At 44.7% G+C, this 144,179-nt stretch overlaps 3 protein-coding genes and 3 long non-coding RNA genes across 16 annotated transcripts in view; 3 read left to right on the forward strand and 3 right to left on the reverse strand.

The window, feature by feature from the left end:
• Window positions 1-34,714: 34,714 nt before the first annotated feature.
• On the reverse strand, window positions 34,715-98,142 carry eya1 (EYA transcriptional coactivator and phosphatase 1). Of its 10 annotated transcripts, none has more exons than XM_035619522.2 (19): window positions 97,830-98,142; window positions 92,567-92,741; window positions 67,066-67,193; window positions 66,300-66,365; window positions 64,843-64,920; window positions 62,660-62,726; window positions 62,149-62,291; window positions 61,155-61,292; window positions 56,902-56,984; window positions 55,821-56,007; window positions 55,189-55,331; window positions 54,377-54,460; window positions 51,032-51,121; window positions 41,536-41,594; window positions 41,278-41,438; window positions 40,937-41,051; window positions 40,487-40,608; window positions 39,521-39,621; window positions 34,715-37,042 (listed from the first exon to the last, which is right to left on the reverse strand). In XM_035619522.2, exons 2-19 carry the CDS (start codon window positions 92,584-92,586, stop codon window positions 36,962-36,964), a joined length of 1,866 nt encoding a protein of 621 aa, XP_035475415.1. In that variant the 5' UTR covers window positions 92,587-92,741; window positions 97,830-98,142; the 3' UTR covers window positions 34,715-36,961. The 10 variants fall into 10 exon arrangements, with proteins under 10 accessions (XP_035475415.1, XP_035475414.1, XP_047185865.1 ...); XM_035619521.2 differs by having other exon boundaries at window positions 62,149-62,294; window positions 97,830-98,138; XM_047329909.1 differs by having other exon boundaries at window positions 61,155-61,277; window positions 62,149-62,294; window positions 97,830-98,135.
• A 682-nt stretch (window positions 98,143-98,824) lies between these two features.
• Window positions 98,825-108,739, forward strand: LOC118291326. The gene is made up of 4 exons (XR_004786614.2): window positions 98,825-99,430; window positions 99,548-99,660; window positions 107,262-107,457; window positions 107,830-108,739. It is a non-coding gene; the product is annotated as an uncharacterized LOC118291326 (long non-coding RNA).
• Window positions 108,740-123,206: 14,467 nt separating this feature from the next.
• LOC118291353 (musculin) lies at window positions 123,207-124,956 on the reverse strand. Its single transcript, XM_035619587.2, has 2 exons — window positions 124,004-124,956; window positions 123,207-123,830 (listed from the first exon to the last, which is right to left on the reverse strand). Exons 1-2 carry the CDS (start codon window positions 124,427-124,429, stop codon window positions 123,747-123,749), a joined length of 510 nt encoding a protein of 169 aa, XP_035475480.1. The 5' UTR covers window positions 124,430-124,956; the 3' UTR covers window positions 123,207-123,746.
• Window positions 124,957-127,254: 2,298 nt separating this feature from the next.
• trpa1b (transient receptor potential cation channel, subfamily A, member 1b) overlaps window positions 127,255-144,179 on the reverse strand; it is a 19,832-nt gene continuing 2,907 nt past the window's right edge. For both annotated transcript variants that reach the window (XM_047329963.1, XM_035619584.2), the window contains exons 4-29: window positions 144,076-144,179; window positions 143,618-143,793; window positions 142,606-142,713; window positions 142,294-142,402; window positions 141,614-141,759; window positions 140,879-141,015; window positions 139,695-139,743; window positions 136,365-136,464; window positions 136,156-136,256; window positions 135,499-135,674; window positions 134,071-134,235; window positions 133,843-133,957; window positions 133,418-133,584; window positions 132,768-132,858; window positions 132,587-132,646; window positions 132,377-132,469; window positions 131,097-131,167; window positions 130,808-130,964; window positions 130,639-130,728; window positions 130,085-130,254; window positions 129,865-129,994; window positions 129,173-129,355; window positions 128,937-129,005; window positions 128,612-128,713; window positions 128,385-128,503; window positions 127,255-127,995 (exon numbers count right to left, since the gene is read on the reverse strand). The exon at window positions 144,076-144,179 is cut by the window's right edge and continues 59 nt beyond it. In XM_047329963.1, the coding sequence (XP_047185919.1) occupies window positions 127,782-127,995; window positions 128,385-128,503; window positions 128,612-128,713; window positions 128,937-129,005; window positions 129,173-129,355; window positions 129,865-129,994; window positions 130,085-130,254; window positions 130,639-130,728; window positions 130,808-130,964; window positions 131,097-131,167; window positions 132,377-132,469; window positions 132,587-132,646; window positions 132,768-132,858; window positions 133,418-133,584; window positions 133,843-133,957; window positions 134,071-134,235; window positions 135,499-135,674; window positions 136,156-136,256; window positions 136,365-136,464; window positions 139,695-139,743; window positions 140,879-141,015; window positions 141,614-141,759; window positions 142,294-142,402; window positions 142,606-142,713; window positions 143,618-143,793; window positions 144,076-144,179 (3,202 nt within the window). In that variant the 3' untranslated portion in view covers window positions 127,255-127,781. The remainder of the gene's footprint in view (window positions 127,996-128,384; window positions 128,504-128,611; window positions 128,714-128,936; window positions 129,006-129,172; window positions 129,356-129,864; window positions 129,995-130,084; window positions 130,255-130,638; window positions 130,729-130,807; window positions 130,965-131,096; window positions 131,168-132,376; window positions 132,470-132,586; window positions 132,647-132,767; window positions 132,859-133,417; window positions 133,585-133,842; window positions 133,958-134,070; window positions 134,236-135,498; window positions 135,675-136,155; window positions 136,257-136,364; window positions 136,465-139,694; window positions 139,744-140,878; window positions 141,016-141,613; window positions 141,760-142,293; window positions 142,403-142,605; window positions 142,714-143,617; window positions 143,794-144,075) is intronic.
• On the forward strand, window positions 128,493-133,289 carry LOC118291356. Its single transcript, XR_004786632.2, has 3 exons — window positions 128,493-128,594; window positions 131,913-132,048; window positions 132,760-133,289. It is a non-coding gene; the product is annotated as an uncharacterized LOC118291356 (long non-coding RNA).
• LOC118291355 overlaps window positions 137,306-144,179 on the forward strand; it is a 29,060-nt gene continuing 22,186 nt past the window's right edge. Inside the window, exon 1 of the long non-coding RNA XR_004786631.1 lies at window positions 137,306-137,560. This is a non-coding gene — a long non-coding RNA (uncharacterized LOC118291355). The remainder of the gene's footprint in view (window positions 137,561-144,179) is intronic.

Consider the following 144,179-nt stretch of genomic DNA (forward strand, 5'->3'; position numbering starts at 1 on the left):
GTAGTTGTTCTTTGTATGAGTTTCTGTCGCAATGGTTAGGATTACATTTTGGACCACTGACTGTGTGTTCTTGTTGGTGAAATCTTTTATCTTCTTAGCAAACAACAATGTCCAAAAAATAGCACAGAATTAATTACTCTACCTGGGAAAAGGTCAAGTATACACGAGTATGATAACGTCTTCTGTTGTTCTTTATAAAAGGAATGTATGCTTTTATTCACCATGGTGTTATCAAATCGAACACGACATATAGCCAATACATTACTGATGGTGCAGATGACTCATTTATGATCAGTTATTCACATAAAACTGCCCCATTTTAGCAGCTGTTACTTTCTGATGATTAACGCCATCAGCTCATCCTCATTTCGTCTTGTTTACGTGATCAGATCTGAGTTGTACCAAGAAGGTGAACATTTGTGAGAAATTTCTCTCAACTGGTTTTTAATTTCTAAATTTCCTTCTAGAAGGAATGTGATTTTTAACAATTCTTCACAGACGTTTCGTGTCGCCCTCTCTCTCTCTTTTTCATTGTTCCTTCCACTAGCAACCAGCCAGACACCCCTCCCTCTCGCCTAGCCCAATAACCCTCTCCATCCCTTTACAGTACACTGGCCTTTCCTCTCCTTGTCGCCCCCTCCACAGCCCGCATGACTGGCCCCTCCCATGTCCCAAAGCCCATTATAGCCCCTCAGTCTCTTCCCCCCCGCCCCATCCCCAGGCCCGTAGTCTCCGCTCCTGCCCCCTCCTGTCACATACCCCTGCCCCTGCCTTGTCACACCCCTGCACTGATGGATGGTTGGGGTCAGTGGTTCAGCTGTGGAGTTCAAGCCTGCGGGCTCCACGGAGCCCCCCCCCCCCACACACACACACACCCCACTTCCACCTTTTACTACTCCTGCTCTCCCCTCCCTCTCGGATGAAAACAATGTCAGAAACCCAAAGCTGGGCGCTCAGCTGAGAAAACTCATAACTCTCCCCTCAGCGCCCACCTTCCCCAACACCCACCGTTAAAACTTTCATTCCTCACCGGGCACTCAAACAGACCCGGCTTACTGGGGCCACATAAATCAACAGGGGGGTCAGGCTTGGCCTAGAGTCAGGCCTCGCCTCATGTTGAATGGGCTGAGGCAGGTCACTCACTGTCACTGCACGGTGACTTATCTCTTTGTAATGACGCCCTTTGGCTGTCTCTGAATGTGTGTGTGTGTGTGTGTGTGTGTGAATGTGTGAAAGTGTGTCAATGTATATGTGAATGCGTTTCAGTTTTTTATTGACTTCTCAACTTTAATTTGGCCACCGAGTCAAATCAACACAACTGTTTTAAGCCACTTTTGGCCGAGAGCTGCATTAGCTCACCATGCTGTCCGCGGTGATGTTTACCGTCTGATTGCTCGGTCTCACATGTGGAGCTCAGGCCCTGTAGCGGCTGATCGACCCTGTCCTAACGACTCCATAACAGGGGTATCTGGAGAGTCTCAGGACCCAGACCTGAATCCATACTGACACGCACTCTGCTCCTATGCTAATCACAATCTTTAGGAGCATTGAACCGACAAGGGGGTCGGGACAGGGCCAGACAGAGTTGGGTGGGAGGCCCGGCGAATTCCAGTAGTTTTTGAAACGTGGCAATTATCAGTATTAGCCTGCACTCCCGACCCAAACCGCCAAAGTGAGCGGAAATGGCAGCAATCAGGCCCGATTTCCCTCGGAGATGCTGGATGGGCTGGAGACACATCCCAGAGACACGGGCCCTCGATCTGGGAGGGACAACAGCACCAGGGCCCTGCGAGCCCCTGACAGATGGGGAGCTGAGCGGGGCAAGTCCCGGGGCTGACAGCAATGTTGCCAAAAATTGCCCCTCGGATTGACTAACAATTAAGATATCAAAAGAGATCACGGCAGCTCACTGACAGCTGCTTCAATTGTTTGCACCTGCTCCCCTGGTGCTCCGCACATGTCTGGCACGGATTAGGGCCGACTCATGCCGGCCACATTTCACCTTTCCACAAGCCATTTACTCCAGATTCATCCTCCTGACTCGCAAGCTTGTTGCGCACGCCCCCGTGGCTGCTCTCCCATTAGGGGGAGGGTGGGGAAGGAGGGAGGGTAGACAGGGTAATGGCACCATTATCACTCGCATTGTCATTAGCAGCATTGTTATGCTACACAAGATAGAACCTGATGTACAATGTGTGTTGGCCCATCATTTTTCTGTCTGTTATTTACACATACCGTTTCTTCCATTGCACGCTTTGGGACGATCTTGATAAGCTTGTGAAAACCAAACTGTAGCCCTGTTGTGATAAAGGAAGTCTTTGTGCGGCGCACTCCATCCCCTCTGTTCAGGATGGACGGACGAACAGATGAGATGGGTAGATGGAAACTGGCAAATCCATGTACTGTAGAATCTGTCCAGCTCACCAGACCTGTTCTTCTTGTCCCTCGCAGGTGAACAGAGTTCGAATGCACACACACATGCAGCACATGTTCTGGGTACAGCAATCTCGGCCGCTGCTGTGATTGGTCGAGGAGAGATGTGTGTTTTGCTGTCTCTCACCTTGGTGAGGATCCCCCTGCCCTTTTGTCCCCGGTGTGTTTGCAGAGAGCAGCTGAAGGTTGAACGGCGAGGAGCACCCATGGCAGGAGCATTGCTGTCAGGAGAGCACACACTCTCACACACATACTGGACATGGATGCATGTACACAGCTTGTAGGTGTGGATAATCACACACGCAGTACAAACATGGCAACTCCGGCCTATTATCTTTCCCTAAGCAATAGGCGCCATTAAAAGTGCATAATCACACCAGTATCCTCCTATCTGTGTGCTGTCATTGTCCAGTCCCATTAGGCATGGTTGCTTTTTTTCTTTCTTTCTTTCTTACCTGCCAGAAAGCTTATTTTTTATGTGGCTGCACGTGTGTGTGGGCCACTGTGTGTCAACAGTATTGCTTATGGAGCTGAAGACAAACCAATTACCAAAGTATGTCCCAAAGAAAGAAAGAAAGAAAAAAAACAGGAAGGAGGGAATTAAAGGTGGAAGCTGGTATACTCCGACCATTACCATCCTTATACAACAGCACACACACACACACACACACACACCACTCCTCCCTCTGTCTGGCAGGGGGGAGACGAGGCCAGTTGTACCCAGTGCCAACCCCTCTGGAGCCAGGCCAGTCCCGCTGGACCCTCTGGATCGTATTCTGGTCTGGGCCGTTGTGGCTGGTTGGTCCCACTGTGTAACTGGAGCTCGGTCTCTGACACAGTACAGGTATGTCCCCTGTGGCCCAGATTACCAGGGGACTGTGTAAACAGCCCTGCTAATCTGAGGAAGTATCCTGTTGGCATATTCCTGAAGCCTGCCCCAGCGTCAGGTTTGGTATTTCATTTGGAAAAGCCACTGAGAGCACCACAGGGCTGACGGTCGAGGAAGGATTCAATATATACATGTTCATTTTTGAAGTGTCATAAATGTTACACGAGAAAAAAAACTTTGCTGGACAAATGTGTCAGTGTCATTTGCAAAAAACTAAAACAAATCTAATTTTCATTCCACTTTTCTAGCCATCCGTCTCATTGCATAAAGTACGAATGTATTTTTCAAAAATTGAATTTGTCGCTGGTGAGGCTATAGATTATACAGGGGAGAAAAAATTACTTTCCGTCCAAACTGAAATGTTCATACCGGATAAGAAGTTTGGGCCAAGTTTATACGTTTTCTGATCTGTTGTCTGTGGCCTTGAAATACAGACAACCCTTCAAATGACCTTCACAAAATCTCCGTGGTCACCTGTGTTACCTCTCTGTCATGGAGAATTCAGGCCCCTGCATCTTTAAGTCACTTTAATCTGCTAACAGCCTGGGATGCGGCGACTCTGTCATTTCTTTGGCCCTCTTTCCATTGTCCTTTATGTCATCTCCAGGCAGACACTGTTTAGATATTAATGGCTGCATGATGAGAGAGCCTCCTTACAAGGCTGCCCTTGCTGGATAATTGATCGTGCAGTGAATGACATGATGTGGTTCAGGTTTAGGTCTAGCTGCTTCACCAAGGAGACGTGATCAACTTTTTTCTTCTTCTTTGCAGCACACCTTGTCTTTGAGGTGACCACTTTATGGTGTCGGGTGGATAACGGCGATGCCCATAAAACAATATTGTGATCTTTACAAGGTTTGATAAAAAATTGAAGGGGAAATCTCATTCACACCCAATGTACAAAGCAGAGGAGAGGAAAACAGTCTAGCCAAAAACGGGGGGGGGGGGGGCAAGGGGGGGGGGGGGGGGGGGGGGGGGGGGGGGGGGGGGGGCGGAAGAAAGAAAACAGAAGTCACTGGAAAATCCGGAGAGACATAAATCACACATTTCAATAATAACTCTTGCTGTGTAATACAAACATGTTTAAGGAATCTCAGTGTGGTTTCTTTGATGACTTTTCTATTGCAGTAACTAATCCCAGGGCCAAATGAGAGAAGTAATGAGCATTCTTTTCTGACATGAGTGTGTTTATAAGAGCGCAACTCTAGCATGTAAAGAGAGAGGCATGGAAGCACTTCTCTTCCTTGGAATAAAGTAATTAAGGATCTCTTTCCCCTTTTTTTCTTTTCCTCCCGCTCACCAGCCAGTGAGCGTAGCCTTTCTGTATGTCAGTCGATCATCGCCGCAACTTGACATCCTGACCCGGACGTTTAATTTATTGATCTTCATTTTATTCGGATGTGAGGACCCTTTGCTCTTTTAAATTAATCCAGGTTAATTTGGCCAGGCCCCCCTATCCCACCCAGCATGAATGGGCCCTCTGTTGGGCAGAGCTGGCCCTGGCCACCCAGTTTTATGGGAATCTGCAATGAATTAGAAAATCTGTCAATGCGAGAGGAGCCGCACCGCGCGGATATGCCGTGTCACTCCACCTGTAAAAGAACTGCTCTTTGTCCATTATCTCCCAGGCTTACCTGAGGAGAGTTAACCTTGAGGTCAATAACATCTCCATGGTGTTTCATGACTGGCTGGGCCTGGGCCGGGGGTCTGAGGAGAGCCATTGTTAACATGGGGGCTGCAGACCCACACTTCCTCCCTCTTTGGCTCGCCCGTCAAATACCTCTGGGAAACAGATCTGTAAAGAGCAGCGACGGGAGCCGTAAAGATGTGATCACTTTCACAGGAGAGAGCAGCCACTGTACTGGTGTGTCTTCATTGTGGTTAATACATAAATGGGTCATTTCTTTAAATGAAGTCACAGCATCGGGGTACACTCTCCCAGGATGCACTTCATTGGCATCCTGTAGAACTTTTACCTGGCAACCATTTGAATTCAGCCTCATAATTACACATAATGTACATCGGTACACTAATACTCCATCCACGAACTATACGCCCTACCCCTGGAACCAAGGATGTGGAACTCTTGGCTGAACGCTCTCTTCCTCTTATTTCCCCCCTTTAATATGATTCATGCTCGTCTGCAGCGTGGTCTTTGTAGTTAAGCACGCTGGTATTCAAATCTAAGCATCCCAGATTGGACTATAATTTGCTTGTGCATATCTATTGCCCCCGCCGTAATCATCCATATGGTCGAAATAATTGTAAGATTGTTGGAAAGTTTTGCAGCTTAATTTCTCTCAATCCCATCCCTGTTGTAAGTAATAGGAAAGATATTTTTTGTTTACAGTTGCCAGAAATAGATTTAACATGATCGAGAAACAAATTGTCTAGTGTATTAATTAAAAACATATATTGTATATATATATTTAAGGCCTATATTGGCATTAAAACAATCAGAGATTGTGGTCTTTTTTGAATGATTTCAATTCATTGAATCTGTAGTGACCTTAAACAAACTAATGCATAATCTGTTGAGGATACCTGTTTTGAAACGCTCCTCTGTGTAGATGGAGACATTTGAATAGGATTTGACGTGCATGTAAATGGTGGGCTGGGAGAAGTTTACACTGGGAGCAGGCCGGCAGGTGCAGAGCACAGGAGTGTCCAGGTGTCCTGCTACCGACAATGACACAGAACCTCTGTGTTGCTTGTTGTTTTTCTTCGTCGGGACAGAAACCAGAGGAATATATTAGATATATACTCCAATTGAGAATTAACTTGGTTAAACAAAGTCTCGTTTCATCTCGGGTGTTGCGGTGAGAACTTTTTACTCTCTGTCAGAGCACACGAGGAGCAAAGGATTTGCCTAATTTGAGTGGATATTTTTCAAGTCAGTCAAGCATTCGTCAACAGAGCGAGACAGACAGCCCTGCGCCACGCGGGCTGACAGCAAATGAAACAGCGCCGGGCTGATTACCGCTCGCTGTCCAACGTGGATTTATTTTACCAAAACAAAAGCAGAGACAACTGTCTTTTATTGAAGTTCTCATGGGAAACATGCCCCCCCCCCCATGCTAAACACAACCATACGTGCCACAGCTCCGAGGTATGTTAATCAAGTATTGATCCGTCTTGCAGAACAGAGTGCCCCCCCCCCCCCCCCCCCCCCCCCCCCCCCCCCCCCTTGCCTTTCTGCTCCTTCTCCTGGAAAACTATGTTGTCATGGCATTCACTGGCAGCCCCAAGGGGGTGGTGTGGAGGCAAGGGAACATGCTGGGCCAAGCACATCACCTGTTCCTCAAGCCAAAATAGGACACAACTTGAGATTCAATTTTAGCAGCCAGTGGGACCGACCGACAGCAGCGACAGGGCTGTAATGACGGGCGATGAGTGACGATCACAGGCCCTCACTCACAATCAGCAGTCCCCAGTGGCCTCATTTCACTATACCTGCCACTTACTGTAGCCTGCCATCAATCGTGGCCACTATTAATAACCATGGATACTGGGCTTCTGCTCAAGCCTTATTTGAAATTATTCACAGAGCAGGCGAGACTACGTTGCTATTTGTTCAGAGGAGGCAGTTTCTCTTTCATACCACCTGACACTTTGAGGTTATAAAGAAGTTTGACGTGTCTAAATCAGACCATGTCTAACCAGCAACAATGGCAATTAGACCATGCTGAGACGACAGGACCAGTTAAATCGAGAAAAACCCTTTGAGAAAGTGAAAAAAAAGCCCATGTAGCCAATAAGATCTGTGTCTGAGTAACATATTCAAAAGATTAAAAGGCAAAAGCTCAAACTGGGCAGTAATCAAAATCCCAAATCTTCCTCAAAGGAAGATTAAGTCATGGGCTATCCGTGATTGTCAGAGAGACAGATCCTTTTCGTTGATTTCAGCAGCTGCATCTTGCTTTTTTTCCCCTGCATTCAATTTGCGTCTCGTCTGGCTGCCATATTAAAATACAATAACCCACAAAACAAATATTTGTTTTTGTTTTCTCCCTGGAAGTACAGGGCTTTGAAATCCAAACCGGCCGCCTTGTAGCTCAAACTGGTGCTGTGAAATCTAAAGTGACAAAGCATTTTTCTCTCTCCCTCCGAGCTCTCGGCCAGACTTTTTTAACCTGCTAAGAACTGCAGATGTTTCACTTTTTCATCATTTGGAAAATGTATACCTGCCTTTCTTCTGCTTTTGTATATTTAATCCTTTGTGAAGGCTTGTGGTTATTTGTGGTTGCAATTAGGCTGTTTCCATTAAGGAATATTACTGCTAAATGGATCCATTACTCCAGACCTTACTTCGTCATAGGAAAATGCCTGACCACCTCAGTGATTGGACGGAGGCCCAGCCTGGATCTCAAAACAGAAAAGGCACACACCTGAGAGAGACAGGGGCAAAACTAGAGTTCCATATCATAATCTGAATCCATTTTCTGCCGCTTAGCCAGGTCCAGTTTGAGGTGACTACAGCGTAACTAAAGCAGCTATGATTGTCCTTATTCCTAGTGATATCTTTCAACCCTTCCTGGGGACCCTGAGACATTAATGAGCCAGTTGAGATTTCCTGTCCCCCCAGGGCAATGTGCCACTGGGTTGTCTTTAAGCCGGATGTGCCTATGATATATTTGCAGGGAGGCATTTGAAGGCTTGAACCACATCAACAGTTGTCCTCACATTGCAAAGGAGCAACATCTAAGCTGCTCCCAGGTATCAGAGTTGAGATCGTCCGGTTTGGTGGCCTGGGACAGCATCTCTGATTTTTAAAGGTTTATGTGTTCTTGCTCCATCTGGTCATAAAGTCTAGCAAACATTTGAATGTTTTGCAGCAGTGTGAAGCCTTTGGCGATGAGGGTCAACCCATCCAAGACTGAACAAGTCCAAACAGACTGGGCAGATTGGTGTGGAGTCCAGTACTGCAGTCATTGAATCTGACTGTTGTAATGACTGAAGCTCTCAAACAACATCTCTTTACCTCCCAACCGCCATGAGATCTTCTGATACAATAAAATGATGCTACTTTCTAAAACTAACAAAAAACTTTTAGATGGGCATGCTTCTTGCTGCTTTGTGCAGACTTGGTCGAAAGATAGTTTGGCCACTTTTGGCCACAGAATAATGTATAGGCTACTGGGGAGATGAACAGGAATAATTCAGTTGTCTCAACCATGGATCATTTTAAGAAACAGCCATACAAAAAACACACCCATCATCTGGTGAAAGAGGGCAACATTTAGCTTGCACAATAAGTGGGGCCTTATATAAGACACACATTGTCTGCTAAAGGTCTGTGTTGAAAACTTTGACTCCTTTTTCCTCTCTGTCAGAATCACGCCAACATTGACGGAGCCCTACAGCCCACAGCGATTGTTGTCACTGATACGGCTGTGCCGTCCCCTAAATGGGTGACACTGACACTAGGATGTCACCTGGACTTTGTTTCTTAGCGTGCCTCCGCCTCCCCACCCTCGCCCCTCGGGGTGATTCCCAGCCTCTGCTCCTCTCACTCCTCCCTGCTGCATTGAGAGACGAAACAATGCCCCCCGAAGCCTCGGGAATATTTTTACACCTCCTAGCTTTGTTGTCCTCGTTCTTCTTGTGAAATGCACAAAATGACAGGGCCGATCAATTGCATACAAATATTTTGGGAACTTTGGAAGAAGTAAGTGTGGTCCAAAGGGCTGTTCCACAAAAGACTTAAGGCCTTTTTGTTGTTGTGTGCCATTATGGTGGCAGCCCATAGCGTGACAGCACTTTGACAACAGCTCCTTTCAGATTTATTGCTGAGTGACGTATTGCTGCTAATCATAAACAGATTGAGATCCTCCATGTTGCATGAAGCATTGAGTGCTGCAGTTGGCATATATACGTATAAAAAACACTGCTATTATTTTGTCAGTGTTTGATTCAGTTGATGGGAAGTAACCTCCTCAAAAATGAAGTATTATTGTCCATTTTAACCGGAATGACCTTGTTTTTACAACTATGGTAAGAGCGGGTTCCGAAGGTCTTTTACACTACGTTGAAGTTTCTATCAGTTTCTTGAAAAAACATACAACTGTGTCACAGTAAACCAAGAATCATCTAGCTGATGGACTATGTTAGACTTTTGACCGCAATAAAGTACTTCCCTTAAATTCTATAGTGGATATAATTGATGCCACAGAAAAACACGCAAATCCATTTATTGGTTGTGTGTCTGTGGATAAATTTGGTGTTTGTTCTCTCTTACATTCTGCCCTGCCAGTGAAGCGTGCCCGCTGATCTTTTCCTTCATTGTTATTAAGTGCCTCGTATCCTTTGCCTAGTCTTAACCGTGATGACAATGCTTTCCAAATCCCAATCATTTAGAATTCTGTAAACAGACCACCGCTTTCATGTGAGCACAAACTACACAGTGAATACCCTCTAATAGCGCATATCAATTGCTATTAGGAACAGGGGGAATAAGAGGGGAAAAAAACAAAAAAAAAGGGGGGGGGGGGGGGGGGGGGGGGGGTCCGATTATCCCTGAGTCTCTAACAGGCCAAATAAATAGTAACATGTGAGTGATTTGGCCCAGATGGACACCCGAGTCCAGAGGAGTTAGAGTTGTCCAAAAACCATCAGAGTTTAGGAGAGACGTCAGGGTACCTGCCTTACCTAAGCATCCCTTCATCATTAAGGGCTTAGTGTCCCAAATGGGTTTTACAGTAACTGCTCTGGACACATGTCGGCACGGAGGCTAGGAGTTGCTTAAGGCTGTGAGGTCCAATGAAAACCACTTGTGGAGTCAGCGATGCACTTCTGAATGGAGGGAACCTTTGAATGGGGGACAGCGATCACAGATTATTGCATTATTACCACTTGAAAAAGTGTGCATAGACATATTTTCTCATTTAACCTACCCCAAGGAGCATCCAGCTGGCTTTTACTTGTGCAGGTTTTGAGATAAACAACTTTGAGATTTCTGCTGCCACCCTGATACAGTGGGAGCAAAGGGCATTGCTTTTGTCACTATGCTAATATGCTAACAATGAGAATGCTGGCATACTGATATTGAGCAGGTATGTGTGTTATCATGCTTTTTAGCAATAACCTCAAACTACAGCACAGGCTGATTGGGACAAGTTGACCGTCATTCATTTTGCAGACATTTGATTCTAATTGATGGTCAAACCCACAACCTCATGGTGGCGCTATAGAAAAAACAGTAGAGGATCACTAAAATGTACAGGATTTTTTGCTCCATGTTATCAGGATGCCGTTCCTGGAAAGAGTCTTTCTTGTCTGCCAGATGTGTTCCTGGAAAAAGGAAATTTTTCCAAACAGAATTCTTTTTCCATTTCTGTAAACACCACAAGTGAAATTCCACTCACCACCACTGCGTTTGTGTTAAAAACAAAACTTGCATTGGTGGATCGTTCAAAACCTGTGCACAAATAAACCTAATTATACATATGGCCGCACAAAACAATGGCAAATAAAAAATGTTTGAGCAGGTGAACCTCTTTAAATATACGGGGATAATGCCATATCGTCTGTTTTACATCTTTTTGTTAGAAATATACAAAACCCAATCAGCATGAGTACACAGTTTACCCCTACTGGTAAGTGAGAAAACATTATTAAAATTTGACTGATGTTCAGAATAGACGGGGCGACGTGTGTCTCTTCTGTCAGCCTGATTTGTGTGTGTAAATAAGCCTGAGTCAGGACGACACAGGCCTCTGGCTCAGGCATCGGCAATGGAAATGAGCCACAGTGTGTCAACAGTCTCGGGGCGGTTCAGATCAACTTGCTCACCCTGCTCCATTTAGCATGTGCCGCGCCGCGCTGACAACGTTGACCGCCCGACTTCATAGCTCCTGTTGTAACTCAGCTTCTCTCTCGCAGACGTATGACTTTATTTTTGTGTATCTGTAGCTTATTTTGCCTGCTGGGAACATGGGAGAGACTGTGAAAAGCATGCAGTCTCCTGCTGACGATTCTTTAGCACAGAGAGAATGTGGCGAGTACGTACGAGGCGCCAGCCCGCTGTCACGTTGTCACGGTGAGTGCAATGACACCAATGACACACAGTGGGTCCGGAGAAACGGTGTCCTGCTTCCTAGTCATGGGCCTGTATGTCTAAATGCAGTGGCGCATGGAGCTGGTTGCGGCGGCGCTGACCCCGAGCCGCCTGGTCAGACGTGTTTGTGCGAGATGGAGCCTGTCTTTTATCAGTCCCCATTAGAGGGGACGGGGCCTGGTGTGAGTGTGTGTGTGCACGTCTCCGTGTGTGTGCCTTGCCAAAGCAGCCACATTAATCTCCATGAGTGAGCGCCAGCAGGTGTTAACCTATGTCGCTCCCAATCGCCATGGCAACAGAGTCATGGCACCTGGAGGTGTGAGGGTGTGTCGTGGTTTGATCAACTCCGCCCGCACAATAATTGCTCTCCCACTCGCTCTTTAAATACAGTAATATTAACATGTATATGAAGATCCAATTAACCGAGCGTGTGATTATGTATGAAAACCTGTATGTAATTGTTGATGAAAGGAATTTCACTTTTCATATGTTTATTTCTTGCCAAGAGTTACTTGAGAATATCGATGCCACTCATGTCTGTATAGTATAAAATGAAAGCACAGCCGGCATCCCATTAGCTTAGCTTAGCATAAAGACTGGAAACAAAGGGAACCAACTAGACTATCTAAAGATAACTCAATCTTACCACAAGCACATCTCAGTCACCAGTTAAAGCAGTATGTTTCCTGAAATCTGTAATTACTCCTTTTTGACATTTAATGATGATATTTTCGTCAGGGCCATATATTGATTGCTTACAAAGTAATGAAGTAAACCAGCTTTCTGAACAAAACAGGCCTTTCCTGAAATAATAAGCAACTAAATGCAATCACGTTCTGCGAGGGCCGCATCAGTTCATCCCTAGTAGGCCTTTAAGCACATGATGAGACTATCTTTTGGGATCTACTTTAAAATATCTTCTTTACAGTGTAATCATTTCAGCTGAGGTCAAGCACTGATGGTTTTTCGCGAGAGCCCTCTTAATGCACCCCTAAGTCCTCCGGCTCTTTGGCTACGTTCGTCTGGCAGACGAGAGTAAGCAATGGCTTGGGGAGGAAATGCTTTGGGAGACTTCTGGCTGGAATGCAGCACGGTTCACTCCCAGAAGGCCGTGCTGCAGAGGCCCCGGTGTGGCTGCCACACGCTGTGATTGCCAGGGGTCACCGCCCGCGCCCGCGCCCGGACCCCTCAGCTCCAGACACGTCAGAATATTTCCCAGCTCGCTGAGCAGCCCCCGCACGTCGCTCCTCCATCCGTCATCCTCGGGGGACTGTAGAAAGTCTAAGGATGTGTGCAGGACAGAGGCCAAGTGTCAGATAGGCACATTCAGATCAGAGATGGAAAAGAAAAATTGGGAAAGCGATAGAGTGTGACACGGAGAACAGTGATCTCGCAGAGAGCCGTGTTTTGCCGCAGTGTTGTTCACCTTCTGAAGAAGGTGAGGGTGAAGCCAGAGGCGGCTAGCTAATGCTGGGTGGCAGCTCTCTGAGGCCGGGCCCCCTGGGCTTTCTGCTGGCTGGCCCAGCTGTCATCTTTCTAATGATTTCTTTATTTTGCAGGAAGAGCTGGTCGCCAGGGGAAACGTGCCACTTCCGGCAAGGGGAAACCCGACGCTGGGCCAGGCCGACGCTGGGACCCCGCAACGTCTGCAGCCACATCACAGGGGACCAACACACCCTTTCATCCGACTTGTGTTTCTTTGCTTTCTTTCTCCCTGTATCCACACAGTCATCAGTATCACCCTTTCTTGTAGTGCTCCCACTTCGTCCTCGGGGGGTTTAACTTTACTTCGCATTAGTAATAGTTTTCTTTTGACTCCAAATGATTATTTAGCGTGCCACATTGTAACACATAACAGTGTCACTGATACTTTGATAACATCTAATTACTCTCTGCAAATAATCATACCTTTTTTTTTTTCCATGAAGGGGTGCAGTGTGGGTAGCATACAATAGATTAACAGTCTTCTTCATAAATTTAGACATATATATTTCTTTTAAAATGTTGCACAGACATGTATATATTCAGTTAAACCGAGACCCGGCTGTCGTGACTTCACGACAGATAAGCATTTCTGTCGCAATCGGCCACATTAAAATGTCTTCGACCACGTTTGAACCTTGCGATTGATTTTGAAATGTATCTGAAATCAATTAGTGAGTTTGGCTCCGGCCAGTTTGATCGAGGTCAGCGGGGTTACAGGCCCGCAATGACTGATCACACCCCGGTGAAGTGAATTCTCTCCGAAGGGCTCGTACAGATCCCCAGAGCCCTGGCTTTTCCTTTTTTTTCCCCCCAGCCCTCTGTCAGAAACCTTGAGAGGGCCTTGAAGAAAAGAACCCCCCCCCACCCCCAGCCCTCCACCCACCCCCTCTCCTCCCCATTGCTGAGTCGAGCATAATCAGGCCCAGCCTCCCAATCATGAAACCCAAGTTGAGCGCAACTTACAGCCGCCCCCCCCTGTTTCTCTCCGGGCCCCCGCGCTGCTGATTGTTCCAGAAACAACAGATGGAAATTGTGAGTGTAAACATGTAAATATTGCAGGAGTCATGGCTGAGAGCAGCGCGGAGCAGAGGTCCCCGCCACCATCACAGGGAAGCGATTACAGCATGAAACGGAGCAAAGCCTTCAGAAAACAACCACTTTGTGTCAGAAGTGATAGCTGTCAGGATCCGGCGCACAGAAGCATAAACACGCACACGTAGCCACATAAACACGTGCAGTCTGACCGAACAGACAAAAAAGACAGACAGAAATGTGCGCATAGGAATAATTCAGACCGAGTCACTTGTTTTGTCAATATAATCTGAGGAACCGGGGCTATGTAGATGACGAAAGGAAAACCATGTACGTCAATCAAGCAGAATTTTAAATCATAATCATTAAATCATGATTTTATGTTTGAAATACGGCATAACAGCTCCATCAAACGAAAAACAAAAGGCAAAAGGGAACACAAAGCAAATGTCTCTGTGTATCTGTGTATGTGTGTGTGTGTGTGTGTGTTCTGTAAGTAAAAAATGCTCTCATTTTGCGAGATCTTAATTGTGGTGGTGCAATCTGTATAGGGGCACCTGAGAGTCAAAGCGCAGAAATGTAAACATTTTCGGAGACTGATTGGTATCCAGACCACAGGACCGTTACCTGTCAAGCCTGAGCAGCACTTACAAACTTGATGAGATGCCTGTGCGTGCGTGTGTGTGTCTGTGTGTAAATTTGCGTGTACGTACATGATTATGTATGATTGAAGCCGAGGCCTGTTCGAGACACCAAAAAGAAAAGCTCTGGTTAAAATCAGAGGGTCCACCGCGCTCCGCACTGACAACGCCATCATATGATCTAAATCCTGCTTCATTTGATTTGTGACAGCACAGGAGTTGGGGGGGGGGGGGGGGAATCAGCCTTGATGAACCAGACAAAATGTTGTTTTTCAGATTATACGAAGGTCACAATGTGGCTGCTGTCATGGGAACCTGAAATGGCAAACCTATTGTGATTGAACAACAAGAGAAAGACAAAACTTTAACATGTACGTTGAGTAATCACTGCTTTGTCTTCATGTCTAATTTTTAAAAACGGATTATTCAATATATATATATGCATTGCGAATCCCCTCAAACCCCTGGAATGAGGCACTCAATAGATAATCAATAACATTTGTTACGAGTATTTTAAATTTACTATACTATACTATTTTCTTTATAATATAACTGAAGACATAGCTATGGCCTCGGATCGGAATGTTTTAGACATATTTTGACATTTTATAGACTGGAAAATGACAAAGTGAAAACTTCTGGATTCATGACTATCACCACTGACTTAATTAAAAGAATCTCAAGCTTTTTTCCTTTTTCATGTCACAGATATGTCTCTGTGTCGGTTGTACTGTATAGTTTGCATTACAGAGAGTACTAAAAATCATTTGAAATCATTTGAACTGTTATTGGAATTCAATTGATGTTTTTATTACAACTCAACTGCAGATTAGCAATCTTGAAGTCGTACTCCGTGAACTCATCAAACCAGTTCCCTTGTGCGCTGGAGAGGTTACATTGTTCTGCTGTGACTATCCTACACGGTGCTGGCTGCATGGTAGTGCTGTGCATTGTGTTCATGTGTCCGTGAGCTCCGCCATTAAGGCCCAGTGATTGACAACACGGGCCCAGCCGGGGGGGGGCTCAACACTGAGGGGAGGCTGCCATTGATATCCGTTGTGTAATTTTCTATCGGCAGGTGGGTGACGACTGTGATTAAATCTGGGCTTTAGCCCTGCCATCAGCATTATTGTGTCGGGATTCCCCGAGTCCCCGCTCTCCGGATCCTCTGTCACATTCTGTCATGCCGGCTTCAGGCCCTGCCAGCTGGCCCCGTGGCACAGCATAGCACGGGCCATGTTAGCCCCACAAGGGCCCCTGCCTATGTGATAATCTCACACACACACACACACACACACACACACACACACACACACACACACACACACACACACACACACACACACACACACACACACACACACACACACACACACACACACACACACACACACACACACACACACACACACACACCCTGTCGTGCCTTCTCTTCCTCTCCTCCTCCTTTCCCACCACCCACCATTTAAAGCCTCACGCATTGTTTTATTTATTTTAGTCTTCTGTCGTTCTCTCGAGCACCGCATCTGTCCATCACGCTTTGCAGATCGGCTGGGCACCGGAGGGGGGGGGGGGGTCACACCAGGTTTATGATGTATTTTGTTGTGTGCGAGCTACGTGGGTGTCAGCGATTACTGCTGAACGTCTGGAACGTGTAGGTCTGGTCTTTGCGGGCACAGGCTGGGACAGCAGCTAAAGGTCAGGCGTGGTAAAACAGAGACGCTTCCTCTTGATGTCTGACTGGCGTGTTTGTTTAAGAGCGAGGAGGCGAGGAGAGCCGCGGCCGCTCTCTCACTGGCTTCGGCTGAGGCCTCTTTGCCTCACACACATAATTGGGGAGGCTTCAGCAAGAGTTTGAATCATCTCTGGGCCGTCAACATCAAAATTACCCCATTGGCCCTCCAAACACTGACAAATTATTCTGAGGTAATCTGACCCTCTCCTCTGAAAGGGCAACCACGGTTGATTCAGTGATTTTAAAATACTTACATTGACATGAGATAATAATCTGCAAAACTGTGTAGAAAATTAGCTGGAATCCTTTAAATGGTTAAGATCTATTATATGGTAGCATGAGTTTTATTTAAAATTTTAACTTTATCATCCAAAGACAGCAAGAGATTTAAAAAAAAAAAAATAAGCACAAAAAAACATCAACAAAAGGTGAGCAAAAAAAAGCAAGGTAGAACGAACACCTTTTGTTAATACATTTCAGTAACTTGAAAGTCTTTGGCAAAGATATGTATAAGTACATACTGCCATTCCACAATAAAGTATGGATTTTCATATTTTCCCAGAATAACCACACGATTGAGGGTGGCCTGAGTGTTTACACGATTTTATTAGCTGCATTAAGTGCATCAATTTGAAAACAAATATAACTTATATGACTGAAATTTGCTTGCATTCATTTTTTCTTTGGATGAGAGCTTCATGCCCTAACAGCGTGGATGTATCTGACCAGACAACAAACGTAAGTGTATAGTGTCACGACTTGGCTCTTAAGGCCGTGACAAAACAACCAACATCTCCAATAACTAGTCTACAGGGTGTGTCTGTCAGTAGAATCAGTAGTGTAAGGATGTGCATGTGAGTGAAAGTGTGTGTGCAAGCGTTGCGAGTGCATCAAAGGGAAAAACAACCAAAAAGCAACTGAAAACCAAAGACCAAAATCAGCAGCTGTCCGCTGGGAAGGCGAGAGAGAGACTGCACAAAGGAGCTCTGCCTCACCCACCTGACACCTGAAATGCAGCCACAGGGTACCTACTATTCCTATCTACTATTCCTATCTACTATTCCCATCTACTATTCCTATCTACTATTCCTATCTACTATTCCTATCTACTATTCCCATCTACTATTCCTATCTACTATTCCCATCTACTATTCCATGACCTGAGTGGAAAACGTCATGAGGTCAAGGAAAGGGGTAAAGGAGGACTCATAGGACTTAGGAAAAGCCGACAGCGCTGCTCAGAGAAACCGACTCCACTTTCACTACACTACGTCATCACGCGACGGCGGATGTCGTTGACGTGCGTCTGTCTTGGTGAAACAACACATTTCCGAAGACGGACTACAAAAAAAGTGGGAGTAAGAATGTTTTACCACCGTGTGACATCAGGTGTAAATGACTCCTATGCAACGGTAACTTACATGATGACGTGCGTCTCTTCTGGGTCATATTCATACTCTTCTACGTCCTCTTCTTGTGATTGAATCTTTAACGTCCATGCGTGTCACGTCACGTTAAATATCGCTGCCTGTATCTACGTAATTTTTTTATCAAGTATTAAATAATTCAATCAATAAGATTTTATTTGTAGCTATAGCCCATATTCACAAATCACAATTTGCCTCATAGGGCTCAACAATTAATCATATAAACATTTGTTTATCCCATCTTTTGAAAATAAAAGATATATATATATATACAGCGTGTGATAAACACCAGTCTGAATGTACAATCCGTGCATGTGTGTCTCATCTCTCAGAGCGACATTAGAACATTGTTTTTTTCTCCAACCAGGCTCGGCTTTCCTCCATTTTGTCCGGTGACCGCAGGAGTTTACCGATTCAAAATTAGCCCCGTGACACGTCAGGTGCAGCGCCGTATATCATCGGAGCGGCGACCTCTGCAATAGCACACCTCACGCTGTGAATGTGTCAATATTATGAAGTGCTGTCATCCGATCTAATGGGGTCCCATGTCGGTGGACAAGCTGGGACCCATGCCTGCACACACACACACACACACACACACACACACACACACACACACACACACACACACACACACACACACACACACACACACACACACACACACACACACACACACACACACACACACACACACACACACACTGAGGGACAGCGTCTGTGTCACCCTGCCTCATTCCTCGCCTTTGTTTCAACAAAGTGGTTTACCGATATGTGCAATTTGTTCAGCGTTGTATTTGTGACCGAGGATATATCTGATTACGTGTTTTTTTCCTGCCGTAAGAACACGGCCGTCTTCGACACTCCAGATTTGTTGACGGGAGTGTTTTCATTTGCAGATTCCGTGACAGCGTTCCTATTCCGTCAACTCAAAATTAAGGCCAGACAGTGAAAGGTATACTACAGTCTCTCCTACGCCCTGTCTTCTGAGCAACATGTGATAAAATGGGGGGGGGGGGGGGGGTCTTGGAACACACCATTCGAGATGAAGTTGGGAACACTGGTCTAAAAATGAAAAAGTGTGTGTGTATTTCTTTGTGGACAAGGCCTGTAAAAAAAAAAGCAACAAATGCCAAAACACACAGGAGACGTTGGACGTGTGCTCAAAGGGAGCCGGTCTGTCTAATTTCGACGTCGCCAGCGTTCACAAAGACGTGGAAAAATAGATGTTAAAAATCATTATTAGTGCTTGTTTTTACATCATGTGCCGCAGTGCAGTATTCGCCATTGATGTCGCCGCCTTTAAACCTACTTAATTGTTTACCTTTGGTATCTATATCTATTTACCTTGGGTGTGGGCGAGTCCTCTGGGTGCTTGAAATGATTCAGCCCATGACCTCATCCAGTATAGGCACTCGTCAAACGAGGTACGCGTGGAATCGGTTCAAACGGCACATTTTTGGGAGAGCGTTCTTCTTTCTTTTTTTTTAAGTTGATGTAAATGATATATTTCCTCTCACAGTCGAGTAGCCTGGGAGTGGGGCTGTCAAAGAGGTTGCCATCGCACTGTGTGCTCATCACAGACGGCAGCACTGTCGAGCGCAGGGGTGTCTCGGTGCCGCGTGAGCATACCAGAGCTGTGACACGCACTTCACTTACCGTTGACACCGAAGCCAAACACATCAGACAATCAGGTTCATGATTAGTGTAATGCATGAAATAATTGTGTGTGATTCTCCCGAGCACACGCACACACACACACACACACACACACACACACACACACACACACACACACACACACACACACACACACACACACACACACACACACACACACACACACACACACACACACACACACACACACACACACACACACACACACACACACACACACACACACAGACTCCCACACTGGCTGTGTCTGGGACTCGGTGAATCCTGACGGCGAAAGCCACATTAAAGGTGAGTGTTGTTATTCTGCCTTTCAGTCCTGCTAGACTCATCAGTTATCCTCTATGGCCTCCAGGATGTCTGCCATCCCCTCCCCTCCCTCCCTCCTGTTTGTTTTAAGAAAAATCCCACTCTTCGAAGTGGGAGTATAGAGTGGGTGCGTCTGACACAAAAGTAAAAACACATCTTTCATGTCTAAATAAATCTGACAAAAAAATGCTTTATGAACTGCCACCTGAAGGTAGCCCTAAAAGCCGCAGTGAGCAAAGTGGCCATAACGCCTAATCCAATTGGCTTCCTCGCTCCAAAACCATCTTAGCAGATGGTCGGCGGTAATATGAAAGTTATTCACCCACTCACTACGGCAGCGCGTCTGTTATATCACCATGTCCTGTTATTCTTTATGGCTTCCATAGGCACTAAAGAGGAGAGAAGTTATTTTCTTTTCATTACTTCTCTCTCTTGGGGCACTGGAAGACTTGGTCCAGTTCTTCCCCTTCGGTCTAGAAATTCTTTTCAATTAAAGGCCTATCCTACCAGATGGTAGAGACATCAGGCCGTGCTCTGTTGATGTGCTGCCCTTGAAAACGATGGACAGCCATTTCATTTACCAGGCTGTAAATCTTAAGGCACCTAATGCCCCCGCGGCACAGCGCCCGACAACGCACACCAGCCCCGCCAAAGTGTCGCGCTGAACTTTAACCTTGCAATCCTCCGCTCCCCCAGTCACACACGTATTGTCTTTTGCCACGGATCAATTAAAAGGATGAGGTCTAAAAAAAGGGGCCATTTGTAAAATGGACGTCCTCTAAGAACTGAAACAGCAGCAGAGGAGCATTGGAAGCGTGAATAATTTATCCCGAAACCCTATCACAGTGTTTGTATCAGTTTCCATCATAAAGCTTGGAGAGCGAGAGGGGCTGGAGGAGGGATACATCAGCCTGTGTGACAGGCTCTGCGGGGAGGGTACAGTAGAGGGTCTTCTGGGCAACCACATACACATAAATCCACTTGCCGTCACGGGAGGAAGAGACGGAGAGGAAGCGGCGCGGTGAGGAGGGTGGCACCAGGACCGCGGCAAACCGCACACTTTCAAGAAGAATCTCGCTTTTAGGGGAAATACCTTCTCTCTTTTTAATTGTGATTTTTGACGCCATAAAGGCCTCTGGTGAACGTCGTAAACAAAAGCATGAAAATCATAAATTTTGACATGCATGTTTTTTTACGTGTCAGACACAATTTATTGCGCGTGGTTCTATGGAGGCATGTGAAACCACATGAATCGCCAGGTGATGCGCGTGGTTCCAGCTTTTCCTTTTGTTTTAGGGAATAGGATTTTTTTTGGAGGGGGGGGGGCTTAAAGCTTAATATCTAGTGCAGCTACTGCAAAAATATACATGGTAAAATGAGAAGCCTCTGGAATGACAATTCATTCCTTCCTGTCTTAATTTAGACTTTAGTTCAACAATGTATGGTATGTTATGTGTGTCAAGACAGTTCACTGACACCACATACTTCAACCCGGTTTCGGGAAAAACCGAGTTGTGAGACAAATGAGTGAGACGTAGGGGCATCTCTCATTGCTCTCTCTGCGTTTTCCCTTTGAGTTTTCACCGACATGACGAGAGGATCACTTTGCATTCTGGAGCGGAAGCGATGTCTGATTCCAAAGCACATATAACAGACACTGATTGCTTATCAAAGGATATTGCACGTTAAATTTAGCGCGTGCTCCAACTGTATCGCCTTAGCTCGCTTGAAATATGAGCGTGTGAGGGGAAGCAGAGTTGCTCCCGGAGAGACGAGGTAGGGGAATTGTTATCTGTTCACACAAACGCCGTTACTTCCCAAATGACAAGGGCGGAGTGGAAAGAGAAGTTATCCATCCAGAGACGAATAGATCTAGATGTTTCCTTCGCCTGTACACCTGATTTTATGGTAATATGCGTGAGGGTCCGTTATTGTGTAAATACTGTCTCCGCTGTTTCCTGAACATAAATGTAAATTTGACATTTGAGACCTGACAAATACAGGCAGCCTCCCTTATTTGTCGACTTATGGAACTTTATGCTGTGTCCGCGTTGGAGTGGCTTGAAATTTAAGTTTAAAAAAAATGTAAGTGTATGATATGTTTAGTCTGGGGAGGACAGAATTCTAACGTGTGTTTTGATGGGAGGACATCTTAGCCCATTTGCTGCCCATTTCCTGTCACGTTCCAAAGGGCCTGTAAAAACAGAGCCCCCCGCCCGGCGAGCGAGTCGAAAGCGAGCCACAGTCTGAGCTCGGCTCGGCTCGGCCGGCCAGCAGTCACAGCCCGTAACTCCCCTACTGCTCTGAGTATGTCGGGGGGGGGGGGGGACCGAGAGAGAAGAGGAGCTGGGGACGGAGCGGCTGCGAGTGCCAGCGGGCTCACCGCGACCCGCATCTGAAGCCCCCGCCAAACCTGGCCCCCGTCCCGTGCCATTTTCTGCAGGAGAGAGTGAGAGCCTGGTTTCAGCTTGTTAGGCCGCTCTCCCTCTGTCTGCCCACTCCTCGTTCAAAGGGAGCAGTGGGATATTGGAGGAAATCCCACAGAGCAGAAAAAGAGACCCAGACAAAATAAAGGCTCCTGTCAGGGCTGGAGCCCACAGCCCCCTTCTCACACACTGTTCTACCTGGTGAAGGTGTTAGCAGCCACTGTACTCATTGCGCGGGTGGAGAGGGAACTAAGTTTAGTCTGATGTTCTGTATTTTCCCCCGACAGGAAATCACATTACATTTTGGGCCTAATTTCACTTTCTCGTCATCGTGTGTACGCTCAGCATGAAACCACAGCCACAAGAACGAGTAGAGTTTAGAGTCAATTGGACGCAGGGAGAAAACAGCGCGCGGCTACCAACACCCAGGATTTTATATTCTATATCTCATTTGTTTGATCTGTACACGAACCGAAATGTTGTGGATTTCCGGGGAACTGTATATTTATATGTAATACTGCTCGTCCATCTCTCGTCCCAATCTGTCCCGCGTGTAACATGTGATCGTTACATGCAGGTCTGCCTTTTTGTTTTTGTTTTTCCTCTTTCCCGTTTGAGGGTGAGTGTCATTTTACCCTGCGTCCATAAATAGAACGAGCGCAGCGCTATCCCCCACGGAGGTGAGTGCCTCTCGTGTCAGCACGACTGAGGAGGTGCTAACCTGCTGCTGGCAACCTCCGCCGCCAAACAATACTCGTGACGGAGAAAAAACACCGAAACCGGATCGCTGTTGTGTGTGAATGTCATGTGGCGTAAAAGACAGGAAAAGTGTAACACCATCGCGCGCTTATTGTTGTCAAGTGCCGGCTCCCTCGACAGAATTACATTACACGAGTAATTGGGTAACAACGAGGATGTCTTCGGGTCGTAAAGCGAGCTGTGCCCGATTCAAAATAGGTAAAAGTCGCAGCCGAATAATGTTCAAAATCTAATTCACGACGTTTTCCCAATCCAAATGATAGAAGAAGAAGAAAGAAAATCAACCGAGCCAAGAATCTTTTTTTGCGGGGTGTTTTCATTTTTCAGCAGCTTTGGAGGCTTTACCAAAGACAGAGAGCGAAGATTGATTTCAGTCAGGGAGCGAAAATAAGCAAATTCAACACAACGTTCACATTAGGCCTGCTCGCCTGCTGTTGTGCAGGGAAATGCTGTCGTTGGACGAGGTTTCACCCAGCAGTGACCGTGACCTCGAAGCCAGACGACATGACTTTAGCTGAATAACAAAACAATAAGGGAGCGCTCGTAAAAGTTATCTGACATGCTGCTAAACCATTTTGAAAAAAACAGTAGCACAGCATTTTGCGGAGCATACAGCTAAAAAAAAAACTTTATTCAACATTGAGTCCATGTACTGGTAGCTGTGCCCTAGAAGCTAAAACTCTCATTGTACCGAATGGGGCAATAATGTCTTTTATTACTTAGAAATCCACATTTTAATTATAAGAGGAAGGATGTGTTATCTGTCCAAACTTGGAATCTCACTTGAAGGATAGACAGTGGTTTTTTTTGTTTGTATTTTAAACAAAGGGTTAATATCTTTCAGATCCTAACTTTTTTTTTTTTTTTTAACCTAAGCGATGCCAAAAATCTGTAACAAATGATCTGATGCCGTCTGGCCTTTACAGGCCTTCATCATCCCAGACCCCTTAAGTACAGGTTGGGCCTTGTGGTGAGCTGCGTAACAATGAGTAACAAAAAAAAAAAGACATGCATTAAGGCCGGTGTCAATTACAGAAACCTCAACATCACGATTAACATAGAGCAGACACGCCAACCATTTTCAGCTTTTGACACTGTACACGCTGTGATATTCACCTGCGCTTCGCGTCGGAAAAGTCTGTCCAAAAAATATCCCGGGGCATCGAACGAGCCGCCTGAGAAACCACGAACAGCGCTGCTTCCTTCCGAACCCCCCACCCCCACCCCCCCGCAAGGTATAAGTCTACGAGTTGTTCCAGCGAACATTAAGACACGATAACTAATATAGTGTTGGCTCTGCCTCGGTTTGCCCTGCAGTCATGGGCCTATTGTTGCCACGCTCCTTTGAAGCCTCGAAGAAATATCAAAGTGTCGGAGGCTGACAGAGCTTTGAACAATTAGACTCTGGCTCTGTGACAGAAAAAAACAGAGAGACAGAGATGGAGGAGCGAAAAAGAAGAAAATGAAAAAGGCTGACAGATAGTGAGAGAAAGAACTGAATGGGTGCAGTGATTTTGGCTTTCCAAATTTCTGAGTGATGGGGCGGGGGCGGGGGGGGGGGGGGGGGGGGGGGGGGGGGGCACACAATATGGATGCTCACCTACACATTGCTTGTTTCAGTCCTGGAAAACTCTGTCACAAGGTGGAACTGTGCATCGGAGAGAAGAGGAGAGAAGGCCGGCCTTGACCTCCGACCATCCCATTTCCAATGGGAACGAGCCTGTCAGAGTGTTATCCTCTATCTGACAGACGGAGTGGGTCGGGGGGGGGAGGCAGAGAACGCAAGCGTCTGGTCGAGCTGCAGCCTGCGCTGCTCCCTTGTTCCCAGCCAGTGCAGGAAATTAAGAAATAGGATAACATCAAAATATGTGAGCCCTATCATCCCGAGCACACCTTTTCCAAAGGCCACAGACAAGCCGACATAGGATTTAAGCAGATTAACCTTTTGCCAGATGAAACAATTCTATAGGGTTTATTAAGAAATGTGTTTTAGCAATGAGCAAAATTATTTTACTTTACAGTAAAATAAACTAAATGCCTGGAGCGGTCAGTGTGGGAGACTCGCCGAGCGATACTGAACTTCCCCCCAAAAAAGAGATCATGAGGTGATAGTTAAACAATCGTAGCAAAGATGATTGAATAAATGACTTTTTGTGCATCACTATAGTGCTGACAAGGTGAAGAGAGAACACACACACACACAGCTTCTCAGGAAAAAAAGGGAAAGGAAAAAGAAAAGACAACAAATCTGTGACTCCTTTGTACAGATTTGTTGAGAGAAGAGTAAGAGAGAGATGTTACTTCTTGAGCAAAGAAACTCTGAGTAGAGGAAGCTCGCATGCGATGGTTTGGAGCAGGTAAAGGGGTCGTTTCCCTCCCACTGGGCGCTGATGACTGTTGGCCTCGGTCCACCCGGCCTGCAGCTATAGCAAAACATTATCTACGGCTCAGTAAATCTCCCCCCCCCCCCCTTTTTTTATTTGATTCGATCATTTTCGCAGGGCGGGCGAGAGACACTCTGTGGTGCCGTGACAGAAGCCCATAACGCATTGCACACTTTGAAGCTTCAAAGTTTGAAACGTGCCTTCATAAATCCCCGGCAATCGTTTACAAGCCGTGGGTACTGTTGTACATGATGTTATGGCGGGGGGAAAGTACATTGGTGAAGTGTAAACACACGTGTGTCACGGTGTAGATCATCTGCGCTACAATCAGGGGAGCAGAACACCACCAGGCCCCTGATTCTCTCTCTCACACACACACACACACACTATTTATGATTAACATGTTTTTTTCCTCGCTGTAACATAACCATTAATGTGTGTCCTGAAACTCTTTGAATTGTTCTCTTAAAAATTAGCTTTTTATTACAGGCCTTTTGTAAACTGTGTATGTTTATGGGATACACACGGAAAAAAAGGGTAAAGAGGAAAAAACTGGCACATGGGTATCAGCTGGGCTTCATTCCTCTCTCTCTCTTTTTTTCCTCCTCCTTTCCGCTGCTCTCTTCATTGAGACATGGGGAGCTCATAAAGAGGCCGAGAGAGAGAGACAGGATCTGGGTGATGTAATTTGCTCTTAGCGTCAGCGAGGAGCGGCCCGGTGATTTAGCAGGAGTGTGCAGAAGACATGACAGAGACTAATTGCTTTCATTAATCACGTTTCGCAGGGCCCAGCGCGAGGGGTAAACTAATTGAAATCCTCTTACCTGTCAGGACGCCAACCATTGTGCGCCCCGGCAGAGAGGAGGGGGGCGGCCGGGGTGGGGGTGAGCAAAGGTGCATGGAGAGAGAGAGAGAGAGAGAGAGAGAGAGTGCAGGGAGGAGGAACGGGCAGGAAATGAAGCTCTAACTACAAATAAACCATGTCTTTGTCTAGACAAATCTCTTTTCAGGCCGTAATGCTCTCTGAAATGTGTTAATGTCATGTAAAGTCTTTCAGGGGGGGGGGGGGGGGGGGGGGGGGCTGTGAGGCCTCAGGAGAAGACGAGCGCAAATGTGGCCCGGGGAAGAAAAGGCTTCTTTTTTTCCAGCATAAAATATCAAATCGAATTATTCCCCCGGCCCAGCTGCCGGTGGCGTCGGAGAGAGAGAGAGAGAGAGAGAGAGAGAGAGAGAGAGAGAGAGAGAGAGAGAGAGAGAGAGAGAGAGGCTTTAGGCCTTAATACCTTTGTGTGTGTGTGTGTGTGTGTGTGTGTGTGTGTGTGTGTGTGTGTGTGTGTGTGTGTGTGTGTGTGTGTGACAGGGGCCATTACTGAGGCCCCTTCATGGTGGAGCACGGCGGAGGCACCAGGGCAGCCCGGCCTGTGCAGACATATGGAGGGAGAGACGGACGGACAGCAGAGAGGTAGAGGAGAGTGGATCAGACGAATCAACCAATTTACCTGGCTACTCAAGACTGGAGTGGTGCGACGGAAGACAACGAGGAATTTGTATTATGAGCTACTGTAGATCAACTGGTAGAAAACACAAAGGCTCTTTAAATGTTTAAACCACCAGCTCAAACTACTGCATGGCAGTCACTGGGTTAACAGATCATTTCCCATATTTTATCGTTTTTGTCCGCTGGAGTGTTGATAGAGGACAACGCAACACTACTATTCTTTGACCTTTCCCCTTATTATTCCACATTCTCTTAAATTGTGTCCTTCTAAATCGCAGCAGCGTCAACGCACTATTTCCAAATTATCGATCGATTATTATCGATCATGGGCATTATGATTGCAGTTGATGGTCTATTTTTTTTCTTCCCAAAAGCTAACAGATGTGACCACACATAGTGTACCTGTCCACCTCGCGTGTATTTCACCTCGCTGCCAGTCAGTCGGGGTTCGGATTTAAAGAAGCGGTCACACCTGCACACACACACACACACACACACCTTTTTGGCAGTGGCATTCGGGAGTTGCATACAGAGGACAAATCCAAAAGTGATTGCCGTGTGAAAGGCCCTCCTCCTGCCTTGAGAGTGCTTCTCCAGTTACGAGGTCACAGACAATTAGAGAGAGAGGATCAGACAGCCCCACTGTTGTCATGGTGCTGCAGAGTGACTCTCTCTCTCTCATTCCACACACACGCACACGCACACTAACACTAGCACTCACACACGCACGCACACAAACAAGATACATAAGACATGTACAGACATTCTCTGGTGTGTTTTTTTTTAATCATACACAAAACACCAACATCCGTGTATGCAATGCTGTGAACACTTGCACACACACTTTCGTAAACACAGCTCACTGCCTGCGACAGCCGTCAGTTAACACCTTGCACTTCCTGTCTCCCCCGCGCCCCCTCCTCCTCCCTCCATCCCAGACAAACACTGCCTCGGGCCTCGAGAGCAGACACATATTTTTCGAGAGGTGAAAATGTAATCCAAGGTTCTGGAATGAATTTATTTGCCAAAAAAGTATTATCTGTCGATCTGCAGGGTGTTCACTGCTTCCTCTTGTCACCGTGCTGCCCTTCCCCGTGTGGCGTGGCGGGGAGGAGAAGGGCCTGCAGGGACACAGGCCCCCGACATCCAGATCTTATCGCCGCTACCATCCCGTATTAGGTTACGTCTATTTTTTTAATTTAGCATACTGGCAGACGAGTCACAATGAAGCCTTTATGATCTGTGTCATCTCGGTGCCAGGGACGAGCATTTCCCTTCATTGTAATGAACAGACAGCCGCCCCCCCCCCCCCCCCCCCCCCCCCGCCTCCTTCAGGTTTGACTAATGAGAACATGACAGGAGCCCCTGCAGAAGATCCTGTTTGAGGTTCAATAACGTCACATCCGCGGTGAGAATATGCAATGAGAGTGTTGTTTTTACTCAGCGGCCATTTGCATTGAACAGAAGATTCGTACGAAACATTTGGACGTCTTCGCGATGGAGGCCAGGTGACTCCTGCGGCTGCACCTCAGCACATACGCACTTCGCAGTGCCAGTGGTAGAAAATTCAACACTATCACTGAATTGTATTTATTATTATTTATTTATTTTATTTTTTTCAAACAATGGGTCTTGGATTTCACACTGCTCATTAAAAACAAATGGGTTAGGATCATGTTTTTGTATCAAAAGTGTCCCCCCCCACACAGTTTTCATCTTAAAGTTCTAATAATGATTATAAACCAAACAATGAAATGTCTCGATGGATCAGAACATACTGCTTGGACAGATGTTCTCTTTACAGGACACTCTTGGAGATAGACACTCACAGTTTGTAGAGCGTGGCTCAAGACGCGAAGAGGATCGTCCACTAAGCAGAAGGTCGATGGCTTGATCCCCCTGGCTCCTCCAGTCCACGTGCAAGACACGCACACCCAAAATTGCCCCTGACGACGGAACCGGCAGCGTATGGGTGATGTGTGATGGAAAAAGCGCTGTGCACAGAAGCGCTGTGTGTATGATATGATACTGTAAAGAGCTCTAAGTGGTCGACATAAGATTAGAAAAGCGCCGTATGAAATGCAGGCCATCGCTGTTTGTCATCCATTCACGCACCACAGTTCTGAACTCACTCTCCCGCGCTAACTGTCACGGCGGACCGGCGGTAATAGGCCTAGCAGCTTTTTGTCAGGAGTAATATCCCTCCAGGACGCTGAACGGTCCCGAGCAGCTCGCCAACCAGCTGAAACAATTAACACGGTGAACTCTGTCAATGCTCTAATGCTCCGAGAGGAAGAATCATGAATTATGGATCGAGGTTTTAAACGCCCCCCCCCCCCGTCTGTGTTGGACTCGGGCCTACGTGGGATGTAGTGCAGGCCTCCAGATTACGATTAGAGCGATCGTAAGACTGCCACCTCTGATGGGGGGGGGGGGGGGGGGGGGGGGGGGGGGGAGAGCAGTGGGATGGGGTCTGTGTGTGTGTGTGTGTGTGTGTTACAAATAGCAGACTGTACAACATGCCTATGAACAACAAGCCTGGTATGAGCGATTAGAGGGAAGGGAGTGAACAGGGGGTGGCGTAGAATGGAAGGGCATAGCAGTGGGTGACTGTAGGGTGTGTGTGTTTGGCGGGCAGCTGGGGGCACAGGGGAAGGGGAATGGGTGAGGTGTGTGTGTGTGTGTGTGGGGGGGGGGGGGGGGGGGGGGTGGAACGTTTCCTGTTCCCCAAATTCCCAGCTCCTGTCTGTGGAACAGGTACACAAAGCCTCCCTTGAAGGATTCGGAGAGGGTGCGGCAGGATGAAACGCAGCTACTGATGGTTAACAGATCTGTCCCCCTGGACGACGACCCCCCCCCCCCCCCTCACTACTAGCCAGCGCCGCGTTTGTTTACACTCTCCCCAAGCCCTTTTAGCATTTTTCTGGCCGGGGCCGGGAGACTCCACGCCGCTGATTGCCATATTCCCAGACCAGAAATGTCACTTACCACTTTGCTCCCCTTCATCCGCCAGTTAAGCCCTTTGTAATCCCCCCACAGAGGAGCGGAGTCACCCAGGACGTACAATATTTTCTCCCGTAGCAGTGACTCGTCTGCCCCCCGTGCTGCCCCTCCGTCCCCTCCGTGTCCCCTGGCCAGAGAGAGGCAGAGTACAGAAACCATTTCAGCCGACTGGAACGAGACATTAACATTCCTACTGGGACAGTACGGACTCCAAAGAAAGAGAGAGAGAGAGAGTTAGACCAAAGAGAAGAAACCAAGAGAGAAGGAGAACTGTGGTATAAAACAACTCTCATGTGGCTCTTTTACAAGACGAGGTTCCCTCTGGGTTTCTATATTTCATGAAGAGACATATTTCATTAGGTTTTGAGATATCCTGATGTGAGATGTCTGTCACATGACACAATGGAGGTAAATGGAATTTCATTTGTTCTATTTAGAGTTTAAAAAATACTTTTCATCAGCAGCATGTCACAGACCTCACCGTGGATTATCAGACTTGATCTGTGTCAGATGTTTCATCCACTCAAGTTGTTTTACTGGTGGCAGCAGATTGTCACGAACCAGCTCGGAGTCCTGACAAAAGGTGGGAGAGAGCAGAGGGTTCAATTGATTAACAAAATAATTTAACGCGCAAAATAAAGAACTATGTGCAAAAATAGAATAAAGTATGAAGATCAGCATTATCAATGGTGTTTGGCGTGTATGAGTAAATGTAGTGCAGTGTATCAAATGAACCTACCCAAACATAACCAAACAAAGCCCCTGCTTGCTGGGGAAGGAGAGAGACCGAGACGACTCGGCAGCCATCTTGTATCAGGAGGAGGAGGAGGAGCCCTGATGTGGATAAGATTCATGTGGGGCATCTCCTCCTGACACGCCTCCTCAACCACCTGCACAGAAATAGGTGTACAAGCAGAACACAAACTGGACATGGTCGTCACGAGATATATCAGAACTCACTGTGGGAAGGTGAGATCGGTGATGGAAGTGTGCAAAACTATAATACTTATGGATTAACAGAAATGTTATGCAGGCAAAACTTCAGGCATTAATACATTGAGAGATACCACATCGCCAGTGGACAGACATTTCATGTATTTTGGGTGTTAAATTGAAGCTCTATCCAAAGATGTTCCTGTCGTAGAGGAGGCGCCACTTAAGTGATAAGAGAATTAAGAATAAGAAAGAAAAAGAAATTCAGAATAAGAAAGTGATAGAGAGAAGATTTATACCCTTAAAAACTTCACACCCTAATGGCCTGAGAGAAGGAGACAATCCAAAACCTTCTGTCAAACATTTTGATGCGTTTGAACCTACATGTTCACTGCTTCAAGAATATCTAGGGTGGTAGACGTCACGCATATCATTCCCGTCTTTAAATTACAATGTCAATAACAAATTTTCATTTTTTTTTTCATTTTGTTCTTTGAGTTCGGTTACAGATATATAGAAAACCGTAATACTTCAATGCATGTGGTCATAGCTCAGGTCATAAAATAAAGTCATAAAATTAAATTTTCCCTCACCGTAGTACTTCAGGACGTGAAAAACAGCAACGGGACAGGGTTTTCGGCAGAGAAGGAACCTACGGCCCTGCTTTTCCAAACAGGGTTCACCTTTCCTTTCCCTTCGTCTTATAGAAAAAAAAATATGAGCGGAGAAAGAAAACATTAGCCGTGACTTATCGAGCAAAAACAAGCCAAGGTGGGACGCGGGGCTGTTTTATTAACCGGACGACATCGAGTTTATTAAACTGGGCCCAGAGTCTCCTTCTCCTGCCAGACGAGCGGGAGCTTGGCCCGTGTCCGACACCTAACTGGAGAGAGCTGGCACAATTAACACCAGGGAGGGAGGTCCTCACACACACACACACACACACACACAAACACACACACACATACGCGTAAACACCCTGTGCATGGTCACACAGAACATACAGGGAGGTCTGAAGGGCCTGCAGCAGCCAAATGAACCCTTTGGAGGCCTGGTAGCTTATTGCCCCGAGTTAGTTTCGAAGCCACCGCAAGTGCAAGTCAAATGCAGGGGTGCAGTGGGACCCGTAAATATGAGTGTGTGTGTGTGTGTGTGTGTGTGTGTGTGTGTGCGTGTTGACCATAGATGCAGGTGGCGCTGCGATGTGGTTGGGTGGAGAGTGGGCGCCGTTCCAGCACCCGCCCTGGCAACGCCACTTACTCCCAAACACTGGAACCCCGCTGCAGCGGTTGCCGAGAGGTAACGTTTAAGAGTGTTTCTCTGTTTTGCTGGATTTGCTCAGTGAATGAACTCGCTTAAAAAAATTAAAAAAAATAGCAGATACATTACAACATGTTTCTGCTCTATGATACTTAATCGAGAATGCGTTGCAGCAACTACCGCTGAGCCGGCGTGGAACGGATGCACGATGAGAGACTCCCACAATGGCTACCGCTGTGTGTCAATGCTTTATTGGAACAGTGTGGGCTTTGTGAAAACAACTACATCTGGTAAAATTACACATCAGTTTCTGGATTCCAGAGAACCTTAATACAATAATACAATATATATATATATATATATATATATACTGCAAGTACAATCAACGGTTTTTCCCCAATCTTGTACCAAAGTGTGTACACGTGTTTTGTAGCCAACGCTCCCTGACCTCTACGTGACACGGGCCCCTCCGCGGGACCAGTCAGACTCCGACCCTCCACCGACGCGCATTGACAGCATTGTCACAGTCTAGACTCACTTGGGAATGCCTCGGCTGGGTTGGACAGCAAAACTGGCGGACGCCCCGGCCCCCTTCGGAGTTGACACTCCTGGCTGGGATCCCTGGCATCCACAGCTTCCTGATTACCAGCTGTCCTTGCCCCCCCCGACACTCTCCCTGTCAAATCCCAGTAACTGACAAATAAACAAACAGTAAACAAAGGGCCTAGTTTAGCACCACCGCCCGCCGCAGCATGACAACAGGTTTGTCACTCTCGCCGCCTGCCAGGCCTAGCTGAGCGCTGCGCCCCGCAGAGGAGCGAGAGGCCTTTCTTCATCTTAAACAAACCCGCTGGGGGAGGAGCTGCAATCAGGGACACTTGGTTTGTCTGTGCCGCCTCGAGACAAACATGCGTCGGCCAAAACCGAGAATAAAGAAATACAGACTGGAACAATCAAACAGCATGTCTCTCTGGCTCTTAGATTGAGCAGAAACTCCTTGCAGGCCCGCTAAAGACGGAGGCTTTGAGTTTAATTCTCCCCCCTCCCGCTCCGTCTTATTGTTTCAATCTGCGGACATCTGCTAGCTGCGGAGACAAATTCCCCTAACTTGAGACACATTAGCCACCAAGAGGAGAACACAGGCCTATTAATAGGCTTCCTGCTCGTAAAAGAGATGTGGCAGATCAGGTTTTTTTTGTGGGGGGGGGGCTGGTTTGATATGCATGTAATACAATATTAGTTCAATTGTGATGCACCATTAGAGGGCCCCCTCTATGGAAATCTGCATGAAATCACTGTCTGGGCAACGCCGTAAATCACCAATGGCGTTGTTTATTATTGCGCTACAGTTTTATGGCGGGCAGGCGCTTTGCCGGGACGTCCCGGGGAGGAATGCCCAACAGAGGACCTGTAAGGTAATGGCCCCCTTGATTTTCCACGAGGGAGTTGTGAGAGTTCAATGAAGATCAGGCCTCCTGAGAATAACGTGGCACAGGGACATTAATATGTACCAACAGTGAGCACATGGCAAGTTGGCCACACAAGAGAATGACAAACCTCACGAGAAAAGTTCTGCATTGTGAGTCAGGTACGCGACACGAGCCAAAAAAGCACAATCTAGCTCTTATTTTTTATTTTGTATTCCCATCTGTTCTGTTCGAGCAGCCAGTGTGGCTGGCCAACATGCCACAACACCCACTTTTTCTTGCGCAAAAAAAGCGTCTGGTCTGGTTGTGTCTGGCTTCTTCTGCCAAGCATCGGGAAAACTTATCAAAGAGAACAGAGCCTTTATTCTGTGCAAGGAGCGGGAGCAGCGCTTGCTCTCCTCCGCAGAGAGCCGGCGAGCAACCTCAGACGCTACTCAGTCTTTCAGCTGTTCGGAAGTGGAGGGGGGAAAAAAAAAAAGAAGCACATTTGGGGTCATTGTTGCTGCTGCCGCATTCCGGTGGTGGCAGCCCCGACGTGCTCTGTCCATAACCTGGACATCACCCCCCCAACTCCATGTGAATACATAATTGAAATAAAATTCCATGGATGCTCGATTTTCCCCAACGTGGTTTTGGAGGCCCAACACTGTCTTCCCTGTCGGGGCTTGTGTTACATGCTGCACTCTCTTTAGTTTTGACCACCTCATAAAATTAGCCTCATAAATATTTGTCATATGTGTTATTTCGACCACGACTTGATAGCGGATGGATGTATCTAAAATTATGCATGAGGCTAGAGCTATGACAAATGTTCTGCTGGGCACTGGCATCGGCTTCAGGAGAGAAAGAATGTGTGACACACGTTATGCATTGTTGAGGCCGTCGGGAAAATCCCGCCTTTTCTCACAGGAATTATGAGAAATACTTTAAATAAGAAAAATTGAAAAGACTGCATTAGTCCTAAAAATTCTCTTTAGCTATTCCCAAACAAAAATCCCAGCGTTATTAAAGTATGTTCAGACGCCGCCTTGATGTTGGAAAGAGTTTTATAGCAGCTATTGTGTGGATTTAAAGGATGCGATTAGCATGCGGCCGCGTGGTGTTCGGTCTAGACAGCTCCAGTTTCTATTCGCTTCCTGGTGGGATTAGAAGGCAGAGGCCTGTGACATTAGCGTCAGTCTCTGGGACACTGGTGGCAGAGAGTAACGCCATTCTAGAAATATTAATACGCAATGGAATGACATGAGCAGAAATGTGGCCTTCTCGTCCGCAGACAAAAAGCCTTTTTTAAATAGCAGTGTTAAATTCTCATCTGGTAAAAAACCCAAGAAAGCGACATGTTACAGTTCACAAATCAGATTTATTAATTTAAACACAGTCAAATAATAATGTCAAAAAACATCTGTACACATATTTTGCAGACACAACAATCTTTTTTGCGTTTCACAATGAGGCCCATGTAGTGTAAAGTATTTCCAGTTTGCATTTATGATTGCAACATAATAATAATAAAAAAAAGAAAAGAAAAAGCGTGCTGTGTGAATCTATAAAACATATCCTCTATTTACCTACCATTACCTTGATCTAGCAGCAACATGTAGATACCCCCGCAGCACGGGGGGAGAAGTTGTTTTGAGTAGATGGGGGTGTCGGGGGTATGTAAAGGGGGTAGAGAGAGGAGAGATCCAAATTGAAATGTTAAAGGCCAGCAGTGATCATGTGCAAAGGAGGGAGAAAAGAATTAGAAACACAGAGTCGGTTTCTGCTTAAGAAATTCACAGTCGATAGCACATGTCCTGTCTGTTCACAAACCCCTCGAAGTTAGTGGCTTTTCTCTGAACATTCATTATTGGTTTTCCTCCCATCCACAGATGTTGAAGCGCCGCGCGGAGGGGCCTCGTGTAGTTCCGCTACTTCCAAAAGTGGGACACAGAATGTATTCTCAAAGTTGAAATAAAAACACTACATCATACAAAAATTACGCTCGCTGTACAAGAGTTTTTTTTATAGCGCTTGTATAAAAGATAATAAAACCTACTCAAGCCTGCTTTTTTTTTGTTTTGTTTGTTTTTAAATATCGGATTTATTCAAATTTGTTGATAAAATGGCAGGAAAACTGCCGTACCCCACGTCCAAAAACCCTTATCAGAATTAAGTTGGCTTTCAAATATATGGGGTCGGGCTGCAAGCCGGTCAAATGTCGTGAGCTGTGTTCGTTGTAGTTGTGAGCTACCTTTCCCCAATAACTAAAAAAAAACACCACCCACAAATACTTGTCTCCTTTTGAAATGAGTCTAAAAAGGACTTTGCAACAGAGAAGACCTGTTATTCTATAGAAATAGTGTGAATGCAGTTTCCCGATGAGAGTCCGACGAGAGGTCATTGACACTTGACATCCATGCTTTTGGTCTTGACAAAAAAACGATTTATCACAAAATCCCGTTATCTACATATTTGTTTACTGAACAAAACTCGAACACATCAACACTTTCAGGCGTCGCACAAGCTCATGTGCGATGGGATGCCTTTTTTTCTTTTTACTTCATTGAAGAAGCTTTGCCGCCAATGTGAGAGCACGTACCTAAATGAATATAGGAAGGAATAGTCCAGTGATTACAAACTTACACACACACAAAAAAAGATTTTCCTCTGTACACGATTGTCTCAGCATTGTAAATAAAGTTTTTTGTAATTTTCTTAAATTATTAGAAAACCCCCCTCCCTTTTTTTTGTTTTGTTTCTTCCATAAACGTCTTCATCTCGCTGCGGTGGAACTCAACAGTACTTTGTAAAAGGCACGAGTCTTTTGTCGTCGAGGTTCCTTCTCCGCGGCCCCGGCGCCGCTCACAAAGTCTCCGTTCATAAATAAGAAGCACAGGACTCCCAGGCCCACAGTTAACAGAGGAGCAGTCGCTTTGTCCGTCTGTCCCATGACAGAGGGGAGGATAAAAAGTAAGATAAGGAACAGAAAGAGGCGGGAGGTGAAGAGCCGAGGGAGGTGGGGGGGGGGGGGGGGGGGGGGGGGGGTCTAGAGGGACGGAGTAATGTCACCCCCAGTAGTCGAGGGCCTGTGGTTTACTGTAGCTGAGTTCTGTGGCGAGGTGAGGCGAGGCGAGGCGGGCGAGGCCATCAGTAGCTGTGCTCCCCTCACAGGTGTGAACCCTGACAGAGTCCCGGCACAAACGGGGCGCCGTAAAACACTTTGACAGCTTCAGAAAGCGGCCAATTCACAGTAACCAGGGCGAGCAGCTGCGGCGCCGTAAATTCACCTCTCTCTCCTTCGCTCCCAGAAAAAAAAAAAAGAAGAAGAAGAAAAAAAAAGAAAGTTTCGGGTTAAGACGAAGTGTGACCGTATGTCAGCACATTAACCGTGCGCTCAGCCCCTTTTTTTTCTCCCCTCCTCTGTTCTCCTCTTCCTGTGAAGTGGAAGAGACGCCAGGCAGCGCAGGCAGGGGGGGCGTTCTTTTCTTTCTTTCTGAGCTGTGGGGTCTGCGGCAAGCGTGGGACGTGGGCCGGAGGGCGAAGGTGAAAGGTTTCGCAGGGGTGTGCTGAGGTGGAGCAGGGTGTACGACGGCGGTGCGGTGGTGCTACAAGTACTCCAGGTCCAGAGCGTGGTGGAGGGCCATGAGGTCTGAATGGCTGGAGATCCTCCAGAAGGGCATGTTGTGCTGTGGAAGGGGGGGAAAAAAAACAACAACATTACATTATGTAAAGTTTTATTTAAAACAAATTATATATATTGAAATCTACAAAATGTATTTCATCCTTTCAGTCCTTTGTCAAAGAAAATTGCTCAAACTTCTCAGGTTCCAGCTTCACAATCGTGCGGACTCGTTGCTGATCTCTGTTTTATATCATTGTACGTGTAAAATCAAATCAAAGATTTGTCTTTTTTCCCCCACATTAATAAATTAATAAATAAATACTAATTGGTCGCAGTCATTTTGAAGACTTGCAAGAAGCTGTAGGAAGAGTCAGAGCTTTTCACTGCAGTTATGAATTGAAAAATATGAATTAAGTATCTTTTCAAGAAAAGAAATCTCATCAGTGACACCCCCCTCTCGCTCCCTTGTACTGTCTACACGGCCAAGTAGCACATATGTGCCTCCAACTAACTTCTCTGCTGCGTCCACGAGTAGTTTTCTACCAACCACACTAATCCTTGTATCCGTCTTCACCTCAACAGAAACCAACTCCCCACAGCGTCTTTCGAGCGTCTGCCTCCCCGCCTGCGAGTGTGTTTTCAGGACAGTGCAAATGGGCTGCCGTTCCCAGGCGGGGGGGGGGGGGGGGGGGGGGGGGGGGGGGGGGGGGGAAACCCGAGTCACGGAGAATGAAAGGAGCTTGTCAGGTAGAGTCCTCGGCTCCTCGGTGTGTGCGGAGACCATTACCCTCCCCTTATCAAAGGTATGGCCTCTCCCAGGCATATGTTCCGCTTAGGAGAGCCTGCACTGACCCTTAAAAAGCTCTTTGCTTTTTGTTTTGTAAATTGTCTTTGCTTTTAAGTTTAAAAGCTGCAGATGTTATCTCCGGCCCTCCTCTCTCTCCTGGGCAATGGTAATAACCGAAGGCTGAATTGTTTCGGGGATTTTTTTTTTCTCTTTCTCTTTCGGGTGAAGGAATGAGGGCCCGGGATAACTTTTTTTGAGACGTTTGCTTTTGTAGTTCCACACAGTGTCACGTCGGATATGCGCCTCGTGACGGGCGAAATTGTTGTGTTATTACACGTCCTCTCTGATGTCGACACAGAAACCTTTTACCGCATGGCGTGTCGTGGGACTCTCACACTGAGACGGGGGAAAAAAGAAAAAAAAAGAAAAACGCCTTATCCTTCCATCAATGTCACAACTCAAGACTGAGTAAAAATATTTTCATCTTTTTCCCCCACAATCGTCCCTCAGGACCATATTCCCAGGACACGTTGGCTTTTCGTACTACAGAGCTGTACTATACACTATTTCGGGGGAAAAGTAAAGGTTGCTACTTCTTCCTAATCACCGCCTAATCACTCTTCATCTGTCCTCGCGCCTCTGCCCATTGTTTACTGAGAAACAGGTGAAAAAAAGGGAGCTGGAGGCCGTTCAAAGGGAAACTCCATGTCTTCACCCTGACACCAGAGCTGTCAGTGAAATATGCTCCTGAGTCGTGGATTAATTTGCCAACTAATATGTTTGCTGCGTGTGGTTTACATCCAAACTCGGCAAAATACGCTGAATACACAAATTGAGGAGCAAGAGCTGACAGGTAACGCGGAAAAGGGCCAAGTCGTCAGATTCATCCTCTGTCGTGTTTGCCGAGCGAGTGCAGGAGACGTCAGCCCCTAAGCCTTTAGATAGATAGATAGATAGATTCATACTTTATTCATCCCGAGCTGGGAAATTCTGGTGTAGCAGCAGCACGTTTCACACTGCCCACATCACACATTAAAAAATATATACACTATTTACACAATAAATTTCAAATATCAGATTGGCCAAAAAATATATATAAAATAAGAATAATAAATTCACAGAATTTGCATGCAGTATTGACAGTGGAACAAGGTCTATCTGTCAGCCAGAGGTGTGGTGTTGTATAGTTTTATGGCTTGTGGCAGGAAAGATTTCCTGTAACAGTCCTTGTGACAGCGAAGCTGAATCAGCCTAGATCCGGCCTCGCGCTAACAGGCTCGTCACCGCCGTACATATTCTGTGTTCGTCGACAATGATTTAAGCTTCCTTTATGTTGACGATGTGCCGTCAACGGGCCTGAAAGGGCCTGTCTAGCGTTACAAGTGCAGCATTTACACTGCTCAGGGCACCCAGCAGAAATATATAATTATGCCATCCCTCCCGTCCACTGCTCTGTAAACCTGAGATGGCGGAGGAAGAGCCCTGATTACACACTGCAGACTTTCCCTCTTGTACCTGGATAAACTATAAGAGGATAAACTGAATAAAGGAGGATTGAGGAGGAGGGAGAGCTGGAGCGCTGATCCCTTTCTTTGGAAAGATGTGGCAGGTACGTTTGTGTTCTGTTAGCATTCATAATGAACTCTTGACCTCAAGGAAAGTAATCACAAGTCCAAAAATCAACTTTTCTCTTTGCTCTTCTGCACTTTGATGACACAATTGGTAGTGCTTTCCACTATTCCAGGACCTCTTTACCTTTTTTGAGCCTTGCTCCTCTTCCACGCCGTCTCCGACAACAATGTAAACAACTTTCCTCCCGAACCTTTGGATTACTCGCTCGAAGCAGCTCTCCTTCCCTGCGAGGGAGCGGACAGAATGATGTTAGTGGAGCGTTGCATGGATGCAAACACACACACATACACACACACGCATTTGCAAAGATGCTTAAAAAACCATAAAGTTGATTCAGAGGCACGGGGTGACAAGAGCCCCCTTTCGAAAACACCACACGCACAAAGTACGGCTGAGTGTAAACACTTGGAGCCCAGCGAGGAGATGCGATAAGATCGGCCTTCAGATAAAGACAATTTGAAAAGCATTAGCCAAATCTCCTTTCTCCTCCTCAAACATGTGACACATAGACTTAAATCAGCTGAAGCCAGGACGCCACGGGGCCCGGTCACAGGAGCGCCAGTGGGCCTAATGCTCCGAGGAACCCTGAGCTGAATTCTGCTCGAACTCTGGTGATGATGGGCCTGGAAATGGCGCAGGAGTGAAGCTCGATGTTTATTTTGCATTTGAAACAGCGAAGAAGGGGAAGGACCAGGGGAAAGGGGGGGAAGGAGAAGGAGGAAGAGAAGGGGGATGGGGGGTCCTGTTGCTTTGGAATGACATAAATGTGCAGAAGTGGTTTCATATGCAGAGACTGAGCAAGAGAGGCCTAGGGAGGCCCGGCGCAGGCCCAGCTCCAGAAAAATAATCCCAGGCTGATTAGGGGCGATTCCTCCGTAGGAGAACATCAACCCTCTCCGGTGACTGAATCTCCCGCCCGGTCCACACCTCAGGCCCGTCACTTAGGTAGCACCGGTGTCTCAACTGTTTACACTCAACACAAGGCTAAAATAATAAGCACTCGTATCCCAGAGTGATAGAGGAGGAGGAACGTTACAAAAACGCAGGGACGGAGATAACTCGAAGCACACACTATGACTGGATATTTACCTATTTTGGTTGCACTATAAATATTCTCGATCGGAAAGACGATTCCCAAGCCATAGAGCAAGACCTTAGCCAGGGCAGGGATGAGCTGCGTGGTGGTCACCAGTATGTTCACACAGTTTGACCTGGATCAGAGAGACAGAGGGGGGTGACATCATTTTAAATCACACCGAGGGAGGAGAGAAGAAAAACACTGAAAATACACATTAAGTGAAGCATCAACTGTTTGAAACATGTTCTTTAAAAGGAGGATTGGACCTCAGCTCCTCTTTCATTTCCAATCTCTCAGCGCACATATTTTTCTAAATCAAAGGACGGGGGTCGTCCAAAAAGACAAATATGGAGCCATGGTGTTTTCTTTAATAGCTTGGGGAGCATGGAGTTGACTTATTTACACCACATGCGAGTTTATGTATGTGGGACTGGGTACAATTTTCCTCGCTGGAGTCCTACCTTGAGTGGATTAATGTTAGTGCTTTCAGTGCCAGTGTTAACCAGGAGTCCGTCAAGGCTTCAATTTCTGCTCGCAATTGCAACCAGGCTTCCCTTTTGGCTGGGCCCAGCAGACCTGAAACGCAGGGTAACATTGTTTGGGTTGGACCAGCCCTCTGAATACCACTGAACATTTTTTTCAAAATTCACCCTGACCAAGTAATGTGGCATGTGCGCTCTTAGAAAACACACACACACACACACACACACACACGTGAACACGCGAGGGCACGCACATCTGCAAACTCATTTCTACACGACAACAGATCTGCGCCCGCTTATTTTTTTGGGGGGGGGATTACCTCCGACGTTATTTTTGTAGGTGGTGTAGATTTCTTTTACTCGTCTGTAGCGGAAGGCCAGCTTTCTCATCCAGTCCACGCCTCCCCGCACGCCCGTGGCCAGACACAGGTTAGCGCTGGTCGCCGCAGCGTGGAAGCCGTCAGCGCCGAAGTTGTACGTGCTGCGATTGAGACAAAGAAAGAATCTGATTCTGCGCGAGCTGCTTCGTCGTCGAACTGGCGGGCATGTGATGAAAGTCGAGCGCAGCGTCGTCGTACCTTAGATCCTGGCCATTGTCGTCAGACGACACGTCGTCGATGTGTACCTGGTCACATTCCTGCAGCACAGAAAAATTTCAAATATGATCTATGAGTGATGTGATATACATAATTTCTTGAAGAAATGTAATTTAGACAGGTTTCTTTCTTGGGAAAGGAAACTCCCCACGTGTTCCAGGTCATTTTTCGCTTATAAAAATAAATAAATACATGGCTGGACACCTCAGTCTTAATCCGACTTTGCTTTGACCTTCTCTTTACATCCTTTTATTTTCATCAGCTCTGTTCAAACAAAACTTGACCTCGCCATCAGACTGAATGGACTGCTGCCACTAGAGGGGTCTAAAGATATGCAACACCCACCGACACAACCAATAAAGTCCTGATCCAGCCACTTTAAACAGTCCCCAGGCTGGCATTTCAACAGCTACATCTGAGAGCACGCAGATACAGTAAATACAGTAGAGGGATGAATGTAGGCTGGCAGAATACCGTGTATAAAGAGACTTGGCTCAAATGGCATGTGCATGTGTGTGTCCATGTGTTTATGTGTGTGTGTGTGTGTGTGTGAGCATCTCTTAACATGTGCACACACACACTCCTTGCCCGTTGGGGGGTGGTGCCTGGCTCTTCTTGGAAAGGTGGAGGGATTCTGCGGCTCTGCACTGATTCCACCGGTACACAGTAACACAATCCAGACTTTCTGGTAAATGTAACCTACTAGAAAAATTGAACCTGATGCTAACCGCCAATGAAATTATGACCTCTGATTGCTGCTGCGCCACACACCAACACAGCCCCGGGGCCAGTCAGCCAGCCAGCCAGCCGGCAAGAGAACGCAGGGGAGAGCAGACTAAAAATCTGTTATTAGTTTTCCATTTATAGGAACGCTCTAGTGCCTCCCCCTTCCTCCTCCTCCTCCTCCTCCTCCCCCCGGCTCAGCTCTAAATGTGAGGGAGTCCTGCCTTGGTATTCAGAGCAACACTTTTCACATGGGGCAGAGCGGAGACAGAGATGAGCTGCTTTTTTGCTAAAAGTTGCAGCAGTTCTGGCGACAGGAGGTTAAACAATAATCTTGTTCAGAGCAAAACGGCTCTGAAGTGAACGTGATGTCAACCTCTCAGTGAGTTCCAGTCGGCGCTAATACAGAATACCAAGAGAGACTTGTTTCATATCGCTATGAAGTAACTTGGGAGAAATTTCTCTGGAAAGCCACAGGTTTTAATTTGGTTGTCTCACCTGTTTAAAGTTATGTGAGAAATAATAATTGAAACCCGAGAGAAGAGAATTCTGCCGGTCTCGGAGTATGAAAAATCCTGATTTTGTAAGCTTTTTAATTAAGTTTCATCCGGCTGTTAAGACACCCAAACACAGAAAAGGACTTCCTTGTTTTAAGTCAATCTAACTGAGGCCAAATGCTGACGTTATTGCATTCCTCTCTAATGCTGGAGCAGGGTAAGGGTAAGGGCTTTGGACCGTAAACCTTTTTTATTTTACTGGTTCCCCTCTGAACAAATTTTTCATCTCCCTGGATTTGTGGGGAGAGGGAGGAGGAGCGCGGCGCGAGGAGAAACTCAAACCAGCTGTTCTTTAACAGAATTAAAATCTTGACCCCCCAACCCCGACTCTAATGCAGCCATTCTCTCGCCAAGCCTCTCCCAGCAAGCCCCGAGATCCAAAGAGGAAAAGACTTTGACCCCGTGACCCCCTCTCCCCTCCTCTCCGGGGCTCCGGCACCCCGATAAGGGGGGCAGGAGGGCGGAGGGGTGGATGTGGAGGAGAGCGGCGGATAAACGCCGGGGGAGAGAGAGTCCAAAGTGACCTCACATGGAGTGAGCTCTGAGCCCCGCGTTCCAGAAGATGGACTGCCAATTGAAGCTGGGCTGCGGGCGGAGGGGTTGGGGGGGCTCAGCTCTTGTTGGCTTAATCTGTTTCCAGACACTCACTGGCGAATCTTTAATAGTTGAAGAAAGCGGCAATTTGTCCCCAGCATGATGATCTGCTGGCAGCGGGCTCGCGGATAATTTACGTTCACAAATTATCCCCCAAAAAGTTTCCCTCCGCGCGGTGCCCCAGCCAGGAGTATGGATGTGCCTAATTCCTTAAGTAGTGCAGGCATGTCTGTTTGTTTAGGAAAACAAAAAACAGCACCCTGGGTTAAGCGCCACATAAAGACCTCCCATTCTGGTGCAAGTGACTGGAATGCTTCTATTATCCACCAATTACCTGCTGATTAGTCTGTCACAATCAGCCAAACTGCACACGAGCTCCTGCCACCTCTTTCCCCCTCTGGTGCCGGGCCCAGTCAGCCCCGCTCATTCGGCGTATATCATTGCCTAATAGTCTCCTGGTGCCTCGTTGGACGACAATAGCTCCTCATTTTATTCTTCCTACGTAATGTGTTTCTCTCAGGAGTCTGACAGCCTGCGTAGATCAAAAACAGATATCTGAGAACAATATTTACTCAGCATGTTAATTACGGGCGTGATTTAGGTGCCAGAGCCGAAAAAAACTTCAGCTTGACAGCACCGATACACATAAATATATATGTCAGTAATTAGGGCCCAACCTGCAGTCATTATAACTGCCGCCTGATTATGAATGATTTTTAAATCCTTAGAGCTAATAAACACATTAAACTTCAGCAAATGTAAAGTGTTAGAAATTCAGGAGGCCAAAAAAAAAACAAAAAAACACACCGTTCTAGGTTAGAAGGTCTAAACTCTTTTTACATTTTTTTTTATTCTGTAGCTATTACAATGCGGTAATTGACAGCTGAGCGAGGCCTCCAGACAGAAGTTTGTGTCTGTGTCTGTCTGTGAGTATGTACCTGTACGTGTGTGTGTGTGTGCTTTTAAATAAAAAGAAAGGGGGCTGCTGGAAAAAAAATGCACAGACTCCAACAATTACTGTTCCCAGCTGGGGTTTGCATAAACCTCTGCACCGGCTCCCTGGGAGGACCGGGGAGAGCTGTTAGAGGAGGTGGATGTGGGTAATGTCGTACAGTAACCCTCACACACACTCATTAGGAGCCACTTCTGAAGCTCTCGTAAACACCACGGAGCCGAGGACGGTGCAGGTTCAAGTCCGTTAAGTACAGTCATATAGTCAAAGTGCCCTGGAGAGAAACACACAACGGGGAGGGGGATTTTTTTTTCAGTAACTGACAGGCTCACCGAAGGTGTCAACCGCTGGGCGCCGTTGACAGATGGATGGATTATGAAACGACACATAAAATAGAACAGATCGAAAAAACGCATACGAAATATGAAAACATTTTTGTTTATTCAGTGCCATTATGTGATAAAGTCCCCATTTATAGGCATCAATTCAACAGGCTGCTTTTATTTTGTACACTAACAATAGAATGACAGGCCTTCAGTACAGCGACGCACTGCGGGCAACGCGAATTGAGGAATTTCTTAGAACCTTTTGAACATCTCCTTTCCATCGAATCCCCCCTGTTCTCCCCTCACCAAGCAAACAGTGGTCCCTCTAAAACCTACAATCAGCACTAACTCGCACCAGATGTTCCTACTGTACTCCGAGAAGTGAAGACCCCCGCACCAGAAGCCATCACAATTACTCCCTGTGCAAACACTATGTCTTTCTGTTAAATTCATCAGCGACATCTTCTCCCCCCCCTCCTCCAGGCAAACCAGGCTTTATCTGTACAGTAAAGACAAAAAAGCGCAGAAAAATGTGCGACTGTGGCCAGGAGGCTTCCGCCTTGGGACGAGCCCATCGCTGCATCATTCACTCTCTCTCGCTCTTCCTGTCGCTGTCTCGCCACTGGTCTGCTGACAACTTCTCACAGGGGAGGAAGTTATCAGAGCCCCCTTTGTTCCCGTGGCATCTGTCATTAAGCAATCAGCAATGACGGCCTGAGTCTTCCTGTAGCCCTGGAAAGAGCTCCGAGTGGTGACTGCTGCAGTCAGAGCCAGATAGAAGGGGGGGAATCAGCAAATGCGCGTTACCAAAACACAGGAAGGGCCGCGCAATCTGAACTAACCTTTGGACCTGTGCTTCCTGTAGAGGTCTTGGTCACTGCCATATGGACAGAATCCACTTTTTTTTGAGCTGGCCCCAGTCACCACCCCCCCCCCCCCTCTCATCTTCTCTCTCAGGTGAGCGGTCGGGGTGGGGGGTGGGTGGTCACAACCAGTGTGAGCGATAACAGCCGTCATCACAGCATTCTTTCTGACCCTACAGGCTAATGCCATGTGAAAAAGGCTCATCCATGGTTCGCAGGTTCTCAATACTACCACTCCACCGGCAGAGGCTGTCATCCAGCCCCCCACCCCTCCCCATGGTCTGTGACCCCCAGCAACTTCTTTCTCTGTTCCCACCACAGGCACCCTTGTCTGGGGAGGAAAGAAGGAGGAGGGTGCAGAAGAGAGGGAGGGACGGGAGGGCTGTGATTACCTGGGGGTTGAGCACAGGATGTGGGCAACAAAGGAAGAGTTCTTCGAACCCACTTCATTCCAATCCACAATCCGTGCTTGAACAGTCACGGAATTCAAACAGCGGGCGTCAAACAAAGCACAGGTAGTGAGAGGTCTATGCTGGTTTTACAGAAACTCAACACAATCCCGAGAAGGGACCCAGAGGCAGCGTACGAAACCCCTTTTCTTCAGACGCCCACTGAATTATTTTTTTTACAAAATGGACTGTCAAGCGCCGTTATAATGAAAAGTTGGAAAAGAAGTAAACGCTCCACAGGTAGGCGGTGAAAAAATATAAATCAGTTATGTGCGACGGACGAGCTGCTTCTCATTATTGCCTCTTTTTTTTGGCATCGCAAGTCCAAACCACACCTCCGAGGAGAGCACCATTAAATGCAATATCAAATCTCACTCATCTCAGAGTTTTCCCCGCAGTAACAAACGTATCCATATAGGAACAGTTCATTCCTGCCAAGTGAACGGTGAAGTTTCTCTGCTCTCCTTCCATAGACCACACTTGGGCAGGTGCTGTGTCTCCTTTTTTTTAAATCCAGTACAAGAAACCTTGAATATCACAATTTGTCACCAGACAGTAATGTTATATTTTCCATGCACCCTCAACCCCCATATTGGTGGACGATTCGGCTATGTTGGGATAGCGGGTAGGGACTGGGAGTGAGCTGGAGCTCTGCGAAGCAGAAGATAGACAAAGTGGCTTTTCAAACCCTCCACTTTCTCTCTGTAGTCTTTCCAAAACACATGAGCGGCCCCGCCTGGAGACCTGATGGAGTTCTGTCGGGGACGTGACAGAAGTGCTGAATCAGGGGCCAGGCAAATTATGAAATGCCCACATCAGTGTGCACAGACCTAAAGGAGAACATCTGAGAAAATATACCATGTATGAAAAAAAGGGCCTAGTTTACAGTTGCAATTTGGTTTCGGCAGCATATGTTCTACTGAAAAGTGGGGAAAAAAGGGAACATGAACTTAATCTCTGGTTTCAGAGTTTTTCACAGTGCAGATCTTGATCCTGACACACACATATAGGTAAATATAAATCAGTGCCAGAGAGCTACAGTGTTAATTGGAAACTTATCAGCTGAATGACCTAATGCAATGAACAGAACAGTAAGCGTTAAGTTTCTTCTTACTGGGAATAAAAAACAAAAAAATCAACTATCAAGGAAAACGCCATAAACCCACCAATCGTGTGGAATGGCGAGTACAGGATCTGACCCTCTACTGTGGGACATAAAGCTAACAGAACGGGCTCCACGCTAAGAGGCTCTGGAGGGCCATTTCAGCCACGAGGAAAAAAAGGTAGGGGTGCGTTTCACAGCATCTCTCATTAACAAGCAGCCCCTGGGTGAGGGTGACAGAGGGGGTTTTAAACCTGCGAGCGCAGGGCGGGAGCTATTAAAGGCCAGCCAGCTCACAGTGTCACAGGGTTGCTCTGCAGGTATGCGTATGCAAGTGTGAGAGTCTGTGGGCACTTTCACGAGCGCTCGTACAGTATATGCGTGTTTGACTGTACGTATGTGTGTGTGTGTGCAAATGAACTTCGCAGCACACACACGTCCAGAGGTCACGAGTGTGCGAGAGAGTGTCGCACACAGCATGGAGACATTCGGTGGACTAATTTAAAATGTTCCCACCTTCGGAGACCTCTCCCCCATCTGAGTGGTTTGCCCCCATGCCCTTTATACTCCAGACAGGGAGGGTTGTTTTCTCACCCAGGGAGGGGGGGAGATGGCGGCCCCCGTACCCCACGGTGAAGGGGAACGCGCAAGAGGGGGGGGGGGCTCAGCCAACGAGAGAGAGGCCTCTGGTTCCCACATACCGCTCGGTGTGAACGTTTGGGCTGCAGCGGCGCACCTACAGTAAACTCACACCCTGAGTCACAGCAGAGCTGTCAGTCTTCGCTGTGAGGGCCGGCCTCAGTGGGCTTCATTACACACATCACTTTAGACCATCAATTAACTCCAAACTCACCCCCACACCACAGGCCGAGCAGGAAAATGGCGTCCAATGAGGCGAACTGACTAGATTTCTTAAATAACATACACGAATTAGAAACGTTCTCACTAAATCACTTCACTTGTGAATATATCACGTGAAACAAATTAAAAAGGTTATTGTTTGCTTTGACTGGTAGTCATTCTGAAAATAAAATAGTCAATAATGACATTACTGACATAACCATACCAATATTATGATGCTTTTAATTAAAAAAAGCAGTTTTAATCATATCAGATTAATTGAGAAAACATTTATCTCTGATACTGATATTATCTTGAATTACTTTCCAAGCACTTCCTTCTGTGAGAGCCACTTCTGATGATAAAAACAGAATGTGTTGTTCGCACAACACTACACCCGCATCTTTAAAGGGCTGAGCAGCAACTGGCTTGTGCGGGACGATGGATGAAGAGATTCGTGTTTGTGTGTGTGTGTGTGTGTGTGTGTGGGTGGGGAGGGAGGGAGGGTAAATCTTCTGGGGAGGTGCAGTATTTCTGGGAGCCACTATCTAAGAGTGAATGAAAAAAAAAAAGAGCGCTGATCCAGGAAAAGGTTAGAGGAGTAAGACGGAGAGAGAGACGGAGAGAGAGAGAGAGAGAGAGAGAGATGTAAGGGTGAAACTGATCCCTGTTGACCCCTTCGGCATGCCCTCTTTCTTTTTATGACTTTCCTCTGAATCGTCACTCACCAGCTCTATCAACACGGCCCAGCCTCCATTCACACACACACACACACACACACACACACACACACACACACACACACACACACACACACACACACACACACACACACACACACACACACACACACACACACACACACACACACACACACACACACACACACACACACACACACACACACACACACACACACACCACACACTGCACAATGCACAAGCAGTTTTGCTGTGGCTCTGGTGGACCGAGCACAATATGGAGCTTAATTGTGATGTTTATTGGGCTGTAAACAAACCCTTATTGGTTCGAAACCAAACAATGAATCTTAAAAACTAACATTGCAAATTAATACAAGCAAATAATGAACTGCACACACTGTGACGTTTTCAGGAAGCAGAGGCCCACATTTAATGTCCCTGTGCAGGGGCTGGCAGGACAACAGTGTTAAGACTTCGATGGACTGCTCACACACACACACACACTGTTGGGCCACTGACTCTGCACCTGTGTTTCTGCACAGCCTCTGGGGTCTCCCTTTATGGCTTTGACTAAATTAGATGGACCATATGCATTTCTGCACATGCTTAAATATATAACTTGCTGCTGGCCGGGGTATTTATAGCTGGACTCTATTTAGCTCTATCTTAGATGGAGGACTGTAAATCAGCGGAGAGGAAACACAACTGGTTATGCATTGCTGAGAACTGGCACTTAACACTCAGACTGGCCCGACTCAGTTTGGGAGGAGAGATCTGTGTGCTTTCGAGAGAGTGTCACTGTAAGTGTAAGAGGTCTTTACGCTGCACTATTTAAAAAAATAATCTTTCTTACAGCACAGCTAGAAAGAAAATCTAAAGCTTTTAAGTGTCAAAACAAACTCTAACAATTTGGATACTGAGATAGAGCAGAAGAAGTAGATGAGCTGCATTTTTAAATAATTTAATAGACAGCCCGAGCTGCCAATTCATCTGTGAACGGTTTCATCACACATGAAACAAAATCAAAACGCGGGACAGATGTTGAGCAGAACCACATTTAAGTGTTGTCACAAACTGCCATATTTTTTTTAAATGATTGGGGCACATCTATTAAATAAAGTGCAGCGAGAATGAATTCTACACGGCGAGGGCATAAGGAAATATTTAACCAGCCAATTGCAGCCAATTAACTTTGATCACGACGACTGCGCTTGGAATCTCAGTCACTCCCCTGTCTGGGGGTGGATGAACATTTTCTCTCTCTCTCTCGCGCGCTCTGTGTGTGTCTCTCTCCCCCGTTTTTTTTCCTCCACATCCCTGGGTTTGCTTCATGTAACAAAGCCGAACATGGTGGTGAGTAATGAGACTTGGCAGACCAGCCACAGATCTCTTCACACTTAAGTATCAAACAAAACATTTCCTCTTCTGCGAGGTCAACGTAAAACAGGACACTGTGAGGAAAAAGCGCTGGGTCGGTGGGATCGGATTCACGGAGGGAAAGAGACGGAGAGGAAGAGGCGGGGACCAAAAATCGAGGAAATAAAAAGCCCAGTAAAATCGTAGGCAGAGAACTGGACAGAGCAAGTGTTGAGAGGAAAATATCCCGAAGATTAATATTTGCTTTGTTTATTTCTAAAATGTAATGATGTTACGTCTGTGTATATTTATGGACAAACGTGATAGACACTTCTCTGTACAGACAGTCTGAGCCTATAGACATCCCTGACCCATACTGTAGATCTCCACACACACACACACACACACACACGCACACGCACGCACGCACACGCACATGCACACACACGCACACACACACACACGCACTTCCCTTCTCCTGATCCCTCTATTCCTGTGCCCCAGGGGCAGATTTTACATTAGACGTACATGAATCAGGGGGGTAAAGAGGCGTGGGAGGGTAGACGGCAGGGGGATTTCATACTGCGACGGAGGGGTCTGTGGTATAGGTGGACAGCGACACCAAGCACACAGCATGACACACAGACAGAGTGGCCGCAGAAACACTAGAGCTTGACAAATTGCACTAGCCGCTCTGGGAGTGGTAAGGAGGTGGGGGTGGGGGCAGGGCTGCTGACCCAGGAACGACAGAGACTGACAGCACATGTAAAATTCATGGCATCCCCTGGGCTCCGAGGTAATACTTCACCACTGTGGGACTGATAACTTAGAAACAGATTCAAGACCGTGAAACGGTTGTTGCTGGTTTTTAATGAACTGTTTGTAAGCCCTTGTTAGAATATATAACTCATCTGACCTCTAAAGTGAACAGGAGGCCTTTGTTCAGAATAGGAACATCGCAATATACTAAGGAAAGGCAAAAAACAACAACAACACAAAACACAAAGAGACCCACCTCTAAGTCGTTAAAGAATAAGTGTGTGTCGGCCAAGTTGAAGATCATTTCTTCCATCCTCAGTCCTAATGATACAGATGACGGTGGGTCCTGGAAAATAGGGGGAAAAAAAGAAACAATTAAAAGAATAAAATCGGAATATTCCTCAGCAGGCAATTCCCATAAAAGAAGACATAAAGTGGAACTTCAAAGTTTCAGCCTCCGTTCACGACGCCCTGAAAGGCCACAGACTTGAATGAATGTAAAAGCTTGTCTCCTCTCAGGAGGGGTGGTCGAGTCGCAAGAGTCGGGGTCACAGCCTCATCGTAAATAGCCCATTTTCCACATATGTGTGCTGCTGCATCATTTGCTCTTTAACAAATTTCCCAAAAGTTTCTTGATGATCGGCAGCCACACTAAAGTGTTTATTAATATAAAAGAAAAATAATTAAAAGGTAAGATGAACACTGATATGGATTGTGTACAACTGTAATTTTTTCTTAAAATCATGATCTTTGTCAGTAATGTGAGATGTTGCGATACGGTGGCACTGTCTGTAAGATAATACCCAGAGAGGAGTGGATGACACTGTAAATAGTAAATGAGCCGGCGACAGTGTGCGCGATTTTTCTACCTTTGAAAAAACATAATGAATAGACAAAATGTCTTTGGTGCGTTATCACAAGAAAAGTTATTTTTTCATGTATTAACAAAATTGTTTCAACACATTTACTTGAACCTTAGAAAACTCACTTGCCCATACTATAATTAGGTTTCAGGTCGAGGAGGAAACAACAAAGACAATGTATTATAATTCATAACTTAACTAAAGAGAAGTTGTTTTTTGCACAAATTGAATTTTTATCTTAAATCTCCTGTCAGAAAATTGGCTTCAGCGAAGGGGGGAAGCAGACAATAGCAGGCTGCAGAGGAGGATTTTCTACAGCTGCGTGAGACTACATTAAAGACGGGCCAGGCCAGGACCAGGAGCAGGGATTACGGAGTTAAACCACCTGAAGACACACCTGAGCTCTCTGCTGATTACCTGTCACACACAACAATGCTTATGTTTTCACTGAGATGACGGGGGACAAACCACACAAGTAGAGCTCAATCCCCACTTCTGGAGGCTCTCTCCTTCCTCTTAAAACTCCCAGATCGAATCAATCTTTCAGTCGGAAATTCATCAGAAATAATTAGCCGCCCACACCAACAGGGCCACCGGCTCCCTCTTCCCCCCGAAGCTCTGCCGCCGCTGTACGAGTCAGTGCCGTGGGCAGCTTCGGTGGGAAAAGGGCCGTCTTCTCCGGCGCAAGTGAATCCTTTCCAATTAAATCTAAACAATCAGTCAGTGAGGGAGTTAAGAATACAAGCAGGCCAGAAGGCCAAAGTGCTGCTGCTGTCATTGCTCCAGCACCACCTGTCCCGAGATGTCAGTGCCATCCACGGGGGCGCCAAGTACCCCCCTACCAATAACACCCCCCCCCCCCATCCCCACCCATTTTAAGCTCTCGCTCTGTGCAGCCCAATATCGGTACAGCTGGCCTCAGCCATCAGCTTTATGGGGGTGAGCTGCCTTGATGCCAATTAAAAGAGCTGATAAGAACAGCAGTGTGTTTATGTGAGTATGAAGGGGGGAGAGAGAGAGAAGGAGAGAAAAAAAAGAGTCAGAGAGAGATAGAGAGAGGGTGGGAGGTCACAGTAAAAGAGAGAAAGTGTTGATGTGCGCTCACTCAGATACACATCTATTTATAGTCGGCTCAGAGCAGCAAGGAGGGAAAACTATTTAGTAACGTTTTTGTTTATGCCACCAAGATAGGGATGACATGAATGACAGACAGGAGGGGGGAGGGAAGGGGTGGTTGTAGTGGTGGATGTGGGGGGAGGTTGGTATTTACACGTTGGTAGTTTACAGATCTGCATTTCTGATAGGGTTTGAGGTGGCGCACTCTGTGGTCTCTGTGAATAGGCATGTCTCCACCCTTACACAATGTTGCTTTGTTGGGATACTGCCTAGGTTGGAGTGTGGAGGAAAGTAAAAACGGTGAAAAGGGAGAGTGAAAATGAGCAGCAGAGGAGAAAAAACAGGGAACAAAAGAGAAAGCAGAGTGAGAGGGACTCCAGCGGCTGTCACATCCTATAGCTGAGCTCTGATGGAATGGGCCCTTATGGAATCAGGAGTGTTTCCTGTTTCAGAGGAGCACACTGGAGACCCTGTGCATGCATGTGTGTGTGTGTGTGTGTGTGTGTGTGTGTGTGTGTGTTCATACATGTGTGCGTGTGTGGTTGAGGAGTCCCTCGTCACCGAGCCGCAGCTCCCTAAGCCTTAGCTCTCTCTTTACCCTGCATGCAGGGCTGAGAATAAAGAAAATAAACAGTGGAGGGTCGCGGGGCAGCCCTCTTTCACCCCAAAAACAAAACACTGCCCCCATCAAACACCCCCTCATACCAGAACAAAGGCACAGAGCAAGGGCCGCAGACACTAAGCTGTCTGACATATGAGGAGCAATATATCATTTTCAGCTTCAAAACCAGACATTTCCAGAGACAAAACAACTGGTGATCAGAAATGCCACATTTAAGCTAAAAAACTTTATCATTTATCATTTTAAATCCTGAATTTATCAAGAATTGATTCTACAATTTTGTTTTACATGTGTGCTACATCTAAATGGGAAAAATCCAATGAGGACGATGCACTTCGTGAGATATATAGAAACTATGACCTCAACAAAACCATGAGAATAGCATGCTGCTGTATTTCCCAAATTGTTTGTTTTGAAAGTTTAAATTTAGAGAAGCAATTTACATGGAACAACAAATAGCAAAGGCCGGAGAAGCAAACTTCATCTAATGAGACGAAGAATGACCCTTCAATTTTATATATATATATATATATATATATATATATATATAAATGTAGTGAGTTTGACTAATTACATTTGGTGGGTTCCCTCTTCTACTAGGTTCTCCGGGGAGATCCCGGCCTGAAAGGGATGGATTGAGAAGCACTTAATTAAACTAACAACGTGGCATTTCTGAAGGAGAAAGGAACACTTAAGATGTGTCAATAGACATCCAGAGTGCAACTGTTGTGAGCCCCTACAGCCGAGCCCCCATACCAGCCACGCATAGCTCCAACAGCTGCAAAGAGCAGTCAAATACTTGCCAAGCCTTACTGGACCTATCTAAAAAAAGAAAAGAAATAATTATCTGTACACCGAGTTCCGCTTTATCTTTTCGATGCACAGTGAAATCGATCCTCCTCTCAAAGGCCATTTCACCCTCTCTGATCCGTTCCGTTTAATATTTATGTGTTTTTTCCGATACAGTGTACGGCTACTGCCACAGTCTGATGTCACTCACCCGTCCATATCTGTTGGCATAAGAACCCGTGAGCAAGGAATGGAAAACGATGATTGTTTCATCCAGGTCCCAGATGAAAACTCGCTGGGGAGATGAGGGGGGGGGGCGGAGGGAGAGGGGGTGTGAAAGAAAGAAACAAAGAAAAACAGAGAGAAAAGAGGCAAAATCAATGGTGCACTCTGTAGGACTGCAAGGTGATCCTCCTGGTCAATAGGCCAGGAGCGTGTGTTTGTGCGCCACGGGGACCGAGATCCATTTGCTTGGGCTGGTCACCGCAACACCGCTCCCCTCGCCCCACCACGACGCTCTCCTGCCCTTGCCCTTTACATTAGAGTAATCAATAGTGACAAACTAATTAACTAGATATGTTAACATGCCATGATGTCAGCGCTATAATGGGGCGCTATTAACCTCGTTCAAATTCATATCATATTAATGAAGAGCCTCCTGAATCAGTTTATTTTGACATATGGCCACTATCAAAGTGTTTAACGGCTCATGGTGCAGCAGCGCCATTGTTAGCCACAGCTAGTGTCCAATTTTTAATGACTAGAATATACATATATTATTCACTTATTCACAGGCCCTATTATAAATGAATGAGGTATACACGAGAACTTTATATAAGATGTGTTTAGTGATGTCATATATTCCACAGTGCATTAATAATACAGTTAAGGAATCAAATCTTTAAGTATTAATGCCCATCAAGTGTTAAAGCCGGCATGGCAGCCATATAGCAAGTAGATTAGTGTCCGTGTGCCACAGACAGGGCGAGGCAGTCTGTCGCCAAGGTAGCGTGCTCACCCTACCTCAAGGTCAGAGTCGGGCGGCGGTGATGGGTTGTTATTCCTTCTCCCCCGGCCACGTGACTTTCCATCCGAGGCCCGGCGCAATCGATCCGAATCTGAATCTTTAATGGGGGTTGATGGACTGTGGATGGTACTGTACTCCACTGAGAGGAAGGAAAGGAGGAAGGAGAAGGCGAGTATAAAAAGACGAGAAAAAAGATGAGCTATTGTTTGCTTTTAGCAAAAAAATTTGAGTGACCGTTTGTCTTGATGCAGGACAGACGTCTTCCTGGGACATTAGTTAGGGAATGAGAAGGCCTACAGGTAACTAACACGTCATAAATCAGATGCAGAGCACAGACTAAAACCTATTGTGCTCCATACATAGAGGAAGAATATATCAGCTAGAAAAATCAAAGATGTCATTTATTTGAACTGGATGAGTGCGTATGAAACTATGTTTAGTTAGAGCGTGATGTACTCAGTGTTGATTGATGACAAATTCAAATGCAATCATAAAGGTTTGAGTGACTTATGAAGATACAATCTACAATCAGATACAAGAAGAAAAGAGACGAGGGATGAACTCAGGATCAAACTCCCGATGTTCAGGTCACACAGGGAAGCCAGTCAGTACGCGGTCTGGTTCCTACCTGCAGGGTTGTCTGTCAGGGCCTGGCTGGTGATGGCAGTGGGTGGCTCCTGCAGGGTATAGGTGGTGGTGGTGGAGGGTGTGCTGGGACTGGTGTTGTTACTTGTCATGTAGGGTGAGGTGTAGGGGGAACTGTTGTAATACTGAGCATACTGGCCCTGGCCGAAGGCTGGATAACTCGGGTAGTCCTGTGCAGAAAATGGGGGGAAAAGGTAGGTTACGTTTGGATCAAGGTAAGGCGAGAGGAGAACTAGAATTACAACCTTCCGCCAAACAGTCAAGTTACAGTTTACATCCATGTCTATCCAGACTCATGTATATATCAAAGACTTTAATTAAGGCTATTTACTATGAAATGTATTAAATGACTTTAACCCTTAGATTTTAATCATCAATGGGATGAATAGAAGGCCAACCTGAAAATAAGTAGTTAAGTTAAATTCTAAATCAGTTTATGTTTGAGTCCAAGTGGACATTTGTGTGTCCAGGCGTTGAAGAACTGGACAGACGTGAGGTAACAGTGACCTTGACCTTTGACCACCTTGAGGTCTCTGGTGCGAGGGCATTAAAATAAATGAGAGATGAAAGAAAAAAACGGGCACAGCCTAGTGTTTGATGAAACATTCTGATCACAATGTCAGCGGCGAAGAGAGACGCGAGAGAGCGAAGTTGAGGAGGAGAAGTAGGAGATTTGGCAGAGTAACGTGAGATATGCCCTGCACCGGTGTTGCTACTTTACAGTGCAGATTCCAAAATGTAAACGCAAACACATGTCTGCCCCGTCCTACATCTGGACAATGATCTATCTTGTCTTCTTTTTCTTATTCCTTTCTTCTGTGGCATAATACATATGTGTGGGAAGAAGGTGCAGTGGGTGATTCGACATGCAAAGCCTCGGACAGCCTGAGTGATTTATGTTCAAATATGTCATGGATGAGATGTAACATATTGAGTGTGCATGTTTCATGAAGATTTCCCCGGCTGGGAAAAGGTCTGCAATTCAAAGTTACATAAACCGATGGCTGCGTACGGATTCCAGATCAAAGACATAGAACAGATATGAGGAGGAAGTTCACGGCTACCTGTTGTGTGCTGTTGAAGCCAGTCGAATTCGTCAGGGAGTTGTTTCCTGCGTACAGTCCGGAAGTTGTTGTAAAAGTTCCACCTTTAGGGAGCAACATAGTAGAAGTTTGAGTTATGTGTACACCATATTATATCAACAGATGATTAAATCTGTGGTACAGAAAAGCAGTGCGGTGGCAGAAATAAAACAACACCTTGTTAGGGGGGAAAAAATGTTTGTCTTTTGTGAGAGAGCTATTTGAGGTGGTGAACAGAGGGAGGCCTGAGGGGGCTCCCTTATCTTTCTCCTCTTCCTTTGTTATCAGTGATTGGATCAGGCCCGATGAATGACGGGGGGAGCGCGGGGCGGAGAAGGGCGAGGGACGGACAGGACCTGCTCTCCAAGCTCGCACAATGTGAGGAACACAAGCGGCTGTTGTGTGGCGAAGGTTGGCGTTGGGCAGGTGGGGGTGGAAATGGGAAATGGTTTGAGTTGGGGGGGGGGGGGGGGGGGGGGGGGGGGGGCGCACAGACAGTGTAGAGAGACAGAGACGCATGATGGAGGACAGCTGAGGTCAGAGTGAGTCGCCCCAGCTCCAAATTAATATGTATGTTCTTCTCTACACGTGCTCAAATGATGGGCCTCCGGGGAAATGACCATCATTCACAGGAGTTGATGGTGTCTAATGGCTTAATAATACACATGACATTCAGGGCACGACTTCTCCCCTCGGTGACCATCCACCTGTACTGTCACGTCAGCCCAGAGAACAGCAGGATGAGCAGCTCACAGGGGACTTCAGAGAGCTGTGTATATTAAAGCGAAAATGTTCCCAATTATTGTGCTCATTCCTGAAATCGTGATCGTTCAACGATCTCCAAAAATAATGTTTTGCTATTTTAAAATATTTACATTTTTACTAAAGACCCTTCATGTTTTCATTTGTGTATTCCACTCTTCTATATCTAAATCTAATGCATAAAAGTTGCTTTCATTTTGCCTATATTCAAATGAAAAAGGTAAAAGAAAAGAAAAACTGCCGTAGGAGTGGAAGTCGTCTTCCAGCTTTGTATATGCACATTGCATCTTTGTATATGCACATTCTTCTGCATTCCAATAATGAGATATATAACCATGCATTTAAAACAACAACAACAGAAATGTTATGGGGAGTTGTTAGGTGCATGAATTTTATTACAAATTCTTTATTCAAAATAAATATCTGCGTCAGCAATTCCAAAAACCTTTGGAAATATGACAGCTGTGCTTTATTACTCATTTCTATCCACACAGAGGTGTAGATTTACTCCATACGCCCGAGGTGGACATGAATCAGTGCTGCCACGGCAACCTTTTAAACAGCTTCTTCACCTATCACCACAGTGATCCTCCTGTAGCCAGAGATTATACCATTCCTTCAGTGAAAGGGGGAGATAAATTTACTGTTCCTAAATGGGGGCGTAATTACACCTTTGTTCCCAGAGACAAACACAGTGAGTTCCTTTCATCCTCTGGTCATTGGCCCCATCAGGAGGGCCCTCCCACACCGTGACAAACGTGAAGCAGCTTTCAGGACGGGGGGGGGGGGGGGGGGGGGGGGGGGGGGGAAATCAGGGGGATGGGGGGGCTGACATGAAGGGTACCGTATGGACGAAAGCACAGAAAAAAAATTAGACGTGGTGCAGTGTTTTGCCCTGTCAGTCAGCTAAGCACTGTGGCTTAAAAAAGAGAAACAAACACGCCCCAAGCTCCCGAGATTACCGGGATCCACTAATTATTTGTGCAGTTGCTCGCTCTCTGCTTCCAGCAGTTACACACACAGCAGATTTTTTGACCAATGTTTTTCATCCTGGCCTCAGAACGGTTCTCTCTCTTTGTTATTTTGTTTGATATTTCAAGGCCTGCGGGGGGCGAGGGGGGGCTTTAAAACTTTTGCATTCTCCGCAGAAAGTTCAACATCGAGTGAAAGTCCAACAGAACAAAAAGACAGAGTGAAGGAGCAGTAATGCTGTGAAGGACAACAAATTAGCCCAATGCACAGTTCAAACAGTCGTAAAAGCTCTCACTGGCAGGGTCTGAGGGGTTGCTCCGAGGAGAACAAGGAGCCACATAAAAGCCGAGGGGACCCCTGCTAACCGAGTGAGAATGAGCCTGTGCTGTTGGGAGTGGTGGTGCAGGTTATGGTAGGGGGAGAAGGAAGGGGTCTTGGTTTCCCTGGGGGGCATGTTTTCTCTCCCTCCCCCCTGTCCTGCTCCAGTTAGTTCACTCACTCAAGACCAGACATCGTCCCCTCCCTCCTCTCCTCCTTCCCTCCTGCCTTCTGGCTCCACAATTGGAAGTCCATTTGCTCTGCTTGATCAGTCCCCTAGCCGTGGGCTATGTCTATCATCAGGGCACAATATTTGTAGCAGAAGTTTGTATGCCCCACTTGGGAATAAGACTATCAAGTCCAGATGGGGCTTCTCCTTTTAAAAAAGGCGACCAAGGCTTCAGCTTCTTCAGCGTGCACCGCCACTGGGACAGAACGCTGGAATCCAATTAGTCACCTAATTAGCATCTGCTCAGTCCCACCATAAGCACAATCGCATAGTTTCTTTGCACAGCTCAGATGTTTTAGGCTTTTTTCTGACTAACAAACACTTTCAAAAATGCCCTTCTCACCTTCACGAGTTGGGGCCACGACATTCTTACCGGCACAAAGCACCATGGCATCAGACAGGCAAGCAAGGAGAAAAAAAACATGAATCTAATCGACCACCGCCTTGACAGCTGGCTACAGGCTGGTGGCAGGGACACACACAGGGAGGGGGGAGTATCAGATTTGGAAAGATAGTTTTTTGGTTGGGACATCCAGGCCCGAGGCACCTCGACGAAGCAGATCAATAGGCGATAGAGAGAGAGCGCAATGCTGATGGTGTGGCAGAGGGCCAGAACCAAAGTTAGAGTGGCCAGAGCCAGAATAGTGGTCTATCTGTCATCAAACAAGGCTGTCAATTACTGACGCATCTAATGCTACGTGGGGCATCCGAGATAGCAGGAGAGAGTGAGGGAGAGGCGGATATAGACTGAGGGAAAGAGAGAGACAGAGTAAGAGCATAATACTTAGAAGATGAATGGGCACATAATACTGTCATCGTGAGTTAAACCACTAAACGCAGGATAGCAGCTTGCGCATTCTGCCGCATATGCTCCGTCTCTTGTTCCCTTTCCTTCCCTCTCCCTCTCTCTCTCTCCCTCTCTCTCTGCCTCTCCCTTTTCCAGGGGCTCCGATGCACGCTGCAAAAACTCTGGTTGTGGCCGGCTGTATTTGGTTAAGAGGCGTGGAAAAGAGGCTTCGCCGCGCCACATCTGCTGCTGAGCTGGCGTTATTTATTGTGAGATGCTCTGGAGGATTTTTCGACAACATGTGGAGATGTTTCTACTGTCACACGTTCGATATTACAGGAGAGAACACAGAGACTTCACTAACCGTCCTGGCCCGGCGCAGGTGCTGTCAGCGAAGTGGAGTGCTTTTTTGAACCAATACAAAGGGGAAGAATAGAAACGCTACATGGCAGGAGGCCTGATCTGCACTTAAACCAGCTGAAAGACTGGACAGGGAAAGGGAAAAAAGAGGGGGAGTGCAGGCTCAACAACTCATTTTTATCGGTTTCAAGGCCGTAAATCTCGACAGTCTCAGCTCTTAAACAAATACAAATATGATCACAGGGAGAAAAAAAAAAACAAAGGCTGGGGAGTGGGGGACATGGCTGGTGCCTCCTAAGCGCCTGCCATTTTTCCATCTGTGTTGATTCTTTTAAGAGGAGAGGAGAGGCAGGCCGCCGCTGCGGCTGCATATAACGACTGCTGGGATGCAACCATCTTCTAGGGTGAAAGCGAGGGCCGTGCTGTGAATCAGTCTGGCTCTGCATGCTATTAAAACCGGGGACAGAGACCCATATTTGCTGATCTTTTGGAAAGAGCAGAACAAACTTTATCTGTGCTAGGCTGAGAATAGACACACAGAAGAAGGCAGGTCTAAACGAAAGAAAAAAAACACACACTGGAAACCAGATTTCCACCAAAGCAAGGTATTTTTAGATCAGTGGTGAATCACAATCTGCCTCGCAGTTTTATAGACCGATCATGATGTGAGGCATTTCAACTATTTTGCTGCAAACACGTCAGTTTTATGAAAGAGTGACTGCATCTCACGCAGCATTTTCGAGACCCAGACTGATTTATGAGCATTGCCCAGAGAAAATGATGACGGATTGACAAAGATGTCCTCACCCTGCATCTGGTAGCTGTAGGGGGCCTGTCCTGTCTGCGGCGTGGTGAAGCCAGAGCCGTAGCTCAGGAAGCCCGTCTGTCCCGGGGATTGGGACTGGCTCAGACCCCCCTCCGTCTTTATGCCTGCCCACAATGGACCTAAATCAGTTAGTGACACCAGATCGGTTTGATGCACAGACAACAATCATCACACATTTTTTTTTAAATCAAACTGGTCATTGGCCTCTGTCTGTCTAGCATAACACACTGATCACAATGGACAAGCGCTGATTATCTGATTAAAGAATTTTTACTATCATCAGTTGTTTAGAAATACTATCTTGCACTGGGTGCTGTCAAGACTGCAAAGGAGTTGTCTACATGACTGTAAAACCAAAAAAGTATGTTTGACTTTATGTTCTCATCTCATATAATTATTATCATCATGTCAGATAAGTCATCTGTGAAAAGATGCAAGTAATAAAACGTTCTGCTTGTTTTGCTGAGCTAAACCGGCCACTGCTTACACTGAATCAGTCACGATGCAGTTTCTGTGCAACGGTAGGTTGTAGGGCTCCATTCAAATAAACAGAGTGAATTCCTCCACATATTGGAGAGTCTTCTTGGGTGAAAACACTCCGAAGACTTTGGACAAATAAAGCCCACAGTGAGCCATGTACTGCAGTGCCAGAAGAAACCAGTTTTTGTTTTCAGATTTATATCGTTAATCTTTCAGATCTATCTGAACAGCTCGACAAGCGAATTCCGCTTTGTTGCAGTGGAGGAGAACATGCAGGCACCAAACAAGAACTCTACATCTCCCCTGGCCCTGCTTTAGTGGAGGAGCTGTGGGAACATGGTTTCTCATGAGCAAAGTCTTGGGCCTGACCTTAGGGAAGGAAAAGCAACAAATTTCTGTCTGTGCATGCATTCGATTTACAGGACAGTACCGTTGTTATCAGGGGTGTTTTGCAAGAGAAAATGATGTTTATGAGTTGTTTTCGAAGAATCTTACCATAAGCTGGGATGCCGTACGGCTGGCCAGGCTGGGGGTAGCTAGCATAAGCTGCGGCCTGCTGCATTCCTGTGGTGTACTGCGTCTGCCCATACGCAGCCATATTTTGGGATGAGGGGGTAGGAAGAATATGCGGATACGTTCTGCTGTTTGAGGGGGGAAAGAAACAAAAGACAAAAGTGAGCGGGGAAACGCACACACACCGCTAACCGACAAATTCCTTGTGATTGTGCTACCTCATTCTAAACACGGGCCAAGCTGCGAGACGGATAGCAATCGCGCAGCGCATATACATGGTGAAAGAACAACAAATGGCAAAGGAAATTTTTGCAAGATGATAATTACAAGAGATTTCAGGGTGCACGAGCTGCAGACATCCCGGCAAACAAAGACAGTGGAGAACCCCCCCCCCCCCCCCCCCCCCCCCCCGATCTGACAGGAGGATCTAATTAAAGATCCAAATGAAGTTGGATGCTGCTTATTTTTCAAACAAAAATAAGAGAAGCCTTACTTGGAAGGGTAAATCTGTGGAGAGAACTGGTGCGTTTGTCTTGGGCTGAAGCCACTGGTTCCAATAGCTGAGGAGAGTCAAAAAGAAGAGAGGCAAGCACATATTTAAACATTAAATAAGGTAAATATTATCTTTTGCCAATAGGACTTCTGGATTCCAAGGAAACAGTAATTACATTGCATTACTCTATTTATTTCGCTAACCTTATTTAAGGTTGAAAACCGGGGAGCAATAATGAAGCAAAAATAATCAGGTAAGAACATCAGGTTTTTTTCTGCTGACCAGCGTATCTCTGAGATTTTTCTGGGCTTCTATGGCGACCGCTGGTGTAAACACACACACACACACACGCACACACTGACACACAGAGGAGAGTTGGAATCAGCCTCAGCCGGTGGCTGCAGTTGCCCTGGCCTTTTCAAGCCACAACCACATTGGAAGTGACATCACTGATTGCAGGTAATGAGTGCTACTACATAATCATTCCTTCATTAAGCATATGACTGTGTGGTTCCATGGTGAGGTTGACTTGTGAAAGGCTCAGCCACAAATAGCTCAAAGTGGAAAACTTGTTTTGGGTCTGCAGCGATAGTCATGTAACACGCAGGGTTTTTTCAAACCCTTAAAAAAAGACCTCTTTTAAGTAAAATCTTTAATAAAACTCAAATTCACATGAGTGTTCTCAGTGTTAATTGCAGGCTTCGAATCCAACATTTTACACATGAATTTTGGGGAAAAGGAAAATAAAATCTACATGAACATATTTTAAATTTCCTAAAATAGACGAGATCCGAGACACGTGCTAGAGTTACAAGCTACCGACTGGATGCTTGGAATTTAAAAGCACCATTATTGGTTTAAATTGAATCAACATTTTAAATGGTTTCAAATTTGGATATAATTGATTTCAAATAATATCTACAATTGCAATAAAACACAACCAATGGAAGTCTGACCGAGAATATTTGATAAAACATCTATGTTTAAAAAAAATATACAATTAATTAAAAACTTTAAATAAAAACAATTCCAGAACAATTCCGACCGGCAAAAATCTGTTTTAATAATAATAATAATGATATATTTGATTTATAAAGCGCTTTTCATGGATCCAAAGCGCTGGGTGTCTAACTGCAGCAGGAGTGGCACAGTTCTGAAACATCTGTCTAATTGGTCATGACGTGTAAAATATGGGATTTGGTTGCGGGGGGGCGCTGACTGTATGTAACTGTATGCTGTAACCCCTCACACACGTTATTAATATTGAACACTTTTCCCACATCGGCAGCACCTGCCACTGGACAAAAACCTGCTCTTCTGAACGGAGCTCTGGGTTTCCCCGCGGAGGATATGGGGTGTACAATTACTAAATTTCATTAATACTGTCACAGTCAAAAAGGTATGCCAGTGATTTATGCACTTCTTGTGTTAACGTATCAGGTGCTTAGTTAAACAGTTAAGGAAAAACAGGAAAATTAGCAGCAAGATAATACCATGCGAAGTTGGATTCAATACTATTAATAAAGGTTTATAAAAAAAGGTAACATAGAGCTGCTGGTTGACATAGATACCACTCACGGTGGGGGAAAAAAAAATATGTGAAAAAATGATCACATCAGTTATTATTTCTTTTCATGATTCTTATAATGATGCTCCTTACACTAAATTGGCTTAGTCTTGTAAAAAGGGTAATGTAGGCTGAATGTGTGTGTGTGTGTGTGTGTGTGTGTGTGTGTCTGTCTGTCTGATGTTCCCGTGCAGAGAGGAGGGTGTCAAAACCCTGGCTCTAACAGGGTGATAGGGTAACAGCCCGTGGAGAGCGAGGGCCACTGGGACGCCATGTCACTCCACTGGATGGACCGGCTCAGCGCATTACAGGTCATAATTCAGTCCTCACTGGCATGGGAACCGGCAGAGCAGTGTTAACACACACACACACACACACACACACAGACACACACACACACACACACAAGCACAGCATATATATGTGCTGACAAAGGAAAGGTAGAGTCTCTTGTCCTTAAACACTCACACATAGACACACATGCTATATTGGCCTGCAGGGACACTTCCTGAGGCCCGGCTTATCAGTCACCCATCTCTCGGCTCATCTCCCACTAATCAGTTCTGCAGCTGTGTGTGTGTGTGTGTGTGTGTGTGTGTGTGTCCTCCCCACTCACCTGATCCTGAGAAGCTGTCTAGAGAGGTGTCTGCTACTGAGGTGACGATTTCGCTGCTGCTCATTGGCTCGGTTTTAACTGCAAACAAAGAAGCCAATTGTCACCAAATGCACCAAATCAATGTCTGGGGGGAAAAAAAGACAAAAAAGAAAAAAAGACGAGGATCACATTCCTGTCGAACCACATCAGCCTTCCAGATTTTCACATTCACAAAATCAAGTTTTGAAAACAAATCAGTGCAAAATAAAAACAAAATGCACAGGTGGGGCAAAGTAGTCAAAAACCTCTTCAATAGTATTTATATTAATGTAAGCACATTTAGATGCATCATAGATATTACATATATAATTGTTTAAATGTTTTGTATATTTTTAATTCTTTTGGAAGGGATTTATCTGACGACTCAAGAGACTTTATCTTTATCGCTGATTCTTATCTGTCGACCTGGAGACATTTCCAATGTAAAGTTTATTAATTTATTTCAAAAATGCATTTTAACTACTTTGCAAGAGCAACATAAATAATAATCTAATCTGACATTACAAATAAGATAATAAAATCCTAATGTTACCACTTTTATTCAATGATAAATGACTGGCTTATCAGCACTTAAATTTAGCATGAAATAAAATATACTGTGGATGTGTGTTAAGAGTCAGCGATAAAAAAAAAGAAGTACAATTGAAATGTCAAGGAAATGTATAGCGTATAAAATCTGTTTAAGGGTGTAGCAAACGCTGTTTGACCTTGAATCCATTATACAGCTCAGCGATGGATCTGCAAAGACGAAGTCACAGCTATCTGACAGCTCAGGAATCTTTTAGAGTCAAACCATTTCACTTCAAGCGGTCTGGGGCTTTTTTTTCTTTTTTTCTTTGGGCTAAACAAATTGACAATGTGGGTAAGGGGAGTCATGCTCTGTGGAATCTGTGACGGTTGAAGAAGCCATTTGCTGTCATGTTTTACATGTTTCTGCTATGCACGTTCAGCGCAGAAACATATGTTGACGAGGAGACAACACACCGATGGAAAATAGTGGTAAGGTGCATGCATAAACCAGCACACACTCAGTGCACGGAGCACACGATAACCACTGTGTTCAGTAGATGGTGTGGGATGTTCAAATGAAAGCAAAATGCGCAGTATGCAACTTCACAATCTGAACATTCATTAACAACGGACTCAAAATCCAGTGGTGTCAGACCATGCTTAAAAAACAGAACACAACAACAAGGACAGCAAATACCAGAGAGTCTCTGAATGAAAGGCACAATAGTTGAGGTGACATAGAATTTTGCAGCTGATAAATCGTATATATTTTTGGGACAAATTCAATGGTATGTGTTTAAAAAGGGTTAAACTGCAAGGAGTCCTTTCATTCCTGCTCTCAGCTGAGTTGGGGAGGGGGGGAAACACCAAGTATTGTCCTTTCATTGTGTCACCGAGAGTAGACAAACCTGCAGCGGACTGTGAGTTAGAACCTAACAACCAGTCTGCAGTGGTAAGCATTGTGATGTTATCACCTATGGGAAAGAAAGAACGGCAAAGGGACACATGACAGTCGGCACCATGTCTACGGGCCCTGTGTCCTACATATATATATATTTGGAAAAAAAGACAAAAAAACACAGACTAACCCAAAGATTACGTGACAATGGGGGGGTCGTTTTTTAATGACTCGTTGGTTTGTGACATGGGCACGACTGCTTCAAAAACAAAGGCTCAGATTTAAGGCACAGGTGAATCACCTGAGTAACTAACTATGTACAATAGTAACCTCATGCAAAACACCATCATTTCCATGCTGGAGGCTTTGAATAATTACATGGTTACTTAGACAAACAGCTAATGGACGCTGGAAAACAACTGCTAGAGGCACTGACGTTTTCTAAGATAGAGAAGACAGGAAGGTAAATTGCCAATACGATACACTGCAATCCAGCAAATGTGAGGGGCAGTCTCTCTCTTATTTTACTGGCTGTTTAATTCAATTTTATAGTAAAAACAAAAACGGTAATTTACAAAATACATAAAGTATTTTCGTATTCACACCAAAAAAAATATCTAAAGAACACTGCATGAGCTTTACTGACTTTATTAGAAAGTCCGTTTCATATTGAATGTTACAATGCAGTTTCTATCACAATTCTCAGCTGTTCGTTTTTTAATAATTAGTAATTACATAAAAGACAGAGAGAAGAAGTAAAGCGTGGCAGGACATACCTTCAGTGCCATTGGGTGTCATGGAATTGTTATTGATGTGTGAGTTGTCGAGGTTGGGACCATTAGGAGATTCACTGCTTCCACTTACTCGGCTGTGAGGACTGGCGAGATCCTGCATTTCCATAGACCTGACAACACACAGGCACGCACGCACACACACACCAAATCAAATTACACATGTTGCTCTGGTTTCATGGAGGACACACACAGCCCTGCTACGCAATGCTGCGTACACAATATGTATAATCCACAAGTCCAGATTTAGATAAATAAAATGGTTAGGATACTACAATTTAAAAAAAAAAACACCTTTAGTAATAAAGTTATTGCTGTTTTAAAATATATTGTATTACAGTTACATTTACAATCTAAAATTTACAAAAATTTTATATTTTCCAATTCAATTTAAAATATTTATATTTTTACATGATGCCAAATGATAAAGTAAAAATGAGCTTGTGAAAATGAAAACTATATACGTGACAAAACGTGACGCACAGACACACAAATAAAAACTCTGGCGTTACAAACTATGAAATGAATAGGAAACATTTTGACAAGACAACTTTTACTGTCTCTTATTACTGCAATTTCCCAACAATTCCCCGTCGTACATGACGCAAACACAAAGAGTTTACTTTATCAGTTTACTCTGGTGGATCTCGGAGTAAAAATGGCCCTAAGTGTATATCGTTTTGTGTGGTATCGGAGACTGTTAACAGATGTTTGCTGGTCTGAGGCAAACGGTTAATGTGCCTGTTAAAAGTGCAGCACTCTGCCTGATTATAAGAGCCCATGCCTCAGTGATGGGCAGATGAGAAGCTCTATGAGGCATGTGTTTGCTCTGGCAAGCTCCTTAATTGTTTCTGTGTTTATACAAAAGACCACGCCACTAAAAACATTATTCTATCTTCTCATTTGTGGGCTCAAAGGGTCTGATCGAGGAGACAATGAAGTCGAATAAAAGGAGGCACGAGTGATTTGAAAAGCACAGCCACAGACTGCAGGCCCCATTTGTCTCTGCCACTGTTCCCAATGCAACAGCTAGTTAATGAAATTAGGACAGAATGTTTTGTACATTATGCTGCCATTTCCAATTATATTCCAGGGCTCCGGGTATCTCTGCTATCGATAAACATTGGTCTCTTGCACGAGGCCACAAAGATAAATGCTCAAGTCATTCTGAGTAGTTTGAGTGCTATCAGATGGCGAGAGAAGAAAACGAGAATTATGAGGCGAAAAGATTGAATTACGATATACATTTACTGTATTTAAGATTATATGATGTTATGGTATCGTGATGCGTTGCAATATAGTTTAGAAAATGCAGCCCTGTCTTGTGGTCAAAGACCAATTTAATCATCGATGGGAAATATATAATTTTCCAGCATAACATTACAAATGAAAAAAGATACAAAAATACAAGATATTCTTCACGCACACGCACACACACACACACACACACACACACACACACACACACACAGACGTCAATACTGGAAGCTGCATTTTCCTTTCCCAAAGGTATATTCATTTACTTCTGCCCCTAAAAATATCACACCGTCCACGCGTATGACAGCACAGAGTCAGCACTTAATGCCTATACATGAAGGCAAACTAACGTTTTTTTTCTACATCTCACACCCAATCCTGTTTCCTTCTCCTTCGCACCAAACTTTTTCCTCGTCATTAGCTGCCAACACTATCTCAAATCAGAAAACAGTCGACCGAGAGAAGTTGACAGGTTGTTTAGCAAGAGTGCCTGAGAGTCTGTCTGACTCTGGTGCCACGCAGAGAGCCGCATGTCTCTGATGCTGCTGGCACTGGCTCAACTGGGCTCTTACCTCCACCTAGATGGCTCTGGGTCCTCTCAAATCACACTCCCTCTTTATGCTGCCTCCACCTGCCGCAGCAGAAAACAAAGTCACTCCTTGTTATTGCGGCCCAATGTCACAGTCCAGAGCCATCCCTGACACAAAAAGGCTTGTCTGAGAAAACATTATTGTTATTCTGGAGCAGAATAGGAAGAGGGGGCTAGCAGGGGAACAGAGGCGCGCATTGTCTCTCTCTCTCTCTCTCTCTCTCTCTCACACTCCGAGCTGCAGCCCTGTTCCACTGTTGTTTCCTCCGCCAGGTCCTCCCTCCTCCCCGAGCAAGGGGAGCATGGCCAAATGACGGAAAGGTGATTCATCATTGGTCTACGACAGCTGCAAACTGGATTAGCCCTCCCCCAATCAACATGCAAAGCTGCTTAGCCAAGGTAAGCAGGAAGGGGTGGGTGGGGTAAGGGGAGGGCGGGGGTGGGGGGGCTGTTGCGGGGGTGAAGGAGTGAAGGTAGGCAGAGGGGTGAGGGGTTGGGGAGAGCAGGCTGAGGGGCAGCGGAGGGTGGGAGAGAACTGCCGGCTTCCCTTCTTAAGGGAGCCTGCTGCTGGGAGGGGAAGACGGGACTTGTTGAGGAGAGACAAGTCAAGCGTGACACCCCTAGCATCTTCGGCAGATCTTTCATCTGCAATTGACACTATCTGAAATTTATCAGCACTCCCCGTCCCGGCGAACTGACAGGTCCTAATGACCGTCAGGGCTGCTTTCCACGGGCCTGCCCCAGCCTGGGGCCACAGCACAGCACTACACACAACTTCCCTCTTCACGGTCTGTTCACAGTGGACAGAAAAACGCAGGAACAGAATAGCGTACACACTCAAACACAGGCATTGTATAAATCTTTTCTTTTCCTGTGGCAACACGAAAAATTCATGCTTATGTCTTCTTCTTTTTTTCTTGTTTTAGCACACAGAGACACATAACTCACGCCTGTATGTCTGCATGTGTACACACAGTCATGCACAGGGCACATCAGAGGCCCCCACATCAGTGGTGCAAATGCACACACACACACACACACACACACACACACACACACACACACACACACACACACACACACACACACACACACACACACACACACACACACACACACACACACACACACACACACATGCACGCAGGGCACTTTAGAGGCCCAGTGGTGCATCTCAGACAATGAAGGAGACTGGAAACAAGAACACAGAGAGCATATGGAGCCACATATGTTTCCTATGACGCTACGAATGCCTCTATTACTCTCCTCTAGCTGACAGTTACATTTCGCTGTCCACTCGCACTCCGCTCGTCTCGCTCTGAACATCAAGCGGTGCCATATACTTCGCACGACTATAACACTATATTTGACCCGACTCCAGCCCACACTGGGAATACGAAGTCCAAAAGAAGGTCAAATGTATTCATCTGGTCATGAAACAGGAAAAATAAAGACATATAAAGATGTTTTTGTTTTTTAAATACTGGCATGATTTTTTTTTTTTTTTAAATAGCTGACTGTTTACATGAGCCAGGGTAACCTGAGCTGCATGCATGGTCTTAAGCTTTTTTTTTCTCCCTTCTTTTTATTTTTTTTTCAACAGGGTTTGGTCTTCACACCAAGGCAAAGCCTTCATGAATACCATTCCAGCTTTACAATTCACCTTCTCTTCCCACTGCTTATGGCACAGCCATCTTTTCAGAAAATAACCATTACATTTCATTTTTCACTTTCTTAAAAACCACGACGGTCAACAGCAGTGCCTCCTCCTGGCATTTTCGCAATATTGAAATATGCAGAGGGGATGTTAAAAAAAAAAAGAAGAAGAGAAAGATATAAATGGAAAAGTAAGTCCGCAGAGGTAGAAGCCATAAAGACGAAAGAGAAACACATTTTTTGCCACAGCATATTAACAGCGATCACAGAGCTTAGGGGGGGGGGGAGAGTTGTGGAGAGAGTTCTGTGGTGGGTTGATGTGGTATAGTGTATAAGAGAGAGAGAGTGTGTGTGTGTGTGTGTGTGTGTGTGTGTATGTGTAGTGGCTGGTTTCTCTGTTTAGCAGTGCAAGCCAGCGAAGCCATTACCATGCTGGTGTCTTAGCCATTGCCAACAGGTGAACCCAGCCAGGTGGGGGCCGGAGGGGGGGTTGCATGGAGTACGGGAAAGGAGAAGGTATGGGGGAGGGGGGAGGGGGGTTAAAAGCAAAAACAAGCCAATCGGCTTCCACGCTAAATATTTATTGTTTGAAAAAAAAAAGGGGGGGGGGGGGCATCTTTGATGTGCTTCTTAGTTCAACCTGAACTGCCAGGTCTTTGAAGCCAACAAGAACAAAAGCCCGGCGAGATGAAGCGGTGGAAGTGTCATCAGGAGAGAGGGAGAGAGAGAGAGAGAAAAAAAGAAAAGAAGTGCCACAACACGCTTCACTCACGGCTGTTTGCAGACCCCTATTGTTTCCCTTTTCCTTATTTCAAGACCTGCGTTTCCAAAGGTAAACATAGTCGGCCGAGCTTCTAGCACAGATCATCTCAGCATGCAGGCTGTCCGACCCGGTACAAATCATTTTCTTCTCCATTTTTGTGCCGCATGTACCTGTTTTAGTGTAAAGGCGATGGCTTTTACCCACTTTCACCTGAAAGGTGTTAAATGCACCGCAAAAGTTTAGGTTGACAGTCATTTTTTTCACATATTGATAACGATAAAAAATGACCAAACAGAAGAGGTGACTGCGAGAGCAACACGAGTGAACACGCTTTGTTTATTTCCCGTTCTCCACCGCCCTGTGTCATCTTTAATGGATTTTATTTTTTTACAGGGGTAAACTCCACAGTGCCTTGACATTTTGCAGAGTTACGTAAGGCATGTGTTGTGAGTTACAACTTTTTTGAAAAACAATGCTTTAATCAAAATCTAACTTTAAAACAGCTAATCCCCACTTAAGCTGGTCAGCTGAATCCACATGGTGGCCCAGGAAAAATAAATCCACTTGCAAAGAATGTAAATGCGGACAACAATTAGACACAGATGTGAGTGGAATTAGGCACAGTTTACAAAAATTCTACACTTCACTTATGTCTCTGTACGTGGCAGACAAAACGAGGGTTGCCAACAAATGCAACAGCTTGGTGTTTTTTTTTTCTTTCTGTTTTTGAAAATTTAGATAAGACAGCTGCTGCTGCTGCTCATTTGAAAGAAAAAATGGACATTTGAAATTCTGGAAAAAAGAGAACGTGTTTGCTTATATTTATTGTCACTTTAGCACTAAACATAGACAATAAAACATCTAGAAATATAATTTTTTTAAATAAAAACATTACATTTTGATTTCGGCATATTTATTTGTACTGATATACTGTTGTGGGATATTCAGGGCAGCACACAAATGTGGCTGATGACAAATTATGGAAGCACATGGCGCTCCACACACGATTGAAAAATTTGCACTTGCGCATAATTAAAAGCACAATTATTTACAGATGTGTTGTTTTGTCCATGTGCAATCCGCCCCTCGCGCTTGTTTCAATCTGACACGGTGCCCCGTGCAATTCGCTCAACGGCTACATTAAATCTGTTAATACCGTGCTCTTCAACCTTCAAAATTATTTCCAGAAGGCCAGCTTCGCCTTTGAGGGGCCATCAAACCAAGATTTAAGGTGGACGTTTTTTTATCACAAGCTGCCCACCAAACGAGACCACCGCGGAACGACGGAGGCTCTGCAGCACAGAGATGAAAGGAAGTGCAGTGACAAATCTCGTGACTAAATCACTTTAATATCTGTGACTTGTTATTCTAATTCTCTCAAATCTGAGGACAGAGATCTATTATGGGAAGAAAAATTGCCATGTACGCAGGACAGGATGCAAACCAAACTCTAAAATTGCTTGGCTCCTGTTAACATTGCAGAATGTGATTTTTAAAAAAGAAGCATTTTAACATTTGCGTTGCACTATGGGCACGTTTGCAAAACAATTCAATCCCTACAAATACAATTTCTGTTGAGTCTCAGCAGCTTCCCAATTATCTTTGCTCTATACGTCAACATATTGCTATTTACAAACAAACATGCGCGTGTGGGTATTAGTGATTGAGGACCTGTAATGGCAATCAACAGAAAATCTCTAAAGCTCATTTCCTGCTCTTTCAGCCACATCCTTAAGATCCAAACAGTGGCGCGTTAACAAACTAACAACCCGCAGTATTTAGTAAACAACCCCCTGCTCACTACACTCGCCCACCATGGGCTACTTAATAGGAGGTCACCTATTTTCTGCGTCTTCCTCGCCGAGTGAGGCAGGATCAATTAGCCCTCTGTGTCTTTCACCGTTTCCAATCTCCTCCCGGAGAGAATAGGACGAGGGGCTCGGGCCGGCTAAACACATCCATACGGAAGAGATCAGGCCTTGGGCAAACAATGCCACTGTCACCGTCGAACCAATGCTTTCTTCTACACATGCATGAAGCTCCGCAGCCCGGGCAGAGAGGGACCCTGATCTCTTGCCTGTGTAAAGCAAATACACAGTGTAAACAGGCCTCGAATCAGCCCAGCTCATTATCTGTTAATTGGATAAATAAGGTTATTGTGTGGATGTGAATGGCTGCAGCAGGCGGTCACACACACACACACACACACACACACACACACACACACACACACACACACACACACACACACTCTGTCATGTTTGTCTACATGGAGGCGAAGGCCACTCCGCGAGCAGCCTGGCTCACTATAGTCTCTCCTAACCTCTCTATACTTCCTCTCTTTCATCTGCAAACACACACACCTTTTCTAAACACCGACAAGGGCACGCGTTTGAAAATGACAGGAATTAGAAGATGAAAAAGGGCAGAGGACGGGGGAAAAAAAATCACAATTTCAGAGAGATAAAATGCCCTTCAAACACACACACACACACACACACACACACACAGCGTGCAATAATTCCCTGACTTGCGATGTAAGCCTGTGATCATGCACACGACATTAAAAGCAGAACATCCTTCAATTAGGGAGGCTGGTGATTATAGCGGCTGAGTCATCCTCGCTGCTACACGTGAAACACTGGCGAGCGGAGAGACGCAGCGTGGCCCGGGGAGTCAAGGCCTGTTGTCTCGGTCAGAGACGCTGGGAGCCTCTCAGGTCTCCTCGCTGCATTCCTGGCCGAAGCAGATGGCACTGGATGTCAACTGCTTTAACTGTTAACTCTTGTTTTGTTTGTTCTGCCAGTCGAAAAGGAGACTCCTGCGGGGAATGCACGTTCTCCTCGCCTGATCAAAAATGTCAACTGGGCAAATGCAGATGAGGATCCTGTGTTTGTATTTTATAAATCTACCCTGATGATAATATTTTCTAAGCTGATGTAGATACTTTTTTGCAGTTAAAAAAATGTTTTTTAAAATGTTTTAAATTTTAAGTAAAGGAAATTTTGAATGACATTATTTTTAGGATGCAATGTCTTATCAGTATAATACAGTATGATTTTCAGCTGTAAATTTTAAGATTTAATAATTAATTTTGCAGACTGACGTCTTTATCAGGATGTGGGTTTTATTTACTTTCACTTGAATTTAAAATTTAAAAAAAACATCCAGAGAAAGTGTTTGTTTGTTGCATGAATTACATTTACCATGTGGACACTAAACCCTTTTTCTTTAGTAATATTATTCTCAAAATTATCATTAATGTGTGTATAGCTCTACAGTATTAGAATATTTGCAATAATAAAGATGTAGTTCTATATAGTTGTTGTTGTTGTTTTTTTAAGTCACAATTATTTACAGTTACGTCCAGAAATTAAGTTGTTACTCCAACTGCTGTGTGTTATGTTGACATAAATGTTGTAATTGGGAAAAATGTAATCTTAAATTAAATGCTGATGCAAATCTATGAAATTAATGACATATTTCCACACACACTCATACACAAACACACACTGACATACGCAGAATTTAAAAAAAAAATGAAGACGAGACAACCAGTAGATAAATCATTAAGTGAAAATTAAAAATTATACTCACTACAATTATGGTTGAATCCCTGTGTGTTTATCCCTCCTTATGTCTTCTTTAAAAAAAAAGAAAAAAGAAAAAAAGAAATCTTCTACAGACAGATCGTTCAGTCCAGCAGAACGGACAGCAAAGTTTGTGAAACACTTCTTCGGATGTTGGTCGAGATCTATAGCTCAGTACGTGTAAACTACAAGACTACTTTTTCTTTTTCATTTTAGGTGTTGGGAACCCATGGAGCCCCGCGCGGTATCTCAGGAGACCCGGTCCCAGTGAGAAAGAGAGTTGTGCGATTACTGCTTCAGGCAGTGACTAGTGAGTGTCTGAGGAAGAGGGAAAAAAGAGAGAGAGTGAGAGAGCGGCGGAGAGGGAGGGAGGGAGGGAGCGAGGGAGTGAATGAGGGAGGGAGAGGGAGGCTGCTGCTGCTGTTTGAAAAAGCAGAGAAGTCGCTCGGTGCTCTCTCACAGGAAGACTTTGGGTCTGGAGGAGGCACGCGGGAGTTGTGCCTCACACCAGCTCCCCATATGTCATTCACTCACAGCTTTAAGCAATAGAGCCCTCTCCAGATTGTATCAGTGAGACTTAAGACAATGAAATGGCAGCTCTGTCCACTGGAAGACCAGGCTCTGCTCACACACCCCAAGGGGCCCACACTTTTCTTCTCCCCCTTTCTCTCTCTCTTGTTTTTGTTATGCTCTCTCTCTCTCTTCTCTCTCTTTTTTTTGGCTCACCACAAACCACATTTTTTTTCGCTCTCTCTTCTCTCTCGTGGGTCTTAGGTCGCTGCTGGATGTCTCTTTGTCACAGAGGAACTCGAGAGCGTAAACAAGGGTGCAGGTCATTAGCTTAGGTGACGGGGAGCCGGAGGTTTTGACGGCGGCCTGAGCGTCCCGGCTCTGTCCGTCCACACGGCGGTCTAGTGGAAGTCCTCCGTCAACACGTAGACACCGCGCCTGTGTGCAAGGTAATGACTGCCGTCTGTCTGCTCCAGGTTATTATTTCAACTGTGCGAAGCTGCTAAACACAGCCATGCTGCTACTGATGAGCTCAAACCGGTGATTTATGTGAGCTGGCGATGAGGCTTGTACAACTTTTGCTTTAGTATATTATAATATATTATGCGTTTTTTTTCCCTCCTCAAGAATATCAATTCTGCCTAATGAAAGGTTGAGAGGGCAACGGACCATTTAAAATTCAATTTACACGTAGTAAAAACTGGGGGCGGAATACCAACTGTAATACTGAAAAATGATTTTTTCAAGAAAGAGGAAGCCATACATTTACCATGGTAAAGAGGTGCTGAGAGAAAAAGAACACCCGTGGCTCAAAGAATAGCTTACTGTGTTCGCGGTAGGCCTTGTATATCCGTTACTCACTAGTCAGTATGCGATGATGAGGAATTAGAAATGTATCATATGTGTGACTAAAAGAGCACAATCAAACCAGTTTTCACTATATGTCATTATGTGTTTTTTTCAACCTGATGAATTAGTCCATCGCTACTTGATCAGCTGCTGAGTTCACAACCCGCACTGAAAGCGGGTCAACGCCGACCAACCTCTGTACGGCAGCCGTCAACAAGGAGCTGACAGAAATAGATCAGAGCTGTGAGCAGTGCGCCTGATTTAACTACACTGAAGCAATGATGGCCACGAGCTGGAGAAGTGCCGCTACAGCTCCTTATCCAAACCCAGCTACCCGCAGGTAAATCGGCAGGGCTTATGTTTCAATATAAGCGCAGTGAAAATATATTGCCCATGCAACAGGTAACAGATAACCCAATTGACTAATAGATGCTCTGGGACTCTCGCATGACTATTTCGAATAGCAGCGGGGGGCACAGATGCCAATTAAGTTGGCAGATTTACCCCGGCTCTCTCTATTTCAATAAGCAGATGAATAAAATTAGCTTGAGATGCAATTTTGCAAGTGAGTTACTTTCAAATTGCACAGTATCATTATCCAGAGTTGTTTATGTTTCGATGACTGCAGTCAGATTTTCCCCCGTACTCTCCTGCATGCAGTGCTTTGCGGCATGTTTCGAATCAAGGCTCCAATCAACACAACAGTTGTACTGTTTTCATGTTTCGACAGTGGCAGACTAAGATATATTTTTTCAATCTAATGCAAAAAAGTTGATGTTGAGTTGAGCTAAAGAATACAAAAATTCACATAGATATAAAATATTAGTTTAAGAGGTACAAAAAGACAAAAAAGAAAACATCATGAGATACATAAACTAGAACTTGTTTTTTTCTCTTCTTTGCTGCAACTATAAAAGCTGAGAAGCATCTGCGTCTGCCAAGTGGGAGCTTAACAAAAGATGCGCCGATACTGTCCAACTGACATCAGCACTAAAACGCCACTTGCCAAAAACTATATCAAGTAAGAAATTCGAGAAGTGAGCTAAGATTAAATGTGAAGCCGTTCTTTATTGGGGATTATCTTGATGGGACTCAATGGTCTTCACGTGGGGTTGCTTGCAAGGATGCCTGCCTGCAATTTAGAGTGAGGAGAGATCGGTGCTGTCCTCCGCCTGCCAACAGGTTATCCACTCAGCTTCTCACACACATGAAAATAGACTCACTTCCAAATGGCTGATTATGATTCCGTGATAAAGAACGGAGGGGTTAATGTACATCTAACCGGAGTCCTGGCGGTTGGAAGGTTTCGTCTCCGAAACCCCCCCCCCTGCTGTCGTTCCACGGAGGACATCTCGCTAAAGTGAGTTTACTTATCTTGACAAAGAATATATACACAGTGTGAAAGAGGCAGGAGCGAACGAGGAACAAGGAACAAGGAATCAAATGGTGCAGATGAAACAAAATGCTAACACCCCCGGTGACACAGTTGCAATATTTTCATATGCATGTGCTGCAAATTTGTTTGGGTAGAGCTACTACAGTGTTTACTCAGTGTCACACACGGGGGGATCAAGTTCCCTTTTTTGACAGAGGTCTCAGCAGAGCATTACACTCAAAAACTTCCCCCAAGAGGAGAAATCTGAACTTTGGATAAATTTGGATGAAATAACAGTATTTTATATATTTATACAGGCATTACCAGGTGAAGTGCTCACCTATTGACTAACGGGAAAATAAAAAACCCTGCAGCCTTGGTCCTGACACAAGTGGGACATTAAGTTTGCTGAATGGCAATTTGTCAAAAAGCTGTTTAAGTGCTGGGTGCTGGATATTCCCGAGTCATTCAATGTGTATAGTTTCCTGTTGAAAATAACCAAAGCTCCACCGAGTGACACGTGCTCGGTAAAGCAAAACAGCACCGATGGCCGAGGGAAATTCAAGATCACTCTCAATGCTATTCCATTCCTCTTCCGTTCCCCACTGGTCTTGTTTACACGTGAGCTCAGTAATACTGAGCTAAAAAGCAACAGTGACAGCTAAATCATGAAAGCAAAAAGCAACCGACATCAATTCAAGGCCAAAAACACAACAACATGTTGTTCAAAGTTCAAAATGCAGTATTCGAGTTTATACAATATAACATTAACCCATCTATCCACCGGGCTTTCATTAAACCCTACAGAAAATCTTTTGATGATGACAAGTTGCCGCCACAAAAAAAGAGTTCTGACAGTGCAGACAGATAATTTTGAAGTCCCTCAAGGTAAATTAGTAGCAAGTCGAGTGCTTTCATGTGGTGAATGAAAGTTCCAAGTGAAGCCTGAATTCCTTATAAATAAACATCAGGTCGACCATGCCTCGCCGAGGAACAGCGATTAAAGTAAACACGGCGTACCTCAACCTGAAAATACATGGGAGCTTTCCTCCGCAGCGAGCAGGGAACAAAGGAAACGGTTAACCTCAGTGGACATCACAAACGCAAATGAACAGGGTGACCTTACCGTAGCAGCCATTTTGGTTCCAAACAAAACATGGAGAGCGTGTTTTGTTTGGAAGTTAAGTCAAAAAATCCATTTGTCTTATGGATTATAAAGAATATAGCGAGCTCCGTTCAGCTCAGACACCCTCTGACAAATCATTTTTGATTTTGCATCCGTTAACTTAAAAATCACAGTGCATACTAAGTAGCACTTAGTGAAAGAGCGCTCAGTCGGCACGTTTATCCATGAGCATACCCTGAGAGACAAGTCGTGCTTTATGACCAGCGAGGCACACCTGGGGAAGGTCTATGAGGACCCCGAAAAAATCCTCAGACAGACACTTTATTGCTCTCCAATGGCCCCAAATAAGCCAAACAAGCACACGTTAGAGACCTATTACTCATAATGAGACATCACTATGGCTGGAAGTATCACTGCGGGCGTCGCACTTAGGATATATAGCCTGTTAAAAGATAAAGAGAATGAGCGCGAGTCACCTCGGCCGAATAAGTCACTTAAATATGCATGTTGAGATTCATGTCTTCCTCAGAATCCGCCTTTAGTTGTAAATATAAGATTTAGCTTTCTGTGATAAACCAGGCGCAATGTTTATTTATGTGAGGTAGATGTGAGTTTTTAAAATATTATTATTTTAAAAACAGATGGATCACAGCTTTCTACGTCAAGACGAACTCCTCTTGCAGCTGAGAGGAGGACCTCATTACTTGCTGAGCTGTCATATTTGCTTCCAGTTATGCAAACTGAAGGAACAGTGAAATGTGAGGTTTTGGAAGGTTTCAAAGATGTAATCTGAACTCAATTCAGTGACCGTTCTGGCTGCTATGTGATTCGCACTAGGTTAAAATATGTGTGTTGAAAATGGAGCGTGCGTGGCATTTTACGAGTTAATTATAAGAAATAATTTAGCTTTTTTTTAACACAACACATACAAATTAAACTGGCTTGCCTTTGTGATACAGACATCGCTCCAGGGCAAATAATCTGTGGTAGTTTTTTGGATATTTACATACAAAACAATACTATAATTTGTCATGATTTATTCCATTATGAAAGCAGGGAGATTGCAGAAGCACTTTCTCTCTGGTCCTTCTTTCTATATTGAGCATCTTTTGCGAGGCCTCAGTGTAGTTTGTAGTCAAGTTTAATTTTGGACGGACCTCAGCCTCTACAAATATTTACACACGCACACACGCACACACATGCACACACACACACACGCACACATAGAGTGATAAATGCTCTCATATAACTTCCCTATGAATTAAATGAATATCTTTAAAAACTGTTTGCATTATGAAAAAACTACAAAGAAGTTTTAAGTGGCATATTTTCATATATTATTTCAAGAAGTACTTTTGACAATAGGTTCATAGATATAAACTGTCCCCCCACTCTGCTTGTAGTTGTGCCCAACTTTGAAAAATATACTTACTAAAGAAGAACGTATGGCATGACTATAGAACTTCTCTGGCACTAGTAATCTGGTATTTGTGTTTAATGACAGAACCTCAGTCAGCAATGCCAATAAATCTGAATAAGCTGCACCCTGAAATACCAATATGTTTGATGATACATTTTCAGCACCCCTCTAATGGCAGCATTTGTCAGGTCTGGCCCAACTGTCTGGGGCTGGCTTCTGACTTTTGCAACCCGGGCGGCCAGAAATGTGGCACACCCCGTCTCCTCCACAGCTGCCTGCCCAGTTGGACCCCCTGCTCAGCAGAGCGCTGGGGACCGAGCCACTGATCTGCAGACTTGCAGTGGGTCTGGCCCATGGGGGGGGGGGGGGGCTCATCACTGGGAACTTGTGCTCTACACACCACCAACTCCCAATGGGTTAGAATACAAAATGCAGAGGTTATAGACATAACTGCTGCCTTGCAACCCCACCCCCTCAGGCGAAATCTCTGCCGCTGACCCCCCCTTCCCCTGAGTAACAAACCAAACCCCCACTTGTCCAGCCACTGTGACATTTGTGAAGCCAGAAGTACACATAACAAAAACACATTAGGCAAATGTCTGGGGTCAAACGTCTGTTTGAATTGGACAGATGAAAGCCACTTAGATTGGGCCCGTGCCATTCTGCTTAGTGACTGAATACAGTTACAAAAGAAGCAGTCCTGCGCGAGGCAGTTTGTCTCACTGGCAGAATATGCTTCCACATGCAAGTTATGATGCCGTGTTTGCCAAGGGATGATACGAAAGCACAGACAAGGCTATTTAAGCCCAGGGGTATTAACAATCAGCTATATATCCTACATAAATAAAAGAGAAATACTTCAGACCGGAAAATAACTTATATTTAACCCACATCCACATTTGTTCTCCGTGGAGCAAGTGCGAGCGGACACAGTGGGGGTATTTGCAGTGATGAATGGGCACTGCCATCGGACACCATTTTTCAGTAACTTTTAACTCGTGGACAGACTTAACAGCTGGGCTTATCCGTCAACCCAGCCTCCTTGGGCATGTGCACATAAAGAAGCCAAAGCTCAGATTATCTGGGCACCAAATGTCACTCGTTTTATAGAACGGCGGGAAACATGCTGAGCCACACAACTTCTCACAGCCCCGGGGACAGTGTGAACTATTAGCGGCTTGCCAAACGAGTAAGTGCCTCCGATATAATGCTGGTGTCAGAGGGACGTGCAGCATGACGGGAGGTTCCAAAATAACCAATGGGATAATCGCCGTTTAGGACTATGCAAGAGGAGCGCTGATGTATATGCTTAATACCTTAGCCCAATGTGCCTCGTGGTGACTTCTGTGCATGTGTCTGGTACTTGTCGCTGCAGTCATCGTGACTGGGGGAGACAACCTTTCATTTATTGTTTTTACTAGAGCACTACTGCTGCGCTATCAATATCCAACGGACAGGAAGAGCTGTCCGGGTAATTTTACATATGACAAAACAAAGATGGCATCATCCAAATGAGGAGACCGCGAACAGTGGTTCGCAAACCGGGAGGACATAACAAATACATTCAGGAATCCATTGGAAATGAACTAAAAATTACACTCAGTCCACTAATGCTAATCCACTTCCTTGAGATCTCAGACTTCCTAATGCAGTTCACTTGGACAAACATATCACTGCGTCAGACATCAATAGAACCAACCGGACTCAATGATATGCCAACTTTCCATGTTTGTTTCCTCTTGATGTGTTCGGAGCAGCAGTGGCCCTGTTAAAAGGTGACTTCCCCTATGAGGAAATGGAATTTACAATGCGCTCCTTGCAGCACACTCTCTCTTTGTGCTGTGTGAAAAATATGCTCTTATCTTAAAAAGAACTACAGTCTCATGTTGTTTTCTCCCACTATGTTCACAGTTTCTGTATATGGACTATCAGTTTTATAGTGAGAGACCAAGCATAGTGTTCAACGACAAAACGGAACAAGAGTGAAAAGCAGATGCTTCGCACATCACATGACTACTCTCTTTAAAATGGACACTGTAAAGTCAGTGTGTGTTCCTTAGAGTATAAAGTTAAAGTGGAAAAACATTTTGTTCTCCATCCTTGTTGTTTTAATACATCTGTTCACTGCTAGAAGCTTTTTTTCCCCCTGTAAACTTTCCATCGTCTCCTCCTGTAGAATTATATTTGTTGTAAAGCAGCGTTACAGGAATCTTACCGTGATGACGAGGAAGACTGTGCAGTTAGAGTTGCATTTCGAGGGGGGAAGTAGCAGATGCGTAACCACAACACTGGTGTTAAGGAGTGGGTATGGAGCTGAAAATGTATTGACAGGTTGGAGATCTACGTGCATTAAAAAGCTTTAAAGACAGAAATGATTGATTGTTAGTTAAGTTAATGTATCTGCTCCAAAAGCTAAATGGATTCATATTGATATCTCGCCTCTTCTAAAAGTCCATCTGATTCCATCTGTTGTGTAGCCTCTTTAAAATCTTATTTGTGGACTCGCGCCTCTCTTAAAGTATCTACGTTTGGTTTTCAAGAAGCAGTTATGCTTTACTCTATTTTATTGAACTTTGAAAACATTCTCAGAACAATATAAAAAAAATTGCAGCAACACCTACACTGCATATAAAGCTAAGCCGAGATGTATATGCAGGGTGCAAAGCCAGTGAATGGGACTAAAAGTCAGATTTTGAAACTGGAGTGAAGTCGGATACAGCTGCCAACTGCCTTGAGGGAGATCTCCACATGAACTCTGTAAATGACACCTCTGATAATTAATATACCTTATGTCTGATTCACAGTGCTGACCCCGTGAATCAGAGGTAAATTATCACTTTAATACGGAGGGTTCCCTGATTGACCTTCCGATAGAGGGATGCACGCGGTGCGGGGAGATGTGATGAACTGCCAGGGACCTCTCTGATGATGAACATATGACTCATCAATACCAGCAGCTCTGCGCTTCTCTGCTGAAAACACAAACGAAACCACAACAAAGAAGCGCCGGTCATCCGGGGCAATGCCTCTGACTCCAAAATAAACATTACGTTTTGTTACAAGGATCCACTCCTGCATTGAGGAATGGGGGGGGCAGACAGTGGGAAAACGGGGAGGGGGGGTAGTGTGAAGCTTTCTTCCTCTTGACTTTGTGACTCGCTGCAGCCCCAGGTGTTTTCTGTTCTCAAAACATCCAGTCACCTCTCCGGTCGACTTTCAATCAGCCGAAAAAGCACCAGGAGGATTTTCTCTCTGCTAAATAAATGACTTCAATTGTTGGTAAAGTTTTTTCTGTGCCTGGTAGCACCAGCTACACAGACCCTATAAATAACTCTGCAGTCTGCCATGGCAACAAACAACCGCCTGGTCTCGGATCAGTTACCGAAGTAGCAACTTTTTTTATAGGTCACCAGAACTTCCAGTTGCCTTGGAAACACTGTGGAAGAACAGTGCGCTCTTGGAACAGGTAATACTGGTCAGGGCAATTAGAGGGCTCGTTTTTGAGTGAATGGGAATTATCACGGAGCTGGGCTTGATGTAATTGATGGGTTTGCTCATTCACTGGTCAAAGAATGTCCCGCTAACGCTGCTGCACCTGGGCCGAGGCGCCCTGAACAAATCACAATGGGAAGAAATGCCTGTTTGTTTTCTGTAAGCCAGGGGAAGTTATCTGTTAATGGATGTGACTGGTGCCATAACAAAAAAGTCACTACCTGATAATTGATATCCACTTTGACTTGTGTAATATTGTTCATTCAAGTGGAAAGCAATAATCTGGCTACAGCTGTGTCCAGAGAACTGAGATTGAAACTTTACTTTTGTGTCATATATGTTAATCTCTTTCTATGTCTGCTTCAGATTATTTGTGTGCACCTTTCAGTCGCTTCCAACTGCCCCTTTTGTTTCGCTGCTGCATTTGTTGTGGATACCTGAAAACACTGCCACCACAACTGGACTCAACTCTGTCGCTGTACCTGTTACTTCCCACCGGCCGACCAACAATTCACAGCCGTGACTCTCTTGAGAGGCCCGGCCCGTCCATTGCATGATGACCGTGCAATTTGCAAAATTACGAGATAGCTGAAACCCTGTCCCAAAGAAGCCCCAGACTACGCCTGAATTATTAATTGAGTATTGATGAGGGGCCTGATAAATGCACTCAGCTCACCGTCCCAATGACATTCCCGTCTCCCTGAGCCACTTCTGCCGCTCGGGCATCGCCTGTGCGTTTTCGGTCGGTGTGCTCATTTCAATCACAAAAGATAATTGTTTTTCACAATGTATCAGCTTACAGACCCCAACTGTACAGCCGTCTTTTCCTGCCCAGCAACACGCAAAAAAAACCACTTCAATGCCAGCTAATTACAGTTTCACACTGTGTGACAGTCGACAATCTTCCCATACTCTTGTTGGCCAGCCACCAATGTCTGCTAATGTGCTCACACGGGGGGAATCAATGTGCCAACCTGATTGACGCATACAAACATCAGCAAAGGATTATTGGCCCAATTACGATTACTTCTCTTCGCCTTAAAGGTATTTATATAAAATCCATTGCGCTTTGTAGATAAATCTTATAAAAAAGAAAATTAAAAAGAAAGGCATATATAAATTTATACAAACACACCAGGAGAATATATAATAGCACGTGTATTGTGAGGATGTTCATTTATCAATGTAATATACATTATGAAATAATAGCCAAGGACTTGAGCGCGTCTTGTGACTGACCTCTGGGCCCGCGCGTCAATATCTCCACCACCATCACCTCTCGCAGCTGAGGAGCACTTAATAAATTGCACCTTTAACAAAAGGGGAAAAGGTGATGGATTGAAAAATGTTAAGCCAGTTCATTCATTATTAATGCGGCCTCTCCCCCCAAATCGGCCCCGCTGATGAATAATTAAAATTAATCTCGTTACGGGAGTTTTCATTATGGGTTGATTTAATTAAATGAAAGCCCGGGGACCTCTGGATGCCTGGAGCCACTGTAGGGCCCCATGCCCTGCTCCCAGTAATGGGTCAGGACAGGAGAGTGCACTGGTAATGCACAGGAGCCCATGCATTATTTAATGGATCCCGCTAAGTAAGGACAGATCAATGATAACTTGTCATCTCGTCAATGTGTTGAAAGCATTCCAGGTCCCACAGAAAAAATATCTGCACGCGCACACACACGACATTGAGTCGTGTCCGTGAGTTGTCATGTCAGGATGCAGCAAGGAATATTCTTCATTGGTATATATTGAAATGCTTCACCAAATGTTGGATTCCTGTGCATTTTATTGATGGGGAAGCAGCAGACGCCCGTTCCCTACATTACATTTCAGGTCAAATGTGCTTCTCTGTAGGTGGCGATGGGTATAAGGTACATCGGATACCAAATGATATCATTGTCAAACGGGAGCCCATTAGAGACCCTCTTGGTGAAGGAGAGGAGGGGCAGAGGAGGAAGAGGGTATCTGAGTTTGTCTTGTCTCCAGGAGCACTTAAGCACTCTAATTATCAGACCACAGTGAAGATGCACACATTGAGATGACTTAAGCCGCTTTTCCGCCACACACGGATCGAGTTCTCGTCACACAGGCTCCAAAATAAATAGCGGCTTGAAGTTTTGATTACAATAATATACAAAACTTATTAGCGTTGGGTGAAAAAAAAATATCACAAACTCTCAAAAAGCTTTAGCTCACCCTTTCCTTCTCAATATTTTTGAATATTACATGGTACATTGGGCATGTAAAGAGCCAGGGATTACCATCATTTTTGTTGCAGGATCACTCTTAATGGCATAAGTGAGCGTACAGTTCAAGGGACGACGATTATATTCAACCAAGTGTCCAATATTTCAACATCGTCATGTTTGTTTTCAGATACAGATCTAAATTATTTCCACATTTAAGTTTGGCTACAGTCAAAACCACCAACTCTCATCCTGATGAAAGAGAACATGACACAGAAGAGTGATGGATAGCAAAAATACTGGTTTTAAAGAAGTGTGTTTATGTTACCCTTATTTTCCAGAGGTCAAGCAAATGTGTCTTCTTAACAAAGAAACTGGAATCTGTTTTTCACAAATAATATTGATTAAAGACTTTGCTCATCTTTGAATTAAAGGGATAGTGGTCAGTTCACATGATCTTGTCTCGGTTCCAATAATTAATCCATTGAATTGCTTTACAATAGCTGAGGCTCTTTTTACTTTCCACTTGAATATCTTAGGACCTCTCCCCACAGTAGATTTTCAAAATATGCCAAAAATGTCATTGTATTTTAAAAGAAGAGCCAAATAGTTTTGGTCAAGGCCGGGTCTGACCCAAGGGCCAGGCCGGATGACTCATTGTAATTCTTCAAAATCAACATGCCACACCATGTGTTCTTACTCAGACTTTATTGTTATTGCCAGACTTCTAGAAATTGAATTGATGCAATTATTTTCCTTAATAATGAAGAACACGTGTGACAGACTTGCATTAAAATGTACCAAAATCTTGCATTATATATATATTTATATATGCATACATGCACATCAGGTGTGCATTTCAAAGAGGAAATCTTTAACATAAACATTAGGGTTTTGTGAAAACAAATGAGTAATTAGTTTAGGGCATAATAAGCTAGGATAGGCACACAATGAAAGAAAGCATTCTGGCTTTAAAATGAATAAAAATTGATTGTGTCCCAATAAAAAACGAATTGGCGGAGTGTTAACTGGATTCCACATAAACGTCTGTAGCAGTCCCTGGCCGCTTTATTGTGTGCTAATGCAATAGAGAACACTTAGCAATAAATGCTCCTCTCTGATGAGCTCACAGAGGCTTTCCAAGATGGCCTGATGAAATTGTAAAAATTAGATTTGCGCTAGCTGCTAATGACTCCTAAAACAAAGGAAAATCTCCAAATAGAATTAGCCTGCCCTCTTCTACTCTAAATACATCATATGTAAATTACTGTCATTTGGAGAAATATGCTTGCCTGGAAGGTAGAGCCTTCATTAGAGATCTCAGTAGGTTTGGGACTCGAACAAGAACTCCTCCAGGACATTTAAAAAGTTTGAGCACTCGGAGAAGGCAAAGGTATCGTTCACTTGTGGCAGCAGATCAGAGAGATAACAGGAAAAGATCTATTTCATTTTGAATATTTTAGTTAAGCCAGGTGATTTTTGTTCTAAAGCTGAGGACACAGATAACTGCTATGGGACACAAATACTACATGTGTAAAATGACATTGTTTGAATCCATATTGTGCTCAATATACTTCAGCCTATTCACTTTAGAGTTTCTCTAAAAATATCAGTTCATTAATGCAGCACAACAAATATCAAAATAGTGTCTCAGGGAAAGTTATCCTATCGAGTTAATTCAATTAATTTCTGATATAAAATCTGATATATTACATATACATAACATTTTATTTTAAGCTTGAGGGTTTGATTAGAACCAAGAATTATCAACTTAAAAGTGTGGAATCATTTTTTTTTTAAATTTCTCAATCACTCCAATGACTGTCATTATATATAGTATGTTAAACAAAGCAAACCACCGTTTTAAACAAATAAACCCCAAAAATAGAAGAAGAAATAATTTGATTTACAAGTGTTTGTACACCTTTACTTTTAGTGTTACTTTAGCACATAATCATTATGTGGTCTTAATTTGGTGGGAAATCCATCATCCCCGCCAAACAAAGTGTTGTATTATATTGAAAAAAATATAGATGAGCTGTTTTTACAACTGCTAAAGTGTTACTGTAGAACTGGTCAAGCTGACCTCCAAATTAGTTTAGACTTACAGTAAATAGGTAGGTAGATTTTTACAATTCAGACATTTTCAAAATCTGAAATATATTGGCATTATATTCAGCAGACCGCAAATTCACCAAATAATCAACTTAATTGCCAGTCTAACTGTCACGGAGATCTCTCCAAAATGAACAATACAACTTTGTCAACTAAGGATTTAGAAGTGTTTACACAGCTCCTACAACAGATTATTTGCCCTTCTAGAGAAGCCACCGAACCATGACATGGCCATTACACACACACTCTATTGTTTGTATAGGACATGCAAAAGGAGACACATATAAAAACTTTGCAGGAATTATGCACCAATTAAACAGGACCAAATGTGTTTGGCGGAGCTGTTCTAACCGTTTCCTAATACAAACACAGGGCCTGCCAGTTGCCTAGCTTTGGGACACAGCCCTTGCTTGTTCCTTCCGGGTAGGTAATTCACTTATCTGGGCATTGTTCTCAGCTCATCCCCGCTGAATCACATGGCTTTGCCATCAGATTTGCCCGGCTTTAGATAAAAACCTCCCCCAATAAGTGCACAGACCTCACAGGTTTCCCCAAATAACACTAGGCAGAGTGGTTGTTGTTACCAGGGACTCACATGTGACCTTAAGTGTCAATAATAATTTTAACTGTTTAAAAAGACATGCATTGTCCACACCATAGCATAGATTTACAGACATTTTTCAGACGTTTTCTTGATTGTCCGAGTCGGACGCATTCAGAACAGTAGGAACATTTCCGGAAGATTCTGTGGCATACAGTAGGCAGGACATTAAAAGAATTCCTCTGTGGAAAGTCGTGTTTTTGTCCTTTGGATATGAATTTTCAGAAGAATTTCCTGCCGTATTCTCACATGGACTCACTCATGGACGTTTACCAGAAAATGTCCGGACAACATTTGCATTCTCACATACAAGCCCCTCTGGAACAGTTCAGGAAAAACGTCTGGACGTCAGTGCACGTCTGACAGCAGCTAGGGACTAATGGATTATCAATAATGTTTTATATATTAATCTATTTTTGAGAAAAGGCAGAAAATTGTGGACCCAGCATCTCTGCTGGACACATGGTCTGTGTGGCTGCAACTGAGACCAAGTCCGACTGCTGGTGAAGTCTGAGTGTTTTCTGAGGGGTCTGACAGGAGGATCACACATGGAGCAACAGCCAGACTGCAGCTGTGGGGTATTTCCACTGCCCGTAAGCACCTACCTATTAATGGGCTTAAAGAAACACATAATAAGTCAAATGTGTCAAACAGTTACAGCACCGTCGTTAACTCTTAGATGCAACAATTTATTTATTTTTAAATCAAAGGCATGCTGATATTCTGTAAGAGACTGTATTTCCTTGCTTTCAAAAGCGTAGCTAACAACTGAGCTAGGGATGAGCGAGACAAAGCAAGAGAAAATCCTGTTTCAGTTTTACTATAATTCTCGACCTCAAACCCTTGTTTGACACTGTCGGTAAAAAATATACACAGGAAATAAATTGTTCCTAAGACGCTTTGTCCACTTATGATATGCACTGTAGGTGTCACATCAGATGTTTCTGAATAGTTAATCGCGCCTGATGTTCTCGCAGGAGTCAAACAGCGGATTACAGTAATTGAGAGTCCATACTGTGACAGAAATAACCGTTCTCACACAGGGGCTAGACCCACTGGTGCCTTTTGCTGTCTGTTGGCAAGAACTAAATATATTTTCTGCATTCTGAATGGCATTCCGCTCTAACGCATACGTGCCAGTAGTTAACAGTGTATGAGAATAAATAGCTTCCTCAGCCGAGCCTCGAGACACGTCAGAGATGGTCGCACATGTACAGTAGGTGATGTGTTTTTGTTTGTGGACATGTTCGCTACAGTATTAAAGCAGCCGTAAAGAAGCGACCAGGGTCTGCATCTTCATTTTGTCTTTGCATTATTTAAGTCAGATAAAGTCATGCTTATACGTATTGACAGAGTAATAACCCCTCTGGCAGAGGAGCGGGGCCTAATTTCTAAAGATCTTCACTGCGAGCCAGGATTATGTCACTCCGACCACCTGTTCCTCTCGAAAAAAAAAAAAAAATAACACAACACGAAAAAAAAACCCTTCATTGGCCTTAAGTAGTTCCGGCACGCATCCAAAATGTGAACTTCTGAACCGGAGTGCCTTCTTTTTCATTTGTGTAGGAGCAGGGAGGCGGCAGCGTGTAGCAACAGCCACTCTAATTTGGTGGTGGTAGAGGAAGGGTTTACATAAGGGATGGGCTGTCCTGTGCCTGTCACTCAATCTGCCTTTGATTGGCAAACGCAAGACTGAGGCTCATGCTGTTTCACGTCACCCAAAGGCTAACGAGAGATTAAACATCAGTAGCCCGAATGCTGAATGTTGCTCCAGTAGCCCACAAAGGAGTTCACACATCTGCGGAAATGATGTAAGGAACATTTCCTTATTGGGAAAATTGAAAATAACTCATAATTAAAGGCTCAGTTAAGCATTTTCTTTCTTGGCTTGTATAAAAACGCATCTGTACAGATTAAAAGGTGGACACGTGATATCGGTTCTATCTCATGCTCACTTACGTGGTCTATCAAAAATAGAAAATGCAATCATCACAGGAAAGTCAGGCTTTCTATATATATATATATATTAATTCTTGTATTAGTTTTGAAAGGTCATGGAAATAATACCCATATGCACAACAAAACTAATCCTTTCGCTGTCAAGGGAAAAAGCTGAATGTTCCCTGTGTAAACACGGTCTGTCTTCCAACACCCACGTTGCATTGCAGGTGTAGCACAAGTATACAGTACGTGTCTTTTAGATCGGCGTGTTAAAATAGCTGTGCAAGCACCGGTGGTCCGCACACAGCTGTTCTTGGTGCGGTTGCTGCTTACATCACTGGAGTTTATGCCAATTAGCTTTTCCCCCTATTCGCAGGGTGTTTGTCATGGATGAAAATAGACGGACCACCACAGCCGCACGAGCACTGCACTCTGAGTCCCACTGGTAATTAAAGCATAGATGTAACAGTATATGTTTAAAAAGATATGAATAATAATACACTGTGTGGGTTTATTAAACGTCATGACTTATTTGTGATGAACGAGTCGAATACCTATCGGGACCTCCACAGCGAGACGCTCCGCTGGCTGCACAGGACGTGTTCCTGCTAAGTGAAACAGGCTTGCTGAGGAAACCAGCCCAGCAGTGGTCCGTCACGGGGAAGCGGAGGCCGACCGCCGAACTGCGGCGGGCCCTGATGAAATCGGCTCACACTAAGGCCAACGTGCTGACAGTGGGGATCAAGGCGGTCGGAGTTATGCCAGGGGTCCTGCCACTCTGCGGACCAGCGGCTGACCTGTGCGGGAGGCCGATAAGCCGCAGACACAGAAGGCCAGTCTCCACGCCGTAAACTACGGCAAGATCTCTTTTAATGGTTCAATCTCTGCGGTGAGTATGCAGACAGACAGGCAAGGCAGGCAGAAGAGGGCAGTGTTTTTCTTCGCTGTTACTGTACCCAGAGTACAGTACGATGCTGAGTGTCTTATCTAAGAAACCTTATGAAAATGTGCACTATTACAATCTGATTACCAAAAAAAAGACAAAGAAACAAATCTTACATTCAAAGTTTGAAAATGCAGCTACTGTATGATAATAATTCTGATTAAGACATTCACAGTCTGTCTAGTAATAGTAAGGAGCCACATGCTCCATGTGATGAGGTGTCTATCATGTGTGAAACAGGCCGTTTTTCTTCACCCGTGCCTTTTTGACTCTGATGACATAATGCCAGAGAGCGCGGGCGCTGTGGAGGGGTGGGGGGAACTTTCCCCACTCTCACTTTTATGCACCTATTTAAGAACAGCAGCCTTTCACACCAGGGTTCAACAGGAAGAAGCAGTAAAATGAAATGGGCAAGACCTACAGTATTTCATAATTAATAGGTAGCAGTGAGAGGGAGAACGGTCCGCGCTGACGTAAAAAGATCAACAGGGTATTAAAAGTGATCATTCATTCCGCGGGAAAAAATTACAGATGAAACACCCCCAGTGCCATGTGTTATTACTTTCAGAAAAAATAAATGAAATCATAACAAATTTGAAATACGTATCAAGCTTTTTATAATCTTTGATTGCTTTGCTTTATTTGGAGGTCGTACAGAGCTGCGTCTCTGCCAGCCTATGCAATCCAATTTGTTCCTGAGGTGGTCCCCAGCCCACACCAGGTCACCACCTGCAAGAAGTACTGTAAATTACTCGGTGGGCCTAATTACCCATGTCCGCCATATTACTATAAACCACTAGTGCTGTGCTAACTCTATTGTCAGGTACTTAATCAGGGCCACCAGATTTATTTCCCTGCACCAACTCTGGGGACGACAACAAGCAGAGGCCCGGAGTAATTGGATCTTTTTTTTTGCATCTAAAATTAACCACCTATTCTTAGTGAGAGCTGGGGGTTTGGAAATGATAACAATAATGATATCAACCAGTACCATATGAGGTTTTGCCTTTCACACTGGGAGTTGCATAATGCATGGATAGACCCAGATGTTGCTCGGAATGACCTTACCTGGGGGGGTATGGTGCCATTATGCCAATCAAACCCTGTAGCACTTGATCAGTCGCAGGCCCCGAGCAGACTGAAGGAACTCAATTATTCCGTCTCTTACCTCTCACGCACGCTCGCACGCAAGCAGCAGAAGCAACAGGCGCTTTGGTCGTGCCCAAATCCCTCCCACGTGGATCTGATGCAGGAAATGACAAAAAAAGCGAAATGAATAACTTGAATCACACATAGGACGGGGCTGATATAGCATACATTATAAGAGGAACCTTTCATATGCATCCAGCGGAAAAATTAAATACTGTTTTCAAAGCTATCAATATCTCTAGTATTAGACGAATGACTTAAGGAGGAAGAAAGAGAGGTGGATTGATAAGTTAATTCTGTAAAGGAGCATTTTTTAGTACAAACATGCAGAAAGAACTAGCGTAGTTTATCTGTGAAGTTATCACACCACATTTGAATTTGTCAGAATATGAGACAGACAAATAAAAGAATATATGAAAAACCAAAAAAACACATATGGCCTAATTCAGAGTTATTTTTCAGCACAATGTAGGGCTGCAATTAATGATTATTTTCATGATCGATTAATCTGTCAATCATTTTTCTTGATTAATCGATTAATTGTTTGGTCCATAAAATGTAATAAAATGGTAAAAAAAATGTCGACCCTGTTTTCCATAACCCCTAGATGATGTTTTGGTTTGTCCACACAACAAAGATATTCAGTTTACTGTCATAGCGGAGCAAAGAAACCAGAAAATTGTCACATTTAAGAAGCACAAATCAGAGAACTTTTTTTCCCATAAAAACTACTTGAACCGATTAATGAATTAATTTAGTAATCGGTCGCTAATCGACAGTTGCAGCTCTAGCACAATATAACATTTTAACAATGACGATTATACCGAACGTATGAATTTAATATGTTATCATTTTATTCAGTCAGTCACACACGCAGCGCTCTGTAACGCAACTCCTTTTTGTCAGTGATGGTGGGTGAAGCAGTGAGAGAGAGTGAGACTAGAGTGAGCACTGAGCATGCAGAGGGGATGTGGTCTGTGTAGGGGATGTCAGGAGCATAATGGCCAGCTGAGTCATAGGTTATAAAAAGCTGTCATTAGGGATTTCTGTCCTCAGCAGCTCATCACACAGGACCTGTGAATTATTTATTACGCTGGAAGCTCAGGTGCCCCGTTACTCAAGTCCGCCTGGTTTCCTGCACTCCCCTCTCCTCGGGCTTGTTTAATAAAAGCACAGCATTCCGTTTAAAGAGGATCCATTATAGGAAGAGGAATTAATTTAATTAATGTAACTACTGTGGTCATGTTTTTCTTCTTTCTTTTTTATAGTGGATATAACAAATTATACACCAACAGTAAGCAGCTAATGAGGACATTTATACAATGAAAGAGTACAATCAGAGTGTTTATATTATTAGAATGGACCTGGTATTTGGTTTGCCCGCAGTCCAAATCACCAACTAATTAGGAGTTTTATCATACGGTTGGATTAAACCAAAAGGCAAAACCGTGAGAGCGGCAATTTGGAAAGTTTTTAGAGGAAATCTTTGCATGAATGGCAGAGTGACATCAACAGAGTAAAGAGCTCATGTCCCAGTGTCAGTCTTTCAGAGTAGATCACAGATTTTTTTAAGTAGATAAGGATTACATATCATGACCGACATATTCCACAAATCAGCAAAAGACAAAAACTACAACGTCACCAGATTGGTCTCACTTCATTTTTCCCCCTCGTTGTTTGGTTTTTTTTATAGCAAAGTCGATGCAAATCGGCTCAGGCGTTTTTCCTCACTTTGTTTTGTTCTCGGTGTATGAAAATGGTTAAAAATCCCATGGGTCAGTGAAAATGATCCTTCCACTCCAGTCGCCTGCTCTAAGTCAGCCAAAACATTCCAGACTTCAAAAGGCAGCTTTCGCCTACCAGGGCCATTTCAGTGTCCCAACCTCCGTGGCTCGGGAGGACTTGGTTATTTGGATAAATTAATTTCTGGAGTCTGCCTGAGTTGCGAAAACAACCTCCTGCCTGACAGCAAATTAGTCTAAGTGAAAAACCCAGAAAACGCATAAGGGTAAAGAAAACACCTTCCCCCCCTTTTCTTAAACTGAATATTGATTTTCTGTATACCGACAACTCACCTGTGTTTAAGATTTTCTTTTTTTATATATTTTTGCATAGTTTAATAAAGAGAATAGAAAATATTGTGGAGTATGTGCCTGCAGGTGATGTGGTTCAATAGGCAACATCAGCACACAGGCTGTAAAACGCACACACGTTCGGACATGCACACACATGTACAGTCCACAGCTGACAGGCTGTATACCATAAAACAGCCTGATGTAGAGAAAAAAAATTAACAGCAGTCAGTGGTATTGAGAAATGATATAAAACTGAAATCTCTAGAAGACTCAAACATGTTTAAAAAAAGAGGGAAAAAAACATAAACCAGAGAGCATACACTGTGAAACCGGGGGAGGAAAATGGTTATGGAGGGAAAATTATGCAAACAGATGAAGACAATCCAGGATTAATGGTCCGCAACATTTTCAGGCACTCCGAGAGCTGTCCAAGGACACCATGGGGGAGACTGCGTGGCCCCAGTAATTGGAGGAGCATGTAACTTCAAAAGTGAGGCGAGCAGACTGGGAGAACTTTCCTCTGAAGTCGAGTCTTAAAGAAAACGTGAAGCACATGTATGCTACAGTAGGCAATCTGGTACATGTGTGGGTGAAAATTGTTCTCTTCATTGCTGCAGACATGATACACTGCAGTGTTCCCGCTGCGCTACCACACTTTTTTTTTTATAAGCGCATGAATTCACTTTCAGACTCTTTAGGACACAGCTGTTCCGTCTCAGGGCGACGACTGAACAGACATGAACGCCACGGGGGGAAAAAAAAGAAAGTGGGTCAAAACAAAACAAGATATTCCACAATGTCAATAAAGACATCCATAAAATATATCACTCAAGAGGATGTGAGATCACTCTGAGAAAAAGAAAGGGCTTGTGAAAACGTAATGACCTCGAGTCACATTAAATGTGTCTTTTTACAGTGTTGTGGATTTTGACCGTGTTCCCTATCTTTAATAAAATGGACGATATTTCAGCGAGGCAATCCGAGGGATGGGATCGTGAAACTGTGGCCTTGTCAGGCGATGATTCAATCACAATATATGCGAGGCGTGTTACAGTGTTAACGGTGCTGGTGGTTGAGGTTACTTTTAAAGTCAAATGCCAAACAAACAATTACCGCCTTTCATATGTGAGGATTGGCTGCTCATCTTTGTCTTTTGTGACCAATTGTCGGGCTCCTGGTCAAGCGATGAGAAGATGCAACCTTGTGCTTTATGGGTTTTTCGGGGGCATTTTTCATAGAACAAACAATTAAAGGGACTTGTTTCTCTCTTTGTTATCGTTGTTGAAAATGTACTGCTCTGGAGGGGCTGCCGACCCGGGTCCTCCGGTATGGGAGTAGCATCTCTACCTGCCAGCACGTCTCTGAAACGTGACGACCAGTGGTGTTTACAAACTGCGCACGCAGTGTTGTGTCGTGCGGTCCGCACCTTCTTTATTTTTTTTATTCTTGATATACAGAGCCTGGGATGCGTTGAAAACCCAAATTTATTTTCAGCACACACAGTATTTCCTTACGGTCCGTTTTTACAAAACGTGCATTGGTTTAGAATCTCTTGCTTCTCCTTTAATGACGAACATAATCAGTAGATTATTCGACAATAATAATTATAGAAAATGTCATAAAAACGTCCAACTTTGCATGATGCCATTTGGTTTTTGTATTGAGAAAGGCCGATCCGATTACTAACACCAGGAGAGTGCAAACCTGACAGGGGCTTCCAGGTACAGTAGCATGTAAGCTTTGACTAATATTTGAGCTAAAATTAAAAAAACATTGAAATCCGGTGAGACAGACAGACAAAAGCAAACATCAGCTTGTGTACAGAACTCTTTTCTGCCCTTCTACAAATCTAATTGCAGCACGACACGGTTTACGCAACCATGAACCCAAGCACTTCCAGCCTGACCTGAGAAGTGAGCCAACACTCTGCAGTGACCTCACCGCAACTCTTAACCAGGCGCACAAACGTGGCAGCTTCTTGAACTTGACATTTAGTCATTGAAGAAAATACTATTATTTGACAATAGTGTGAACCTCAGCGAACCTCCATCTTTACAAAGTTGATTCGATGGGATGCTGATTCGGTCCTTGCTACCGCCCGCCATCGTGACGGCATAACATCGTCGCGACATACACTTGAGTCTCGACGATGTGCCTCAGCTATACATCATGGAAATGAGCCCAGGTCAGGAGAAAATGAAGACAAACTGTATCGCGTCGGAATGGGAAAAGCAGAGCGGGGAAACACAATCTTTCCAAGGTCCTTCGGTCCGAGGGAAGAACACCGCGCGGCGCGCGCTCGAGTCAATCCAACATACACTCGCTGCGGAGGAAAACGTCCATTTTTAACCTGTTATCCATCACTGTCAAATGTGGTGCACGCTGAAAAAAATATATATATAAAAAAACAGAGGAAATAATTAGACAGAAAAAATGACTGCAGCCTGACGAATGAGAGAAAAACTTAAGTGGAACTGCTGTTAACTCGGGGCAAATGATATTTTGATGAATGTTTCCGCATTTACAGCAACTCGCACCGTACCTGCACGGCTCTATTGGTGGGAGGGATTATAGGGGTTATTCTTAGTGCATGTGAGGGAAAATGTGAGACACTATAATGATGTTAATAATGACGTAAAACTATGCAGAACTCCCTTTTTGAGAGTAATATTTATTGTGTGCTAACGCACAGAATGCAACAAAGCAATGGTGAGCAGTTAAAACTGAAATAAAACTATTCACATAAAAATAGAATTAATATATGTTTGTATATTACATGACTAAGTAAATTATATAACTAAGTAAATTGGGTGTTTGTTTGTTTGTTTGTTTGTTACATAAACAGACCGTGTTTGAACGTATCACTGCGCACTATAGTCCCTCTCCGCCACGCTTCCGCGCCACAGCCGTGACTCGACGCGCCGCGGCACACCCGGCGAGCGCGCCGCCGTCCCCGCCCACGGGTGGAGACGTCTCGGCACCAGGCAGGTCGACGCGCCGCGCGGACACTCAAGTGGGTGACACTCCTCGATGTGCGAGGCGGGACAGGTGACGGATAAAGTTTGGTGGAAAGAAAGCAAAAATAGAATCGTGTCATGGCCGCCTACCTGGACTGTGAATGTGTATCACCGCTGTCACCACATGCAACAAGTCCCCACCGCCCCCACCTCCTCCTCCTCCTCTCCCCACGTCCATTGACGCGAGTTTCTCGTCTTCTCAGCCGTCAGCGGCTTCTTCCCCTCACCGCCGCCCGGAGAGTCCGGTGTCTGGGACAGAACACAAAGACGCCAGCGCTCGTCCGACCCGACGCTTTTGGCTAAAAGTTCTTTTTTTTCCGCGGGCAGCCCGGAGTCGGTAGGTTACACAGAAAGTTGAACCCGCGTGGTTTCTGTGCGCGTGCCATCAAATGCACTGAAAGGCGCGAGGCAAACGCCAAACAGATTCTTATTGGCCGACAAGGATTTTTAAATTGGAAAGATTTGAGTTCAGACAAAATTCATGTATTCTATTATTTAAAAAAAAAAAAGTGTTTTCATAATTTATGTACATGCAAATCCCACTTAAATATCTCTGATGATGCCCACATATTTAAATACAAAATGGCATTTGGTAATACATCACATTATAATACTTTCTACAGTCCATTTCCCTATCTCTCCCTGGGTGTGATCAAAAGCGCCACCTATAGGTCTCTATCAGTAGTGAGTGGGTGTTTCTTTAGTCCATCAAGAAAGAAAATATCAGAGGTTGTTGCCATAACTGAATTCTAGTGCACATGCACACACCTATTACATAGTTTTTGCTTATTTCTCATCAGTCTTCCTTTCACTCATTCAAATTGAACAGTCTTTGAGACCTGAGCTGCTCACTACCTACATACACACAACCTATGATGAGAGATTACGAGGAGACATTGCTTTTTATCAAAAGGGTCACAAGTAAAAAAAATAAAAAATAAGTGGCTTGGTAACCACTGATTTAATTATTTTATAAATTGATTGATTTCTCAGACAACTTTCCCTGCTTCCAGAATGCATGGAGGATAGAAATACATGAGTATAAAAATGATAATCAAGAGTTTATGGAGCACACAACAGCTTGTTCAAGCATTTTAACAGTTCCTGTGTGAATGTTGCAGCTTTTGAATGCATCACTCATGATTATATCCTCCATGTAGTAGGGCAATTATCTCTCTGCTCCTTTGGCAATATCAGCTGATTAGACGGACATCCCCTAACAGCCTTCAGCAATACATCACAAGGCAATTCGGATAATTTGTTGCATCAATTGACAGTTCCTGTAATCACATTTGGTCTTGGAAATGCACTCATCCAAAGGTTTTTTCTAGTCCGAGCTTTCATATTAGCATCGCAGCCCACACACCTTCAGACGAAAGGGATGCGAGAGGACGGAGATTGCCACGTATCCTTGAGAGCAATTTTTTAATTTCTTGGTGCTCCATCTGTTGAAATGATAAAGTGCAGCCATAATGGAGTGCAACAAGATTAAATTAATCAGGTTTTGTCCATTATAGCGCCGCAGGCTCTTCACGGATGATTGCAATTTTCCCTGTCAGGCCCATTATTGTGAGATCTGTTTAGTGGCTTGATGCAATTAAAATGGACTTAATGTAAATTTAACAATACAAATAACACTTCTGTCTGTGTATGTTTAAGAGGGGCGCGGCTGGGGGTCCCGAAGTGCAACGGTAAACACCCACTGCAACCATTTTTAACTTCAAACAAACTGGGGTGCTATTTGATTAGCATGGGCTCGGTGATCAATAACTATGTTTCATGTTTTCGTGTTCTCTGTGATGTCAAAGGATCTGGTTGCACGGACCACCCTCGTCTGGATGTTGGCCGTAAGGAACACAACACCTTCCACAAGCGTATCATGATGCCCATACATCATTTGAACCTGAAGAGAGTGGGGGGGGTGAGTTTAATGGAGTCGTTCTGATGAAAGTGCACGCCTGCACTCCTGTGTGTGTGTGAATCTCACGGTTCAGTACAGCAGGTTGAGGCGGACTTGAGAGAATTTTATTAATTTTTCCCGGTGCTGATCTAATATCTTCCTGATTGGTTGCTTCCTCCTGCTGGATCAGGTCGCTGCCAGGGGACAGAGCGTACAGGATGTGCGCTTAGCAGGAGGAGATCTCGGCCTAGCGCCACAAAGCTCCCTCCGCCCCTTAAAACGGGAATGGCGGAACTGTCACGCCAAAAATGTCAGGAGCTTTTTATTCTCAGCACCTCTATAAGTTTTGATTCATGCTGCGCAGTAAATTATAACAATGCACGAATGCTTTTTTTTTTGTCCTGCTAGAAAATATTCTTATGCATGCGAGGACCAGATTTGCTGGTACTACTGCCCTGAGACACTTTTTTCATAGTTCTGTCTGGAACCTCAGAACCACATCTGTTTTAGGTGATTTCTACTGCATTTGAGGCGGCTAAGCTTAAGGTTATTGTGGCTAAATGAAGAATTACCATAACCAATCAGACAATGCACTTTATTACATTATACATATGCTACATTTCGTTTCGAGGTCAGGTGGTTTGTGTTAGTCTCCTATCGCATTACGAGCAAAGTGAAATAACCCACACCTGGAGGGGGGGGAAAGTACATGTCGTCTTTGACGCTGTACATAACAAGGGAGGAGACAGCGTTTTTATTCAAATGTTGCGTTTTCTTTCTCTTTATCTGTTTTTTTGTTTTTAGATCACACAATGAGATTTATAATACCCGGTGTGCCCCCACTCCACCCCGCGCAGGAAACCTGAGGAGGTATGCGCCAGTGTGTTTGTTGGAGGCACCTTTCACACGAGGCACATTCCAGTGGCCGTGACATGCCAACAACAAGTCAATCAATCACATTCTGTGCACCAGTAATTTAGTAGATGTCATACAATCTCTTTTGTTGGCCATAGGACTGCAGCCCCAGTCAGAGAAGGAAGCAAGACAACAGAATGCTTTTTCAAACAGCTGAGGACACATAGAAAGCGCCCCAACCCCCCCACCCTCTAAAAGAAGAAGGAAAAAACAGATTATGCAACATTTTATGGGGATTATATGAATCACTGATGCACTATTTAATTAGTAACACCAGCAACACAGTTGTATGCAATGAAACCAAAACCAGCAATGCGATACATATTTTATATTATAACAGCACGATGCTTTATTGATCACTGCAGAGTAGCTTTGTATAAAATGGCAAATTTGAAGCTGATAAATAATCAGCAGGGTGTAAAGTAAGCATAGCGACGCAAAGGTCTGTCTGTCAATCAAAGGTTCTATCTAAAATTCTGATATTTGTAATTTTGACGTGAACATTTTATGCTCCTTACTCAGTTCCTTTCCCTTACAGTTTTAACATTACAATTTGAGGCACCATGGTGACAACCTTGTAGAATTGCTCCCAAACCATAATATTTTCCAAAAGAAATAGAATTTATCATCCATATAATTATTTAAGTGTATATTTGCAGTGTATATACATGGGCTGCATATAGGAGCTTGATAAACTACCATACAATAAAGCCCAGGGTGCCCTTTGTTAGTTCATTGCCACGGATGGGCATTTATGTATTTGACTCGCGAGACATCCAAACATGCAAAAATGCAATAACAATCTAAATATTTTGATTCATTGCTTAGCTTGTATAGGGTCTTGAGGTGAAATCTGTCCACTCGCCAAGTCAAATACCCCTGTGCAGTGCAGTATGTAAAAAAACCACGAAAGATTTCGGCCCAATCTGTCCTCTATCAGCGGTCATATTGGAGGGGAAGTGAGCCCAGTGTTTGAGAGCTGAGCGCAGAATAATGAGCGGCCCGTTCCAAAAAATATGTTTTATACAAACACACAAGCACACCGGCATCACATGCCAAAAATCTCCCACAGAAAGAGCTTAAGAAGCCTGGGTCCAGTGGGACAGCGTAAAAAGTCTAGGAAATTTGTAGCGGGGAGAAGTCCTCCGAAAGCTGCTCGGCAAAATTACTTGGTATGTGTGGATTCTTTTTAATAAGACATGAAGAAAGGCTGGAGCTGTCTGCAAACCGCCTCTTCCGCTTTTACTCAGTCATGATGGTTTTATTGGATGCTTTTTTTTTTATTCTTCATCTTCTCAACTTTGCACCATTTCAGGCAGATATGTTTACTTTTTTTTAAATGATTACCCGAATCTTCTTGGCTCCTTATAGAAAATCGCTTTTTGAGGAAATAATGTGTGAAGGTTAGAAGGATGTCATAAGGAATACCAGAGAGGGATTAGCTTTTTGGCTCTTCTTGGATATATAATATAATTCCACTGATGTGCCATCCACGACCATCTTCTTTAATCTCACTCTTTTACACCATTTTCTGCCAGGTTTGTCTTACATATCTGTGGTTTTATATCATAATACAATAAGTGCTTGATGTTCAGACTAAGAGTGCTTGCTTCTAAAACATTAAATATATATAGAGAGAGAAATAGTGTTAGCAAGCTAGATAGTTGCTTTAAAAGCATTTATGTGCACATTGTCACTTACAGGTACTATCGTGGCTTTTTATACCAGAAGGTTATATTTCATGATGATGTTATAATTTTCTTTTTAGGGTGAAAGACTTATTAGATTTGTAAAGTGTCCACCCTGCTGTTTTATAATGTCATAAAAACAGGCCTCAGTCCATATGGTGCAACTGACTTAATCATTACACGTACATGTATACGTTCAGCAGGACATAAATGCATTGAAGATATCAATATCCTACAGCGGGAAAATACGCATTGAATGAAAATGTTTTTTGCCTCTTAGCAACAGGTCAGCAATAGGTGTGGTTGAGTCCGCAGACGGATAGTGATTATGTGGATTAAACTGCATTTAGCCACACTTGTCTCATGGGATTTTTCCTTGGCTACATGCAAGCAGACACTGAGCCAAGCACAGTTCAGTATTTTGACAGCAGAGCCAGAAAAAACAAAAGTGTTTTGCTTTTCCGTTAAAAAAAAAAAAGAGGAAAAAAGCGCGAGAGAGAGAAAAGAAATGAAGATGTAGTCGAGAGAAACGGTAGTCCCTCAGCCACTGCCTTACTCGATCCATATGCGAGGCTTAGAGGCAGGAAATACCCACAATTCAGTGTAATCAGGCCAGAGGCCGCCTACCCCATTGGAACGGATCTGGTGGAACTGATTGGGCACCATTTGGCCAAGCAAGAGCTAAATATGCAGCGTACTCAAGACGTAAAATTTTTCGCACACCCCGAGAAACACAGTCAAAGTAATGGAAGGGAACAAGTTTTATCTCCTGAGAAAATTTAAGCAGAAATGGATTTGTGGAGGGGTTTTTATTGTCTGATTTTTAATCTAACAGCCCCAGTCGGCTGTACACTTCCCTTACTTCTGTGTGACACATTTCTAGGTTGCAAATGTTTGATCGGTGCGATGGTGCACATTATGCAACGAAAAAATCTCCCAGAGCCAAACTTTTGCATGTTCTCAGTTCACTTTTAATCACAAAGGAACATTTGTATTTGGTCCAGTTGCCATTGCTCTTTCACAAACTGGACTCCTTGCTGTGGTACCAGCATTCGTACCACAAGTAAGAATCTCCAGCAGAGCAAATGACAATGCAATGAGTGTACTTTCCCCAAGAAGACAACAAGTTGTTTGACAGGCTGGTGGGTTTGTTTCATGATGAGGGAGAACTGCTGGCATGTTAAACCATAATAACACTTCCGCCTAACTAGCGTCCTTAGCTGTAGCCCTGCCCCGGACCCAGAGAGGGGTTTCCCAGATATACAAACAGAGGCTGGGCCGGCTTGTTGTCCGTGCGGCTTGATGTTTATGGAATTTGAGGACTCTGCATGTTTACTGATAGTTGGTTTTCGGTTTGTGCTCTTCGAGAAATAATTGGGGAAGCTGGAGGAAACAAGGGGAGCGACAGCTGATGTGGTTTGGTCAAAGGGGAGGAACATCTGCCTTTGATTTAATGTGTGGCCCAATAAAGACCCATGGCACTGGTGCAATATCTGCCCTTTCTCTCTGTCTCCATCTGTTGTGGAATCTCCCCGTCGCTCGCAGTATTTCTCACTCATCCTCTTGCATATGACTCCAAAAAAAAAGCGCCATCTTCACTGCCCAGCCCTGCGCCCCGTGATTGCTTCCTTTCTTTTTCCTTTTCGCCGTCGTTGTCAGTAATTTGAGAGCCGGCGACGGCGTGCACACAATCACAAACACAATCGAACGCCGGCCTATTCGTTTTGGGGTAGGAGGGACGGCTGGTGTAGTTAAATCCTTGATTTGTACCTCTCGAAAACCCTCACAAGTCCCTCGTGCCCCCTCCACCCCCGCTCTCCACCTCCCACACAATTCCCAGGTCAACAGAGCGCTCAATATGAGGCGCGTCTGGTCTACTGTGACAGCATATGGTTATCCACTCAAGGTGTCCGGAGACACTCGTTCCTCATACATTTCCAATAAACAATAGAGTAAGGGGCTTATTCAATCAAAGTGGGTACTACTTTGAAGAAACAAAGAACTTGTCTGCTTTAGTCAAATGCTTTGAAATATATATAATTTCATATTATTTTGTGGATAATATAGCATTTAAAAGGTGGTATTCAAATGTTAGTGATATATTGGATTTCAACAATTCCAATCTTTCCCTCTGATTCCTATTTTTTTTCTTCCTTTCTGCAATCAGAGTATCTCCTTTTTTTCTCTCCAGTTAAACGTCTGGCAAAAAAAGCAGCCGCACTGTACGCGAGCAAGAGTAAACACGCCAAACGAGGCACTGATTACATCATATTTTGAATTGGGGCTTCGAAGAATGGCATCGCATGACGTTTTATGAGCACTGTCAGTTACCTTTTAAATGATACACTCACTGTGGAGACGGTGTTTACTTTAAGAAAACAAGTGTACGTTTTGCCTGTTAGAGGCACCGTTCCCTAAGTGCTCGGCAGCTCCCTGCAGATGTTTGCACTGTAAACATATAGTGAATATTAGAATGATGTCAACCCAGAGGGTCTGCAGTCCATTACCACCTCTGCTACTTTGCCCCTTTATTTATAATGTTTTCCGAGATTGACGATAAAGCTAATTTTATTCCGTCGCAGTGTGTCCTCCCCGACAGATTTGACGTGCAGATTGTGTGATTGGATGATGGACATATGCCGCCTGTCCAATGAGTTTGTGCGTTGCCGTTTCAATGGCGACAGTGTGGCAGGCATGATGGAGACGTGTGCTCAGGCTGATAGCATCTCTGAAAGGCAGCTCCCCTGGGTTAATGGGGGAGTTATCCTATTAGGGCCCCTCCTCTCCCCATCCTCCCCTGCACTCCCCCTCTCTCTCTACAGGAGAGCACCCATCATTGCCCGGACTCTCGTGCAAAGGGGAAGAGGCTAATGGCCTCTGCTGCACACGGCACAGCCCTCTCCTCCCTATTCTGTATCAGTCTTCTGTCTGACTGGCCCCCTCTGTCTCTTTCTTCTCATTCCACTCTTTGTACGGCTCTCCACTATACCTCGTCCTCACTGCTGATTTCCGGGATCGATAATTCTCGGCGGGTGCCCTTGCACTTCCCTCCCAACATGTCGGGGGCCATAAATCACCCATCAGCTTCTGCAGGCAGGAAGGATGCCTCAGCTAGAAAACATCTCAACCAAGTGCAGGTCAGGCGGAAAGGTGAGGACAGCTTAACGGCTGTCCCCAATAGCATTCCCTCCTCTTTTTCTTCGACAAAAGAGATCCTTTTTTCCCCTTCAGTCTTGAGTCAAAGGATGGGTGGGGAAGTAAATTAGGAAGCCACATTAAGCTGTCACCCAGGACTTTGAACAACACACACTGCCTTTTCACATGCTTGTCCATCGTGCTATTGAGAAACCGCACCGAGCAATTTGAGGGCCACTGTCATCAATAAAAGCGTAAAACGTCAAAATATAATGGAAGGAGTGAACTTTAAAGACTATTTACTAATCCTAAAGTTTTTAAGGACTGAGGTTAGATTGAATTTCTCAGCAACAGCACGAGAAAATGTTTTATTTTAATGTGATTTATTGTCACGGCCCAATTATATATTGTTCAAATATCTCTGCTCAAATCAACCGCAGCCACTGGAGAGACTGAGCCACAGGAAACAGCGAATCCACCCTCTTTTAAAAATCACTACGGGCTGTTTTTCCAGGAGACGTGTTCAAGAAAGGAACCACGCGGTTGTTTAAAGCTTCACTGTTTGCACATCACACTGTCTTCCTCTTTCACAGACATGACCATCTTATAAAGCGTTCTTATGGCACATACGATATGTTTGATGGTGAGAGTCAGTCAGAGGAAGAAAATCTTTGAAGATTTGAGGAGTGTGCATCTGCGCTCCTGGCAGACTGTTCACTCCTTCCACCAGAGCTGTTGGTTATTTCCCCGTGGCTTCCGAAGGCGGCGCAAAGACGTTGACCTAGGCCTCTGTAATGGCCCCTCGGTGGCCATCCTGTCCATCGTCAGCATAGCTGAATGCTGAGGCGCATGACATTTTTATGCCATAACATATGCAACTCAACCACATCAGCAAGGGTGCGCTCGCAAAGATGTTATTACATCGGAAGTGAGGAGAGAACTGTAAAAAAAAAAAAAAAAACGAAAATAAAGTTGGGATTAAAACAATCTAATAGATCACAGTATGTGGCCGCACTGGAGCTCGGTCCGACAGTAATTACAAATTGTGCTGCGGGATCCTCGGGACATCAAAGTTGGTATGGGTGAGGTGACTCACCCCCAGCAGGGAAGGCTGATATATGGTATGAGGAGGGAGACGGTATGAGGCTCGTTGAGGGGCTCGTGCGGAAACCTCTTGGACAAACTCTAACTGCTCCGTGTTTGCCCTTGTGACCCATGTTCCCAGCAGCATTTGGTCAGGACAGGGGAAATATTGTTGCTTTCTCCGTACAGAAACTTCTCAGAAGCTGTATTCAGAATAACTAGCAGTGGGCTTGGTTTTATACTGTAAGCATGAGGGATTGAAAACATGAGGCAAGGATCCTGTTTATCTTTCTGCCATCCACTGTTTTAACCAGATAGCTGAAAAGAAAAATCGAATTTTCAACGAGGCCTGCTCTACGTCTTGGGTCTCGAGTCAACCTCTCCGCTCTTTTATTTCTTTAGGATATGAATTGTGGCAGTGGTGCCAAAATCAGGCACATTGTTCAAAGAGCGTGATGGGCTTTCTCTGCCAGCAGTTTATGATTTTTGAGGCTAAGGTATTTCCAGACGAAGCCAATGTTTTCCCCAGCAGACTATAATTGTGCTGATTTACACCGAGGAACACTTACTTCACCTCCTCCCTTCAGCATTAAAACTTTGTCCTTTTGCCGAAGCACAGACGGACCATTATATCTCTGCATTACGATAAAGACAAAGCAGATAAGTTGAGCCTGCTACCAGACAATGGCTTTTCTATTGCAAGTGTGGGTAATCGTCCTGTGGGGGGAGGCACTGTGTTTTGGCAAATTGCACCAGATTCATCTGGCTATAGGCATCCCCTTTCTTGCTCTCTCTCCTCAGGTTTCCCCCGCCCCATCACGGTGCGGGGGCCTTATCGTGCTGCCCGCTCTCAATAGGCAGGACCAACGCTAAGATTTCAGATGCTGGCCAACCTCTCTGAGGGAACAGGTGTCCCCTCTGTCTGCCTGTGGTTGGGGTCCCGTAGTGGAAGCATGGGAAAGGGCAGCCATCGTGGAGGTTCTACCCCAGCGGACAGGTAACAGTGTGCCTTTCAGCTCGGCCTGAATTCAGTTAAATTGGCATCCTTTTAGGAACCACGGGAAGCAGTTGGAAGTCGAAAATAAAGAGCGGAAATCCGCCCAATGATTCCCTGTTGGCTTGGGGAGTATGGTGTTCTCACAAAGGGAGAGGGAGAAACTATTTTGATGTGTAAATGAGATAAGAAAAAGGGGTTTTGGCCTGGACCTCTTTACTTTGCTGAACGAATCCTGACTTCAGTATAGCAATGATGCAGTCGGCACATTCAAGTAACACATGAAAAAAAAACCACATCTTTAACATTGCAAGAATATGAACGTGAAGCAGCGAGCGTCATCTCCTGAGGACAAACTTTTTCTTTTCTTTTCAGACTGAAAATCTGACGTGACACGAGAAGGATTTGGGGCCTTGTGGTGAGCGGGTCATTGTCAGATCAAAAGAGCGTCGGTGTCAGCCCTGAAGCATCCAGCTCCTCGGTGTGATCTGGGATCAATGGAGCAGGTGTGGGGGGAGAACACAGGGCAGGTAAATATCTCGGAGGCTAACACCTTTAACTCCTCATTAGGCACAACTTTGCATGGACTTTGACAGAAGAAGTCCAAAGTCTTAACCATCTGGGAGTTTAGGTCAGGAAACGACTAATTAATGTCCAAGTAATGAAAAAGTAATTCATGTTTTTTGTGCTGCAACAGTTAGGCCATTTATGTTAACTCTCACTGACAATACACTCGCCCTGTGATCTCCTCCGTTCATAAAGGTAGCCCCAACATAAACAGCTAAATCATCAAAGTCAACCGTAGCCTCAAAGAAGCTCCGGGGTTGAGGGGGGAAAAAAGGGCATTTGCAAATGTCATGCTTGACCCCTTACACGAGAAATTCTGCGGAGTGATAATATACCGATGGGGATGCCATTAAAAACAGTTTCAAGCTCCTCCTGGATTCATTTGCACTGACCCAGAATGCAGTATTTTCTTAACACAAGCAGCAGGCCGCTTTGATGTTATCTCCCTATCCAAACAGTGGAGGGCCGGCCGCCCCTGCCCCGCCTGTGGCCGCGGAGGACGGCGTCGATTAATCACAGTGAGGCCTTCCGAGGGCGCGCTCATAAATCGCCCCGCCGCCCCTTAAACAGGAGAGTCCCAAGGCGCAGCGCCGTCATTTATCAACACTCTCCCCTCCGGATGAGGGGTAAATAAAACTCTGAATATGTAACGGCGGGGTGCAGAGGGAGGGTGTCCTGGGATGTTGAGCATATCCAGTGGTGTAATGGTAAATAAAGAAGTGCCTAAACTCTGACCTCCAAGCAGCCATCAATTCATTTGGTATATTTATTGAATGTTTACTTTGAATTACACATGCACCTTTGAGATTCTTCACAGCAGTTTGGTGTTATTATGTTTGGGCAACATTCACATGGATTAGGGTCCCATTAAGACTCAAGAGTTTAATAATGATGTTTATGAAAAAAATATAATTCTGTAATTAACAGGAACAAATGCAGATAATCAAACACTTCAGTGGAGTCTATGTGAGTCTCCTTGTGTCATATTATGCCCAATGGTAAATAATTGGATCAATGAGTTTAAATGATGGCCAATCATAGTTTTATCTCTGAAAAATAATATATTTAAAAATGTTGCCTAGCGCTTAAGGAAAGTATGTCTGTAATGATTGATCAATTGGGGAAAAAGCCATCTTTTAAACAAAAGATAATACATTTTTCTCACTAGTTGTGAGACAGATATTCGATCATATTTGTTTCCCACAAGTGGGGACAAAAAAATGAATAAGTTTGGAGCTGAGATGTGTCTCCAGTGTTAACTGCTATTTACTGTAAGTGCAGTGGATTGCGCTGCATGATATTATTTTTAGACGGATGCAGTTAGCTTAGAGCAAATAAGGTGTGGATTCTGGTCCAAGAGAAGCTTTACTTAAACTTACCCAAACTCATTAAATGGGGTTCCTATGTGGAAAGGACAAAACAGTTTATGAGTCTGAATTAATGCTTCTTTTTTTTTAATTTTCTTTTGATTCTACAGAGAAAACACACAGTGTCGTTACTTTGTGTCCTGTTCTTCGGCACAGGGCAAACACACACCGCCTGGGTTCGAGATAAGCACTTTATTTAATGTGGACACACATGGGAAACTCAAAATAACTCCCAAAGGGATTATATGGAACAAGCCAATGTAGATAATCATTTCACTTTTTTTAAAAACTTTTTATACTTGACAATCCATCCTAACTCAAAGCCCCAGTGTGTAGTTTTTTTTACTTTTCTGGCGGCATCTGGTGGTAAAGCTGCAAACAGCAACCAACTGAACACCCGACAGGGGACACTTTATGGTGGCGCACCGCTAATTCCATTTCCGTTTTTTCCTGCAGCGCTGGAAATTCACCCCGAATTTGACGTATTCCGGACCGTTTTCTGCAACTGTATGTAACGCTGCGTTTCCATTTTACCTCGTAACTCGGACCCCGGAAGTCGGGGTGGTGATTTACACCGAGGTCGGGTCCACCTGATATTACTATATTTAACTCATTCAAAGTTGACGTAAAAACATTGGTTCTTTGTTGCAGGTGATTATACATGTATGAACACATAGTTATGGACAATATATTAAATTTCTGTGAAGACGTTCTTCTAAATCTTACACGCTGTAGCTTTAGCTACAAAAAAATATGACGTGACTGCATCAAGACAAGTAAAAAACATTTTCCCAGGATTTCTCTTCGGGACCAGTGGGGGTGTAAACATTGAATCTTGTGTCCGGCGAGTCTGGAGTCCTGGGAGAGTCTGGGGGCTGCGGCGGCAGAAAGCACTATCTCCATCATCGGCGCTCACAAGGCCTGTCCTCACACTGGCAACCCCACAAAGCCTGCCCGGAGACAGATGACAGCGCCACAAAGACAACACAGGTGGCTGGCCGCAGACCACCTGGAGCAGAAAAGCTCGGCCACACTAAGACCTCTGGGAGACACCACGGAGAGGAGGGTTTAGAAAAGAGGGGGGGTGGAGAGGGAGGAAAGTATAAGAGGGAGCGATGGGGTTAGACGGGGCAAAGAGTCGGATGACGAAACAGACACGATACGAATTAAGCTACTGAATGAAGAAGACTGAAGTGACTTCTATTTTCTGCTAGCGTCTCCAAAAACTCAAAGGAAATAATAAGATACTTTGGTCAAAGTTCTTTGCGCATTGGTGAATAAGAAGCTACAGCCTGGGTGTGAGATAGCAAAAATCTGCCTGTAAATCTCACTAATTATTCATCTGTAAAAAATTGTGCAAAAGTGTATAAAGGAACATTTGTGGTTTATGGGCGGCTGGCGTGATAATGTTCCGGTCTAGTCTTTAGCCGCACGGACCAATGACTTGCCACACGCTGTTCACATCTCCTTTTTTGTGTGGATTAAAAACAAAAATGTGGTTTATTTGTGAACTTCAAAGATGCTTGTGGGAAGATTTTTTTTAAAAAAAAACCTTCAGATAGAGCCAGACTAATTGTTTCCACCTCCGTCTTTGTGTCAGAGAGTAGTGTTGATCTTCTCATAAAGAGTCTCAGCAAAGAAACAACTATTGTACAAAATGTGTTCCAGAGTTTAACCAGATGAGTCACACACTTGAATCATAACAGATACATGCATTAAGTTTCTTTTATTATTATTAATAATATTTATTTTGCTATACAGCAATAAAGCACGTATAAAGCACATCACTTGTCACACAGATGTATAAATAGAATAATAAGTAATGTCAGCATTAATGATATGAAATTATTACTTTTTACCTCCAAATGACATGGCTGTATTTATAGTGACGGATAAGCTCATCAAAGCCGACCCCATATCTATCACCAGCATCAGTGAAGGACCAGTCTCAAATGTCACAATAAGGCTGCCCACATCAAATTTGACCTCTCTCTCTTTCCTCCTTTAACAATAGCCTATACCGTTTAATTATGATATGGTCTGTCACGCTCCATAGTGCAATTACATGCACTGCTTTCAAAAGGGGTTTTCTCCTGACCAAGATGAATCTGTCTTCGGGACTCACGTTCGTGCCCACCTTTGAACTGAGCAAGATGCTTTAGTGCCGTGACCTCAATCCATTCCCCTCTCACGGAGCACTGTGAACTTTTATCCCGACAGCACAATCCCCTGGATCAAATTTGCCAGTGTGATGGGGAATTTCTGGAGCCAATGGGTCTTTAAAGCAGAGATGGACCTGCAGCGGGCCAGGGTAGATAAGAACCTTGTGGACTTTCTAGACCTAAGATCAAGTTTTTCAAGTGCTGGACATGAGACCAATGCTGCTCTGCCGAAATGGAGGAAGGTGAAAGGCAGGGAGAATAAAAATAAGTCAGACAGCTCACTGGAGCAGGACTGATTTGAAACACAGGACAGGCCCATACTCCCAGCGGTTGCCAGGTTCATTTTTTTGACCTCCTGCTATTGTCGGCGCTTTAACACGGCTGTAATAGCAGATATGACCTTACCTGCTGCTGGAGGAGCAGTATTGGAACATCATCATGGCAGTTTGATATGCCTCCGTTCTGTCATTGTGCTGAAAGCCACCCACAGGAGGTTTCCTTGAAACACACACACACACACACACACACACACACAACAAAGTCTAGGGTCTGTTATTCTTATGTTAGCTTTGGAAAATACTCATTCCCCTTCCCTTGATTTCCTCTGCAATGCAAAGCTTTTTTTCTCCCCCTTTTCAAAATCTTTGTTTCCTTCTGTCTTTGATGTCAAGTGGGGTTTTTTTTTTGCTTCCCTTGTCAGTATCCCTCTTCCATCTCACACACTTTAACCTCATATCGTCCCCCTTTTTATGCCCCAGTCTCACCTCATCAGCAGTGCAAACCCCTATGTGCGCTGCAGTCCCCTGTGTATCTGCATGTCTTCCGTCCGCGTCCAGGCCTGCCTGGTGGAAGCCCTTCACCTCCAGCGTGAGGCCTGTCTGTCTGCAAGCCCCCTCAACAGCTGTCACGAAAACCAAACAGACACTCTTAATTGGTGTTCCAGACTCAAGGAAACTGGACTAAAATATTTGCATAATTTCACAGAGAACGGAGGAAATTGTTAAAACATGTGAGGCCGAGGCCCTGGCTGAGGTAACCCTACACCCACCGGCCGAGTGGCTCTTGGGTGCCACCCAGCGCCAACAGTGCCAGGAAGGAATGGTGGGGGGGGGGATGACAGGGGTGAGGGGAGGGCAGGCGCGGAGAGAGAGGTGAGGAGTGAAAAGGTCATCCTGGCTGATCCTATCAGAGTGTCTTACCTTCTCATGCTGCTCAGAGCCAGAGAGGACCTGACACAGGCAGAGCCCGGCCTGCAGTATCATATGAACACAGCACTGGGTGGTTCTTTCTTTTTGTTTTTTCACTGCTATTTGTCCTATTGCTCTTAAAGATATATGCGCGAGTGTTCGTGTGGACTAAATGTCCAACAGAAATCCGTATTACACAGTTAGGTTGCCAGTGTTTTAGTATATTTGTCGTTGTTTTTGTTCCTCGTATCACAGTGTGTGTGGTTGCATCGACAGAGTAGACTAGAGTGTTGCTCGGTGGTTCCTAAACTGCAGGTCAGGACTCCCCAAGGGGGTCACAGAATCAATCTTAGGCGTAAAACATATAACATGCTTTTTCTTTCTTGCAAAATACTTTTACATAATCTGAGATGTAAAATATAAAAGGTTCTATTACTCAGATGAACTAACCTGTATGTATGATGCATTACAGGCAAATGTAAGATTTATAATCAAGTGCCCGCCCTGAAATCCAAAAGACATTTCTCCTTACTTTTAATGTTTAAAAAAATTGAGTTGCAGATGTTGGCTATTGGTTTGTTGGTGACGTTAATAATCTGGAATTTATGGGAAGCAGGACATCAAATATCTTTGTATATCCAGGTGGGCTGGTATGCATACAGTAAGAATGTGTTTAAAGAGCCAAATCAATGAAAGATAAGTTATAAAAAAAATCTATTTGTATTAGAACACACTAGTGTAATGCAGCTCTGCTGCAGACCTTGTCCTCCTCCGTCCTGGTTCCCACATAGCGAACCGGAGTGGTGGGCGTTCACAGTCACGGCTGAGGCAGGGCAGGGTAATTAAACTAGTCTGGGCCATGTGGAAAAGACATCGAGCTTTTTAAATGCCCTCACTGGAGATAACATGAGCGCCACGCAGATAGATCACATGGGAGCCACCATTTACTGGGGATGCCAGCTGCACTGAGACACCGCGGCGAGCTTTGTCACCTTGTAAACGAAAGACGAGAGACAGGGAAGTGTGGGGAAGTCGGTGAGTGGTGCTGCACCGTGTCTTTTTGTTGCACACCAGAGGCAGGGGGAGCGGAGAGGGGGGGGCATCGGGGTCTGAGATTGCACGGTACTTAATAAAAGCTTGGAGGAGGCTAGTATGAGACGCATGAAGTGGCTCAAACAAGCATCAGGTGTCTGTGGGAATTTCAAAAGGAAATTTCATGTTGCAAAAGTGTATTTTATGGTTCCTCAGCTAAGAGAGACTGTGAAATACAAGCCCTTGATTGTTGAAATGAGATATTATTTCGTTTTCCTTTTTTTTTTTGCAATATAGATGCAAATGAGCCGTCACAATTGCTACACTTCAGTGTAGAGGAAGGGGCTAATTATACAATCGCCAGAGCTACAAGTAATTATTAAAAAAACCACTGTATTACCGAGGAGTGATTAGATCTAATCAAGAGGGGATAAAGTGAGTAAACAGATCATTAGGCATCAGCTCCTTATGAATACAACATAATTATTAAATGATTATGGTGATCACACGCCCACTAGGGTCTTTCATTATCGCACTGATTAATCAATGCCACGGGCTGTAGGAAAGAGGCCGCTGCAATATTCACAGTGCAAAGGAACAAGCTGCATTATGAGGTTGAGAAATGAAAAACATTACCACAAAATATCGAGAGAAAAAAAGAGAGAGAAAAAAACCCACACATTTTTTCACAGTTGAACATCTGGCCACAAAAAAGCTCAACGCAAACTTATGATTTGCTTTCCTATGCCTGATCATTGCATTCAATATTTTAAAAGTTCTGAAATGATAAATACCCAATTTTGAATTATAGGTAGGTTTAACTGGTAACTCACTCTTAGGTGAAACCATATCATTATTAAAAAGAATATGTATTACTTTACTGCATTTAGTTTTTCCGAGAGCTTTTGATATTAATCAATATGAGAAATGTGCATATTTCCACTGCATCACACTGTCTGAACTACCGCAGAACAGTTTCCCCCAATATTTGTTGTGTCTCCATTATACTGCACAAATTAATCAGTGTCACGGGCCAAGAGAGCGGGAGAAGGATGATGGATGAAAATGTCTGCACGGCAACCATGTGATACAATCGCGCGCGTGTGTGATGTAGCGATAGAGGAGGAGAGGGAGCGTCTGTCCTGCTGACGCGGAGGTGGAAGGAAAAGACAGTGGGAGAAACACAGATGCGTGTGTCTATTCAAGTGTTTGTTTGAGTGCGTCTTTTCTACGATGACAGAACAAACGACCCCCTCTGTCATGCGTGGCCTTGAGAAACCTCGGCGGACTTAGGGCTCCATCGTCCCGCGGGGCTTTGCGGGGCCGTCCTTGGAGCTGCCTGTTTGCCTCTTTCCACACCGCCGACTAGCCAAACAGCAGGGTCCTCCGCCTCTCCCACGGGTCAGGTCCCTCTCAACCCCTGGCAGGCTTTGATCTGACGGACAGAGTGAGGGGGTCTGAGAGGGCTTTGGGAGCTCTAAGCTCTGTGTAAGTGTGATGGGGTAGCGGACAGATAGGCAGGAGGGGGATGGTCCGGGTCAGGTGGGGTCATAGGCCGGTGTCCATCTTGATTGTCCTCCTGTTGTTGTTTTTTTTTTGTGGCTGCAGAAGAACTGCTACCACACACTCACACAAACACACAAGCTGCTGTCATCCACACATTTCCAATAAAAGTGGAGCTGCTGTCTAATGTCAAACATGTTGATCGTGGTGAAGAGAATTATCACCCGGCTGAAGTTTCCTATACTCTGCACTACTGGCCAGCATCAAACAGACAGACGGAGTCGGGGATTAGCTGGCAAACACAGAGGAACATTTAATATTTATGAGACGGATATTTCCTTGGAAGAGTTAGTCTGAATATTGAACTACTGAGAAATGTGACTGCAAATAAAATGACACTGCTCATCTGTTGGATGTGCAAATGGGCATATGAGCACAAATAGCTTTTTTACTAAAAAGTTTACAGTTAATTCTGTCCCCAAGTGGCAAAAAATAAAAATCTGATATTGCAGGTTTAAACTACCAAAGATGTCAGTTAGGCTTGGGATTATTAAAAATATGAACTGAGATTAAACAGGTTTTTTTTCTTTAAAAAACACTGATATGAAGGAGAAATTACAGACAGATCGGTCACAAACAGGGAAAGAGCGTCATCCCCTTGTGTTATATTTTTCACGCTGACTGCTCACCTGTGTGAGCGGTTGCATGTGATCACTGGGTATGAATGCAGAGCCCCACATGTGCCCCTCGTCTCAGTGCCTTTCCCCCCCCACGGGGCAGCCCTCTCTGACCACCACACAGCCATCAGCCCGCCGCTCACTCCTACCCAGGGGCAGCCCCCTTTTGAAGGCTGAGTAATTAACGTGCCATCTGATACACCATCCGGCCATGGAGGCTCTCTGGGGTGACACACACGCTCACACACACACACACACACACACACACACACACACACACACACACTTGCATGCTTACACGCACAGGTGATCCATCAAACAGTGTTAACTGGCTGAGTGTCGCTGTCAGCTGCGTCCTGGTGTATGATGGTGACCCTGGGGTTAGCCCAGAGAGACCATCATGTGCCATCATGACAATCCCCCCACTTCAATTTGGAATTGGATGCACCATAAAACCAATCCTGGAGATAAACTGCCCGATTGAAGGTCTCTCACCCTAAAGGGGTAGTTTGGAATTTTTATTTTTCTCCGCCTACCCATGTTCAGATCAACTCATTCCTTGATATCTTGTTTCATTACATTTTCTGTAATATCAGGGTAACTTAAGCCTAATTTTGCTGGATATCTATGTAATGTCTCCACATTTGAAATTACAGTTTTTTTTCCCCTTTACCAAAGTTTCCACACATAAAAACACAAAAAAGACCTAAATAATGGTTTTTGTGAGATGTAAGTACTGTACATTTTTACAAGAGGAAGCTTTATATATATAATTCCACTATATTGTTATTATCACTTAACAATTTTTAAAAAATTACAATTTTAAAAACATTAACGAAGCCAAGTTAAACTTTATTTATCACTCCCAAACAAACTTTAAGAGAAACATTTCAAAAACAAAACCCTAATATTGAAGAAAATACATGTGTGGGTGTGTGTGTGGGTGTGTGTGTGTTTTCCAGACCATGCATCGTTTGAGCAGTGGTTTTTAAGCTCTTCATGCTTCATTGTAAATTAGAAATAGTAATAAATTAAAATGAGTAATTGACGGAAATGTTGTAATGAGGAGGAAGTCTTTATAAAGCAACAAATTACAAGCAAAGATCAATATTGACCACACACACACACACACACACACAAATAAGCCACTTTACATCCGTTCTCAAAATGTAAAAGAGCTACGTCGACCCGCGTTGCACCTGTGCCGTCTCCGGGGGTAATAAACAAGAAAAGTGACCACGTCTCAATAAATTTCTCCCTTCAGACTGTGATTTTTTTAGGGCATCACGTTCTACATGATAACCGTGAAATCACTTTGATTTCTGGTGTGGTCATGCAAAGTTCAAGCCTCTTAGAAAAACGGTTGGATTTGGGATTTGGTTGCTCGGATGTGGTCATCAGAGACCCCCTGACAGAAGACCTTTTTTTTTTTTTAACAGGGTTAAAGGTGATGCGGGAGGCTGTCAAAATAAGACTGATGTGTAGAAAAAGCTATCCTTCCTGACATTTATTTGAAACATTCAGTATGAATAATTAGCCTGATGGAAATGATGCATCCCTTTCAAAACTATTTTTCAACCTTTCAGAATAAAAGGAAACAGGAGAAGCTCTTGTCTTAGAGAGTCGTCCAAACATCCACGAGATCGCCACGATGAAAAGACAACAATAAGTTGTGAATGCACTAGCATGTTTTGTCCACCGTTGCTCTGGGCGTTACCGAGGAGAGCCTATTATTTTTTTTTTCTTCTTTTGTCTGAAAGGCCACTTTTGATGTGGCCATCTCTGCCATAGGCAATGTGTCAGAGAAGAAAGACAAAAAGACAAGAGGAAAGAAAGAAAAAAACTTCTAATCCATAGTTGCAGGTGTGTTACACTTTTGTTGCCCCACCAGAAGTTCAGAACGGAGTTGACGACAAAGGGGCCGGGCCCCATGTGGCCTATTGTTGCCGGGAGAACAATATGGAGGCTGTGAATGGCTAATCCCTCGGGACCGCTGACAGGTCGGGCCTTCCAGCAACCTGGGGACTCATTTCTCCACTGGGCTGGGCCCGCTGCCTGACAGGGATGGGAAAACCCAGACTACTTACGGCGACTGAGCCTTCGCCCAGAGCGGAGACTGAGAGCCATTGTAGAGGAGAAAATATTATCTCCCTTGTCAGGTTGTGGCCGTCTTTGTAATGTCAGAAGATGAACTTGGGGAGAATGTGCCACCGGAGGGGCCACTGGAACGGCAGCTCAGTCTGTGTGAAACAATCTTTTCTTGTTGTTGTCTTCAAGCTCGTCTCCAAACAAGTTCTGACCTCATTAGGGTCACGCATAAAAAACAGTGTTCAAGTTTAACAATTTGTGTTAAAAATGTCCATTGATTTAACCAGTAGAAGTAATTGACTTGTGGCCATAATCCTGTACTGGGACATTTATGCTCGAGCTGTTCACTGTCCCTTTTAAAATAAGAAAAAAATCTGAAATTAGTATTCTTTTTTTAATCAATTTCTAACATTTTCCAATATTTCAAAATTCTACTAATAATAATAATGTAATTAAAAAGAAAAGTGCATTCAACAAAAAATAGTGTATATTTTATTTTATACTTAACGTATACACGTTGACTGCTATGCACTTTAATTACACTTAAAATTACAAGTAAAATTCCTCATATGTAACCTGTTAACAAACAAAAACTGATTCTGATTCTGATATCCCACTCTGCGTTTTGAGTGTTATAATGTTCCTTTCTAAACAAAAACCCTCATTGGGACACAAATGACATGATTCTTGACCTTTGTGTGTACACGTGAGATATGTGTGTTTGCGTACCTGCGAGAGAACACCACCGATGGCGAACTCACACATCCAGAGACAAAGGGGAAATATGCAGTCAGTGTGTATGTAAACCAAAAGCCCAGTGAAAGTACCTGGTGGTGTGAATGTCTTTCTGAGAGAGACAGAAAGGCGAGAGCAAGATAATGGGCCAGGGGGCACCGCCCAGTGCTTGTAAACGGGGCCGTCATAGCTCCGCATGCCCTAAGAGCAAATACAAATATCTGTTTCTCTCCCGCTGGCAGTGATGCTGGAGCCAGGACTTCACCCAGGCAGTTCAGCGACTGCCCCAGCCAACAAACAGCAGATATTCCCTTCCTACCCCTTCTCCTGGTTGGGGTGACAATGGAGGATGAGGTCGAGAGAGGGCCCGGCGGGCTTGTGTGGATGTTGTTCTGTCAACCCTGGCCAGCCTTGCGGCCTCCTTACCCCTCCACACCGATTCGTGCCTCTTCCCTCCCCGTCGTTTTTCCGCTCGCTCTGCCTCGCTCGACCTTCCCTTTCAGCGTGTCCAGCTCATCCCGCCACAAAGAGCCTGCGTTCTCTCCCGAGAGGAGGCTGCCAGTCCCGCACTGTAACCCGATCACCCATCTAACAGAAGAGTGTGTCGTCTCCACGGAGAAACAGGAAGTCTCGCACAGAAACACGGATCTCCATCTCTCGGCCGCTGTCTTTCTCCCGAACGCGCTCACACACCAGAGGGCGTAGAGGCCACTTTACAAACACAAATCACCAATATGACGGACAAAAGAGCACGACATTTGCATTCTGGGGGTCATTTTTTTATTTTTACAACTGACATGGATGTTTACTTTGTAATAAGTGTTCTCTTTCAAGGAAAAGCCTGATTTATATTCAGTATTTTCTTCTTGTCATAAAAGAAAAAAGAAATCCAATGATAACACCAAAAAACAAGAAATCAATCTTACTGAAAAGTGTTAGCTGTGAAGCTTACGTATGATATGACGTATTCTTCTGTGCCATACACAACTACTGTTGTTCCAAATCAAAAGCAGTCACATGATCCTTCCTTACAATCAATATGTGCACGGTAATTTATTTAGAATCAATTCCTCGTACAGTTTCCAAGCAGAAAGTCGTCCTGATCAAACACATTAACTCACGTGCGAGTCACTTAAAACCTACATTACCCATCTATTTTAGGGAAATGATTTGCCTGTATTTAAAAATGTATGCTTGTCTATAGGGGCAATGGGCCTGGGTGCCACAGACAGGCTTGGGAAGTCAACAAGGACTGAGAGTAGTTTGGGTCTTTTCATAAGCATTGTTGATGTAGAGCATCGCCAGCATTCTTCTTATAGTCTGCTAAAATCACATATTAAAGTATGTAATATCAATAGGAATACTGATTATGTCAATAGCACAATGACATATTTCTGATTCAGTGACGGCTAAAAGTTTAACCTAAACCCTGTAAAAATGTAACAATTAGAGTTTCAAAAAGTGCATCAACGCTTAGACAAACGCAGTTGCATACACATGCGTGCACACACACGTGTACACTTACTGGTCGGCACCGTTGTTCCGTGATTAGCGCTGGGATTAAATCAGATGTTCCTATGTGTGTTCCCAGTGTCTGCGTGGGTTTCCTCCAGGTACTCCCGCTTCCTCCCACAATCCAAAGGCATGCAGGTTAGGTTAACAGGCAACTCTCAATTGTGGTGGTTGGATGTCCCTATATGTCAGCCCTGTTATAGTCCGGTGACCTCTCCAGGTCCACAACTCTGAAAGGATAAGCAATAATAACAAATGGATGGATGGCTGCTTCCTCCGAGTCCACGCTTTGGATCTGTTGCAACTCATTCAAGGTTCATGGGAGGATTTTTTGAGAATGTTCCATCGATGATTGTTATGAAAAGACAGCATCCACATCCACGTTGCACGATTATCCACATTAACAATTATAACAATTTTCATAAATGCAGTTTTTTTTTCTTTTTTTTGTTCAGGGGTTCCCAGGTTCAGGGGTTCAAGGGGTCAAGAGGAACTCATCTCGTCGTGAGGAAATGTATGCATTAGGCATTTAAATATCCTTTTTCTCTTGAGTGACTGGATATTAAATAGCAAACTTGCTTGGAAGTGGGTTCTGGAAGCTCTGAGGCCGTCTCGCTGAACCGCTGATGTTGGCTTTGGACCCATAGTATCTTCCTGTCCATTTGAAATGCATCCCTTTAAATAAAAAAGTGTTACAGTAAACCAAGTCCCAAAAAAAGAAAGTTGAATTATGCTGGCCTTTGACAATGCAATGAGATTCTCTGTGACTGTGACCACGTTGACCACAGTCCACTGTGAAGACACGGTGACCTCTGCTGGTCACAACGGTACATTGTTCTTGAAAAACCCAGAGACTGACACTGAAGGGGCCACACATTGTAATCCCGTGTCGCCCAGTGGACATGTGTTTTCTGTCACTTCTACGTATGGTGGTTGTTTGTCAAATTTTTAAATCTATAAACAAATCTTCCTGTTGTGCTCGTCGAGTGGCCTCACCACGACAGTCACTCAAAACAGTTCGGAAACAAAATCTACAGACGACCCACTCAGCAGCCGCCCTGACTCAACATGGTAGGAAAACAGAGGTGATACTATGATGATAATAATATTGCTAATCATATTATAATGACAATAATAATAGTGGTAGCTGTATCAATAATAATGGTTGTTCAAGTGTGAGCCGACGTTCTCCTTAAAGCAATTGCAAATTCTGCATTGTGTCATTGTGTATTACCATTGCAGTTTGCAGATTGCAGTGTTAGTATCGTGAACATTAGTATAATTTCAATTAATTTGCTTAGGTTTTAGTAAGGCAAAGTCATATTAAAAATGATCATTACAATAATTTTAGGACAGCTGTTTGGGGTGATACAGGCTCAACACTCCGATAAGGTCTGAAACGATGACAAAAACACTGATATAGTGGTAGGTCTAACTCTGTGACAAAGGAAGTGGATTTTCACTGCAAGGTTTAAAGTGAAGCGTTTACTTCAACATAAAGTGGAAGTGACATTAAGAGTTGTTACTTAAATTAAGTCCCCCCCATGAGTACCACAGGTCTGCCGATCTGTGTTCACGTTCCTCGCCACTAGATGCCACTCATGTATCATGTCTGACTGTGTGAGCTGCAAGGAAACTTGCTACAGCAGCACTGTGCCATCTCTGCAGCAGTGTCTTTGGCACAAATAAGCACAAACTTGTTGTTTTATTTGCGAAATTTAAAAACGCTTCACTCCCAGAGAGCTGAGATCGGCCAACTGAGGGAGAGCCAGTCTTCCCCGAACTCGTCATCATCATCATCATCATCATCATCATCATCATCATCATCATCATCATCAGCATCATTTTGCTGACATGCCATGTTTTGATTTATGGCGCCTCATTTTCCCGCGCAGTCAAGATGCACATTTGGACATTCGCTATGTAGCTTTTCCGCGGGCGTCCCCAGCAGAAGAAAGGAGGCGTCTGAGACTGAGAGTGTGAGAAGGCAGCTCATTAGCCGTCCCGGTCCAGTTAGAGTGGCTGGTTTGTCCCAGGAGAGCGCTCCAGAGTTCTGGGAAACTCACCAACACACACGACAGCTGCAACTCTACACGAACCTGATGAAAACGCTTCCTCTCCCCTCTTCGTCTCTTTTCTTCATCCAAAGCACTTTTCTCGGTCTGTCCCAACCGACTGCCCCGGTCCTGGATTTCCATCCATCTGTACGCACATCATTTTGGGGGTTTAACTGAATTAAAGGACTCCTAGGTCAAGAGGTCACATTCACAGCCATTCTCTCTATGTCAGTCGGATGTGTGCAAATGTTTGTGTGTGTGTGTGTGTGTGTGTGTGAGTGTGTGTGTGACAGGGGGGGTGGGGTGGTCTGTCTATGAGTGAACTGCAGCTTCACCCTGAACTTTGTTCCACTTTTTGATAAGTTTGATTTTTGTGATTACATTTTTTTTTTCAACCTATTAACATTCCTGTGTCTCAATTTCATGACTACAAAAGGTATCTGCACATTAAGATATCATGACGCTGTGTGTTGTGTATGTAGTTTTCCACTGAATGACCTTTATGGCAAAGATACAGTATCATCTGACTTTTTAACAGAGAGAAAAAAATTATCTAAGATTAGGCACTATGGGAATAAAAGTGGTAAAATACTGATCCAAGCCTTTCCATCATGCACACATAGAGTTGGGTAACATGCACAAATAACACAAGGCTGAGTTTGTTTCAATTGCATATATGAATGATGCAGCTACTAGACCAGCGATGTCCCTGGTGACAACCTCTGCCCCTGTGACTCACACAGCTTTGTTTACGCGTGATGTGAACACACAATGACATGCTGCTAAATCAATGGAATAACACAACACAAGTCCAATAACGACATGAAAGTTAAGACCAGGGGGGAAAATGGTCGACAACTCTTAGCAACATTTTCTTTTATCTGAAATGCAAACATATCCAAGAATAAACATACCACAAACAAAATAAATAGATCTCCATGATGCTTGATATATTCAAAACGCGCAAACGTAACAAAACGGAAAACACTTCACTGCACTTGAACGCCTGTCAAAAGAACACCTGAAAACATACAGATAAGGATATCAAATGTGTGTATCACACACAGGGAGCGGTTTGGCTCCCGGAACCATATTGAGAGTCAATAGGGTTTGGTGATCAGCTGTAATGTTTGATGATATGTTGAAGTTTGTAAAAACCCAAATGCAAAATTTAGAAATCAAATATAGATGAAGACAATCATTGTAAACATGCCATCGTATCAACCTCTGCAAACATGCACAAGAAAACCTAGTTTTAGAGTTAGGAGTCATTGTTTGGGAGACAGGGCGGGGGGGGGGGCACATGCACACAGGCCACAGAAACATTTTTCTTGTGTGTCTCTGCATCTTCTCTTCTGTCCGCTGTCCCCAGGAGCTCTTACAGTAGAAGAACAAGTGCTGGTGCCTATGCTGTAGCTCCACAAAGTCTCACAGAAGCAGTCGAGATGTCCTGGTCCTCCGATCGGACTGCCATCATGAATGGCCACGTCTGTTGAGGCAGAACACAACAGGTGCATCAGTACAGATCATTCGAAATGTCCGATTCGCAGGGATGTCACTCTATGTTCCACTTCAAATCATGTTAGAATCTGCATGCTGTTATTGGGAAAGAAACTTAGGAGGGGGGGGGGGGGGGGCAAGTACAAAGTTGCACCCTCGTACCAGACTGACTGGGTGCGCAAAGCTGCTCTCGAGCCGGTCGTCCTGCAGAAGCTGCCTCAGGTGAGATATGTAGCTGGAGGCGAGTCGCAGCGTGTCCAGCTTGGACAGCTTGGTGTCCGCCGGGACCCAGGGCAGGCTGGTTTTGAGTCTGGTGAACGCCTTGCTCAGCACCCGCATGCGCGCCCTCTCCCTGGCGTTGGCCGCGTTCCGCTGCGTCTGGCGCGCCTCCCTCTGGTGCGCCCTGGAGAGTCTGCGCCCCTGCTGCGCGTCGACGAGCCGCCCGTCTGCGCTCTCCTCCTCCGGCTCCTCGTCCGAGTACCGGCTCGGATCGTAGCAGGTGAGTGTCCCCTCCGGGGGCTCCTTGGCCAGGGGGGCCAAGCACGTCTCGTAGTCGTCGGCGTCGCTCGCTGCGGAGCCGGTGGACATGGCTGCTCCACCTGTGCCTCGCGGTGACTGGAAAGATGGATTCTCAGCTTGATGCGATATTTTTTTTTTTCTTCAGTGAATTACAAAATCTTTGAAGTCAGCCGTCTGTCCCATTTGGTAAAACCAACAACTGAAACTGTCACCACTTGACAGGACTTACAAAACCAACTGCACGAGGTCAAGTCTGAAAATCACAGCTTTGTCTAAAACTCGAACATGCCTCATTGCTTTGCTACCCCTCTAATTTAAGTGTCCTGGACTTGGCATCTGTACAGAGTTTTTTTTTTATGTGTGGGACATTTCCCCTCCCCTTTTTTTTCCTCCAAGCCACCATGACCTCAGTGAGACCACAACTCTGTGTCTCCCGTGTAAATTGTTACAGACTTAACTTGCTCGTCTGCAACTTGAATGTGGCACCAAGCCCTGAATTAATGCCTTATTATTGGTAAACCTAGTTTGGGGTGATTGACTCATTCATTATTAGGATTCATTGTTCCTTACAGGGATAATCCAGGGGGGGCACAACTTCCTTCAATACACACAACCCGTGGCAGCATTTTGTACATGCACGCACAGAGTAAACATTTCCCAGGTTTGCCGGTCCCACAGATGTGTTTTGTTAATAAAGATGTCTTGAGGACCTTATCAAAAGTGCATAATCCTTTGCTGGTTTCACAGAGGGATTGGGTTTCCGCAGATGGAGCGGCTTTTCACACGCAGCCCGAGCACACCAGCCCCAGCTGTTATCGGTTCCCATGACATCTGGAGCGTTGGCATGAGAAGGGTGTGGCAGGGGGGGGGGGGGGGACCATCCTCATTCCCATAGTACTGGACTAGTACTTTTCTGAGAGTATCAACCTGTGGAGATGAGAAGGGGGTATTCCACTGCGGATCGAGATCCAGAGCTAACAGAGGTGGGGGTGTTGAGAAGATGAGGCTGAGATTGCTCCAGGCCTCGGAGGAAAACTGACGGGGTTGCACAGCGTGTTTGCAGAGATATCAGACTGCCTGCAATGTTTCACAGGGGGAAACGTCGTGTTTGCTGTGCCAAACTCTACCCTTCAGACAGAATATCTGATGCCGGCTGTCAGAACACAGTTTGTACATTGCAATGCAAGTCATGCTTTGAGGGAAACGAGTTTGGGAGGTGCAGGGGAGCCCAGTTTCTCATAACGGATGGAAAGTTCTGTGTCAATATAGCCCTTACAGGAATCCATAGATATTTTCAGAAAATCCCAGATCCCTGTCAGCTATGACTCCATATAATATGTGTGAAAGATTCATTTTTTTATGACAATAGCAGGACTCTGCCAAGGATTACCTAACTGCAGCTGAAATGCATGCTAGATGTTTTGGTAGCTCGCCATGCCAGGGTAACTCTGCAATGTGCCGAATGCTGTAATCCAACAGTAATTTAAAGCTTGAATCTCACTTTACAAAGCTAATATGTCCATTCCTTGAATACTTCATCACCGGTTTATGATGACGTTTCCAGTTTTGAACTTTCTGTGTCCAAAAAATGCGTTTCTGCCCAGATTCCCCTCTGGCTCTCCTTGACCAAGAATGCCCCGTAATCCAAGGACACATTCCCGTGCCGCCCACAGCCCCACTCTTCCACGCCGCTTTCACAAAAGCCTAGCATCAGCCGGACCCTCTGAGGGATCCCTGCTCTCAGCCCCCAGATGTGTCATGAGGTTGAGATATTGAGTCCCACGTGTGCCGAGTTAAGACGGTCGGAGAGGTTCGGGCGGGCTGCCATCTCATCGGCTGTCGCTGCATCCGTCAGCAAGGTGAGCGGCCTGGCAGAGTCACTTGGACGTGAAAGCTAAGGAGTTCTGCTGTTGGATTTATTTTTTATTTTTACATAACATAAAAGTATTGACTGGGTGACATATTTCTACCTGCTGCTTCGTTTCACTGTCCAGAAGAGACAGGTTGACATAAAACACCCTGCTCATCAGTCATTCTGTAGATCTAGCTCCTCGAGTAAAACCCGAAAAATATTGTCCCAAACACCAGTGTAATTGATGCTCACACGGTTATTGTAGTTGCCCTGGGAATAATAGCATTCAGGGCCAACAGTCATAAATATCACTTAAGATTTGACTTGAAGGGAGAGCTCGCGTTTGTCTATCAGCAAAGAGTTTCAGGGGGTCGCGATCCCAACATGGGGCCCCGTGATAGAGAAACAGAGCGACAGGTGCAGGTTCATGATGTCAGAGGCCTTTTCTCTGTTCCTCCCATGACTTCTCATGATTCCCATTATCAACTGGTGAAGCAGCAACAATAAGCGGCTGTGTGACACCGTGTGAAGAAAGGCGGTGTACATATTAGTGGCAAATATTCATTGAAGTTAGTTCTTAATTATTATTGTGTCACATACACACCACTACAGGGTATCTAACGTTGAATAAGTGAATAAATGAGTCCATAAATAGAATAAGTAAAAGAAGTGTTCACTTAGTTTACATAAGATTTCAAATGATTTTACTCAGATGTCCACACGAAAATATGGTTTTCCAAGTTGCTACAAAGTGAAATTATTCACATCATCCCCCACAGAATCCTAGAACCGGCAAAGGAAAGTTCCTGCAAGGCACCGAAATGAGAGTGTAACCAGTGTAATATATTTCAAAAATCTTGATTTGAAAGTCAAGACATTGATTTTTATCTGACCAGCAGTGAAAAATTGTCACATTCACATGTAGAATTTATGTAAATCAAATAAAACATGTGGTTTCAAATAGCTTCCCTTTAAGCTCTTATTGAAACTATTGATTCTGCCAGCGTTGCAAGTGTGTGACAAACTGAAATCTGAGGAAAACTGACGATCGACTCATGCACAAAACATGCTTTAATGACAAGGTGGAGGCGACGGGTCATGTTCGGTAGAGGAAGGAGCACATATTTCACAGAAAGACACAAGAGACTGCATCTGTCTGTGTAGTAGAAGTATGGCAACACTGCATCCTAACAATGAAACAACATTCATTTAACAGTGGTACTTAACATACTGGACAAGAAATGTTACTTTATCATATTTACTGGAACACAACAACTACTACAGGCTTGAATATGCAACAATATTCAGTCTTCAACCTTAAATTCTTTAGAACCACTCAATAGCTACTCAATGAACTGCACTTGGTTGAAAGGAATTGGCTTGACTATATAATATTAGATATATGTAATATTTACCTATTAGAGAGACACAGGCTACCTCTTGATTCAACAAACAACATTGTGCACTAGTCACGTAAATAATGCCACGGTTACATACGTCTGAATAATGTAGCGATGTATCACTTTGTAGAGCTAAAATGTTGCAGTCGCGTTGTTCACCCCACCGTCTTCATTTGCTGCCGGACTCGATGGCCTTCATCAGCGGGACCCAGCGGGACGCGCCGCGCCCCCGGGACTTGGCCTGACTCAGAGACGGCCACGTTCTGCCCTTGGTGTCCTCGGGCCCGTCGTGCTCGTCGGCCTCTGAGGTGATCTCCATCTTCTGGATGACGAGCTTCAGCAGGGTGTGCTGTTTCTCCAGTATGCTCGACATCTCCTTCATCCTGGAGAGGAATATAAAAAAAAATGTCGGTTAGTTGCAGACCTTGATTTGTGTCGATTTATCATCAGTCTTTTTTTGTGAGGGGGGATCCATGAGGTTATCACAGGAGGGGGATACAGTGAGTCACATCTTTCTTTGAGCCTGTCACACTCTTTATTTCTCTGTATCCACTAGGGGCTGCTCATGCACTTTAAAAAACAACAACTATTAATGCTCTTTACCACAGTGACTTTCCGCCTATGCATGAGCACATGAAGCATGTTTAAGTCACCTTAAGGTAATCCATTGTATTGATGTCTATAATATCAAAGGAAACTCTTTCTTTAATGATGCTAGGTGTAAATAAACAGACTCTCATGTGATCTTCATGTTTACCACTGTCTGTTTTACCTGGACTTCTGCTTCCTGAGCTCATTCTCTATCAGGGGGCATTTCTGCGATTTGGCCTGCAGACGACTCCAAACTTCACTCGGTTCATCGTCGCCTGTGATCAATTGCCTTATGTAGTGCTGTAAAGAAAAAACAATGGGTGGTCAGGATTCATAACGACATACTCAAGTTACAAAGACGGATTAATACGTTGCACGGTATCTGCTTTGAGTAAGTGTTGAGCATACCTTGGAGCACTTGCGATTGGGGTAGATGGTGATGGAGGGTTTGTCGACTCGTTTCATGAACCAATACGGGAGTTTATCCTCCAGAGCGGTGTGGAGTTCAATCTGGTAGAGAAGGGGTGAGTAAATCCGTCACATTAGCCACTTCTGATGATAAAATTACCTCAATGCTGCAGGCTGCGTTTGTGTTAAAATCTGAATAGCCCTTGAGCAGGGCACAGAGGAAGCAGGATAAAAAAAAAACGAATGTCTCCTATGTTGTCGCAAAGGCAATATTCATTTAAAACAAAAAACTTTCAAGGCACATACAAGCTGGTTCCATACATACCTGCATGGCTATTCTTTTCAAGACAGCATTTCTTTGTACTTCAGCAATGTCTCCAACGGCTAAACCAATCTGTGACGCAACCAAAGACGAATAAGAACCATCCAACCAACAGTCAGGACAAGTAGATGCCTAGCAACCTTTGGCGATGCCGTCAAAGACCTGACACTTATTTCCCTAATAGTTCATAGAATCAATAGATAAACATATGTGTACGGGACTACGGGGACATTGCTTACCATCAGGTTCACCAGCAGTATTGGCATGAGCATCACGAATTGCACAAAAATGAAGTACGTCAGGGGACCGAACGCGAGTTTGTTGTTCATGTACGCATCCAGGAAGTTGTTCTGGTAGTTCAGCTCCCCGACCATCATCACGAAGGTCTGAATCACCGAGAGCGGCACGCTCTCAAACTCTCTCTGAGGGTGAGAAAGAAAACATCAACCACATAGATAATCAGTGAGGCCTGAGGCGATGTCGTCTGTTGAGTCATCATTCGGTCGGTCTCCGGAACTCTTTGTTACCGAGCTGCTTATTTAGACACCTGCCGGCCAGACGAGACAATGTGAGTGGTTAAGAATACGTTCGGCACAGGCGGCTTTAGATTGGCTAGTGTGATCATGTGGTGTCAGATTTCGTCGCGGTGGACCAGCTCCATCATCGTGTTAAACTACAACTTGTACGTTTCACATGAATATTCTTTTAACAGATTCAATTAGCACAACATAGTATGTTAATTACTGAGCTTTAATGGTGTCGATATCCCCTGTATCCACTCCTTGTGTTAAGCTTTGATGTACAATTGGAACATACACCATTGACAACAGAGTTATTGTTATCTGTGAGCTGTAAGAACCCCTGCGGCCTCGACAAAGGCTCGAGTTTTAGTCAAACTGAATTTAACGCTGTCATTGGTTCCTTCTCTCACCTGGTTGAGCATCAAAGCATGGAACCCCAGGGCAAATGCTAACAGCAGGAAAACGAACAGCATCACGATACGGACCAGCGTCTTCAGGATCTCTCCAAACATCACCACGTAGATGCCAACACCCTCAAACCTGAGGAAACAGGCAGGTGATACCAGTTATCAGCACGTGCACCTTGAGCAACGCGTCGCGATGAAGCGGGAGTCAGAGCGAAAATGCTACCTCTGGAGATAAAGGAGAAATCCAACCCATGAATTCAACACTGCTATCGCCCCTGCCTGCCAGTGTAAAGAACCATCCACGTTGAGCATGATGGGGATGATGAACAGGAGAGAGAAGATGGCTGAAAACCAGTCGCTGTGGTTGGACGAGTCCTTCAAGTAATTCCAGCCCTATAGGGAAAAAACAGCAAACGTACAAAATTAGTCATTCTAAAAAATCTCGCAGTTATTTGATCAAATTTCTCACTCAGTTGTTCCTTGACCTGTGTAGCCAGTTCACTATTTCAAACGCGACAACATTTTAACTGTGCATCGCTGAACATTAAACGTGACGCGGCAGTGTTTCTTACATCCGACGCAATCAACATGACCGAGTGCAGAGGTGACACTGAGCGCGCTCATCCGCCTGTCCCGCACATCTAAATCAGGGGGCGCTCATCCGTCACACCTGATCGTTAAGTGTGTCCACACACACACACACACCCGGCCCGCTCTGCGGATTTACGGGCACATAATTCGCGTGAGGCAATGACACATTTGCGAGTAAAACGCTACCTGTTGCGATATCTGCACCAGTTCCTTCACAACGCAATAGATGTTCATGACCAAGACCATCACCATGCAGAGGGACAGGAACAGACTTTGCTGTGAAATGACAAATATAGAGATGTTACTTCATTTAAACGTAACTCCCACACGTGCGTCACACCGATCGGCACTGTACCTCTTCGAAGGATATGGGCACCATGATGATGCTGTTCTCCCCCGTGTCAGTGGTGTTCATGGAGGGCCTCAGAGTCACTATGAGGTGAGTCAGCGGCAGCAGGCCCAGCAGGTACAAAAACATGTTGAGCACATGGGCCGTGCTCCCGTATGCAAACCTTTGGATTAAAACAAAGAACATTAAGGGACATTAGAAGACAGATGTGCAGAGTAAATGAAGATGAGTAGTCACAAACATATTTGAATATAAGCGATCACTCTCGGGGAGGGATTCACCGTTGAATACACACCACTTCATTGCCAGGTACTTCTTGCAGACAGGGTGGTTGAGCAGCTCCAGCCGGTTGTACTCCACCATCGCCTGAAAGAAAGAGGAACAGAAACATAGCCAACAGCAGACGGCACATCTTCTACAAGCAGAAAAGAGCGTAGCCCGAAAGATAAAGATTGACTGAATTTAAAAAGTATGTGCATATTAGGCGATCTGCACGGGATTCATCATCAGGCTTAAACATGCAATGAAGTGTTTCCAACATTTGTAGGAAGATATCAAATAGTGCATTGCCATATCTCTTCTCAAACTAGAATATAAATTCAAATGTACTAGTGAAATGGTTGCTTTTAAACTCCCTTGGTTTGGGACCAATTAAGTGGTGACATTATCTGTTTTTCCCCGTTTTCAGCCGCCACTTTCCAATTGTAATAAAGCGACCCAAAAAACAGAGCTGCATGTCACACATGCAATGGTCCATGCTCATAAGAGGTGTTCGCCAAGGCGACGAAACACAACGGGAGGGAGGGGTGGATGCACCGTGGACACAAACTGAGCAGCAGTGTGTCCCCGAACGTGTGAACGCGTAATGGCGAGCGGCAGCTCTCCCCTTCTACAGCTCATTCGCTCCTGGACAGAACAACCATTTGCCGACCAAACTACACCGCAAGTTTGGTCGGCAGCATATTATGAATTTTATTTCTTTACCTAGCAGTAACTGTTAGAGAAATGAGACGGTGGTGTCTGTACTTCGCCTGTGTCTCCTGCCCCTGTGATTGGCTGAACCTGTTCCTGATGTGTCTCACCTGTGTTCATTCTTCCCTGGTGTATTTAGTCTTTGTGCTCCTGATCAACCCTGTCGGTTCGTCTCGGATTATTCCTTCGGACTGTTCCCGTGTCTGTGTTTATGGCTCCTGTGTGCAACTTGTCCCTGTCCTCTTCCAGTCCACGTCGTGCCTAAGTGATTTTTTGTAAGTCTGTAAGTCTGTTTTTTTGGGTTCCTCCTTTCCCTTTTATTAAGCATTCTATCCGCTTCCTGCCTCTTTGCCACAACCCGACAGTGACAAAGGCACATCTCTTAGCTATCTAGTCATTTTCGTCACAGCATTGGTGAAGAAAATGTTCACCACTGTCCCCTGTAGATAAACAGGCTAGTCCAGATTGGATACATGAAGGTGGGTGGTTAAATCAAGACACAGACAGTGAAGCCTGCTGACAATAAAACATAACTACCTATCAATTACAGGGGAATAGATTATTTGCATTCTGAAAATCATAAATAAGAGAAAGGTTGCTTACGTTGAGTGCAGCAAGTGGCTTATACCTCATGGTCTTCTCAACTGACTTCTTTGCCGCAAGGGGAGCTTGGAGCCACCTGAAATTATATTCAATCTACACCACATTCAGTCAAAACTGTTAATTGTTTGCCCGGAAGATACGACACATTGCACATTGTGTGAAGACTGTGCGTGTGTTATGAAGTGTGGAGATGTTTTGCGGCAGATTTACATGGTAGTCGGGGCTGTTGTGGTCATCGTCAGATTCCCTAACGCAGCGGTCCAGCAGGTACTGTTGAAGAAAACACAAAGACGCAGTGAGAGACAGTGTATTCAGTTCATGCAACAACAAACCACAAACATTGCTGTGATTTGAAATGTGTTCTTTTTTTCCCCATTGCCCAGGCACGTACCTTGTAGGTCTCGGGCAGACACTCAATCATGTCTATTATGGGACATTGCTGGCTTGAGCCAGGTATGAACAGTCTCAACGCCTCGTCGCATCTGGGAGAAGAAATACTGAAATCAATCTTAAAACCTTTTTCAGTAACAGTAGACATTAAAAAATCATGTCCTTTGTGATGTCCCTCAAGACTTTTTCAAAGATAATGATGGCATCAATCCAAACTGTTTCCAGCCGGAATGAACGATGGTATTGGTCGCGTTATACCTCCGCACATGGTGAATTGAAACTGTTGACTCTCTGGCAGAAAGCATGTAATTCAAATTGGGTCATTTCGAATCTTTATCAGAGGGGGTGTGTTATATCTTATGGGTTGAGGAAGTTCTCCTGCTCCTTAAATCCAATAAACAATTAAAAACCCATCAGAATACTTGAAGAAATGCATGGTGGCGAAGCTGACAAAAGGCTTGTTTGACTTAAATGAAATGTGAATAAAAAATTGCTATTTCATGGAACAGCATTGCGGGATAAATACTGAACTCATTTTTTTTTAAAAAACAAACAAATGCAGCACCTTAAGAAAAAAGTTCTTTGAGACTGAACTTTTTTACTGCACTTCACTTTTGCTCTTGAAACTAAACATGCATATTAACAACACACCTGTCACTGTCGATCACAGCATTGGCCACTTCTTTCCTCGCGCTCTGCAGAGCTTCGTGGAGGAATGACGTGTCGTTGTTGTTCAAGAGGAGCTCCGCCCCCCGGGCCAGCATCACCCTGACGGCGGCCACGTGTCCCTCCTTTGCTGCAATGTGGAGCGCAGTGTTCTGGCACACGGATAAATAACAGGAGACGGGCTGGATTTATTATGGGACAGTGATGAGTGTATCGTTCACTGCTACTTATACAGTATTTATTAGTGTGCTGTCTTCAGAAAACGGCTGAATATATTTAGTTTTTTAATGTTTATAACTATTCATGAGGAATTTAGAAAGAGCCCACAGTGAACATTACAAATTGATTTCAGAAATGATAGTGGGTTTGAAAAATAAGTAGAACTTTTTGGAAAAATGAATAGGTCATACCCCGTCCTCGTCTGTTTTATCCAGTAACTTGGGGTTGGCGGACAGGAGGATGTCCATGGTTTGTGTGTATCCCTCAGACGCAGCGTGGTGCAGACAACTCCAGCCCTTGTAGTCACTGGAAACAACCGGCAGCAAACAGTCACACGTAAGAAAACCTGTACACAGATTTAAATTCTGCAAATAGAAGGCACTGCGGGTTTTGCAATGGCACATATGTTTTGGGTTTACCTGTGAAAGAGAGCACCTTTGCGCAGCAGCAACTGCACCACCTTGGCGTGGCCCCCTCTTGAAGCCAAGTGAAGTGGGGTCAGGCCTCGCTCGTCGCCTTCGTTTAGCAGACGAGAGTCCGTGATGGTCTCCAGTAGTCGATGACACGTGTTGAGGCGCCCATACCTCATCGAAAAGACAGACAACAAGAAGAACCTCCTTTCACTCGGAAATGGAAAAAAGGCTCGCAGCACAGCAAAGCCGCCAGAGGATGGGAGGGACATCACAGTACACTTTCTCTCTGTGATTCTGTAGAGACTCTCATGTTTTGCTGTTACAGGGGCTTGAACCCGTACGTAAAATATGGTTGAAATTTTTTTTAGGGAGTGTCAGTGACAAATGGCGCTGCACGGCTGGCGAGAAGACGTAAACAGAAGTGACATATTAGCCTGCACTACGATCTTTTGTCATCGCCCAACCTTTCCAGAAAGGTCGGCAGCGCTTTGTGCCGGTGCCATGGGACCGGCGGAGAAAAAGGCCGATGAGGGCGTCTGTGTGACTTCAAGTATGATATCATAGCGGGGCCTTCATTTGTCCTCTGGCCGTAATAAAATGGGTGCCCGTGATAGAAAAATCAATGACAATAATGTTGAATGTGCCCCTAATTTCCCACTATTAGTAACACCTCTCCTCGTGTGTGTGCCCTCGCTAATTGAATTCTATTCTTGTGACAATTCCTTCAGGTCACTGTATAATATGGTGTGTCACGGCAATTCATCTTCAAAAGGAGGAGGAGAGCTCTCGAGTGCAGAGATCTCTCACGGGATTAAAAACAACAGAGCGGCGAGGTAACGGTTTCGAATACAGTTGATCATTTCTCACCTGACCACTGTCATTCAATTACCCAGATAAGTGTTCGACAAGGAAGATTGTGAGTCATTGTCCTTTAAAGAGACACTTTTTCAAAAATGTATATTTTTTTGCCATTGTGATATCATTATTGATACTTGTTGCAAGTAGTAACTGGGAGAGTAAATGTTAGATATGTCCCTAAGCTGCATGAGAAACTGGATTTTTTTTTAAGACAATGGAAGATGTACAGCCATTCTTCCTAACAATAAAATTATTTTCACAGACAAATCATATGAATTTTGTAATGTAGAAAGTAATGGCTCCAGAGTGTTGACAGCAAGACACACTATTACAGTTTGTGCAAAATTAATGTTGTAGGTTTAAACCATCATTACATAAACAATGTAAAAAAAATGGTAAAATAGTGTATCTATGAATCCCACACTGGTCAGTGTCAACAGCCATGACAAAGCCAGTGTTTCCGCATCAAATTTGGCAAAGTTTGAGCAACTTTGAGCGAAAAATCAACTCAAATCCGTTTTTGTTTAGCTCAGTGGTATGGAAACTCACGCCCCCCCGGGGACCAATTGAACTCACTGAGCAGCAAAGTGCAAGGCGGACTTCTTGTCCTTGGACTTGCACGCGAGGCCGACCTGCCCCGAGAGGCCCAGCATGTTCTTCACCGAGTCATGGACACCCAGTCTGCAAGCGTAGTGCAGCGGGGTGCAGCCGTCGTGGTCCTCGCAGCTCAGCAGTGCCTTCACGCTGTTGTGCTGAAAGGCGGGCACATCACAAACACGTTGCACTGAGACGATATGATGAACACTGTACAGTAGCGTGTGTTAAACAATGGACAAATTCAAAAAGACTTGGGTAGGCTGCGGCAGTTATGCACCATAAATGTCATATATTTTATGACTTTTATGGCTACAGTTATAGTATACAAACATTCACAGCCACACATATAAACTGACATTTTATAAAAAGGCTAATAATGCATTACAATAACATTGGTACAGGGATAAAGAGATACTAAAGCCTTCATCTGCAGCTTATTTTGAAGGCTCAATTACGAGACTGTAACTTATTATTATTATCATTATTGTAAGTAAACTTTTTGATATTTTAAAGGACTATCATCTGTTTTAGTGAGAGCGTAATTACCCTCATCAGCGGGCCTTGAGCACATGCAGCTAAGGCTCAAGGTCAATTGAACGAGGACATTGGAAAAGGAATTTGATTTCGATCCGATACCTGCAGCACTTCTTCTGGAAGATTCTTCAGACCCTTGGGCTGTAGAATGGCCAGGTGAAGGAAGTTACACCCGCGTCTGTCTTTCACATTGACATTCGCCCCTAAAAGAAAAAAGATTTAAACATACGCAGTGTGCACACGCAGATTTCATTCGTACAAATTGCATGAGCAATGCATACTGTGTGGTGTGATATAATACTGTAGCTCACCTTTTGAGAGTAGCAGAGACACAGTCCTCCATGCCCCGCAGTTCGTGGCCAACAGCAAAGGGGAGTTTCCTTTACAGTCAATGCTGTTGAGGTCCGCACCCTGAGCGGACAAGTGTACCAAAGTCTTAACATTACCCCATTAAGTACCACATTAATGTTAATATCCATTGCTGTAAGTATTGGAAAGAAATGATGCCACTTTGGAGAAATCAACCAAATTGCATTAATTTCTACAATGCATAACGTCAGATGTGTATAGCTGGTAAAATAGATTTGGGAAATTATAATAGAAAGTGTTAGATACAAAATTATTATTTTAGTCCACAAGATAATCCACAGGAGTGATATTTGACATTAGGCCCTTTCACAGGTCCCTGCTGGAAAATGACATGCCCATAGTGAAAAGAGTATATCTCTGCAACTACAAGGTCTTTATGAATAATCTTGGCATCTATATAAAGGCAACACTTGTGAGATCTCAGCAGAGGTGAAACGTAAAGTATAGTATAGATGTAACTGGGTCAGAGTAAATGAAGATGGAACACAAAATAAATGAAAGCTTTCTTGCCCGCCTGAAAAAAAAGGAAAATCGGAGTGAATATCTCCTATGTGTAATAATGCAGATGAAGCCCATTCCTCTTGAAATCCATTACACGACATCTGAACATTATTTGTGCCAATTTTCATGCTGATAAAGTGAAGCAGGGCAAAGTTACAGGCTTTAGTAGGGAGGTTTCTCACTGCAGGTCTTTTTAATTTCACTCACGTCTCTGTAAGTGTGTATTACCGATACGTGTAACTGTTTTAAAGAACAGAGTGATTATCTGTCTCTCTATAGAAGATCTTTGTAGTGCAGCCGAATGTCTCAGAGCTTGTCAAATTCAAAGGCCTGTAGCTCAGCAAACCATTGGTCAATCTGAACGATTGACGCCTGTCGAACCGTCACAGCCAGTAGCATCGATGGACAGTTCCCAAATCCCCGTCAACAACACCATTCGCTAACCACGAGGAAGTGAACTGAACTATCGCGAACTTGATTCGTTTAAGCCGTTTCACATAAAAAATCCTTCCGCTGGAGACCAACACCGACGGAACAGGCGGGAGTAATAGCTCAAAGTGACGAGTGGTCTTTGTGCTGGCTAACGGAAGCGGATTCATGGATCAGAGCACCGACTTTTCGTGGCAAAACGTCGATGGTAAGTCACCATTTATGTGTGTCGCTGTTTGATACGAACATTTGTTCAGCTTCCGCTTCGATTACTGTTGGTGTGAGAGTTAGAGGTGGCATATCTCTGGAATCTGCGGAGGCTTGGTGTTGGAGTGATAGCTAGCCTTGGTTGTTAGCATGTTGTTACCAAGCAGCTATCAAAGTCTGCCATCTGAACACACTTATCACGTACAGTTATTCCATATGCTGACTTAGTTGTTTGGTGTTTTCAATTGTGTTTCGTGTGGGAGAAAAAGGTTGATATTGGCGCGTTGCTGAGCTTGTTTTTAACATGTAGCATATTGTGATTCAAGATATATTTTTATATGACACTTTTTGATACCAAATTTTTTTTGCTCTTCTTTGGCTTCTTATTCGAGGTCAGTTGGGCGGAGAGTTACTATGAACACACTGGGGCTGCAGCTAACGATCATCTTCATTGTTGATTAATCTCTCCATTATTTTCTTGATTAATCGATTAATTGTTTGCTCATAAAAATGTCGATGGTGCTTCCCAAATGCCAAAGGTGATGTTTTGTTCTGTCCACACGCCAGAGATATTTAGGAGCAAATAAAACCAGAAAATATTCACATTGAAGACGCTGAAATCAGAGAAAAACTACATGAACCGATCAATCGATTATCAAAACAGTTGCCGATTAATTTAGCAATCGAGTGCCAATCGATTGATCGATTAACTGTTGCAGCTCTAGAACACACCGTCGGAATCAGTGGACTCAGAGCGTTTTTAATGCAGCTTGGAATATCCCCACTGTCATACCTGGACACACTGGACACGTACAGATATGATTTGCTGATGTCGTTGCTCGGCCTTTTAATTGCGTTGCATTCAGGTGTAAATGGTTGACGTCGACGTTTTGCCGAGCGTCTCCCCGTTCTGTGCGCATGTCCCGCATGGCTTTGTTGCTTCATGTTGGGATAAAAAGATGTGTGATTTGTTTCAACCGGGTCGGAACCGGGGCCCAATTAGGAACTCAGTAACCGAGCACAGATAATATGAAGTATTCCCCCACTGTGTGTGGGAGACAATTGTAGATGATATCAAAGTTTGGACTAATATTAGCATTCTTTGTCCAATGTGAGGATGTTTACCCACCAGCAATATTGTAAAGCGAGATGGCGAACACGTGCCAAACTGGATTCAAACAGCAGCAGTCTGATCTTATCCATGTCACATTTATGTTCTCATGACTGTCAGATGACAGCCTGGTGAGATCGGGGCTGTTGTTTCGTCTGGGACGGGGACGGTTTAGCCGCAGCGTGGCTGTTATGACCCTTTTACATGACTTTCTTTATAATTAATGTCACGTAGAGACAAATGAAAGGTCAGCCTTATTTATTGTAGCAACATGTTTGGCATTAGTTTAATAGGCTCGCTAGCTACAGCCAAAGAAATCTGCCCGCAGAATTTGTCAGTTCTGCCAAAAAGAATTGACGGCTGCAGAAACCGAGGATCTAAAGTATTCTAATAATTTTGAAAGAAAGATCTGCCGCCTGTATCTTTGCAAATTTCACATGTGTCTGTGTGTCATGCATGAGCAGGGGGTTGTGCCCAAGAATATTCTTTATCCTATGTCCTGTATTGTGAAAATGAGTCTGAGGTCAAACTCCTAAAGGGCTGATACTGAATGATTCCAATGCTTTCGACAAACACCCTCAGCGTGTACAAGTTTGTTGTGTGTTTGCCAGTAGAATGAGTTGATAGGAGAACAACTTGGACCCCATTTTTGTTTCTTTTTTTCCCCCTTAGCAACACAGTTCTTTTTAAATGGTCTGTCGAGTGCAACAGCTGGTGACAGATGGTCGGCTCGTGCTGTTGACCTCTGAGCGAAGAGGTGTTTCAAATCGCAAATGGTTCTCCGGGCATGACGAACATAATAAAGTCTCTGAAGGACCAGATCACTAAATGAAATAAAGAAAGGAGCAGCGTAGCCAGTCAAAAGCAAAGAACCAAAATTTGTTGACGTGCCGTTTAACTTGAACAACTGCAGGATTTTACGAGGCAGAAATGCAGTTTTCGTCTCTTTGATTCAATTTTTTGACGTTAGGAATTTCCTGTGCATAACAGATGGTGCGTGCGTGCGTGTGTGTGCCTTATTTACCAAAGAAATGAGGTACTCTGCCAGCTCCGTGTGGTCAAATATTGTAGCCCTGGAAAGGTAAACACAGCAGATGAGAACAAGCCACACGCCACGTGACAATTTTTTCAAAGGTCTCATTGTCAGATGGCAGATAAGGACGATCCGATTGTGCCTCGTCAAAGCATGACATAACGCCCAGATTTCCCTTTGTGGTCACATCTCTTGGCTCCGGCATAGTAATGATTCACTTCAGTGACGCACTTTAATAACTAGATCCTGGTATTCGGGGAGAGAGAGACAGAGACTTAAGTAGAGGAAAGATGACTTTTCCACAAACTGCGGATAATGACTCGTCTGCGGGGGAAAAGTTTTTTGGTTTTTTTAGCAAACATGAGTTAGACTTACTAGACACCTCTAGTCAATTTGATTTTTACAGCATATTACAACAATGATATTAGTAGAATGAAAATGTACAGATGGAGGACCTTTTGTTTCCAGATGGAAAATCTCTGCTCGTCCTCACAGGTCTAACTCTGCTGCTGTGTGTGCCAACACAAATAGCTTTTAGATGAAGTAATTGTGGGAAGCACATCATTATTATGTATGCAGATCGTTATCGTTGTCCTCAGATAAATTGAATTATTCCTCTTGCCACGCTCCAGGTGGATTGATCTTTGTACAACATGCAGCGGTGTACGGTGTGAAGGGGATAACCATGAAGTTCAGTACTATCCAATGTTGTTTTATAGCATTTTGTACTTGATGTAGTGAAGATGAGAGATTTGTGGAGACGCTTGGGTTTCTTGACGTAAATTATTTTGAAAAGATCAATACCACTGTCGTATCTGTATAACCAGCATATGCTCCAGCCAGCAGTTGGACTGCTTAAAGCATCTATAGCCTGACTCTGCAAAGGTAACAAAGAGCACACCACTTCTAATATTCACCAATTAACAATTTCATAAAATCAGAATAGTATTGTTTTTACAATAATGACTCCAGGCACTAAGTCCAGGTCCAACACATAAAAACCTGTGGTGCATTTCTAACCCTCAACATGAAAGCAAATAAGAATATTTCCTACCATGTCAAACGATTGATTAAAGATCAAAATTCACGTGTAAGGACTGTACTGGCTAAGGAACATTTTAATTGGACTGCCATATGCACGGTGCAATGTAATGGAGGGGACGGGTTAGGCCCACCTGTGTAGAGGGGTCTGACAAGCCCCATCCGTCAGATTGATGATGTCTTCCACTTGGTCGAAAGAGGAGAGCATTAGCTTGACTACCTCAGTCGCACCCTGGGTGCAGGCCAAATGCAGCGGCGTGGACCTGTCGTTCTGGAAGAAACACACGGACCCATTACGAGTAATAAATCACAAATATAAATATTCTAGAAAAACAGGACTGCGTCCGATCCGTTTCGGCGACACGGCGAGTCGGAGCGGAGCACGAACACGCACACAAGGGGAAATTAGAATGCACGTGGGCTCTCGCACGTCCACTTCCCGACGGTGTATCAGCATTAGTAAAGTATCTCCCGGAGTGTAACACAAGCCTTTAATGAGATAACCAGGACTGGCAGAAGGAGGCCAGTGATCACTCCACTCGGCTCCACCGTGTAAATGGAGGTAATTTGTATCAATTTAGCCAACCGAGGCTATTACCGTACTCACTATTGGCCACTGGCCCGGGGCTAGACCGCAGCGATCGCTCCCAGATGTGTGCGATATAAGACCAAACATGTTCGAGGCTGAAAGCCTTTTGCCAGGGAATCATTTTGTAATCTGTAGCTCACAGTTGTTAATACATTTGTGACCGTAGGAAAAAACATTAATAACATACTAACATTGATTTGTGTCCTTCTTGATGCCAATTTGAAGTTCAGCGAAAAATGCACGCAAACCTAAATTCGACACAGTGCTGCAGGTGCCGTACCTGTTGCTGGTCAACTTTGGCTCCGGTGACGATGCAGAGGCGGATGGCTTCGATGTTTCCGCCACGAACGGCCAGATGGAGGGGACTGCTCTTGGTCTTGTCCAAATAGTTGATGTGGGCTACAGCCGAGTGGCCTAACTCCTCTCCTGTGGAGAATAAAGAAACAGTTCATTTTTAAAATTTTGAATAATATCCTGAATTCTTGTACCGCTAATAATAAAGGTTTCTCAGTTGATGGTTGCTGGTATAAGCCTTTTACTGCTAACACTAATATTTAAGTTCTTATGAAGAGTGAACAGAGTGAGCAGTTGTGTCCTGTCATGGTGGACTGTCGGCGTGAGTTCACACACAGTGCAAGAAGCCATTCATTTTCCCGCTGAGCAATCGCAGAAGCATCATAAATATTTTGTGCCCCGGCTGAACTTTTCTCTCCAAAAAACACCAGATTTACCCAGCGGACTTCCAACCCTGGATAAACACACTGTCAAAATCTGTGGCATCTGGCCTGTAGACAAAGTAGCACGACATTGCCCCCCCCCTCTACAAAATGTCTCTGCGGGCTGAGGGGGAAACTCTCTTGTTATCTATCAGCCTAATGTGCAGTTTGGCCTTGAGCGAACTTTTTCATTATTGTCAGCACTTTCAGTTTTTTTGATGATAGATCATTCCTTTTGTCGTACCGGTTTTCAGGATCACCTCCATGGCTCTCTTTGCACCCGCGAAGGCAGCCGCGTGGATGGGGAAATAGCCCAGCTTGTTCTGTTTGCAGAGTCGCGCTCCGTGCTTTAACTTTTGACACAACGGGGGGGGGGGGGGAGACCAACAGAGACAACTCTTTGTCAGACAAAAGCTGCAGTGGGGGGGCGGCCTGTCAGTTTGAAGCAAAGCGACATTATCTGTTCAGTGCAGAGGGGCAGCTTTCCTTTACAGACTGGCGCAGGTCCTGAACACGACATGAGCAGAAACACACGTCTGGAAACTTTTGTACATACCAGCAAGCTGAGGGCGTCACAATTATTGATGGAGCAGGCCAGTATCGCCGGGCTGTTCCCAAGGTCTCCCTCCAGATTACATTCTGTTGCACTGTAGGACAGCAGCAGCTGCAGGGGGCAGAGACAAACACAATTCGAGGTCCAGCCTGTCCTCAGAACCCCTACGCGTATGCATATGCATGTGTGCGTCCTTCATCCTCCGCCATGCTGCGTCCCAACGCCGCGTCAGTTTGTGGACGGCAGCCAAATGCTACGGGGGGGGGGGGGGGGGGGGGGGGGGGGGGGGGGTTGACGTGACAAGGTCTCTCCAAGTAGATGGCTGAGTCGGGTTTTGTACCTAAACAGTTGTCAGTTGACTTTAAAAATGCAGCGGCCACGTGAAGTGGGAGTAGGAAGTGCACGTGTATTTCTATTTGTATTTGTATTTCTGCGTTGTTGAGCTTCAAACATTGCTTTTTCTCCACGTTACTTGATGTGAGGAAAACGGCGGGCCTACCTATGCTACGAGGGCAGTGCAGCACCTGGACAATTTGCAGCACGCACAAACCAGAGAGTAACAAAAAAGCAAAAACAAGACAGAAGTCAACTGCGACAGCACTTTCGACACCGTCACCCAGACGCTATGGGAGTGGGGGACGGTGCCGACTGTGAAGTTGTTTGGTTGATGCTCTGAAGGAAGCATCAAGCAATCTGTTCCTTTTTTTTTTTAAGTAATGCCCTATGATGTTTTCTTAAGACATTCCTAAACCTTTACAAAAAATGCAATACACTGCCCTCAAGAGCTAAAAAATTATATATTCATTGTGAACACAAATTACTTCTTTTTTTTTAACTTTGTATCTTTACTTTTTTCAACGTATTGATCAGTGCATGTGGTGTGCAATTTGCGCTTGCATAAACCTCACACGCTTGCCGTGACCTTGTTGTCGTCCGGATAAAATGCAAGAGCACGAGAGGAAACACACTTTACATATCAATTTGTATTTCAGCGGGACAATTTGGCCTATTTCACCTCCACCAGGTTGTTGTGTCCGCGGTTGACGGCCAGGTGCAGGGGGGACAACAGAGCCATGTTGAGGATGTTGGGGTTGGCCCCCAGGTCCATGAGAGCGCTGCAGCTCTCTGCCTTGTTACTCTCGACTGCCCAGTGCAGGGGAACGCTGCCCTGCTCATCGCAGCTGTTCAGCTCTGAGAGCGAACGCGGGAACACAAACACACACACACACACACACACACACACACACACACACACACACACACACACACACGTGCAAATACATGAAAATGCGTGTTTACCTTATATATCTCATATATATATAAGATATATACATATATCTTATACGTGCCAGATACAAATCAAACATAGGGTTCCGTACAGCAACTTAAAGACAGAATTATGGCGATCCGCTGTGCGCATATGTTAACCTGTGCTGGGGTGCATCCTATGATCGATGACTGAGGCTCGCTTACCCTGTGTGTCTGTGACGGCGGTGATGAATTGGATGACGGTGACGTGGCCCCCTGCGGCGGCATGATGAAGGGGACTGGCTCCGCATTCATCTTTCTCACTCAGG

Source organism: Scophthalmus maximus, chromosome 21, assembly GCF_022379125.1.
Source record: "Scophthalmus maximus strain ysfricsl-2021 chromosome 21, ASM2237912v1, whole genome shotgun sequence".
In the NCBI taxonomy this organism is placed as follows: Eukaryota; Metazoa; Chordata; class Actinopteri; order Pleuronectiformes; family Scophthalmidae; genus Scophthalmus; species Scophthalmus maximus.

Excerpts from the sequence above, each read along its gene's own strand:
- eya1 (XM_035619521.2), bottom strand. The coding sequence starts at position 92,586 with ATGGCACCATACCCCCCCAG. Across the intron at positions 40,609-40,936 it reads CTAACATTAATCCACTCAAG|GTCAAACTGTGTGAACATAC; the intron begins GTAGGACTCCAG and ends TCTCTGATCCAG. Across the intron at positions 39,622-40,486 it reads TTATAGTGCAACCAAAATAG|GGAAGGAGAGCTGCTTCGAG; the intron begins GTAAATATCCAG and ends GCTCCCTCGCAG.
- LOC118291353 (XM_035619587.2), bottom strand. The coding sequence starts at position 124,429 with ATGTCCACCGGCTCCGCAGCGAGCGACGCCGACGACTACGAGACGTGC. Across the intron at positions 123,831-124,003 it reads TTGCGCACCCAGTCAGTCTG|ACGTGGCCATTCATGATGGC; the intron begins GTACGAGGGTGC and ends CTGCCTCAACAG.